Genomic DNA, 144,179 nt, shown 5'->3' with positions numbered 1-144,179 from the left:
CGCCGCCGACGGCATGCTCCTGCCCCCACTCGGCAGCGGGGAAGCCGATGCATGGGTCAGATGGCTCCGATTGCCGCCTGACACCCACTGAGAGTCACATTTAACCCCTTGATCACCCACAATGTTAACCCCTTCCCTGCCAGTGTCATTATTACAGTAACAGAGCATATTTTTAGCACTGATTACTGTAGTAATGCCGCTGGTCCCCCCAAAAGTGTCAAACATGTCAGTTAGGGGTCCGATCTGTCCGCCTCAATGTCGCAGTGCCGCTAAAAATCGCAGATCACCGCCATTACTAGTAAAAAAATAAAAAAATACATAAATCTTTCCCGTTGTTAGTAGACGCAATAACTTTTGCGCAAATCAATCAAAATACGCTTATTTATATTTTTTTTTACCAAAAATATGTAGAAGAAAACAAAGTGTTAAAAAAATTTGATTTTGAATTTTTTTTTTTTTTGAGAATGTGAAAAATATTGTGTTTTTTTTTTCAGAATTGTCGCTCTTTTTTTGTTTATAGCGCAAACAATAAAAATCGCATAAGTGATCAAATACCACCAAAAGAAAGCTCTATTTGTGGTAAAAAAGGGACATCAATTTTATTTGGGTACAGCGTCACACGACTGTGCAATTATCCGTTAAATCGATGCAGTGCCGAATTGCAAAATATGGCCTGGTCATTAGGGGGAAAATCTTCCAGTCCAGAAGTGGTTAATGACTGAGTTTCAACCTACACATGAAATTGATGATCGTTAGCACCTGCTTGATATAATTGGTTATTCATTCACCAAAGGCTTCTTTCACACGGCCGCTCCGTGTGAAAGGTCCGCTGCAGGACTTTTTTTTTTTTTTTCCACGGAGCGGATGACATTTCTGTCATCCACTCCGTGTGCCCACATATCATCCCATCCGTTTGCGGATGATATGCGGACATAATGTAAGTATATGGCACTGCGGATGTCAGTGGATGACACCGCCGACATCCGATTTTCCTTCCTTTCCGTTTTTTACACGGAAAAAAAAATAGGGTTCTGTTCCATTCGAAAAAACGGAACAGAACCGAAAGGAGGAAAATCGGATGTCAGCGGTTGGTATTCCGCTGACATCCGCAGTGCCATTCACTTACACTATGTCCGCAAAAAAATAGGATGATTTGCGGACACACGGAGCGGCCGTGTGAAAGGACCCTTACTCTAAGGGCTCTTTCACACGGCCGTTCAGTTTTTTTGGCTCCGCTCCGGTCCTTTTTTTTTTTTTCACGGAGCGGATGACACTTGTGTCATCCGCTCCGTATGTCCGCATATCATCCCATCCATTTGCGGATGCATAATGTAAGTCTATGGGCATTGCGGATGTCAGCGGATGACACCGCTGACATCCGATTTTGCTTCCTTTCCGTTTTTTTAACGGAGGAAAAATAGGGTTCTGTTCCGTTCCAAAAAACGGAACAGAACTGAAAGGAAGAAAATGGTCACCCGCGAACATCTCCACTCTGTCCAAAAGTAAAAAAAAAGAAACGTCTTGCTTTTAGTTACTCATCTGTTGGGCTGTAGACAAAACCTCTGCAATGTACGCGCCCTTACCCAATCCTTCTGACTGAAGGGGGTTCCCACCATCGCTGCAAAAAGATAACATTCAGCCTCCTGGCTCTTTTGTGGCAGCTTTACTGCTCCAAGTACCTCTTCAGGGTCCCCCCTAAACATTAGTACCTTTTTGATCCTCCTGACCATGAAACATGTCCCAGTGTTTTTGCACAGATGCTGCACCTCAGCTCTGCGTCTTTCCCACAGCTTCCTAGCTGCTCTGTCCCTCATGGACTCTCTCTTATAGCTTCCTAGCTGCTCTGTCTCTCATGGACTCTCTTACAGCTTCCCAGCTCCTCTGTCCCTCATGGGCTCTCTCTTACAGCTTCCTAGCTGCTCTGTCCCTCATGGACTCTCTCTTACAGCTTCCTAGCTGCTCTGTCCCTTATGGACTCTCTCTTACAGCTTCTAGCTGCTCTGTCCCTCATGGACTCTCTCTTACAGCTTCTAGCTGCTCTGTCCCTCATGGACTCTCTCTTACAGCTTCCTAGCTACTCTGTCTCTCATGGACTCTCTCTTATAGCTTCCTAGCTGCTCTGTCCCTCATGGGCTCTCTCTTACAGCTTCCTAGCTGCTCTGTCCCTCATGGACTCTCTCTTACAGCTTCTAGCTGCTCTGTCCCTCATGGACTCTCTCTTACAGCTTCTAGCTGCTCTGTCCCTCATGGACTCTCTCTTACAGCTTCTAGCTGCTCTGTCCCTCATGGACTCTCTTACAGCTTCTAGCTGCTCTGTCTCTCATGGACTCTCTCTTATAGCTTCCTAGCTGCTCTGTCCCTCATGGACTCTCTTACAGCTTCCTAGCTGCTCTGTCCCTCATGGACTCTCTCTTACAGCTTCTAGCTGCTCTGTCTCTCATGGACTCTCTCTTATAGCTTCCTAGCTGCTCTGTCCCTCATGGACTCTCTTACAGCTTCCTAGCAGCTCTGTCCCACATGGACTCTCTCTTACGGCTTTCTAGCTGCACTGTCGATCATGGACTCTCTTGTAAAGCTTCCTAGCTGCTCTGTCCTTAATGGACTCTCCCATACAGCTTCTAGCTGCTCTGTCCATCATGGACACTCTTGTACAGCTTCTAGCTGCTCTGTCCCTCATGGACTCTCTCTTACAACATCCTGGCAGCTCTGTCCATCATTATCTCTCTCTCCGGAGGCGCGCTCTTGTCCCGGCTCGTTCCCTAACAAGTCCGCGCGTGTGACCGGTGGACCCGATGTCCGCCTGTCACTCGCGATCGTCCGATGTGAAGGGAGAAAGGCAGGCGGCTAATGTAAACAAATCCGCCTGTCATTCTCCCCTGTTTAACAGCAGAGATCTAATGATCCTGCTATGTAGGACCGTAGATCTCTGCTGTTACATGAACAGCCACATCCCTGCACAGTTAGAAACACACCCCTAGGGACACACTTAACCCCTCCTTCCCCAATAAAGTTAACCCCTTCCCTGCCAGTGCAATTTTTACAGTAACAGTGCATATGTATAGCACTGATTACTGTAGTAATGTCACTGGTACCCCCAAAAGTGTCAAAAATGTCAGTCAAGGGTCCGATCTGTCCGCCACAATGTCCCAGTCCCGCAAAAAAAATCACAGATCGCCGCCATTACTCGTTAAAAAAAAAAAAAAAAACAACAACAAAAATTACAAAAATCTTTCCCTTAGTTAGTAAACGCAATAACTTTTGCGCAAACCAATCAAAATACGCTTATTGTGATCTTTTTTTACTAAACATATGTAGCAGAAAACAAATTGGCCAAAAATGTTAAAAAAATTTTGATTTTTACATTTTTTTGGGGGAATTTCATATAAAAAAATGTGAAAAATATTGTTATATTTGCAAAATTGTCGCCCTTTTCTTGTTTATAGTGCAAAAAGTAAAAATCGCACAGGTGATCAAATACCACCAAAAGAAAGCTCTGTTTGTGGGGAAAAAGGACGTCAAATTCATTTAGGTACAGCATCGCACGACCGCGCAATTGTCCGTTAAAATCACGCAGTGCCGAATCGCAAAATAGGCCCTGGTCAGGAAGGGGGTAAAATCTTCCGGGGCTTAAAGAGGAAGTAAACCCTCCTCAGGAAGTTGTACCTATAGGTAAGCCTATGTTAAGGCTTACCTATAGGTACTGTAAATATCTCCTAAACATGTACCGTTTAGGAGATATTTACATTTGATGCAGCCAGTGACGTCACTGGCGCATGCGCTCTGAAGGAACGGCAGATCGTGCCGTTCCTTCAGAGCCCTGTGCCGTGACCGTCGGCTCCCGCGCGCGTGCGCGGGAGTGACGTCACCGCGGCTCCGGCCAATCAGATGGCCGGATGCCGCGATCCCGGAAGACGGGCGACTGTACATGTCGCCCGTCATAGAGGTAAGAGAGCGGCGCGGCGAGGGCTCGTTCTAAGGTAAGTATTTGATAATGAGCTAGTATGCGATGCATACTAGCTCATTATGTCTTTATCTTTCAGGATGTAAAGAAAAGAAAAAAAAAATTATCGGTTTACAACCTCTTTAAGTGGTTAATAAAGGATAGATGAGCAAAAGATAATTGCTCTTGTTTATGTAGGTTTTGCACATATGCTGAAAAGTATGGTTAATAATTCCAATGTGTGCAGGGAGCGAGCGGGGTGAAACCAGAAGTGTTTTTATTGAAACGTTTCTGCAATGACATAATGCATGACCTTCAGTCTGATAGACAGGATACCAACTGTTATTCTGTTCCTACAAAATAATACACACGTATATATATATATATATATATATATACACATATATATACATACACATATATATATATATATATATATATATATATATATATACATATATATACATACATATATATATATACATATATATACATACATATATATATACATATATATATACATACATATATATATACATATATATATACATACATATATATATACATACATATATACATACATATATATATACATACATATATATATATATATATATATATATATATATATATATATATATATATATATATATATATATATATAATAGCAACTTTCTCATATACAGGAATAACGTCCTCATAGAAAATAACAAACAATTGAACATGTGCTGATATGTTATTACTCATTCTGCACCACCGTGGTCTAATAATACAATCTAATATAATATAAAAAACATAACACTGTGATATTCACATTCCCGGTACACTGGCGCTATGTGATACACTAAAGTTTGTGCAATGTGTTATTTAATCACACAGTAGCGACAGCAGCCTTTACTGATCACAGGGATGTAAATTAGATCAATCTCATCCTGTTTATAGCACTAAATATGCTCCCTCTTACCCTCTTGCAATGACAAAGCATGACCTTCAATCTGATAGACTGGATAGCAACTGTTATTCTGTTCCCACCAGAAACAAAGGTCTGTCTTTTTGGTTCTCCCTGCTATATTAGCAGTGCTCCATTAAAATGCACACTCCATCATTCAGGCTTTTAACTCAATGCTGCCCTCCACTGGTGCTTTAATAGAAATGCCATGAGTTTTACTTTCTCTATGAACAGAACTATAATCCTGGACTGCTGGAGCTGGAAAAGTGATACTTATTCGTTTTTTTGTTTTGTTTTTTTTTTATGGGCTACCTGATTTTTGGCATCCCTTACATGAATAGGACTTAGACAGGGCAGTTATTCCTACAGAATTTGGTAATTTTGGGTAGTCCAGTGGTAGCCCCCCCCCCCCCCCCCTCTGCCTCAGTTGTATTATGGTCAACACGACCCTACATGAGACAATCTCAGTAAAATTCAGTGGTCTGATGGGTGCTCATCCTCCCAGGAGTACTGGGGGGATAACCTCTGGGGGGATCAAGGATGGAGAAAGATCTGGGGGTACTGGTAGAAAACAGACTGAGCAATAGCAGGCAATGTCCAGCTGCAGCAAGCAAAGCAAGCAGATGATTAGCATGCATAAAAAAGGGGATTTTCTCCAGAGATAAAACTATAATTCCACCACTTTATAAAACTCTGGTGCGGCCACATCTGGAGTAGTCTATCCAGTTCTGGTCACCACTCACCAGTCCTCAGGAAGGATGTGCTGGAGCTGGAGAGAGTCCAGACAATGGCAACTAAATTCATAAGGGGACTGGTGGACATCAATTAGGAAAATACAAGTAACGGCTACAAGCACTAAATTTTTTCTCCCTGGAGAAGAGATGCTTCAGAGGAGATATGATAGCAATATACAAATACCTCAAAGGTGATCCCAGCATAAGAAGAAAACATTTCAGTCTCAGGGGGTGTAAGAGGACACGGGGCCACACAATGAGATTGGAGGAAAAGCGGTTTAATCTTAAGCTGCGCAGGGGGGTATTCACTGTCAGGGTGGTAAGGATGTGGAACTCTCTTCCACAATTGGTGGTGTCAGCGAGGAGTATTGATATATTTAAAGGACTCCTGAATGTTTATCTTAGTGAACACAACATACAGGGATATTGGAAATGAATATCGACACTGACACATATACAGCTACACAGGTTGAACTGGATGGACTAGTGTCTTTATTCAACCTTACCTACTCTGAAACTATAAGTAATACCAAGTGCTTCTGACCATCGATGGAACTCATTATTATACATAGATGTTCCAGTGTTTAGAGATCCTCTACATGGTAACCAATGTGCCCACTTCATGCCAACTAACCATGAGCTTTATGAAATTAAAAAGCTTTATGGATACCAAGTCCTAGGATTTGAAGATGTCTCTGACAGTGTTTTTAGGGAGAGGTACTCGTGTACTATATATATGACCCTTATACATCAACCTCATCTCAACCTATCGCCCAAATTGTCCACTCCGCTCCTCCCAAGACCTCCTTTTCTCTAGCTCCTTTTTAAGTCTTCCCATGTTCACCTCCAGGACTTCTCCAGATCCTCTCCCTTGTTCAGGAAATTCCTTACCCCGGTATGTCTAATTATCTCCTACCCTGGCCGCCTTTAGAAAACATACTTATTCAGTGATGCCTACTCCACCTTCACCTGAAAACTGTACTTTGACTACCTCCGCCAACTTATCGCCCCTAGCTATTATCTTTTGCACCACCTCCCCCTCCCTTTTAGATTGTAAGCTCCATGAGCAGGGCCCTCCTAATCCTTCTGCATTGAACTGTGTTGTAATTCCCTTTATATTGTAAAGCACTGTGTAAACTGTTGGTGCTATAAAAATCTAGAATAGTAGTAATAATATATTGGCTCTTAGACTTTCACACTTTATATAATGCATTTGAGACCCGGTGTCTGTGGTGTCCTAAATCCTGTGCACAAAGCACTTGACTAAGTGACAGGGATGCAAAAGAGATCTGAGGAACAGATGAAGCGGCTGAAAGAGAAAAGTAATCGATTTTATGGATTTTCTGTTTGCAGTTTGTACGCCGTAAATAAAATGGCTGACTGACTGCAGAAGAAAATTCAAATGACTGTGTGTGTGTTATCATGAAACGGATACGGATCAGAATAAAAACGAGGATTTCACTGGCCCTGTGGTGCACCTATGGTTGTTATCTTATAACCAGTGAGGAGTTCGGTGTCTGGCACTCAGGCACTTAAAGGCAAACTAGGATGGTTTTTAACCAAGTAGGTCCCTACTCCCTTATTCCACGATTTTCCACAAAAGCCCATGAAAACGATTCCCCATTAAGGGCCTTTTCACACTGGTCTGCTAAAAAAACGCAATTAAAATGCATATGTAATATGCCATGTTATTGGTTTTTACTGTTTTTCTGGACTTCTAACTCCGTTCACGCAACTGTGAAAATTGAACATATGACTCAAAAATTCACCAAAAACACATTGTGTGCGTTTGATGCATTTTCCACTCATTTCAATCGGAAGATGCATTTTGGTGTGTGTTTTTTTTTTTTTAACATGCACCAAAAATGCAGCACTTTTAAAAATGAAAAGGTGTGAAGAGTTCCAAAAAAGAAAAAAAATTCATGTATTTCTTCCTTTTTTTTTTTTTTTAACCCCAAAAACACATCAAAAAGAGATCATTGTAAAAGGGCCCTAAAAAGGGGAACTAAAATGCACAAAAAAAGCATTTTTAAAAGTCCTGATTGCTGCATCTTTGGTGCATGTTAAAAAAAACCCCATTAAAATGAATGGTGGATTAAAATGCATAAAAAGCACACTGCGGATGCGTTTTCCTGACGCCAACATGGCAGCATACGTACGATATAGCTCCGCCCCTAAATCCACACACAGGACCTGTTTACATCTATAAAAGTCTGACTGGGAGCCACCTCCCCATTCTTCTTTTTGTCCTCAAGATCTACACCTGTGATGTTGCAATAAGTCCCTACCTGCCGACTGCTTTGGTGCACGTCTGGGTTCATCTTCTCCCAGGCATAATCCCACATCTTAAGTTGCCAAATGCACCAACAAGGTGGGGAGCCCTTTCTGGTGGTCTTTTGGAGCTGGAGAGTTCTCTAACTAGAAACGTCAGAACCTCATGTTTTGCACCTGAGTTGGTGTTTGGATGCTGCAGTCCATGATGCATGTGTTTCTCTGCACACCTGAGTTGGTGTTTGGATGCTGCAGTCCATGCTGCATGTGTTTCATCTGCACACCTGAGCTGGTGTTTGGATGCTGCAGTCCATGATGCATGTGTTTCATCTGCACACCTGAGTTGGTGTTTGGATGCTGCAGTCCATGCTGCATGTGTTTCATCTGCACACCTGAGTTGGTGTTTGGATGCTGCAGTCCATGATGCATGTGTTTCTCTGCACACCTGAGTTGGTGTTTGGATGCTGCAGTCCATGCTGCATGTGTTTCATCTGCACACCTGAGCTGGTGTTTGGTTGCTGGAGTCCATGCTGCATGTGTTTCTCTGCACACCTGAGCTGTTGTTTGCAGTCCATGCTGCATGTGTTTCTCTGAAGACCTTAACTGGTGTTTGGTTGCTGGAGTCCATGCTGCATGAGTTTCTCTGCACACCTGAGTTGGTGAGTTGGTGTTTGGTTGTTGCAGTCCATGCTGTATGTGTTTCTCTGCAGACCTGAGCTGGTGTTTGGTTGCTGCAGTCCATGATGTGTGTGTTTCTCTGCACACCTGAGCTGGGGTTTGGTTGCTGCTAGGGATAGACTGATTATTGGCAAGGCCGATATATCGGGGGCTGATATGCACTTTCCCCGATATATCGGTATCGGCCCCGGAAATGGCCGATATTGCCGATATCTTTGTGACATCATTCTGCCTTCTTAGCCTGCCTCCCTCGCCTTGGACAGCCTTGTCTGGAGTCGGGACTAGTCTTGCGGGAGTGTATCACAGACATATACCCACCCACAGCAGTCCGGTGCCAGCCACTCACATCCACAGGTCCTGTACCAGCCAGCCACAGGCACTGTACCAGCGAGCCAGCTAGCCACCCACAACCTCTGTACCAGCCATCCATCCACAGGCCCTGTACCATCCAGCCACATGCACTGTACTAGCCACCCACCCACAACTCCTGTGCCAGCCAGCCACCCACCACAGGGTGCCAACCAGCCAACCACCCACCACAGGATGCCAGCCAACCACCCACCCACCACAGGGTGCCAGACAACCAGCCACCCACAGACAGGGTGCCAGACAGCCAGCCACCCACAGGCCCTGTACCAGTCAGCCACAGGCACTGTAACCGCCAGCCACCCACAGGCCCTGTACCATCAAGCCACCCACAGTCCCTGTGCCAGCCACCCACCACAGGATGCCAACCAGCCAGCCACCCACCACATGATGCCAACCAGCCAGCCACCCACCACAGGATGCCAACCAGCCAGCCACCCACACAGGATGCCAGCCAGCCACCCACACAGGATGCCAGCCAGCCACCCACCAAAGGGTGCCAGCCAGCCATCCACCACAGGGTGCCAGCAAGCCAGCCACCCACCACAGGGAGCCAGCCAGCCACCCATCCACCACAGAGTGCCAGCCACCCACCACAGGGTGCCAGCCAGCCACCCACCCACCACAGGGTGCCAGCAAGCCAGCCATTAGGCATTAAACAAAAATTAATATGTTCAGTACCAGATTTGTGTCAAAAATTGTCTTTATTTTTCAAAACTTTAAATGTACAAAATATCAGCCGATACCGATACATTGTGACCAAAATTTCGGTATCGGTATCGGCCCTGAAAAAACATATCGGTCCATCCCTAGTTGCTGCAGTAGGCTTCATCATTTTTCTTTTGTGGGAAAAATTGTTTTTTCTTTTGTCTGCAGTTTTTTTTCCTTTTATCTGTGGCTTTTCCTGTGACCAGCGTGCGTGCATAATCTGGTCTTGGTTTTGTGTCTGTTTCCAGTTTCAGGGCCGGCTATGGTGTCCATGCATGCACTGCGCAGAGGGCCTCATGTAGTGGCTATCTTTGTTATGGTATGTCTCGGCTATTACATGCATGAGGTGGATTTTGCACGGGAAACATCTTCTTTTTTCCCTTACTTATGCTGCAGGTGAATAGAGGGGGAGGAGGAAGGTGATTTGGGCACATGTCTAGGATCTGTTAGCTTGCTCCTTTATCTTTCTCTTTCTGTGCAGTGCTGACATCCTTGCTCCTATAGGAACTTTCTGCCACATAGCCAAGACCTCCATGTGGGGACCATCAGTCTGGTAAGTAAGAAGAGGAAAAGAGGAAAAAAAGTGCCTTTCCATGAGCGAGGCCTTCGTCTTCTGATGCAACCTAGCCCGCTCTCGCTCTTGCTTAAGGTCAAGCTAAAAGAGTGTTGCCATGTCATGTTCAGTGTGGACAGTGGCTTATACAGCCCCACCGGGCTCCCCCAGGAGGTGCAGAAAGTTACCAGTGAGTGTCAGCATTCCTCCTCCCCTAAACACTAACAGCGGCAAAAGGGTAAGAAGTGCTGGGCCTGTGGTGCAGAGTTATTTCCAGACTAACATATCTGTGGATATACCTCTCCAAGAACAAAGGATACTGTAAGCCAGTGGTCCTCAACCCTGGCCTACAGGGCCCACTAACAGGCCAGATTTTCAAGATAACTGAAATACATCCCAGGTGATATAATTTGCTGCTCAGTGATTGCAGTACTCTAGTCTGCATCTCCCCAAGGTAATACCTAAAATCTGGCCTGTTAGTGGGCCTTGTAGGCCAGGGTTGAGGACCACTGCTGTAAGCCAGCAAGTCATGGGCATTCATGGGAAATTAGTTATTGAGTCTCTGAGTTCTCCAAACACTTATGCCAGCAGACTCTGGGTGCAACGTCAAGGATGCAGCCCTGCAGATAAGTTCAGGGCATCACAATTAGCCCTTCTATCCAAGGAGGCCCCGAGCCCGTTACAGTCAACTGTGTGCCCGGCTCTAAGGGGCACCTTTATCCAAGCCATTTACCCCCTGCATTACACCTGGCTACACTAGACGTAGAAGTCATCCTCCTTGAAAAGGCTAAGCAGGTTTTGAGTGTCTCTTGGGTCCAGTCATTTCTTAGGACAGTTAAAAAGGCCTGTAATGGGATGACTCCGATGACTGCCTTCAAAGTCAGAACAACTTCATGTTTTTAATATATGCCCTTCCATACTCCCCAATGAATGGAAAGGTCAGGAGTTTGATTTAATAGGAGTGACAGTAGTGATGTGAAGCAAAATTATACCCTGCCCCTCTGGTCAAAAGAATGGCCCTGCATCAAGCTAATGCACTTAACATGCGTTGCAATAACACACACTTTAAAGCACTGCACCCTACTACAAAGGTATGGATGCTACCATTATGCATTTTGTCAGGAGTGTTCTTCTTCCAAGAAAGATTCAGTTTCCGATGGCTGTATCCACGATCGATGAATTGATGGATATCTGAGAGATTCATGTCGAGAGACAGGGGGCGCTTGTAAGCCAGTGATCACAGGACTTCATGGCAAGCACAATACAGCTGAAAACCAGAATCTTGAGGTCATCATCACCCATAAATTGCTGAAAGAGTAGATTATTAGTGCTCTTGGTGAGCGTAAATGCTCAGCAGATATTGTGGATGAAGTAGCATTCGCTGTTACCAATGTTCCCCTAAGGCAGTGCTGCATTCAGTGACAATGAGGAGGGCTTTAACCACTTGCCGACCAGTCACTGGGACTGTACTGCAGCAAAGTGGCTCGATTCCGTCCAGCGACGTAGACCTACGTCGCTGGACTCCTCCCCCTGTAGGCGGCACTCCCGCTGTTTTAAGTCACAGCGGGAGTCGGGCCAGGGCAGGCAATCGCCGCTGCTCTTCTCCGATCGTCGGGGAATCGAGTGTGGAGATCCACCCGCTTGTGTAAACAGAGCGGGCGGATCTCCTAAGTGACAGGCAGTGACAGATTGCAGGGTTCAGCATAGCTGAACCTGCGATCTGTCCCTGTGTCACTCAGTCACCTCCCCCTACACACGTTAGTAAGCACCAGGCATACATTAACCCCTCCCTCTCCAATAAAATGAACCCCTTCCCTGCCAGTGTCATTTTTACAGTAACAGTGCATATGTATAGCACTGATTACTGTAGTAATGTCACTGGTACCCCCAAAAGTGTCAAAAATGTCAGTCAAGGGTCTGATCTGTCCGCTGCAATGTAGCAGTCCTGCAAAAAAAAAATCGCAGATCGCCGCCATTACTCGTTAAAAAAAACCCACCAAAAATGACAGAAATCTTTCCCTTAGTTAGTAAACGCAATAACTTTTGCGCAAACCAATCAAAATACGCTTTTTGTGATTTTTTTTTACCAAACATAGGTGGCAGAAAACAAATTGGCCAAAAATTTTAAAAAATTTTGATTTTTACATTTTTTTGGGAATTTCATATAAAAAATGTGAAAAATATTGTTATTTTTTCAAAATGTACACTCTTTTTTTGTTTATAGCGCAAAAAGTAAAAATCGCACAGGTGATCAAATACCACCAAAAGAAAGCTCTGTTTGTGGGAAAAAAAGGACGTAAATTTTGTTTGGGTATGGTGTCGCACGACCGCGCAATTGTCAGTTAAAGTCGCAAAGCGCCGAATTTCAAAAAGTAGCCTGGACGTAAGACAGCAAAATCCACTTTTTGCGATTCGGCACTGTGCGAATTTAACTGACAATTGCGCGGTCATGCAACGCCATACCCAAACAAAATTTTCGTCCTTTTTTTCCCACAAACAGAGCTTTCTTTTGGTGGTATTTGATCACCTCTGCAATTTTCATTTTTTGCGATATTAATAAAAAAAATGCGACAATTTTGAAAAAATAACAATATTTTTCTACTTTGACAGTTAAAAAATATCCAATATATTCAATTTTTGCCATATATTTAGGCCAAAATGTATTTAGGTACATGTCTTTGACAATAAATGAGCGTATTTTTAACCGCTTTAAGACCGGAAGATTTGACCCCCTTCCTGACCAGGCCATATTTTGCGATTCGGCAATGCGTTATTTTAACGGACAATTGCGTGGTCGTGCAATGCTGTACTCAAATTTAAATGTATGTCCTTTTTTGCCCCACAAATAGAGCTTTCTTTTGGTGGTATTTGATCACCTGTGCGATTTTTACCTTTTGCGCTATATACAAAAAAGAGCAACAATTTTGAAAAAATAACAACATTTTTCACTTTTTTTTTATATGAAATTCCCCCCAAAAAAATGTAAAAATCAAAATTTTTTAACTTTTTTTGCCAATTTGTATTCTGCTACATATTTTTGGTAAAAAAAATTGCAATAAGCGTATTTTGATTGGTTTGCGCAAAGGTTATCGCAGCTACCAACTACGGGAAATTTATGTCATTTTTGGTGTTTTTTTTTTATAACTAGTAATGGTGGCGATCTGGCGGCGATCTGTGTTTTTTTTTGCGGGACTGCGACATTGCGGCGGACAGATTGGACCCCTAACTGACATTTTTGACACTTTTGGGGGGGACCAGTGACATTACTACAGTAATCAGTGCTATAATTATGCACTGTTACTGTAAAAATGACACTGGCAGGGAAGGGGTTAATTTTTATTGGTGATCAAGGGGTTAATGTATGCCTGGTGCCTACTAACGTGTGTGGGGGGAGGGGATTGTGTGACACAGACACAGATCGCAGGTTCAGCTATGCTGAATCCTGCAATCTGACCCTGCCTGTCACTTAGGAGATCCGCCCGCTTTGTTTACACAAGCAGGCGGATCTCCGCACTCGATCCCTGACGATCGGGGAAGAGCGGCGGTGATCACCGCCGCTCTTCCCCTGGCCCGACTCCCGCTGTAACAGAATGCAGCGGGAGCGAGCCTCCGGCGGCGCAGGCGCGCCGCCAACAAGGGGAGGAGTCCATCGACATAGGTCTACGTCGCTGGACGATAACAAACCACTTTGCCACAGTAGCAGCAATGTGAGCGGTCGTAAAGTGGTTAAAATCCATCATTACTCAGAGTCCAGATTACCTACTAGTTCAAAAGGGGATTCTTCTGGCCAGCCAGATAAGTTTTGGCTGGATAGGAGGTGTCAAGACAAGCAGCTTCCTAGTTAAAATCCTCCAGAAGGCTGTTTGTTTTTTTCTATCAGGCAAATTCGGAGGAGGAACCTACAGCAAAACCTTGTCATATTGGAAAGTCAAGGTCATCCAGAAAACTTACAATGCCAGGCAAGAGCCTCCAGAAGTGATAGAAGCTCATTCAGCTACGTAGGTCCATTTTTAAATTTGGGCAGCGCGTGTAAAAAGGACTATGGAGAAATCTGCAAAGCAGCAGGTTGGTTAGCGCAGTGCACTTTCCTCAGGCGCTACAAGGAAGATCCAGGGGCTCGTATGTCAATGAACTTCAACGGAATGATAGTCCAGACTTCCATGTCCCATAGTTGCCAACATTTAAAAAAAAATTCCAGGAACACTTTGCAGCACAGCTATCAATTAGCACAGCCACTTCCCTGAAGCTCCGCCCACTCTGCATAATTAATCCCGCCTACTTAAGAATTTTAAGAATTTCAAACTTAAGGCCAAAGTAGCAGAGTTGTAATAATTCTTTCATTCAGCTGCACTACTTCTGTGTAACATTTATGGGCAGCCTGATTAACAGGCACAATAAAAACAGGGACAATATATATTACCTGGGACAGGCTCCTATTTGCAGGGACTGTCCCAGGAAAAAAGGGACAGTTGGCAAGTATGATGTCCATTATAATAAGGTTTGAATATGCATTTTAGCCCTCCCTGTTTAGCTCAGTATTTATCACACAGCAGCTACAAGTACTGTAGCTGCTGACTTTTATTATTAGGACACTTACCTGTCCAGGGATCCAGCAGTGTCCTCACCTGAGCTGATTTTTCAATCAGCTCTCGTGTGCTGGAGCCGCCATCTTTACTAAGGGAAACTGGCAGGGAAGCCTTGTGGCTTCACAGCTGGTTCTGCACTGCATACAGACTTGTATAAAGTACTCGAAATTTCTACTTGAGTAAAAGTACAAGTGCTCGATCAAAAAGTGACTTGAGTAGAAGTGGAAGTGCTCGCAGAAAAAGTTACTTAAGTAGAAGTACTAAAGTATTCAACATTTTTTTTACTTAAGTATTGCAAGTAGTTTTTTCAAAAAATTTGCTACTTAAGTACTAAAAGTAAAAGTACCAGTAGTTTTGAAAAAAAATTTCTACTCAAGTACTGAAAGTAGAAGTACAAGTACTGCGTTATGTAGTTATTAAAGAAATAAGTCAAAAGTTTGAACATCATATTGTTTTTATTATTTCAAATGATTTATTTAAATGATTAACCTGTGTTTGTTAGTAGTTTCTTGATGCACTTTAAGCGCTGTAGCACCATTTATTTGTTTGTTTCATATTTTCTTTTTATTGGAAAGATTTGGTATAGCAGCTTTTATTATACACAGCCTTTATTTTCGTATGCGCTGATTTACAAATGACATTATACACATTTTTTTGAGCTTTATGCAACCTGCCATCTACTGTTCTGGCAGTGGTAATTTTTATAATTGTAACGAGTAACTATGCAGCACCAAAAAAAAAATACTTGAGTAGAAGTATCGAAATCATCGAAAAAATGTAGTGAAGTAAAAGTAGAAGTAGGAGAAAAAAATTCTACTCTAGGAAAGTACAGATACCGCATTTCGGTACTTAAGTACAGTACTTAAGTAGTTCTACTTCGTTACTATACATCTCTGACTGCATATAAGTGAAGTTTTGCCTTAGGAGCTTAACCACTTGCTGCATGCCGCCGTAGATATACTGCAGCAGGCTGGCTCGGCTGCGCGAATCACCGTACCTGTATGGCAATTGGTGGGAGCGATCCTGGGGGCGGGTGCGTCCCCATTAGCCAGCAGGGAAGCTGACTTATGTGGCCGGTGGCCATGATTGCCCACGTTCCCCGTGGAGAGAGAACGGCGGTCTGCTGTTGTAAACACAGCAGAGCGTTCTTCTCTCAGGAATCAGCACAGAGCCCCTGTGATCCACCTATTTAGGATCACATGTCTCTATGTTGATTCCTCAAGCCCCTCCTCCATACAGTTAGAAAACACCCTCTAGGCATACACTTAACCGTTAGATCACCCCCGGGTTAACCCCTTCCCCTGCCAGTGTCATTATTACAGTAACAGTGCAGTACTTTTAGCGCTGATAACTGTAGTAATGTCACTGGTCCCCCCAAAAAATGTCAGTTAGGGGTCCGATCTGTCTGCCACAATGTCGCAGTCCCGCTAAAAATCACCGACCGCCGCCATTGCTAGTAAAAAAAAAAAAAAAAAACCGAAAATGACATAAATCTTTCCCCTAGTTTGTAGACGCAATAACTTTTGTGCAAACCAATCAAAATATACTTATTGGGATTTTTTGTTTTTACCAAAAATATGTAGCAGAATACAAATTAGCCTAAAATTATGAAAAATTTTAATTTTTACATTTTTTTTTTATTGGGAGTGTTATAAAGCAGAAAGTGAAATTTTTATTTTATTTTTTTTTTTTTTTCAGAATTGACGCTCTTTTTTTGTTTATGGCTCAAAAAATAAAAATTGCACAGGTGATAAAATACCACCAAAAGAAAGCTCTATTTGTGGGAAAAAGGACATACATTTTATTTGGGTACAGCGTCTCACGACCGCACAATTTTCTGTTAAAGTAACGCAATGGCCTGGTCATTAGGGGGGGTAAAACCTTCTGGTCCAGAAGTGGTTAATGAGCAAAATTTCTGCTTCTGAGTTGGAATTAGGAGTTCATAAGGGAGGCATTTTTGTGCAATGGGCTTTAATTTGATCTTAACCTCTTGCCGACCGCCCACCACAGTATTACTGTGGCAGGGCGGCTTGGCTGCGCAAAATCACGTAGATCTACGTGATTTTGTGCATTGGGGGAGATTTACTAAAACTTGTGCATTCAGAACCAGGTGCAGCTGTGCATGGTAACTGTAGAGAAAAAACAGGCGCCACTCTAAGTGCAGTAGGAAGACTTTAATAAAACATGGCAATAAACACCAATATACTCACAAATGAGTTTATGGAAGGCATCATGTGATAATCTCAATGGTCCGTCCGTGGGAAAAGCTAGTCAGTATGGCTTCGGCAATCTCAGACATTCTTTGGTAACAGCCGATGGATGTCGGCGCTTCCTGGTGGCTGGAACGCAGGGGCACTCTCCAACGTCACTTCCCAGTCGTGACGTGATGACGCAGGCGGCGACGGGTTTACGGAGCATGCGCTCCTTCCTCAGGCTTCTATCGAGCGCAAGCTCCGTAAACGCGTTGCCGCCTGCGTCATCACGTCACGACTGGGAAGTGATGTCGGAGAGTGCCCCTGCGTTCAAGCCACCAGGAAGTGCCGACATCCATCGGCTGTTACCAAAGAGCGTCTGAGACTGCCGGAGCCATCATGACTAGCTGTTCCCACGGACGGACCATTGAGATTATCACATGATGCCTTCCATAAATACTTATTTGTGAGTATATTGGTGTTTATTGCCATGTTTTATTAACCGCTTGCCGACTGCTCACAGTATATTTACTGCGGCAGTCAGCCCCTCACAGGCAGAGTGACGTAGGTCTACGTCGCTCGCCTGTGAGGCTCTGGGGAGCGAGCGCGCGCCCGCGGAGGCACGCTCCCGCGCGGTCACAGACCCCCCCGCGCGTGTGACCAGCGGACCCGATGTCCGCCGGTCACTCGGCGATCGGCGGGGGAGAGGGAGAATGTCAGGCAGCTTATGTAAACAAGCCACCTGTCATTCTCCTCGCTGTAAAGACACTGATCACACGGATCTAGTATGTAGATCCGTTGATCAGTGTCCTTACAGCTCAAGCCACAGCCAATCACAGTAGAAAGCACGCCCCTAGGGACACACACAGCCCCTCCCTCCCAAATAAAGTTAACCCCTTCACTACCAGTGTATTTTTACAGTAACAGTGCATATGTATAGCACTGATTACTGTATAAATGTCACTGGTAACCCCAAAAGTGTCAAAAATGTCAGTCAAGGCTCCGATCTGTCCGCCGCAATGTCGCAGTACCGCAAAAAAAATCGCAGATCGCCGCCATTACACGTTAAAAAAAAAAAACAACAAAAATGACAAAAATCTTTCCCTTTGTTAGTAAACGCGATAACTTTTGCGCAAACCAATCAAAATACGCTTTTTGAGATTTTTTTTACCAAACATATGTAGGATAAAACAAATTGGCCGAAAATGTTAAAAAATTTTGATTTTTACATTTTTTTTGGGGGAATTTCATATAAAAAAATGTGAAAAATATTGTTATTTTTGCAAAATGTACGCTCTTTTTTTGTTTATAGCGCAAAAAGTAAAAATCACATGGGTGATCAAATACCACCAAAAGAAAGCTCTGTTTGTGGGAAAAAAAGGACGTCAAATTCGTTTAGGTACAGCGTCGCACGACCGCGCAATTGTCCGTTAAAGTCACGCAGTGCCGAATCGCAAAATACCCCCTGGTCGTTTAGCAGGAAAATCCTCCGGGGCTTAAGTGGTTAAAGTCTACCTACTGCACTTATGCCTTCCATAAATACTTGTTTGTGAGTATATTGGTGTTTATTGCCATGTTTTATTAAAGTCTTCCTACTGCACTTAGAGTGGCGCCTGTTTTTTCGTGTTGTGATGCACTTAGAGTGGCGCCTGTTCAGTCGTGACATGATGACGCAGGCAGCGACGGGTTTACGGAGCATGCGCTCCTTCCTCAGGCTTCTATCGAGCGCAAGCTCCGTAAACGCGTTGCCGCCTGCGTCATCATGTCATGACTGGGAAGTGATGTTGGAGAGTGCCCTTGCCTTCCAGCCACCAGGAAGCGCCGACATCCATCGGCTGTTACCAAAGAGCATCTGAGACTGCCGGAGCCATCCTGACTAGCTGTTCCCATGGACGGACCATTGAGATTATCACATGATGCCTTCCATACATACTCGTTTGTGAGTATATTGGTGTTTATTGCCATGTTTTATTAAAGTCTTCCTACTGCACTTAGAGTGGCGCCTGTTTTTTCTTTACAGTTTCCCTCGAATTTTCATCTTACTTGCATCAGAGCAGTCTTCAGTGCTTAGGATCATTGCATACATATAGACTTTTTCATATTTTACATGTGTATTGGACATTTATATTCTTATTTTAAGGTGGAAACCGTTGGCCTTTTTCTGTTTTTCTTGCGCCAGTATACATACAAGCTATGCATGGTAGCCAATCAGCTTCTAACTTCAGCTTGTTCAATTAACCACTTCTGGACCGGAAGGATTTGCCCCCTTAATGACCAGGTCATTATATGTGATTCGGCACTGAGTTACTTTAACGGACAATTGCGCAGTCGTGCGACGCTGTACCCAAATATAATTGATGTCTTTTTTTCCCACAAAGAGAGCTTTCTTACTGAGGTAGAGCTACGTCGGTTCGAGCAGGAGGGGCCGCCCTGCCGCAGTAAATCTGTGGTGGGCGGGCCTTAGGTGGTTAATTGGCAATAAAAAGTGGAAGCTGATTGGTTTCTATGCAGAGCTGCACCAGATTTTGCACTCTCTAGTTTTAGTAAATCAACCCCCATAGTAATTACCCGTGCACCAGCGGACCTAATGATCATGGTAGTAATGTATTGTTGTCATAGCGATGTGTCTGTAATTATAATGTTAATAATTTATGGGCAATTGTAAAAAGAAAAATAGGAATTGTGAGTTAGCGGATTATTTACAGTAGCTGCTGCATCTTCTAATTTCCAACCCTTCTCACCTGTCTACCATCCGTCCCTATATTATCATAGTAACAATGTATTCTAGATCAAAGGCTGGCGGAAGGATGAAAGAGCATCGCATTATGCAAAACATGATTATAAATAGTAAGAGCGCCATATCTCTTCACTTTAAATTGAACCTCTATTTGCTGCATTTAGCACTTTCCAAATGAATTTCAGTTGTAATTTATATGTGGCCGTAAGCAAACTGAGAAGGTGAAGAGTTCTAGTGGTGAGTCCACCTATAGCTCCAATATTGCCGCCTGTAAAACTGCAAATCTAAGTCCAGTTCAGGAATTCTTTATTGCGCATAAATCTGACATCAAAGGAAATCCATTCTGTTTAATGAGTTCACTTTCTTTCATCAGCGCGCTGTCCGATGAATTGATCGCAGTAAGTAATGAGCAGCACTTTACAACGTGCATGTGACATGGCTACATGTGGATCTTTTAACCACTTCTGGACCGGAAGGATTTGCCCCCTTAATAACCAGGCCATATTTTGCGATTCGGCACTGTATTAATTTAACGGACAATTGCGCGGTCGTGCGAAGCTGTACCCAACTAAAATTGATGTTCTTTTTTTCCCACAAATAGAGATCTTTTTGGTGGTATTTGATAACCTCTGCGATTTTTATTTTTTGCACTATAAAAAAAATAGCGACAATTCTAAAAAAAAAAAAAAAAAAAAAAAACATTTTTCACATTCTGCTATATAACATTCCCAAAATAAAAAATTAAAAATCAATTTTTTTTTAACATTTTAGGCCAATTTGTATTCTGCTACATATTTTTGATAAAGTAATATTGGTGCACCACTCGCGCCACTGGGATGGGTACTTGTATATAATGCGAGGGTGAGCGGCTAGTTTTTAAAAATACCTCAGATGGTAAATATAAAATGTGAGAAATATGTGAAAACCAGTGGCGGCTGGTGTATACAGGGCGCCCCCCCATCCATGCGTCCGGCGCCCTGCATGCAGATTAGCATGGAGTGCAATGTTTTTTTTTTTTCAATCACCTGATTAGGGCCAGGGGCTCTAATAGGGCGATGCAAAGGGTGGTCCCGGGGCGCAGAGCAGTGCGCCCAGAGCCCACCCATTGTCTGACAATAGCGAATGAAATGGATTTCCTTTGATGTCAGATTTATGCGCAATAAAGAATTCCTGAACTGGACGTAGATTTGCAGTTTTACAGGCGGCAAAATTGGAGCTATAGGTGGACTTACGTATTACCACATAAGTGAGTATTGATATAAGTCCATCATTATTAGTGCTAGAAAAAATGTGCAAATAAATATATTGCAAACAATAGTGCAAAAAAGGTGAGTCCGTAGTAAAGGTTGGTAGAGCTAGGTCAGGTGCTAGTGCATGCACATATACAGTAGTGATGGTGTGACCCTCCACTTCACCGCCTCCAAACTGTGGTAAGATGGCACACTTGATATGCAAATATGTGTAGCGCTAACCAATAATTATATACAAAGAAAACAACCAGTGAATTATTCAAATATATCATTAAATGGCATCATAAGTGATAGTGAGTCAAAATAAGTCCATAAAAATCCAATCAATATCGGGTGAAAAAATTAAAAGGAAAAAAGAGGTGATGAATAGAAGAACCACAAGTCCCAGCAGGCGAATAACACTCCGTATCTGTTGTTGATAAATGAGGGAGGCACACCCGTGGAGGATCACTCTAAATCCAAATAAAAAGCAGCTTACCAAAGACTGTTGTTCCCCCAAATTAATGGATAGACCTGAGAAAGCTTAATTGATGTTACAAGGATAATCACCAGGTGCAGGTCAATATGCTGGTTCAATTCCGACATTCATGGACATAAGTGTAGACAAAAAAATATATAGAGGGACATAGCGTGATACCGTAGAGATAAAAACACATTTACAACTCACATGTAAGACGCTATATACAGGCAGATATCCATAACAATGCAGTACGATGTGTCGCGGCGTCCCCGCACACATTCACAAGGAAGCCGGCTCAGGGGGAGTGGTTGCGTCACGTGTGACTCCACCCAACGCGTTTCGTCATAGGTTTGACGTCGTCAGGGGCGTGGAGTCTGTTGGGGGAGCCACGCCGTACCCGGAAACGGGGTTCCCCCAACAGACTCCACGGACAGCCGCAGGGCACTGAGCCTATACGGGAGAACAATTAAGGGCACCAGCTTCTATTCCATAATCTTTTACCCTGATTGCATGGAAATATTTTTGGAGTAAACATTTTTAATAAATATGGAAATTTTTAAACTTACGGCACTATGAGGAGCCTTTTTCCTTTTTATACCCAAGAGTGAGCACAGACATTGATCAACTATAACATTATAATTACCCACTATAACTTCGTGACCATCCACCTAATATTGAGTAGGTCCCCCTTTTGCCACCAAAACAGCCCTAACCTGTCAAGGCATGGACTCCACTAGCCTTCTGAAGGTATCCTGTGCTATCTGGCACTAAGGGGTCAGTAGCAGATCTTTTAAGTCCTGTAAGTAGTGAGGCAGGGCCTCTATGGGTCAGACTTGTTTTTCCAGCACATCTCACAGATGCTCAATCAGATTGAGATCTGGAATAATTTTGGGGCTCAAAACACCAAAAACCTGTTGTTGTGTTCCTCAAACCCTTCTTGGACCATTTTTAGCATTGTCCTGCTGAAAAAGTCCACTGTCATCTAGGAATACTATTTCCATGAAGGAGTGTACTTGGATGGCAACAATGTTTAGGTAGGTGGTACAGGTCAAGTAACATCCACATGAATGGCAGGAATCAAGGTTTCCCAGGGCAGAACATTGCCCAAAGCTTCACACTCCCTCCACTGGCTTGCCATCTTCCCATACTGCATTCTGGTGCCATCTCTTCCCCAGGTAAGTGACGCACAGTGACCGGCCGTCCACATTATGTAAATGAAGGCCTCTTGACCCCTGTAGGGAAAGAGAGCCTTGACTGATGGGGGCATGGCCAGAAGTTGGGACCAAGCAGGAAGATACATGGATCAAATGGATTGGACGGAGCCTTGGGTATGGGGATGGGCCTGAGCTCAGTTAAGAGGACCTTCCCAAGGAATTCTGGTCCTTTTGAGAAGAATCGCGGTGAAGAGCTGCAGCATGGACACTGCATTCCTGCTATCCAGGGTCCGGGAGCTGGTGGATCAGGGTCAGGCTGAGTGGCTGGCTTCCCTCCTTTCCCCTGCACTGTCTCCCCCTCTCACTGCCCCTCCACCTGTGTCCCCCGAGGGGAGGCGTACGGCCTCTGGTGCCCGGAGGCGCTCCCGCCCCCCATCCCGTTTGAGCCCCAGTCCTCCGCGGTCTCGCCGCGGGGAGGGGGGCTCCTCTCTGCATCCCGTTGCCACTGGCTCCGCCGGGGCTGGCACTGCTTCCCGCACATCCACCCGCTCATCCACCCGGCGTGGTTCTTCCCGGCGAATCCCTCCTCAGTCTGGGGCTGTCCCTGCTCGCACTGCCCGCTCCAGAAGGCCTAGGTCCCCCCCCCTGCTGGACCCAGTACCTGCAGCTGTCGGGTCTGCGCCGCCTCCTCCATTGTCTCCGCTTCCCTCTGTGCCACTTCCTTCTTCTGCGCTGCTCCCTGCGCCCTGCTGGGCGGGTGCTGTCCCTCTGGTCGCCGCACATTCTCCCCCTCAAGTGCCTGGCTTGGGATCGTCTGTCCCCGGGCTGCATCCAGCTTCTTCTACCTGCTCTGCTTGTGTGGAGCGTTCCTCGGCTGACCGGACAGCGCCACCTGCTGGCTGGTCGGGGAATTGCACCTCCTCACATCTCCCTGCGCCCTGCAGGGCGGGAGATTTAAATACTATGCCCTCTACAGTGCTCCTGCCACATTTGTCTATACCATCTGATCTCCCTGCGCCCTTCAGGGCGGGAGATGCGCCTGCTGACCATGCATCTGGATGTTCCAGAGTGACCAGTGCTCCTGTACCTCTCCCTGCACCCGGCAGGGTGGGTGAGGTAAGGGAGTCGCATGCAACTGCGAGTCGCTTTGTTGCGACAGCTCATCCGCATCTCCCTGCGCCCGGCCGGGCGGGAGCGTCCCATGCCACCCATGATCCTGCTGGGCTGGCGCTGCCAGTCTACCCTCCTCCTGCGCCCGGCAGGGCGGGGGATGACCGCATGTCTGCTGACCCTTCCCGCGCAGTGGTTCCTGCTGCACCTGCCCCGGGTCCCACTGCTTCGGACTCTGAATGCTCCTGCTCCTCTGCAGCTCATCGCCGCCTGGGCCCGCCGGGGCCGCCAGCTGGACCTTCACCTCTGGATCTTTCCCTACAGCGTCAGGTTCCGATGGATGATGGATGTCATGGGCGTCTAACGGCCCCACCCTCCGATGGGGCACCCAGGCCATTTGGATCTCGTGATGGGCAGCCCGCCCTGGCACCTCCTCCGCAGCTCAGTGAGTATGATTGTGGGGTGGTTTGGGGTAAGTCCAGCGATGCTGCTGTATCGGGCCCGCCAGACGAACGCATTTTCGCGGCGGTCAAATCGGTTTTGTCTCGCATGGGCGTGTCCGCCCCACCTACTGGTCCGGGTGTTTTTTCGAGTGGACCATTGTGGGCGGTTTCGTCGACCGGTGTTCACCTCCCCGGTGAGGTGCGGGATAAGATTTGGCGTCGCGAATTCGTAGATTTTCTAGCGCTGGTTCCTCCTGACCGGGAAACAGTGGATAAATCTCGGCGGGTCGACGTTGTGGTACAAGGTGACAAACCCAAACAGCTTCCCCGCACTTTCGGGAACTGGCTGCAGGGTTTCTGTGCTTACGCCGGGGTGCTTTGCGAACGTTTTCCAGAGTTAGGTCCTTCCCTGTTCTGTTACCTGGACCTGATTTGGGGTGCCTACAAGGTTTATGGGGGCCAGTGTTGGTTCCATTACGATACTCAGTTTCGCCAAAAGATGGCGGCACGGAAAGAGTTTCGTTTTGATTGTCAGGATGGGAGCCTGTGGTTGCTGCTTATGTGTCCCCACAGGCCGTCGTCCTTTCCATCCCCGGCCGGCGCTTCCTACGGAGCGTCGGCTGCCCCAAAGAAAGGTGTCTGCTGGCTTTTCAATGAAAGCCATTGCAAGTGGTACACCGCGTGCCGCTTTAAACATGAATGCTCGTTCTGCGGAGGTGCTCACCCCGCCGTCCGGTGCTTTAGGAAGACCAAGCAACCGCTTGCAAAACCCGGGGCCAGGCCTGACGTTTCTAAACCGGAGGACTCCGGTGAACGTGTCAGAGATGCTTCCCTGGTTAGACCGTTACCCTCTGCTTAGGGAGGCTTTGATATTGCGTGATGGGCTGGTCCATGGTTTCTGGATTCCCTTTACATTTTCGGACGAGCCTACCATGGCATCGAACTTGAAATCGGCTTTACAGTTCGAGTCTGTCCTGGCCGAGAAGCTCCGCAAGGAGCTGGAATTGGGACGGATGGCGGGCCCGTTTGATTTTCCCCCGTTTCACAATCTGCGCGTTTCTCCGCTGGGTGTGGTTCCCAAGAAGGAGGCGGGCAAATTCCGTCTTATCCACCACCTTTCCCATCCTGCGGGCTCCTCGGTCAACGACGGCATTGATAAAGAGGAATCCAGGGTACAGTATGCCTCTTTTGACAAGGCACTTTGTTTGGTGAGGTCTGCTGGACCGTCAGCCTTGTTGGCCAAAGCGGATGTTGAGTCCGCCTTCCGCCTTCTTCCTGTTCACCCGGAGTGCTTCCACCTGCTGGGCTGCTACTTTCGAGACAGCTACTTTTTCGATATGTGCCTCCCCATGGGCTGTGCGATTTCCTGTTACTACTTTGAGTTATTCAGTAGCTTCCTCGAATGGGTGGTCGCCCAGTCGGCTGGTCTGCATTCCCTGTTGCATTATTTGGACGATTTCCTTTTTGTTGGTCCGGCCGGCAGTGGACAGTGCCAGCGGCTCCTTTCTATTTTTCAGTCTACATGCGAGCAGTTTTCTATTCCGCTGTCGGCTGACAAAACGGAGGGCCCTGTGACGGTGTTGTCTTTCCTGGGCATCGAAATTGACACGGTGGCCATGGTCTTTCGCTTGCCGGGCGACAAACTGGATAAGCTGCGCTCCCTGATCTCTTTGGCCAAAGGGGCCAAAAAGATCCGGTTGAAGCACTTGCAGTCCCTATTGGGCCATCTTGTCTTTGCCTGCCGGGTTTTCCCCATGGGGAGGGCCTTTTGTAGGCGCTTGTCATGGGCCATGAAAGGTGTGTCTGCCCCCCACCACCATGTTCGTATTACCAGGCCCATGCGGGATGACTTGGAGGTTTGGCTCTCGTTTCTCCAGACGTATAACGGTCATTCCTGTTGGCTGATGGAGGAGGTCCCGAACTCGCAGCTGGAGTTTTACACGGATGCAGCAGGCTCCTGTGGCTTCGGGGCCTTTTTCCAAGGGGAATGGTCTGCTGCGCGTTGGCCGGCCTCATGGGCCCAACTGGATTTATTGCGCAACCTTACCTTGCTGGAGCTTTTTCCTATTATCGTTGCCATCGAGCTGTGGGGTGAGAAGTTGCGTAATCGCCAGGTCATTTTTTGGTCAGATAATATGAGTGTGGTGCAGGTGGTCAACCGCCAGTCTGCTAGATCTCCTCCTGTCGTTTCCTTACTGCGTTTTCTGGTTCTAAGATGTTTGCAGTTTAATGTATGGTTTAGAGCTAAGCATGTTCCTGGGATGGCTAACGATATTGCTGATGCTCTCTCTCGCTTTCAGCTCGATCGCTTCCGCTCCCTGGCTCCTTCTGCGTCCCTGGAGGGTCTGCCCTGCCCCCCCTTTTTGTGGAACCTCGTTTCCGACGTTTGCTAGACCTTCTACAGGCATCCCTTTCGCCTCGGACGTGGTCGTCGTATCTCCGGATCTGGGATGAATGGGTGTCCGTTTCCCGAGGTGAGTTTCTCCTTACCTCACATTATGATAGACGCCTTGCTTTATTTTCTTACCTCGTGCATTTACTCCACAGGGGTTCTTCGGGTTCCACAGTCGCTTCTGCCATGTCCGCCTTATCTTTTTGGTTCCGTCTCCTCGGCTGGGAAGACATCACAAAGGATTTTCCGGTGCGGCGGGTTTTGCAAGGCTGGCGACGCACTACTCGTTTTCCTGATTCCCGACGACCGGTTTCGCTCCCCATTCTTTCTGATATTCTGTCCCTGTTGCCGTCAGTGTGCTCCTCCCCTTTCGAGACCCTTTTGTTTAGAGTGGCTTTTTCTTGGGCCTTCTTCGGCGCCTTTCGTATCAGCGAGCTGGTTGCGAAGTCCAGAACTTCGACTGGTGGCATCCGCTCGGATGACGTGTCGTTTTCCGACCATTGCGTGACGGTTTTGCTGCGCACCTCAAAAACAGACCGCCTCGGTAGAGGCAGACGGGTCATTTTGTATTCTTGCCGGGGCCCCTTTTGCCCGGTTTCATTATCGTTGCACTTCCGGTCGGTTCGCCCCTCGTCGCCCACTTTTCTTGTTCATGCTGATTCATCCTCTCTCAGCAGGTTTCAATTTTTGAGAGTTTTTCGTCTTTGCCTTAGCAAGTTGGGCCTCCCCACATTGGATTTTTCGACGCACTCTTTTCGTATTGGTGCTGCTACTGCGGCGTCTGGCATGGGTTTTTCCGATGCAGAACTGCAGCGCCTGGGCAGGTGGGAATCTTCCCGTTTTTCTTTATATGTTCGCCCACACCTTTTGTTTTGATTTCAGGCTACCTCCCCTCCTTGATATGGATCATCGGGGATTCCTTTGTGTACTGGGCCTCCCGTCGGTCTGCGGTTCGGTGCGCTGGACAGAACTTGGGCTTTGACGATGCTGTTGCCAGAATCCGTTGGCGTGGTTTGCGTGGATTACGCTGGTCCCAAGTCCTCCCGGAGTGCCTGAAGCTTCGTTCACATGTTTCCGGCCCTATTATTCTGATCCTGCATGCGGGTGGGAACGATGTTGGTCATTCCCGGACGGTTGACCTCATCTCGGCTGTTAAGCAGGATATGGCTCATTGCTATGCAATTTTCACCAATTTGGTTCTCGTTTGGCCCGAGATTGTGTCTCGCCTACTTTGGGCCCGTGACATTCCGGGCCCTTGCCTGGAAGGTTCCCGCCGGAAGATCAATGCCCAGGTGTCAAAATTTGTTCGACAACTGGGTGGAGTTGTGGTACGACACAGGGACCTGGAAGGTGATAATAGTGATTTGTTACGCCCGGATGGGGTGCACCTTAATGATATTGGCCTGGACATTTTCAACCTCGGCCTTCGACAAGGTGTGGAGCAGGCGCTGGCTTCGGTGGGGCGCACGTCAGTTAAATCCTGACGTGCTGGTGGCGGTTTTGACCTTGCCAGCGCTAAAGTTCCGGTAATGAGTTACGCCATTGTTTATAAATTGGGGGGTAGGCTGTCTGTCAAGCACTGATGGTAAGGACAGCCCCTTCCCCCTTACCCCTTTTTGGAAGTTATGTTAATGACTAAGAGTGCTCACAGTACAACTGTGACTGGCACTGGTCTAGACGTGTTCTGGTTTATTAGTGGAAAATAAATAAAGCTGTGGCCTTGCCCTTTCCAACTTAATTGTGGTAAGCGTGGTTTTTTATATGGGGAGGGGGCAAGGGGGTGTTGGGTCATTATGTTAACTTTGTTTCTGGGCCTATGCGCCTCAGCAGTCATGAAGGCCTCTTGACCCCTGTAGGGAAAGAGAGCCTTGACTGATGGGGGCATGGCCAGAAGTTGGGACCAAGCAGGAAGATACATGGATCAAATGGATTGGACGGAGCCTTGGGTATGGGGATGGGCCTGAGCTCAGTTAAGAGGACCTTCCCAAGGAATTCTGGTCCTTTTGAGAAGAATCGCGGTGAAGAGCTGCCCACCCCCCCACCCTGACGTTCGGTCGGTCTGTCACAGCTTTCAGGGCGGTTTTGACCTTGCCAGCGCTAAAGTTCCGGTAATGAGTTACGCCATTGTTTATAAATTGGGGGGTAGGCTGTCTGTCAAGCACTGATGGTAAGGACAGCCCCTTCCCCCTTACCCCTTTTTGGAAGTTATGTTAATGACTAAGAGTGCTCACAGTACAACTGTGACTGGCACTGGTCTAGACGTGTTCTGGTTTATTAGTGGAAAATAAATAAAGCTGTGGCCTTGCCCTTTCCAACTTAATTGTGGTAAGCGTGGTTTTTTATATGGGGAGGGGGCAAGGGGGTGTTGGGTCATTATGTTAACTTTGTTTCTGGGCCTATGCGCCTCAGCAGTCAAGAAAAAGTGATAAATCAGACCAGGCTACCTTCTTCCATTGCTCTGTGGTCCACTTCTGTTGCTCACGTGCCCAGTATAAGCACTTTTGGCTGAACTGCACATTCCAGAGGTCTTACTAATGATTTATGCAGGGGAAAAATTATATCTCTCGCTCTCTGGAGTCCATGCCTCACCTAATACAAAAACGGACTTTGCTTGCTTTGGAAACCGCAGCTTGGCATTGCATGCTATTATTAAGCTTATCATCTACCAGAACACCCAGATCCTTCTCCGCTATGGATTCCCCCAGATCCTTCTCCGCTATGGATTCCCCCAGTTCTACTCCACCTAGTATGTATGATGCATGCATATTCTTAGCCCCCAAGTGCAGAACTTTAACATTGAGCTGCAGGTAACAATCCAAGTTTATGGGTTGATCCATTTTTTAAAAACAAGGCATCATTTTAATGTTTGTCAAGACAGACTTCAGAAACAGATGAACCTCCGAAAAATGATGTACTTTGGCCATAAAGTTTGTGTGCATTATGCAGACCTGGGTGGAGTCTGGCCAGGTAAGGGGTGGAGTTCAAACTTCCGATTTTGCCTAAAAATACTGGGAGTGCTCAGTTTATGTCTGAATAGCATCTGTGTATGGTGACTGCTTTGCCTCGGCTAAATAAATGTGTTTGTCTTGTGTTTTTGTGTATTTGGTAGGGTAATACTCCATGCTGCATTGCCTTCTAAATCCTCATTCTTACTGCCGATGATAAAATTCGGCACGTCGCTATAAATGTTTATGAGCTATGTATAAACTAGGCTGCCTGAATCGATTGAGACCTATGCATATTAAAGCAGAAATATTAGCATAAGTCAGTGAGGTCTATTTATCAAGCCCAGGAAAATGTGTGCAGCCGAGAGAACGCGTTTTCATTTATTTAGTGCTTCTTTCTTGGGAAAACAAGAAAAAGTATTTTTATATCTAATGCTTATGGGTCAGAAATGTGCTTAAAGGGAAAGTAAAGTGGATTTCCAGTGGCTGCATATTCTGGGTTATTATTGTATGGTTTACTTTAACCACTTAAGCCCAGGAAGATTTTACCCCCTTACTGACCAGGGCCTATTTTGCGATTCGGCACTGCGTGACTTTAACGGACAATTGCACGGTCGTGCGACACTGTACCTAAACGAATTTGACGTCCTTTTTTTCCCCACAAACAGAGCTTTCTTTTAGTGGTATTTGATCACCTGTGCGATTTTTTGATCATGCGCTATAAACAAAAAAAGAGCGTCAATTTTGCAAAAATAACAATATTTTTCACATTTTTTTTATATGAAATTCCCCCCCCCCCCCAAAAATTTAAAATCAAATTTTTTAACATTTTAGGCCAATTTGTTTTATGCTACATATTTTTGGTAAAAAAATCGCAAAAAGCGTATTTTGATTGGTTTTCGCAAAAGTTATTGCGTTTACTAACTAAGGGGAAAGATTTTTGTCATTTTTGTTGTTTTTAACGCGTAATGGCGGCGATCTGCGATTTTTTTTTTTCAGGACTGCGACATTGCGGCGGACAGATCGGACCCTTGACTGACAGTTTTGACACTTTTGGGGTTACCAGTGACATTACTACAGTAATCAGTGCTATACATATGCACTGTTACTGTAAAAATGACACTGGCAGTGAAGGGGTTAACTTTTTTTGAGAGGGAGGGGTTAAGTGTGTCCCTAGAGGCGTGATTCTAACTGTGATTGGCTGTGGCTTGAGCTGTAAGAACAGTGATCAACGGTCCTACATAGCAAAACCGTATGATCACTATTCATACACAGCGGAGAATGACAGGCGGCTTTGTTTACATTAGCCGCCTGCCTTTCTCCCGGTGTAACAGACGATCGCGAGTGCCCGGCGGACATCGGGTCCGCCGGGCACACGCGTGGGGGGGTCCGTGACCGAGCGGGAGCGCGCATCCGGCATTGCGCGCTTGCTCCCCAGAGCCTCACAGGCTAGTGACGTACCCCTACGTCACTTTGCCTGTGAGGGGCTGACTGCCGCAGTATATGTACTTGCGGCGGTCGGCACGTGGTTAAAGTGACCTGGCAGGTTAAAATAAACTTGACACGTCTTACCGTCCTATTTCAGTGCTGCAGTCTCCATCAATGCCATCAGCATTAGACACTTCCAGGGAAGTTGGATTACATTGTCACCTGCTGTGCCCCGTGATTCCTTCCTGTGACCCTATAGACAGGTGTAGTACTTCTGTATGTCCACTGATATTAAGAGGGCGCTGTTACATTTTTTTCAGGCAGCCAGAGACTCATTGGAGGCCATCTTCAGGAAGACAGTGCCGGTGATGACACCAAAACCCTATGAGATTTGGACAGTTAGTCTGGCTTTGTTGTAAAATATATACACTGCTTGGCCAAAAGTAGCCACCAAAAAAGAAAGGTCACGCACTCTATTTAGTTGGCTTTGATTACGGCATGCATTCGCTGTGGCATTGTTTCGATAAGCTTCTGCAATGTCACAAGATTTATTTCCCTCCAGTGTTGCATTCATTTTTTACCAAGATCTTGTATTGATGATGGGAGAGTCGGACCACTGTACAAAGCCTTCTCCAGCACATCCCAAAGATTCTCAATGGGGATAAGTTCTGGACTCTGTGTTGGCCAATCCATGTGTGAAAATGATGTCTCATGCTCCCTGAACCACTCTTTCACAATTTGAGCCCGAGTAATCCTGGCATTGCCATCTTGGAATATGCCCGTGCCATCAGGGAAGAAAAATTCCATTGATGGAATAACCTGCTCGTTCAGTATATTCAGGTAGTCAGCTGACCTCATTCTTTGGGCACAGGCAGTAACTAGCCAATAGAATAGTTACTGCATGCTTAGTTTATTTAGTTGTGTAGGACCCTCCTAGGTAGGTGCTAGATAGGTAAAGCCTAGTGTCTTCATCTGCTTATCAGGGGACCCTGATTGTTAGTTAGGCCTGTTGCATGTGTTCATGTGTGATATATCTGTCCTGAGGGAGTGTCCCCACTGATTCCAATAGGAGGGCCTGTTGGACAGTGGAGGAAACCCAGTCAGTGACACACAGGCTTTTGTAACTATCCCAGTGGGTTGGCACAAACAGTGGTGCATCCTGGGATATGTTTTAAAAGCCAAGGGCACATGAAACAGGGTGTTTTTGGGCAGGATGCCTCGTCCCGAAAGGAGGGTGACATTTGTCTCTCCTGCTGCAGTGGATGGTGGTCACAGGCAGTCGTTCTTGTGAGCCAGGAGTGTGGAGCCGAGCCAGGAGGTCCAGGAAAGCTGACTAGTGGAGTTGGAGGCAGAGCAACCTTGGGAAAACAGTGTCCGTGACTACCGGGAAGCTTGCCGGAGGTCAGCCCAGGAAGGGGGACCACTCCAGTGGAGAGTCAGTGGACAGGTGTCAGCGCATTTAGCAAGTGAGAAAGGGGGTGCAAAGTTAAAACCCTGGAGAACCCTGAAGAGTAATTAAAGTGGGAACACATTATCTATCTTCACTTCAGTGGCAAGGTGAAGCAGTGGCCTTGCCTCACTCTACAGCTAGTTATCCTCAAGATTGTGCATAGTTCATAGTTGGAGGATCCCACTCATCCCTTCTCCTATCCCAGTTCAAATAAAAACACAAAAAACCAACATCCCCTGGACTGATTATTGACTGAGCCAAGGACTTTCAATGCTAATTATCTGCTATCAGTTCCTAGGGGTAACCCAGGGGAATCCAGAAAGTGTAATTCTCAGCAGCCCTCTAGGGGGCAGTGCTACAGTTGCTTAGTTAATTCCAGATGGAAACTTTTTTTTGGCCAAGCAGTATATATATATATATATATATATATATATATATATATATATAGCACATGCCTGATATTTTATAGGGAGTCATGCATAGGTTATTGCAGTGACTTTTGCTTGTCTGTACCTATCCAGGGAATCCAGCATGTAGTGCTGTTCGGAAGTTGTGCTCTCCTCTTGGGAAGTGTAGTTAGTCCAGGGGCCTGGAGAAGCATATATCAGGATCTATTAGATGAGATTAGTCACAGGAGTTAGTACCCTTTTTAGGGAAACCCCTCCCATGAGTGGATACTGTGGGTGGGGCTAGCTTAGTCCCTTACATTTGAGAGCCAGAAGAGCTTGGAGCAAAGGTTGACAGGAAGAGGTTACCTTTAGCATGCTACCATATAAACTTAAAAGAGAGAGAGAAGGCCAAGCGCCGATCTAAGTGTAGCAATGCAGGTTTTTAACCACTTAAGCCCTGGAGGATTTGGCTGCTAAACGACCAGGGGGTATTTTGCGATTCGGCCCTGCGTGACTTTAACGGACAATTGCGCGGTCGTGCGACGCTGTACCTAAACGAATTTGGCGTCCTTTTTTTCCCACAAACAGAGTTTTCTTTTGGTGGTATTTGATCACCTGTGCGATTTTTTGATCATGCGCTATAAACAAAAAAAGAGCGTCAATTTTGCAAAAATAGCAATATTTTTCACATTTTTTTATATGAAATTCCCCCCAAAAAAATGTAAAAATCAAAATTTTTTAACATTTTCGGCCAATTTGTTTTATGCTACCTATGTTTGGTAAAAAAAATCGCAAAAAGCGTATTTTGATTGGTTTGCGCAAAAGTTATCGCGTTTACTAACAAAGAGAAAGATTTTTGTCATTTTTTTTTTAACGCATAATGGCGGCGATCTGCGATTTTTGTTGCGGGACTGCGACATTGGGGCGGACAGATCGGACCCTTGACTGACATTTTTGACACTTTTGGGGGTACCAGTGACATTACTACAGTAATCAGTGCTATAAATATGCACTGTTACTGTAAAAATACACTGGTAGTGAAGGGGTTAACTTTATTTGGGAGGGAGGGGCTGTGTGTGTCCCTAGGAGCGTGCTTTCTACTGTGATTGGCTGTGGCTTGAGCTGTAAGGACACTGATCAACGGATCTACATAGTAGATCCGTGTGATCAGTGTCTTTACACCGAGGAGAATGACAGGCAGCTTGTTTACACAAGCTGCCTGACTTTCTCCCTCTCCCCCGCCGATCGCAGAGTGGCCGGCGGACATCGGGTCCGCCGGTCACACGCGCGGGGGGGTCCATGACCGCGCGGGAGCGGGAGCGCGCCGCCGGCGGCGCGCGCTCGCTCCCCAGACCCTCCCAGGCTAGTGACGTACCGATACGTCACTCTGCCTGTGAGGGGCTGACCGCCGCAGTATATAGTCGTGCGGTGGTCGGCAAGCGGTTAATATCCATACAAAAACGTGATGCGCCAAACATACACAATTCAAAAAAGTGATACATCAATAAATGGATAATAATAAACACATCCAGTTCAAAAGGCACACAATAGTGCTCGTGCTCAAATCCAATGATAATCAAAGTGTCCCAGTGTTCAACTAAAATGTGATCCAGTGATGATAAATAATGTATATTGTGGACACCAATATGTGAATCCCTCCACCAAATGGATTCGTCTCTCACCTTCCTGCCAGACCCAAACGGGCCAGCGATCGCATATATCAAGGATATAGGACTCTAGGAAAGGGCCTCCCTGTTATTCAGCTCCGGGGATTCCGGGACATGTATGGGGATAAAAATATGGCAAAATCTAGTGCTCTCTGCTTGGCAGTTCCAATCAGCTTTATTAGAGAAAATAATTTCACTCACATTTGCAGGGCACTCAGCCGTGCCTGCTGTGCTGACAGCTTCGTAGATAGTGCACCGGAGAGAAGGTCTGCGTCGCGCCACGCACGCTCCGCCCCCCCCCCCCTATACGCATTACGGGGAAGTCCGAGGAGCATCACGCTCGACGTAACGCGTATAGGGGGGGCGGAGCGTGCGTGGCCGACGCAGACCTTCTCAATATGGAGTTGTATAGGTAGGAGTTTCCGCGTTTATGGAGAAGTGAATGGGATGGCTGCAGCCTACCTCAAAAATATAGACTGTGAAGTCAATATTCAAAATATGTTGAGGGTGGTGAGGTAATAGGCGCTGCCTATAGGTATGTATGGTATATAGAGTATTGGTATCACAATAAATTACAGTACACTCATATGCAGAAATATTAGACCATGTATAAAAATACTATACATAAAAAACCATATAGATAAAATAAATATAAAGTGCAATGATGTAAGCAGTAAATAGGTAAATAAATAAATAAATATATATAAGGTGCTACGTGATCAGGGTGACCAAATAAAGTGAAGATAGTGTCCGGTGGACTATATATTGGTCATGAAGAAATAAAGACTAAATGATAGTGAAGAAAAATTCAAGTGTATCAGCAAGAGCTGGTGAGAAAAATAAAAATAAAAGTAAAAAAGTGATTCCAATATAAATAAATATGGAATATATTACAGAAAAAAGGTGATCAAGTGCAGAGAGGTCCTAGGATGGGCCGGTGAAACAAAAATGGCCACATCACTAGTAGTATTCTTATATATATTTATTTATTTACCTATTTACTGCTTACATCATTGCACTTTATATTTATTTTATCTATATGGTTTTTTATTTATAGTATTTTTATATATGGTCTAATATTTCTGCATATGAGTGTACTGTAATTTATTGTGATACCAATACTCTATATACCATACATACCTATAGGCAGCGCCAATTACCTCACCACCCTCAATATGGAGTTGGCCAACCCTTTGCAGCTATAACAGCTTCAACTCTTCTGGGAAGGTTCCACAGTGAGTATAACAAGCATGCTTTACTGCATATACAGATTTTACTGTTATGGGTTTAGTAACACTCTAATGAAGGCCTCTTGATCCCTTTAGGGAAAGAGAGCCTTGACTGATGGGGGGCAGGCCAGGAGCTTGGATTAAGCAGGAGGCTATATGGGAAAAGAAGATTGGACGGAGTTATGGGTATGGGGGTGGGCCTGAGCTCAGTTAAGAATACCTCCCCCAAGGAATTCTGTGTTTTTTGAAGAAACGTGGCTGAAGAGCTGTCCAGAGAAAACCTCTCTCGATCAATAAATTTTCAGGCAGTGTTTGTAGTTATTGTTAGATATAACCTTTTGGGGCTAAAACAATGCACAGGCAGACAGTCTGTTGTTTCACTGAACACTGCTTCCTGTTCTGAGCAGGAACTCTTCTTTATTACTCTTTGAGGCATAGACAAAACATGAACTCACAAATGTAACACTGCCATCCAGTGGTCATACAATGTAATAGGCACACAACAATGACATATAGTATTTGTTGCTGATTAAATACAAACCTTGTATGCTAACACCCCCACTCAACAACTACTATCTATGTCAATCCAATTTCTGATCTAAGATCCACAAATCTGGTTCTAGCTAGTGGCTTTGTCAAAGCATCAGCAATCATTTTTTCCGACTCACAATACACAAGTACAATCACTTTCTGATCAACTAAGTCATGAATGTAATGATGTCTGACATCGATGTGCTTGGTTCTTCCATTAATTTTCTCACTTGTTGCAAGCTTAATGCAAGCCTGATTGTCCTCAAATAAGACGGTAGGTTCTGATGTTGCTTCTCCAAGATCCTTGAGTAATTGCTGTAACCACACAACTTCTTGACTGGCATAAGCTACAGATATGTATTCAGCTTCTGTAGAGGACAATGCCACTGACATCTGTTTCTTGCTGGACCATGATATAGGACTGTCTCCTAATTTTAATAAGTAACCACTTGTGGATTTGCGTGTGCTGTGATCACCTGCCCAATCGGAGTCCACATATCCCACGAGGTTTAAATCACCACTTGCTGATAGTTTCAAATTTAAGTCTTTTGTCTGTTTCAGATATCTCATAACTCTTTTGATCGCATTCCAGTCTCTTTGACATGGTTTATCAACTCGCCTGCAAAGAAGAGACATGCTGGCTGCAATGTCTGGACGTGTAGTGGTTGCAATATAGAGAAGTGCCCCCACTGCTTGTCTGTATTGTTCATTGGATGCGAGAAGATCATCTTCTCCTTCTAACTTTGGATAGACTGTATCCATAGGTGTGCTTGCTCCTTTCGCCTCTGTCATATTGAATTGCTGAAGAATAGATTCAATTTTTGCGCTCTGATTCAACAGGAAACTTCCATCTTTCTCACGCTGGATGTCAATTCCAAGATAATATGTCACTTCACCTAGGTCTTTAGTTTCAAAGTGCTTGTTGAGTACTCCTGTTAACTTTGCAATTTCATTGTCGTTTTTGTGAGCAATGATCAGGTCATCTACATAAATTAGCAGATACATCCACTCAGTGTCTACTTGTTTAGCATGTAGGCACGAATCAGCTTTACTTCTTGTAAATCCTTCATTTAGTAGAACTTGATTAATCTTCAGGTTCCATGCTCGAGCTGATTGTTTAAGGCCATAAAGAGATTTATTCAACTTGCAGACAAGATGCTCTTGTCCCTTTTTCAAATATCCTTCTGGCTGTGACATGTAAATTTCTTCTTCAATATCACCATTAAGAAAAGCTGTCTTAATATCGTGATGTTTCACAATCATTGTACGCATAGCAGCCACTGTCATTAGTGTTCTGAAAGTACTTTGTTTAGCAACTGGAGCAAAAGTAGCATCATAGTCCTCACCGAACTTCTGTGAGTAACCTTTAGCAACCAGCCTTGCCTTGTACCGACAAACTTTCCCTTCAGAGTTACATTTGGTTTTAAAAACCCATTTGCATCCTATGGCATGTTTACCTTGAGGTAGCTCTGAAAGTGTCCATGTCTGGAGATCTTTGAGTGATGTCATTTCTTCATCAGCGGCTTTATACCATACTTGTTTCTCATGCATTGGCAGTTTCTGCATCTCTTTCCATGAACCTGGTTCAGTTTGAACAGCTCTGCGAGCTATGTAAGATAAACGTTCAGCTGGAACACCTTTATTGATTCTGGTTGATTTTCTGACTGAAGGTATTTCTGGTTCAGTTTCAGATTTTGATTCTTCTGCAGTTTCTGTATCACTTTCCTTATTTTCTTGAGTGACTGATGTTGATTCTTTCTCAGTTTGAAAAGTTTGAGTCTGTTGTTCAAACTTTGAGCACACAGAACATTCATCAATTATCACACTTCTGCTGACTGTTACTTTGTTCGTGTCTTGATGTAAAATCCTGTATCCTTTTTGAGATTCACTGTACCCCACAAGCACACCTTCTTTTGCACATGCATCCCATTTTGTACGTTTTTCTTTTGGAATGTGTACATAGGCTTTACTTCCAAAAATTCTGATGTGTCTTAAATCTGGTTTCCTTTTGTTCCACAGTTCATATGGAGTTTTTGTTGTTGCTTTTCCCGGCAAACGATTTTGAAGATAACATGCAGTTGTGATAGCTTCTCCCCAGTATGTAGTTGGCATATCAGCATCAAATAGCATGCTCCTCCCACTTTCACACAGTGTGCGGTTCATTCTCTCTGCAACTCCATTTTGCTCTGGGTTATATGGAACTGTTGTCTGGAACATAATTCCATGCTTCCTGAGAATGGCTTGTGTTTTACCACTTGTATATTCTGAGCCATTATCTGTTCGTAGTACTCTGGGCATTCCGCCAAAAATATTGTTTACTTGAGCGAGATACTCTTCTAATTTCTCTGGCACTTCATCTTTATTGTGAAGTAGAAATACTGTGGTATACCTGGAGTAATCATCAATGAAGGTCAGGAAGTACTTTTTCTTTCCTGGAGTCATAGTTTTCATTGGACCACAAAGATCTGAATGTATTAAGTCCAGAGGTTTTTGGGATTTGCTGTTGGTCTGCTTGGGAAAAGGTGTCCTTGCCATTTTTCCTTTAATACAGCTGGTACAAATCATTATGTGATCACATGGATTAATCTTAATACCACTTGCATAGTTATTCTCAACTATTTTCTTTATTGTATCAGAATTTCTGTGCCCCAATCATCTGTGCCAAGTGTGGATGCAGTTTGAATGTTTATCCTCTTTGGCTATTTTAACCATTTCACTGCAGTTCAGCTGATAGAGTTCATCTATGATGTTAGCCTTTGCAAGCAAGCAATCCCCTTTTGTTATGATACAACTGTCACCCTGAAATGTGACTACATTGCCTTGGTTAGTGAGTTTCTTTACTGACAAAAGGTTGCTTTCAAGATCTGGCACATACAGAACATTCCTCATATGGATCTTTTTAGTGATATCTGGAGAGATAGGACAGTATAGAAGCCATCTCCTATTCCCACTGATTTCATAAATTGTCCATTAGCTGTAGTTATCCCTTCTGTTTTGCTTTCATCAAGCTGAGTGAAGAAACTTTGGTCATTTGTCATGTGACTTGTAGCACCTGAGTCCACACACCATGCTTGCACAGAGGTGACACCATTTTTGGATCCGAATGCATACTCCTTTGTTTCTATGACATTCTTAGCTTGTTGCAATGCACTTTGTTTTTGCATTCTAGCTTTCCAGATTCTACAATCTGCTTTTAGGTGTCCTGGTTTCTTGCACAAAAAGCATTCCCGCTTTTCTAGCTGCACGTTACTGTGTTTATTTTTAAATTTTGTCTTTAAAGCAGTCTCTGAACACACACTCACATTACTCATGCTTTCAGTTTTGCGCTTGTATTCATCCACAAGCTTGCCTTTAACATATTCCAGTGTCAGATCATCATCTGGACGTGCATCTAGTGCTGTGACAAGTGTCTCATAACTTTCAGGAAGTCCACTTAATAACAGTGCTGCAACATGGAAATCTTTTATTTCTTCTCCAATCCCTCTCATTCTCTCCACCATCTCTAAGGTCTGTCTTATATAGTCCTGCATGTCCTGGTCTTTCTGTAGCTTAGTTTGATAGAGCTTTCTGATTAAATACAGTTTATTGCTGAGATTAACTCTTTCATGTGCTTTCTGTAACTCTTCCCACATGTCTTTAGCAGTCTGACAGTTACATATATGTATAATTTGATCATCATCTATGCACAGGGAGATTGTGCTCTGTGCTTTCTGATCGCTGTCTAACCACTCCTCTGTGGGCTGTGCAGGTCTTGATTCATTTATACATTTCCACGTACCTTCTCTTATAAGCAGCATTTTCATCTTGAATTTCCAAGATTGGTAGTTCTGATTTGTCAGATTTGCAATGGAGAACTTTGCTGAGGGGATGGCAGCAGCCATTTCTGCTGTTTGTCTTTCTGTTGCTGTCTCCTGTACTCACTTGCTTTAGCTCACTGTATCTGGCTATATCCAGCGGTAATCTGTATTATATCCTGGGCTTCTGTAACATGTCCTGGGCCCATAACCTGTTAGATATAACCTTTTGGGGCTAAAACAATGCACAGGCAGACAGTCTGTTGTTTCACTGAACACTGCTTCCTGTTCTGAGCAGGAACTCTTCTTTATTACTCTTTGAGGCATAGACAAAACATGAACTCACAAATGTAACACTGCCATCCAGTGGTCATACAATGTAATAGGCACACAACAATGACATATAGTATTTGTTGCTGATTAAATACAAACCTTGTATGCTAACAGTTATCGCTCAGAAATGACATTCCTTTTACAAATTGAATGTTAAAAGCAAAAGACAATTTCCGAATGACATTTGTCCATTCATTGAATGTTCAAAGAATGTTCGTATGAACATTCTCATCCAAAAATCTATACGTGTATGGCCAGCATTAGGAAATGCTTCCTCCTGCTAGAAGCAGACTGATATCATCATCTAAGCCAAGAAAAAGTCACTGGACTGGAATTAAAGGATGTCTTTTTAAGTGGACTGTGACATGAGAGGAGTATGCTGGCTGTCATTGGTGGCTGTCACTGCTGGCTGTCACTGCTGGCTGTCACTGCTGGCTATCATTGTTGACTATAATTGCTGGCTATCCTTGCTGGCTATCCTTGCTGGCTGTTATTTATGGCTTCCTTCTAAAAAGGCAATATGCCTGACTGAGAAGTCCTTATGCCTTGTAAAGTCACTGAGAAATTTACCTAACCATTTTTTGCTGTAGCTCTATTTGTACTGATGTTCAAAAATGATGCCATTACGAATGCTCTAAAGCTGGCCAACCTCAGCCCTGGGTTAGACATAGGTTTGACGCCTTGATTTTTTTCTCCCAAAGGCTGGGTGGTCATATTGAGCTAACCTGTAAGCAGGGCCGGCCCTACAATGGGTCCCGCTGGATCCATTGGCCCCCGGCAGAACTTTGAAAGGGGCAGCGAATTGACTCCCAAGATATTTTTTCAGCAGTTTTGTGTGTCATCAGTTTGCGGGGCGCTACGGGAGGCATTTCCCCATCTCATACTGCCGCCCGTAGTGCAAACTGATGAGTATGAGGAAGCAGAGTGTCTCCTCTGGGGAACATCCCTTACATGATTGTGGTGTGCACAATGACGTCAGACATCAGTGCACTCCATCTCACGCAGGGCAGGCTGGATCTTCTAGGGCGGTGGGCATGCAATACACAGGAGTGACAGGAGGACTGAGGACAGATAGTGGGTGTTTGGTGGACCGGTCCGGTGGTGAGTTATGGAAAAAGATAACAGTATATATATTATTTTCCAGATATTCTATATAATGGATGTGGGGGCCTTTTGGTGGGCCTGATTTTTTTTTTTTTTTTGAAGGGGGGGCAGCATTTCATTCTTGGACCCAGGCAGCACAATGTCTTGGGCCAGCCCTGCCTGTAGGTAATACCTCTTTTTTGTTTCATTCCCCCTCTTTGGGAGTTATCTATATACCCCTTGTGACATGTGGGATTTTTTTTCTAATACTACGTCTCCCTACATTTCTATGTTGACAGTAGGGGGCTGCGTCCACCTGGAAGTTTGTTTCCTGGGCTACTAAAATGTCCACTTTTTGCAAGATGGCGTCTTTCCACATGGTCCTCCGTTTGGCTGGGTGGTTAAGACCATTGGAGTTAATAGACAATATTTTCAGACCCATGGGGAAGATAACAGAAGAGATGGGCAAGGTGTTCTATACATCTTGAGCTCGGAGACTGGATCGTCGGGTCGGTGGCGTATCATGGTGAATCCTGACGATCTTTCGGGGCGGCAAATAGTAAGGAAGGTGTGAAAAAGTTCGGAGTTGACAATAGACATTGGGTCATGAGAACGAGGTTTTCGGGTGTTGCTGAAGTAGTCATCAAAGCAGAAGGTTGAATGCTGTTGGACGATATCAACTAACTCCAACGGGAGTAACAGAGAAGCCCGTTGCCAGGCATAAAAAAGGGAATTCCTCGGAAGGGATTCGGGCAGGAAAGCCTGCAACATTTAGCAGGGTAGGGTACGGTGGTATGTACCAGGGCACTGGACCAGGGAAGTCCGTAGAGCAGGATAGAGTCTGAGGCGTGCCGTTAAAACTTGTTACGATGTTTGTGAGTGGCCCTGGACCATCCAAGGGACGAGTTTGTCTTCTGGGGTGGCGTAGGGTTCGGGGGTTGGGGGGAAATGATACTCCAGGTGTGGAGGAGTTCCCATCCAGCTTCCAGTGAATGTATTGTCTTGGTGGATCCTTCTTTGGTAATTATCAGACTCGCCGGATACTTCCATTTATAAGGAATGTCATGGTTACGCAGGGCCTTGGTGATGGTTAACAGATTGTTGCGGCGTTGCATCGTGTAACGGGAGAAGTCTGGAAATACTTGTAGATTTCTTGCTTGCTCAGGCAGTTGATCTTTTTGTTTAAAGGCTAGGAGTATACCTTCTTTAGCCTGGTAGTAGTGCATTTTAAGCAGCACATCTCTTGGCACTTCCGCAGGGAGATGCGATGGCTTGGGGATGCGGTGTATACGATCAATTGTCACATCTGTGGGAGAAAAAACAGGAACCGCAGCTAGAAATAGGTCTCTTGCAAAGTGCGGGAGTTGGTTAGAGGAAACCGTTTCAGGGATGCCGCGTATCTTGAGATTACTCCTTCTTGATCTGTCCTCCAGATCCGCTAGTTTAGACTTAATCCATGATATGTCATCTGCCTGAGACATGTGAGCGTCCACCATGGTATTAAATGAGGTCGCAAAATCTGTCATTTGATTCTCCATGTGGTCAACCCTGGATTCCACAACTTGTACACTTCTCTTACAGTCTTTCAAGCCAGAGTACAAATCAGCTTGCAAAGAGGAACGTAGCAGCATCACAATGTCTTTAAGGGCTGTATCAGATATGGGCTGTCCTGTAGTTGGGAAAGCTGCAATAGGGTCCGGGGTAGTAGTTTCCATGTCTGGTGTTTCCCCCGCCATATTCCCGCCATGAATAGGGCTAGACAGTTCAGATAGTGAAGATCGCCTCTGCTTACTTTTAGCAGGGCTGTGGGTGGAGGGAGTCGACTGACCTGAGGCTGAGTGCGGATCGTTATCCGCCGCGAGCTGTGCATCTCGCAGGAGAGTTGCTGCAGCCAGAGCGCTGGCCGCATCCCTGTTGAGAGAGGTCTGGGTGCCATGTTGGCTCGAGCGGCCCGCTGCTGGCGTAAAGTACAGGGTCAGTTTGCGTGGTTGTGGCGGGTCCCGCTGCCTCCTAGACATCTCCGCTATGTGCATGGGCGTAGGAACCGGGGGGGACACATCCCCCCCAGGAAAAAATGCGGGGGGGACGGGTATGCTGAAATCCTCCCCAGTTTAGCCGTGGCGCGTCCGAGCGCAGTACAATTGAATGTCCCGCACTCGGACCGCGCAGCGGCAGACGTGGCGGCCAGGGAGCAGCAGTGCGTCCCGACCCGCCCATTCTGTGACAATAGCGAATGAGAATTCGCTATTGTCACACGGATCCTCCTCCCGGCCAATCAGGGAGCGGGTCCTCCCGCTTCCTGATTGGCCGAAAGGCAAACACCGTGCCATTGGACGAGGAGGAGGCGCCGCGGGAGGACTGAAGACTCGGAGACGCATAGAGCCGGGGACTGAAGAGAAGCTGCGAGAGAGGTAAGTGCGGGGGGATCGCTGGCACTCTGCAATCATTGGGGGCAATGTGTGGCTGGCACTCTGCAATCATTGGGGGCAATGCTGTGTTCTGGCACTCTGCAATCATTGGGGGCAATGTGTGGCTGGCACTCTGCAATCATTGGGGGCAATGTGTGGCTGGCACTCTGCAATCATTGGGGGCAATGTATGGCTGGCACTCTGCAATCATTGGGGGCAATGCTGTGTTCTGGCACTCTGCAATCATTGGGGGCAATGTGTGGCTGGCACTCTGCAATCATTGGGGGCAATGTGTGGCTGGCACTCTGCAATCATTGGGGGCAATGTGTGGCTGGCACTCTGCAATCATTGAGGGCAATGTGTGGCTGGCACTCTGCAATCATTGGGGGCAATGTGTGGCTGGCACTCTGCAATCATTGGGGGCAATGTGTGGCTGGCACTCTGCAATCATTGGGGGCAATGTGTGGCTGGCACTCTGCAATCATTGGGGGCAACGTGTGGCTGGCATTCTGCAATCATTGGGGGTCCTGTCCTGTCCTGTCCTTGGGGGTCCTTTCCTGTTCCTTGGGGGGTCCTGTCCTGTCCTTGGGGGGTCCTGTCCTGTCCTTGGGGGTCCTGTTCCTTTGGGGGGTCCTGTCTTATCCTGAGGGGTCCTTTCCTGTCTTTGGGGGGTCCTGTCTTGCCCTGGGGGGTCCTGTTCTGTCCTACAAACACAGGCTGGCAGGCGGGTGGAGGGGGCGTGCACAGCGGAGTGGCATCATGCAAGACGTCTCACTAGCATAGGGAGAGTGCGAGGCGCGCACCAAGCACCCAGTCTAGGCGGGCCAGGCCTAAAGCGCATGCGGGAGTGGCATCACATGGACAGTACTGACTGACTACCTAGCAGTCTGTCCACTGTGTGTCGGGGACCAGGACCGGACAGTGAGGAGGTTCCGGCGGCAGCACAAGGCAAGGCACTGGCAGCAAGCATATGCCAGCCCAGCCAGCAAGCCAAGCAGCAGCACCAGCACTAATTTTTATTAATGCCATGGGATTAATTTGGGGGTTCATTTTTATTAATGCCAGGTGGGTTAATTTTTATTAATGCTATGTGGGTTAATTTTTATTAATGCTATGTGGGATATAATAAACAAATTCGATGAATTAATTGTATTGCACGCACACACACACACACACACACACACTCTCTCTCTCGCAGTTTACTGAAAAAGCATATACCTGGCGAGTAAAAATGCTGTCCCCCCCAGATTTGTGTGGGTTCCTACACCCTTGGCTATGTGCCCGGGTTCACTGCCGTTCGGGGGGTGCGAATGGTGAGAAGGACTCGGCAATGTAGAGGTAGATTCCCTGGTCCTGTGTTGGAGCTCCTATCTTATGCGGCCATACACGTCCACGGTCGCTCCGCCCCTGTCCCGACATTTCTAGATACCTTTTTTGCATCAAACTCCTGATGAAGTGGACAGGGATCTACAAAATGCATTAAGTCCTGTGGATGCCAAGATATTGTGTTTGCTATGCTATACTATATGCCAATAATGTATTCCCTTATGTATTTACCATTATGTACCATCATAATACGAATTGTGCTTCATCTATGTATGAATCTCCTATATGTCAGCTCCTTTTAACATACAGTATGTATCTGTCATAATTGCATATTGGTTTACTACGGTATATATGAAAAAAACTTTTATTTGTGCAATCATGGAATGTTCATTAACCTCCCTGGTGGTCTGATTATGTCAGGATTTCTGTGCTTAAAGCAGCACATTGTTCTGCATGGAAATCTGTTGTTTTATATTTTAAAACTCACCTTCCCTGCGATCCCCCTCCCAATCCTCACCTGCAATCCTCCCCCTGTCCTCCCGCTCTGTGCTCGGTCGATGCTGGCACCTGTCTTCCGGTTCCCTTCCCTGTGAGCGTTGTGACGCAGGGGGGTGGAACCGGCGGCAAATTCAAAAATGTAAATACAGCAAAGGAGATGATAGAAAGCTGTGATCCTAACGGATTACACTGTATCATCCCATTTCACCCCAGGATTTCACCTGGTGACTTTCTAGTGCCCTGCCTGTGCTTTTCCAGTTCTTTGTGCCTGGAAAATAGAGAACGACCATGGCGTCCAAAAAGCACTTTTAGACAAACTGGAAAACAGAGACAGTGAAACGGAGTTACTTGAAGAACTGAGTGATAGCGATTTGTGGGAAAATTTGTCATCAGGTACGGAAAGTGACGACAGCGACAATTCTGATGTCTCTTTCTGGCACATCGCTCCGTTGGACATTCTGAAGAATCATTTGATATACTTCCCAAATTCCACAAGCGATGTGCCAGAAAGAAACATCAGAATCGTCGCTGTCGTAACTTTCCGTACCTGATGACAAATTTTCCCACCTATCGCTCAGTTCTTCAAGTAACTTAGTTTCGCTGTCGTGGTTTTTGCAGTTCGTCTAAAAGCACTTTTGTGCAAAAAATGCTTTTTGGGTGCCATGGTCGTTCTCTATTTTCCAGGCACAAAGAACTGGAAAAGCACAGGCAGGGCACTGGAAAAGTCACCAGGTGAAATCCTGTGGTGAGATGGGATGATACAGTGTAATCCGTTAGGATCACAGCTTGGTATCATCTCATTTGGTGTATTTACATTTTTGAAATTGCCGCCGGTTCCACCCCCCTCAACGCTCACAGGGAAGGGAACCGGAAGACAGGTGCCGGCATCGGCCGACCACACAGCGGGAGGACAGCGGGGAGGACAACGGGGGATTGCAGGGAAGGCGAGTGTGGCTCGGGGTTACCGCTTTTGGTACTGAAAATTAACCCCCGAGCCACACTCAGGAATACCGCCAGGGAGGTTAATGATCAATTTGTAATAAATTGTCAATTGTGTGAACTTTTATAAGCAACTTGCCTCAAAGTCCCATGACCAAAAATAATTTTTGAAGATATAAATAGGGATGGAGGCTTGTCTCTGTGTGCCTCAGATCATATCATTTTTTGTTTGTACAGTGAGGGAAAAAAGTATTTGATCACCTGCTGATTTTGTACCTTTTCCCACTGACAAAGAAATGATCAGTCTATAATTTTAATGGTAGGTTTATTTTAACAGTGAGTGCCAGAACAACAACATAAAAAATCCAGAAATAAACATTTAAAAAAAGTTATAAATTGATTTGCATTTTAATGAGTGAAAAAGGTGTTTATTCCCTATCAATCAGCACGATTTCTGGCTCCCAGGTGTCTTCTATACAAGTAACAAGCTGAGATTAGAAGCACTCTTAACCACTTAAGCCCCGGAGGATTTTCCTGCTCAAAGACCAGGGCCTATTTTGCGATTCGGCACTGCGTGACTTTAACGGACAATTGCGCGGTCGTGCGACGCTGTACCCAAATTAAATTGACGTCTTTTTTTTCCCACAAACAGAGCTTTCTTTTGGTGGTATTTGATCACCTGATTTTGCGCTATAAAAAAAAAAAGAGCGTCAATTTTGCAAAAATAATATTTTTCAAATTTTTTTAATGAAATTCTCCCAAAAAAATGTAAAAATCAAAATTTTTTAACATTTTCGGCCAATTTGTTTTATGCTACATATGTTTGGTAAAAAAAAAATCGCAAAAAGCGTATTTTGATTGGTTTGCGCAAAAGTTGTCACGTTTACTAACAAAGGGAAAGATTTTTGTCATTTTTGTTGTTTTCTATTTTAAAGGGTAATGGGGGCGATCTGCAATTTTTTTTTGGCGGGACTGCGACATTGCGGCGGACAGATCGGACCCTTGACTGACATTTTTTACACTTTTGGGGTTACCAGTGACATTACTGCAGTAATCAGTGCTTTACATATGCACTGTTACTGTAAAAATGACACTGGCAGTGAAGGAGTTAACTGTATTGGAGAGGGAGGGGTTAAATGTGTCCTAGGGGCGTGCTTCTAAGTGTGATTGGCTGTGGCTACTAGTGTAAGAACAGAGATCAACGGTCCTACATAGTAGAACCGTCTGATCTCCATTCTTACACAGGGAAGAATGACAGGCGGCTTTGTTCCGCCGGGCACACGCGTGGGGGGGGGGGGTCCAGCGGCGCACGCTCGCTCCCTAGAGCCTCACAGACTGGCGACGTTGCCCTATGTCACTTTGCCTGTGAGGGGCTGACCGCCGCAGTAAATAGTCGTGCGGCGGTTGGCAATCGGTTAAAGGGAGTGCTCCTAATCTCAGCTTGTTACCTGCAAAAAAGACACCTGTCCACAGAAGCAATTAATCAGATTCCAGTCTCTCCACCAAGGCCAAGACCAAAGAGCTGTCCAAGGATATAAAATCAAAAATATATTCGTCTACAACCCAATTAACGTTTTTAAACCAAAACCTTACTTTCAAACCACAAAACTGCTATCAACATTCAGTGACAAACTTTGTGTACCATAAAACAAATATGATAGTCCCAAATGACTATAGTTCAATTAGTTGTGCTTTTCTTCTTTCAAATTTTTTCCCCTTTTAAATGTGCTTCTCGTATCCAACAGTTTTTCCACTTTCACCCCTGTAGATTTCAGGTAATACAATTGTGCGGTGACTCCCACCACCTTCCATCACTGCGCTCACCTTGAGTTTAGACCTCTTTCCAGGTCTAAAATCACCTTTCCCTGCTGGGGTTAAATCCAGTCTCCTCAGCTCCTTAAAAGGGTAACTCCACTTTCGTGGGGAACAAAATAGCAAATAAAGAAAAAAACAATATAGCGTATACAATTGTGACACAAATCATATTGTAATTGAATGTTATTAAAAATTCCCTTTCCTTTTCAATCTGCAGCTGTTGTAATTTTCTGAAAAAGCAATGCAATATGGCCGCCTGGAGCTGTTCTGTACACAGAATGTATACTGACCACACCCCCAGAAACATAATTTCCTGCTTGTGTGATTGGCTCACCAATTTTCCCAGAAGTCTGCCTATGATACAAATCAGATTTCTGGCATCCCCTGCAAAAAAAATGTCATTTTTGGTGAGATATTCCCAATAGGAACACGTCTAAAGGGATGCAAGTCCAGCAGATTTCCTCATTAGAGCCCTGCAGCTGCCACAGCTGATAGATAATTATGAAACCACTCCCATTAGACCCACTCAGCACAGAGGAACAAACAATGATTTCTTCAGAATAACAAAAGGTAGGAATCTGCAACAAAGTTTGTTAAAATCCCTGCAATGTACAGAGATCACCCAGAGGGGAAGGATTTTTTTTCTCAACAAAAGTGGAGTAAAGGCCCGTACACACGTACCGATCGTCGGCATACAAACGTCGGCGGACGAAAGATCTGCCGATTGTACGCGTGTTAGTATGGTGCCTCCGACAGATGTCTGCGCACAATCCGCGGACAAAAGTCTTTCTTGCAAACATGAAAATTTTTGTCTGCGGACACCAGAACGGACGATTGTTCGCCTGTCAGTACAGAATTCGGCCGACAGACCGCAGATTTGCAAGACTGGGCATGCTCAGAAAATTAAAAACACAGGGAAAGTTAACCATTACATGACATCACTTCTGCAGTCAGCTGAAGTCTGCAGACAAAATTCTTGTGCTGTCCTTGTGCTGTCTTTGCACTTTTCAACAGACACCGACATCCCGGGGAGAAAAGAGGAACATTTGTATGCCGACGATCGGTACGTGTGTACGGGGCTTTAGGCTCCATTCACACCCGGGCGTTTTTGAGTGTTTTTCAGCTCCAAAAACGCTCAAAAAAAAGTTCCAAAATGCCCAACAAGTAAAACCCCATTCATTTAAATGGCCCCTGTTCACATCTGAGCGTTTTGCAAAACGCCTGTAGCTGAAAAAAGTACATGAGCTTCTTTTTAAGCTGATTACCAGCGTTTTTGATAGATGTCAATTCCTGCCTCCAAAAACGCCTGAAAAAAACGCCTGAAAATCGCGGTAAAAATCGCGGTAAAAAAACGTGGTAAAACGCTACGCTCAAGTGTGAATGCAGCCTAATGCTTTAGGCTGCATTCACATGTCAGCATTTGGATCGCGGGCAGAACCGCCACGGTTCCGCCCGCGATCCGGAGATTATTGCAAATCGCGGGACGCCTAGCATTGCCCGTTGATTTGCAATAGCCCCCCAAACACTGAGCGATGTTGCCGCGATTTCCGCCTGCCGAATCGCGGCAACATCGCGCAAACAAAATCGCGGGACGCAATACGCTCCAAAGAAGCTCTTGTACTTCTCTGGACTCCTCCCCTTGTGGGTGGCGCGCGCCGCCGGAGGCTCGCTCCCACTGTATTCAGTCACAGCGGGAGTCGGGCCAGGGGAGGAGAGGCGGTGATCACCGCCGCTCTTCCCTGATCGTCGGGGATCGAGTGAGGAAATCCGCCCGTTGTGTAAACAAAGAAGGCGGATCTCCTCTGTGACAGACAGTGACAGATTACAGGATTCAGCATAGCTGAACCTGCGATCTGTCCCTGTGTCACACAATCCCCTCCCCCCCACACACGTCAGTAAGCACCAGGCATACATTGACCCCTTGATCACCAATAAACGTTAACCCCTTCCCCGCCACTGTCATTTTAACAGTAACAGTGCATATTTATAGCACTGATTACTGTAGTAATGTCACTGGTACCCCCAAAAGTGTCAAAAATGTCAGTTAGGGGTCCAATCTGTCCGCCGCAATGTCGCAGTCCCACAAAAAAAATCGCAGATTGCCGCCAGATCGCCGCCATTACTAGTTAAAAAATAAAAAACAATAAAAATGACATAAATTTCCCGTAGTTAGTAGCTGCGATAACTTTTGTGCAAACCAATCAAAATACGCTTATTGCGATTTTTTTTTACCACAAATATGTAGCAGAAAACAAATTCGCCCACAAGGATGAAAAATTGATTTTTACATTTTTTTTGGGAAACGTTATATAGCAGAAAGTGAAATATATATATATATATTTTTTTTTTTTTTTTTTTCAGAATTGTCGCTCTTTTTTTTGTTTATAGAGCAAAATATAAAAAAATCGCAGAGATGATAAAATACCACCAAAAGAAAGCTCTATTTGTGGGAAAAAACGGACATCACTTTTATTTGGGTACAGCGTCGCACAACCTCACAATTGTCAGTTAACCACTTAAGCCCCGGAGGATTTGGCTGCTAAAGGACCAGGGGTTTTTTTGCGATTTTTTTACTGCGTGACTTTAACGGACAATTGCGCGGTCGTGCGACACTGTACCTAAACGAATTTGACGTCCTTTTTTCCCCACAAACAGAGCTTTCTTTTGGTGGTATTTGATCACCTGTGCGATTTTTTGATCACACGCTATAAACAAAAAATAGAGCGTAAATTTTGCAAAAATAACAATATTTTTCACATTTTTTTATATGAAATTCCCCCAAAAAAAAAGTAAAAATCAAAATTTTTTAACATTTTTCGGCCAATTTGTTTTATGCTACATATGTTTGGTAAAAAAAATCACAAAAAGCGTATTTTGATTGGTTTGCGCAAAAGTTATCGCGTTTACTAACAAAGGGAAAGATTTTTGTCATTTTTGGTGTTTTTTTTTTTTAACGCGTAATGGCGGCGATCTGCGATTTTTTTTTCGGTACTGCGACATTGCGGCGGACAGATCGGACCCTTGACTGACATTTTTGACACTTTTGGGGGTACCAGTGACATTACTGCAGTAATCAGTGCTATACATATGCACTGTTACTGCAAAAATGACACTGGCAGGGAAGGGGTTAACTTTATTGGACAGGGAGGGGTTAAGTGTGTCCTAGGGGCGTGATTCTAACTGTGTAGGGACATTCCTATTGGTGTAAAAGCAAAGATCAACCGTTCTACATAGTAGAACGGACAGATCTTCACTTTTACACAGGGAGAACTGACAGGCGGCTTGTTTACATAAACCGCTCTGTCTTTCTCCCTTCACAGGAGCGATCGCAGTGTGACTGGCGGACATCGAGTCCGCCGGTCACACGCACTGACTTGTCTGTGAACGAGCCGCGGCGGGCGCGCGCCCGCCCGCGATAGGCTCGCAAGTCAGTGACAGGCGAGTGACGTACCGATACGTCACTCTACCTGGCCGGGGCTGACCGCCGCAGTATATAGTCGTGCGGCGGTCGGCAACCGGTTAAAGTAATGCAGTGCAGAATCGCAAAAGAATGGCCTTATTAGGATTTTTTTTTTACCAAAAAAATGTAGCAGAATACAAATTGGCCTAAAATTATGAAACAATTTGACTTTTACATTTTTTTGGGCGTGGGAATGTTATATAGCAAAAAGTGAAAAATCTTTTTTTATTTCAGAATTGTCGCTATTTTTTTGTTTACAGCGCAATAAATAAAAATTGTCCATTAAAATACGCAGTGCTGAATCACAAAAAATGGCCTGGTTATTAACCGGTTGCCCCGGCCAGGCAAAGTGACGTATATATACGTCACTAGCCTGTCACTTGCTTGTGAGCCAATAGCGGGCAAGCGCGCGCCCGTGGAGGCGCGCTCCCGCCCCGGCTTGTTCACTGGGAAGTCCGTGCGTGTGACCGGCGGACCCGATGTCCGCCGGTCACTCGCGATCGTCCGCCGTGAAAGGAGAAAGGCAGGCGGCTGATGTAAACAAGTCGCCTGTCATTCTCCCCTGTGTATGAATAGTGATCATACGGTTCTACTATGTAGGACCGTTGATCACTGTTCCTACACCAATAGCCATGTCCAATCACAGTAAGAAGCACGCCCCTAGGGACACACATAACCCCTCCTTCCCCAATAAAGTTAACCCCTTCACTGCCAGTGTCATTTTGCAGTAACAGTGCATATGTATAGCACTGATTACTGTAGAAATGTCACTGGTAACCCCAAAAGTGTAAAAAATCTCAGTCAAGGGTCCAATCTGTCCGCCGCAATGTCGCAAAACCGCAAAAAAATCGCAGATCGCCGCCATTACGCGTTAAAAAAAACACCAAAAAATTACAAAAATCGTTCCTTCAGTTAGTAAACGCAATAACTTTTGCGCAAACCAATCAAAATACGTTTTTTGCAATTTTTTTTTTTTTTACCAAACATATGTAGCATAAAACAAATTGGCCTAAAATGTTAAAAAATTTAGATTTTTACATTTTTTTGGGGAATTTCATATAAAAAAATGTGAAAAATATTGTTATTTTTGCAAAATTGACGCTATTTTTTTGTTTATAGCGCAAAAAGTAAAAATCGCACAGGTGATCAAATACCACCAAAAGAAAGCTCTGTTTGTGGTAAAAAAAGGACGTCAAATTTGTTTAGATATAGCATTGCACGACCACGCAATTGTCCGTTAAAGTCACACAGGGCCGAATCGCAAAATAGGCCCTGGTCAGGAAGGGGGTAAAATCTTCCGGGGCTTAAGTGGTTAAGGGGGCAAATCCTTCCGGTCCAGAAATGGTTAAGGTTAGGAGACAGGGCATGTGGACCTGAAAACCCAGCACTGACCACTACCAGTGCCAAGTTCTAATACACTTCATCACCCATAATGTTCTATGACAGCGGCGTGCACGCGGTACTGCCCGCCTGGAACTGGCATTGTGTAGGTGAATGCTCCTTAATACTGAACCTCACCGTTCCTTTGTCGAGGCCTAAAAAATGATCTCAAAGGCTGTTTTGTAAATCACATTAGCCATAATTTTGCTCTTCATCTAGAGCGGTTTATACTATTATTCAAGGTAATAAAGCACTTCGGGATTTAAAGAGAGATGGGATGCAAACAGCCCTGTATGTTAAATGAGATGTTTTATTATCTATTGACAGAGGAGTAAACGACAATACTTCCACTAAAAGCAAAATCCATTTAGCAATAGCACCTCCTGAAACCCATTCTATTCATTCCGCAAATCAATAGCTCCAAGATAAACTCGCCCATTGATGCTCTAATCAGCTTTGCAACATCGGCTGAAAGGGGCACTTGGTGGGATTTTCTGATTCCCACCTATTACTGGAACCGTTTGATCAGAGAACTTTAATGAGACCTCATTTAGTTTACTGTGCTCATTCTGGAGACCTCACTTACACAAAGATATTGATAAGATAGAACCAGGGGCGTAACTACAGGGGTTGCAGGGGTTGCAATTGCAACCGTGCCCCATGCTCCAGGGGGCCTTTGCGGCTCCCCTGTACACCTGGATAGGAGGGGAGGCGGAGGCAGCATATAGAGAAGACACTATCCTCCTTTTTCCTCCTGTAGCTGCAGGAGGAAAATGGAGGAGATTGGTTCCTCTGTATGCTGCCCCCGCCACTCCTCCTATCCAGTTCACTTGTATTCTGCTGTCTTTGGACCCCTGTGTGCTCCCCTGGTCCCCCCCTACTGTGATGCCCCCCCCCTCCTACTGTATTTGCTCCCTTCCCTCTCCTGCCGGATGTGTCACAATAGAGAACCAGGAAGGGGTTGGTAGATTTGTAATTTACCAGCTCCTTCCTTTTCTGAATGGACAGAGTCATAGTCAGTAACATTGTCAAAAAATAAAATAAAATGATAAAAAATAATACAATTAAAATATCAAAAAATAAAAACTACTGACACCAGTGGGTGAACTTCCAGGATCGCAAAGGTCACACTTGCGACCGGGCCCTAGCATTCCACCACCGGAGGCCCCAAGATGGAAGGAAGGCCACTGCAGAACTTGTGAAAGGGTCCCACTCTGGGACGGTAAAAAAAGGGCCCCGCAACAAGAGTAAAGGGCCCCAGGATCTGTGGGAAGAGCCCCAGGCTTGAAGGGAAGGACCAGGGGTCTGGGGGGGCCCTTCATGGTTTCTTGCACCGGGGGCCCTGAAGGTTCTAGTTACGCCTCTGGATAGAACGAGTCAAGAGGCAAAAATGGTGAAAGGTCTGAGGGATAAAACATATCGAGAGCGACTTCAGGAACTTCATATGTACAGTCTGGAGGAAAGAAAGGGAAGGGGAGACATAGCTGAAACCATTAAATACATCAAGGGGGTAAATAAGGCTCAGGAGGGCAATTTTTTTCAATATGAAACTAAAATCAAGAACACGGGGACATGACCTCAAACCAACTGGAGGAAAGTTCAAAACTAATCTAAAGCCTTGGAGGAGAGCCAGTGGCCGGTTATAAAAGAAAACGGCCCATGAGTATGACACGCTGCCTGACAAAAGCCAGCTGTTTTTCCGGCTTCTGTTGGACGAGCATGCTGGAAAACCAGTAGCCAACCGACTTCCGATCAGCTTTCTCAGCCAATGGGAGCTCAGGTAACCCCTAAGGGATGTCAGACATAGACTGATGAAATGGCATTGGGTGGTGTTTGAGATACGTCAATTCCGGTCAGCTGGAATGCAGTCGCAAGGAATGCATGAGGACACGAGGCCATACAATGCGATTGGAGGAGAAGCGTTTTAACCTTAGGCTACGCAGGGGTTTCCTTACAGTAAGGGCTACTAGACTGTGGAATTCTCTACCAGAAACGGTAGTAACTGCAGGGAGTATGGCTACTTTTAAAAGACTCTTGGACACACATCTCAAGGATAAAAACATTCTGGGGTATGGGAAATGATTCACACCTACACAGGTTGAACTGGATGGACTATTGTCTTTATTCAACCTCAACTACTGTGTAACTATGTAAGGTGGAGCACAAATCGCTGATTCCTATAATATCCATGCTGATCCCTGTCTTCTTTGATGTAAGTGCAATACAACCTTCTTTTTTAAATACATTTTTTTGAAATACTGCACCATGAGAGTGTTTCTTCCTCTCCCTCTCTATATGGCAGCACTGGAGCTTTGAATACGCTATTTATATACACATTGAATGGATGACAGCAGCAGTTTGAATTTATTGCTGTGACCTCAGGTATGACATCTGTATAGGTGTAATTTGACTCCCTGTAATAGGGGTCAATTAAGTCTGGTGAGTGTATAGTGTGTCTGCATGCAGGTGGAGAGGAACCTTTCCTATACTCACTGAGGACGCTATTCACATGTGGGATCACATGGACTTCACAATTATTATGTATTTTTTTATCATTTAAATCAGGCATGTCCAACCTGTGGCCCGGGGGCCGCATGCGGCCCCGAACCACAGGCAATGCGGCCCACTGCCCCCTGACAATTGTTTTTTCTTTTTTGCTGGGGAAGAAGGGAGTCAAGTCTGGGGCACGGCCACAGAGGTTTCCAACTACCTGTAGGCAGAGGCTGCCTCGGAGGGGATCATGCACCAGTTGTGTTAAATTAGTGCTGGGGAGGGCGCACGGCAGCGCGGGAAGGGCGCAGCAGCGTTTTATTACTTATATACCTTAACTAAAGTATATATTTTATATGCGGCCCGAGAAAATTTCTCTACACTCAATGTGGCCCAGAGAAGCCTAAAGGTTGGACACCCATGATTTAAATGAAGATGTATTTATTGATTTGTCTTTTCACTATTGTTTATTCACTAAGGTGATTTGTATTTTATGATGTAAGAGCGCGGTTCCTTTGTTTCTTTTCACGGTTTATGTTTTTTACACTTTACAACACGCAGCTCTTTATTGTAGTTTATTTGTTTTTTGGTTATTGATTTGCACGGGTTTAGAACCAAATGGGTTCCTATAATTTTTTCTTTTAAACTTTAATATAAGCTTACCTGTAGGTAAAAATCACAAAGTGGACTTTATTACCGCTTAAACAGAGACTGTGAACACTTTTTCATATGTATATGATTGAGCTTGCCAGCAATTACGCAAAACTAAAAATACATATCAACAAACGATATACTGAAAACACTATTTGATTTATTTTTAGTATCCATATCTATACCCACCCTAGCATTTCTGACCATGACCATCTTGAGTAAGAGCAGATGATTCTTTTAGCATTTACTTCCTGGAATCCATCTGCCCTTAGCTCAGGCATGCAGGCAGGAGGGTGTGCTTAGCTGAGAAGGCTCCTCCTCCTTTACTCCAGTTCAGTGGCCCTATGTTTGCTTTTATCTCACCCTTGGGGCACTATTTCATCCAATGATACCAACAATGGGACATATTCCTCCCCTGCTGAGACCAGTGAGGGGGCACAATTGCTCACAACGATGCCAATGGTGAGGCAATTCCTCCCAATGACACCAACATCTGGGTCCAATGATACCAATAATGGGGCACAATTCCTCCCACTGACACCATCAATGGGGGACAAAGCCTCCCACTGTTTCCAAATAAGGGGCTTTGTTTTCCCCTTTGATGTTGGGACCTTTTCTACTCCCAAGGGCCAAAGTCTTAAGGACAGTAAGCTGGCCCCCTGTTTAGAAAGTTTGGACACCTCTGCTCCAGAAAAGGGAAAACAAAAATGCCAAGGGAAATTCCTGGGATGTATGACCTAGGCCAGAAGCCAGGAAGTAACTAAAGAAATGTAAAAAAAAAAAAATATTTACTAGGGCTAGCCACAAAAGGATTAAAAGTAGTTAATGTTGGTTATGAGAGTTTTGTTCTGTTCTAAGTTTAGGGTTGGCATCTTTTGGCAAAAAAATATTTTTCTTCAGGTGCCATTTAAAACCCATTTCACTCTTAAAAGCCATCAAAAACCACTTTAACGCCAACTTGTGGTATTAAAGGTTCAGCTTTAAAAAAGAAAAAAAAAAAAACAACATGTTATACTTACCTGCTCTGTGCAGTGACTTTGCATAGAGCAGCCCCAATCCTCCTTTTCTAGGTGTCGCCCGCCGGCGCTCCTGGCTCTTCCGCCTTGACCAGTGCCCCCATAGAAAGCTTCTTGCTATGAGGGCACTGGTGCATGCTCACTCCTGAGCCCTGCTCTATACATCCAGATAAAAACAGAGCTGCGGCTCGGCCCGCCTCCCACTCTCTCCTCATTGGCTCACTGGCTGTGATTAAAAGCAGTAGGAGCCAATGACCAGGGCTGCTGTTAGAAATCACTGGGCCCCATACAGCCTACCTGACAGGGCCCCTTCCCCTGTCTGAAAGTGACTGAGGACATCGATTTATCAGTCCTTTTCTCTGTAGCCTCAGCTGCACAGATGAATGAATAGGAAGCGTTTCGAGGCTTCCTGCTCATTCACAAACTGATGCATATTAAACACAGTGTACTATGCTTCAGTGATGAATGGACACAGGAGTCAGGGGCGTAACTACAGGGGTTGCAGGGGTTGCAATTGCAACCGGGCCCCATGCTCCAGGGGGCCCGTGCGGCTCCCTTGTACACCTGAGTAGGAGGAGGCTGCAGGGGCAGCATGTAGAGAAATCACTGTCCTCCTTTTTCCTCCTGTAGCTGCAGGAGGAAAATGGAGGAGATTGGTTCCCCTGTATGCTGCCCCCGCCACTCCTCCTATCCAGTTCACTTGTGTTCTGCTCTCTCTGGGCCCCTGTGTGCTCCCCTGGTCCCCCCCCCCCCCCCACTGTGCTCCCTCCCCTCTCCTGCTGGCTGCTGCAGGGGATGTGTCACAATAAAGAACCAGGAGGGGGTTGGTAAATATGTAATTTATCAGCTCCTTCCTTTTTCTGAATGGACAGAGTCATAGTCAGCGACATTGTAAAAAAATGAAATAAAATGATAAAAAAAAAATACAATTAAAATACCAAAAAGTAAAAACTACTGACACCAGTGGGTGAACTTCCAGGAAAGGTCACACTTGCGACCCTGGCATTCCACCACCGCGGGGAGTCCCCAAAATGGCAGGAAGGGGACCCACTGCAGAACTTGTGAAAGGGTCCCGCTGCTGGACCATAATAAAGGGCCCCAGCAATGAGAGTAAAGGGCCACAGGATCAGCGGGAAGAGCCCCAGGCTTGAAGGGAAGGGCCCCGGCCAGGGATCCGGGGGGCCCTTCATGGTTTCTTGCACCAGGGCCTGAAGGTTCTAGTTACGCTTCTGACAGGAGTGATTGGTACCGATCAAATAACATATTTACCGACCCCTTCCCCTGCTCTCCAACTTAAAACATCACCCTTTGTGCCTGCAGCAGCTTCCGGCGGGAGAGGAGAGGGGGGAAAATGGCAAAGCTGTGGAGAAAAAAGGGCACATAGGGGGGCCCAGACAGCAAATGGAAGGGGTGAATGTGCTAGAACCAATCCCTCTGCAGCCAGAGGGGTAAAGAAGAGGAGAAGCTGGCAGCGCTGCAGGGGGAGGCAGAAAAGGATCAGTGGCTGCAATAAGACAGTACAGCCTGACCTCCTGCTCAACAGGTGTCTGGGCCCTCCTTTCGAACTGATAGGGCCCGGGCTCCTAGAGGAGGGCTGGCTGTACCGCCTTATCACCGGCTCTGCCAATGACACCCGCTCCTGTCTCAGCTAATGAGGAGAGGGAGGACAGCCAAGGCTCTCGTGCACATCCCTGGATCAAGATGGGGGCTCAGGTAAGTATTGGGGGGATGGTGGGGGGCTGCTGCACACAAGTTTTTTTACCTTCATGCACCCACCAGGAAGGTAGAGTTGGGTGTTAATCCACTTCCCGTCCGCGCTATAGCTGAAAGATGGCTACAGCGCAGACCTTAATTGCTGGGAAGGCGCGTGGCTCGCTCTGTGATCAACTAGTCCATGAGACTCGGCTGATCACAGATCTAAGGAAGGGGCCGATCCCAGCCCCTTATCACATGACAGCTGATCACGTGATGTAAACAGCAGCCGGAGATCAGCTTTTTTTCTCCTCACCCTGATAGAAAAAAAAGCCGATCGCCAGCTGCTGTCAAAGGGATATCAGTCTTGAAGAGGAAAGGATCATCTGTGACCCAGTGCCACCTACCAGTGCCCACAAGCGCCACCTGTGTCCACCAGTGCCACCTATCAATGCTCACGAGTGCCACCTATCAGTGCCCCATCAGTGCCACCTATTAGTGCCCTTTAGTGCCACCTACCAGTGCCTATCAGGGTCCCCCCATCAGTGCAGCCTATCAGGGCCCACCAGTGCCACCTCATAAGCACACATCATTGAAGGAGAAAAATTACCTGTTTGCCAAATTTAACCGCTTGCCGACCGTCGCACGACTATTTACTGCGGCGGTCAGCCTCACACAGGCAAAGCGACGTAGTACTACGTCGCTAGCCTGTGAGGCTCTAGGGAGCGGGCGCGCGCTGCCGGAAGTGCGGTCACAGACCCCCCCGCGCGTGTGCCCGGCGGACCCGATGTCCGCCGGGCACTCGCGATTGTCCGTTACACCGGAAGAAAAGCAGGCGGCTAATGTAAACAAAGCTGCCTGTCATTCTCCCCTGTGTAAGAATGGAGATCACACGGTTCTACTATGTAGGACCGTTGATCTCTGTTCTTACACTAGTAGCAACAGCCAATCGCAGTTAGAAGCACGCCCCTAGGACACACTTAACCCCTCCTTCTCCAATAAAGTTAACTCCTTCACTGCCAGTGTCATTTTTACAGTAACAGTGCATATGTATAGCACTGATTACTGTAGAAATGTCACTGGTAACCCCAAAAGTGTCAAAAATGTCAGTCAAGGGTCCGATCTGTCCGCCGCAATGTCGCAGTCCCGCAAAAAAAAATCGCAGATCGCCGCCATTACTCGTTAAACAAAAAAAACAACAAAAATGACAAAAATCTTTCCCTTAGTTAGTAAACGCAATAACTTTTGCGCAAACCGATCAAAATATGCTTTTTGCGATTTTTTTTTTTTTTTACCAAACATATGTAGCAGAAAACAAATTGGCCTAAAATGTTAAAAAATTTTGATTTTTACATTTTTTTGGGGAATTTCATATAAAAAAATGTGAAAAATTATTATTATTTTTGCAAAATTTACGCTATTTTTTTGTTTATAGCGCATGATCAAAAAATCGCACAGGTGATCAAATACCACCAAAAGAAAGCTCTGTTTGTTGGAAAAAAAGGATCTCAAATTCGTTTAGGTACAGCGTCGCATGACCGCGCAATTGTCCGTTAAAGTCACGCAGTGCGGCATCGCAAAATAGGCCCTGGTCAGGTAGGGGGTAAAATCTTCCGGGGCTTAAGTGGTTAATAACAAATTATAAAAACTGTTTTTTCTTTTCAAAATTTTTGGTATTTTTTGTTTGTTCAGCAAATTATAAAAACCCCAGAAGTGATTAAATACCACCAAAAGAAAGCTCTATTTGAAAAAAAAAAAAATTATAAAAATGTCATTTGGGTACAGTGTTGCATGACTGCGCAATTGTCATTCAAAGTGCGACAGCGCTGAAAGCTGAGAATTGGCCTGGGCAGGAAGGGGGTGTAAGTGCCCAGTAGGTGAGTGGTTAATATATAAATACTACAGGTAATCCCATATGTAATCCTACTACATGTTGGAAGGAAAACTAACTTGTTATCCAGCTCAAAAGTGCTCTCTAAGCTTCCTGAAATTATGCTAAATTTTGTTTTGCTTTGCTAAACCGGAAAAATTATCAACTCATCAGATCTGCCAGTAAACAAACCCGCATGTGACTTTATTTGCATTTATCAAAACATTGGAAATAAACATTCCTACTGCTTTCATTATGCTGATGAGATGCTTCTATGAAATCTAAAAAGAATCTGAATGTGTTAGACGTATAATACACTTAAATCGGATTGTAGCTAATACATTGCTGAAGGGGCACCAGGGCCACTGATAAGATGGTAGAGCTGGCCCTCCTGTACTGGGCCCAGGCCCCATCAATTCAACAGGGGGGCCCGAGCACCTGCCAAGCAAGAGGGCGGCAGTATTGCCTTATTGCTGACACTTGTGACTCTTGTGGTTTCCACTGCAACTCTGTTGGATTGTACTCTCTCTCTCTCTGGCTGCAATGCAGGAGGATTGGTTCTAGGATCTGCACATCCTTCTGCCTGCTGTCATGCCCCCTTATGTGCCTCCCCTCCCCCCCAGCGCTGCCTGTTTCCCTCCTCTCCTGTCCCGCTGGCTGCTGTTGGCACAGGGGGATTGGTTTCAGGATAAACAGCAGAAGAGAAGGGAGGAGGGGTGGTAAATATTTACCGGCTCCTTCCCTTCCTGAATGAACATAGCAGTGAGCAAATGGTACCGATTGCTCCTGTGCCCATTCATCAATGAAGCATCAGTGCTGTATTTTGGCCTAGGCCAACAAGGCCCAGGCCTAGGGTGGCACTTTGTAGGGGGGCAGCAAAAAAGCCACCCCCCTCCACCTGAGACTTTTTTGGCCACTGGTTGCTAGAGCCGCCTCTCCCACCTCTCTCTCTCACCCCCCTTCCTCTCTCTTTTTCACCCCTCCTTTCTCTCTCACCCCTCTCTCAACCCCTCATCTTTTACCCCCCCTCACTTTCTCTCTTCCTCCCTCATTCTCCCACCCCCCCTCTCTCTCTCTCATCCCCCCCTCTCTCTCCCTTCCTCATCCACCCCCTTTCTCTCTCTCCCACCCTCTCTTACCCCCCCCCCCTCGTGAGATCTCAGGGGTTCATGCTGGGACTTGGAGTTCTTCAATTTTAGAGGGAGTCACATCCGTTAAAAAGGAAGGAGTGGGGCAAATTTACATAGGAGTCGGAAGGGGGGCGCCCAATTTTAGTCTTGCCTAGGGCAGCACAAAACCAAAATACACCATTGTGAATCATATGCACCGTAGCACCCCCTAAAATGGCTAGAGTGCTAATGTTAGGATTTTGTTTGTGTAGATAGATTCAGGCTTGGCTGGCTGGTGTGTTTTTCTGGGTCAGGGTTTTGAGTGACTCGGGGAGGGCTGGATGACTAAGCAGCAGCTTTTCTGGTGACTCCCCCCTGCTAGCGGAACACTTGGAGAAGATTCCAGAAGCAGTTGGGAGGAGTCTAGGAGGAGCTGTCTGGAGTGTTCTGAGGGTCCTGACCAATTCACAATAGATGGGTTGGCAGGGGGCAGGCCCCCTAAAATACTCAGTGTCAGCCCAGCTGGGGCAGTGTGTGTTCAGGTGGAAGATGGAGATGGAGCGTTAGGCTGTTGAAGGCCTTTGAGAGTAGCCTTCTTGTCTAGGGGTGTCAGTGCTTGCTGATCATGGGACATGTAGTTCTATAAGCAAGTCTGTGCTGGAGGTAGAAGAGGAGAAGGGTATATACTGGGTTTATATAGTTAAATCCCTGAAGAGTTTCTTTGCTGATCAAGTGGGCATCCCATAACAAACCTTACCCCATCCAAGTTTTATCCCCCTATTAAATCAAAACAAAGTTACAAGTACTACTTCTTGTCTCCAGAGTGAATGGAAAATGCATTTGCCATGCTGCGCAGTGTGGGAGATACCCATATTCATCAGCGATTCCTGTGGGGGTAGCGATACACATAATACACTGTTTGGTAATGAACAGAAAGCCGCTCAGCGTGGAGCACTTCCCATTCATTCACTGACAAGTGCAGCTGAGGCTGCAAAGAAATCTCTGTCCTCAGTCCAGACTGTGGATAAAAGAAAGCCATCCTCTACGGCAGCGGTCCCAAGCTCCCCGGGACCAGGGACTGGCCTTAGCAACTCATACCCCTTTACAGACCAGGGTAGGGGATTTGGAAGGTTGGGTTGGAGGGGGGGAGCTGGGGTGGTGTGCGTGTGTGCTGCCTGCCACCCTGGGGGGGGGGGGGTGGTGTGTGTGTGTATGGGCAGCCCGTCACCCCCCTTGTGTGAGTGCCACTTGTCCCTATCACCACTGAGGGGGGGGGGGTGCGGCCTGCTGGAGTGCAGCTTATCACTCCTCTCGTGTGTGCGCCACCCCTGTCACCTGGGGGGGGGGGGTGGCCCTCCTCCCACCACTTCTCCTTCTTCTCCCCCTTCTACTTTGTAAGTAAAGTGACCACAGAGAGGGAAGGGAGCACTGCATCCCATAAACTGGTGGAGTGGAGTGCAGCTTATCACTTCTCTTGTGTGTGCGCCACCCCTGTCACCTGGGAGGGTGCCCTTCCTCCCACCGCTTCACCTTTCCCCCCTTCCCTTCCACTATGTGGGTAAAGTGACCACAGAGAGGGAAGGGAGCACTGCATCCCATAACCTGGTGGAGTGTTGTGGGTGGAGTGTAGCTCATTTATCACTACTCTCGTGTGTGCGCCACCCCTTTCACTTGGAGGGGGGGGGTTGGCCCTCCTCCCACCTCCCACCACTTCTCCCCCTTCCACTTTGTAGGTAAGGTGACCACAGAGAGGGTAGGGTGTAGTGGTGCTGGAAGAAAGGGAGAGGGATCCCTCTGGTGGTGGGAGGATGGCAGTGCAGGGTATACTGGCTCACTCACCTGCTGCCCACCCACCGCTGCACACAACAAGCCACAAACCAGCAGTACGGCCTGGGGGGGTTGGGGACCCCTGCTCTATGGCACGTCATGCTGATGGCGGGAGGCAAAGGAAACTCTACCTGCTGGGATACTTCTCAACCAAAAGTGTTGCGCTATGCCTTTCAGACAGACTCATCTTACCATAAATAATAGGCAATACTATGCCAAAACAATCAAAGCCGTTCAATAAAAATTCTAATGAAATGTGATCCAAAGCGTAATTGATCTACGACACTAAAATTAAGTTTTGAATTGCATTTTAAATACATTTTTATCACACAACTTAAATATTCAGGCATAGTAGTATTTGATTGCACATTAAGCTGCTTATCACACTACGATTTTTTGACTAGGCATGGAATTTGTGTTTTTTGTAGATCTGCTGGAATACTTGACTAAGATAAAGTCAGTGGGTGATACCATCTACCAGCATCCATCCATAGTTAAAGTGGTTGTAAATCCTTACATATACTCAGTGAAGTGACTGGCCTTGGTCGATCCACAGAGATGAAACAAATCTTCCTACATAAGTTGCACTTGTATATCTGCAGTCTTCTCTTCTCTACAGCTGTTCAAAGTGCAGCATTTCTACAGCCTGTCTGAGCTTTCAGAAAGCAGGGGCAGGAAGCTGCAGTTACATACCATACAAGAGCCCAGGAACAGAGCTGAGGCTGTCAATCACAGGCTGTGTGCTGGGGATCCCTCTCCTGTCACCTTTTTACCTACTCGTGTCAGGAAAATCTGTCAGAAGGGACTCATGCTGATAACAGAGGAACAAGCCAGCAGAGAGAAATTACACTTAGTGCTCTGGATTGAGACAAGTACACATTATAGAGGGACATGCTTTGTTCATATTTCATGTCTGAGATTTACAACCGCTTTACAAAATATTAATGCTGTCCAAGACACAGTCCTACAGGGGGTCTCTTCTAGAGTCCATTAACACCTGAACCTACAGCATTTAGGCACTATGCGATAAGCAGCCAACAAAAAATGAATAGGCTCTGATATAACTCACTGCATGAAAAAACAAGTCTTGCAGCATTTTATGCAATGCAACACACCCAACACTCCAAAGCACCCCACATGTTTGTCGGGAGGGTCTTTGACCACCTTCTGCTTGATGTATACAATATACCTGTTTAATGGTGGATGTACGCCATATCCATTGTGGATGGTGGATCTGCTTGATGACGGATGTACATTGTGTGTGATGAAGGACATACATAATGAGTAGGGATACTATTAATAGGCACTAGCTTAAAGGAGAAGTAGAGCCAGGGCTCTTTTGGCTATACCTCTCTTGGGGATCACAGGAGTACACCTAAAGTCTGCTGTCGGCTGACATCGCAGAACCTGTCCAGGATCTGAAAAGATCCTGACCATTTGGTGGGGATCCACCCAGAAGCCTAGACTGGCAGATGGCTCAGCATTTAAGCAAGCTGCTGAGGGCCTGAGCCAGCTGCTTCTACCCCCTCAGCCTTTTAGCGAGCCACTAAGTGGCCTGAGCCATCTGCTCCCACCCCCTCAGCCTTTGAACGAGCCGCTGAGGGCCTGAGCCAGCTGCTCCCACCCCCTCAGCCTTTCAGCGAGCCGCTGAGAGCCTGAGCCAGATGCTCCTGCCCCCTCAGCCTTTAAGCAAGCTGCTGAGGGCTTTTGCCAGCAGCTCCCACTCCCTCAGCCTTTCAGCGAGCCTCTGAGAGCCTGGGCCAGCTGCTCCCACCCCCTCCACAGCCCAGCACTCCAGTGAGCACTGGAAGGCCAGAGCAGAGAGTCAATGATTGACAGTCACCAGCTCATTGCTCACGGAACACTGAGAACTGAGCGATCAGCGATCTTTGATCACTCAGTCTTAGAGCCAGCGGGGAATTGATGATGCATCCACCTATGTGAGTATTATTATTAAATTTCGTTATCCCATACTTCTCTTTTTAAACAGGTATGTGAAATTGACAATGGACCTGTGCCCTGACAAAGGCACTGACCTTGTAAGCTTCCCGACACCTCTGACACCCTGGGTTCGGACATATTGCAATTACACAGACACAAGACTGTAGCAAAGTAAACAAGTATTTTACGTAGACAATAGGAAATTGAGGATAAATGGGTGTTTTTAAGGTGCCAACACAGAAAAGAGAAAAAAATTTGATATAAAAAATGTTTTTATTGTACAAAATATAAAAACATATAAAAGAAGAATTGTTTTACATGTACAATGCAGTTAGTCCATTTCACTCTACATGTTTCGCTATGATTTTGCTTCTTCAGGAATTTAAATATGGACTGCACACAAGAAAAAATATTTATCATTAATCACAAATGAATTTACTTAAGAAACCAATTATATTTGAGTCTAAGTTCTCAAACCACACAAATCAAGCAATGCTTACACTAATAGGTTCTCTGGAGGTAACATGGATCCAACAATTATATTCAGATAAATGATGTTTAATGGATTATTCAACAAAGATGCTTGAGACACTAGCAGATTGACTCGAGGTGTATTGGAAAGGATATCCGCATACCATAGGGGGAGATAAGCCAGGAACACCTGAGAGAGATGCAAATCAAGAATTTATATTACAGATGACAAGAAGGTTTGGTTATTAAATGCATATCAAAAATAGGAAATGACAATTCATACCCATAAGTGGGGAAGAATATTTTAATTTTAAACTGAGGTAATGAGACGGTTGTTAAAGCTTATAGCAGTCCCAGTAGTAGGCCTGTAATCTCACAGAATGGTGAGGTCCTCCAAGTAGTTGGTGACTAGACAAATCATGGCTATTTAGACCTTCAAGAGTCTGTAAAAAAGAGGCAGAAAACAGCCAGAAATCAAGTTTTTAACCAAAGGTAATGTAGCACCCTCTTTGGTAGGTGCTAGGTGGATAAAAGCTTAGCAGCTCCATCTGCTTATCAGGCCTGTTGCATGTGTCCATGTGTGATTCATCTGGTCTGAGGGAGTGCCCCCACTGTATCCAATAGGGGAGCATGTTGGACAGTGGAGGAAACCCAGTCAGTGACACACAGGCTTTTATGACTATCCCAGTGGGTTGGCACAACAGTGGTGCATCCTGGGATATGTTATAAAAGCCAAGGGAACATGTGACAGGGCCTCTTTGGGCGGGAAGCCAGGTCCCAGGAGGAGGGTGACGGCTGTCTCTCCTCCTGTTGCTGAGGAAGGTGGTCACAGGAGGTCGGCCTTGTGGACCAGAAGTGTGGAGCTGAACAAGGAGGTCCAGTGGATGCTGACAAGAGAGTTGGAGGCAGAGCGACTCAGGGAAAAACAGTGTCCCTGAGTACCGGGAAGCTTGCCAGGGGTCTGCCCAGGAAGGAAACCACTTCAGTAGGGTGTCAGTGGACAGGAGGTCAGCACACACAGCAAGTGAGAAAGGGGGTGCCCTGAAGAATAACCTAAACAAGAGTTCATATTCTTATCTTCACTTCAGTGGCAAGGTGAAGCAGCAGCCATGCCGCACACACTGCAGTTAGTTCTCCTCAGGATTGTGCATAGTTCAAGTTGGAGTATCCCACTCTTCCCTTCTCCCATCCCAGTTCTAAAATAAAACACAAAAACCAACATTCCCTGGACTGTTTATTGACTGAGCCAAGGACTTAAAATGCTATTTGTCTGCTGCCAGTTGCTAAGGGTAACCCAGGGGAATCCCAAAGATGCAAATCTCAGCAGTTCCCATAGGGGGCAGTGCTACAGTAATACTGTATATATCGCAAAAAATATATAGTAATGGTGTATGGCGAATTCAAGTATATTTAGATCTTACCTAGTGTCTCAGTATACAAGGGCATTGTAGGCATCCTCACCCCAAAGCACCACAATGCTGAATATCGTCGCTGGCTGGCTCTGCTAATGTCTCCCCCCCACCTCCCCGGCCTCCAATGGTGCCTATGGAGGAGTTGCGGATGCTGAATATAGAGAAGAGAAGAGGAGAGGAGAGGAGAGGAGTGGAGAGAGGAGAGGAGAGAGGAGAGGAGACCATGTGATGTAGATGTTCAGTGTCTTCAGCTAGCTCAACAAAGGCCCAGAAGGATTGCTATGCAATAGCAACCAGCAACAGAAAATAGCATGTGCAAAGTGTTTCCTTTTTGAGGCTTTAATGTAAAGAGATGGGATAAAGGTGTCTGCATGCAGTGTCTTTGTAGGGTGTGCACAGGGTGGGCTTCTGCCCTCTCACCAATCCTAAAGATACCAAGGCTCATGGAAATAGAATGTCCTGGAATAATCTGCAACCAGTGAAGGGTGCCTGGCTGTGCACCTACCGATGCTGGGATTCTGCTGTATCTGTACCGGTGATGATGAGTGTGACCCTCGACAGTCTGACTCCCAGACAGGGAGCTGGCAGTGGTGGATCTGCTCGCTTTCTCGCTTGAGACTCTCCATACCGTCTAGGCCGCGGCACCTGCTCACATTCACCAGAGCGGCCAGGTCTCTGCTCTCTGTCTCAGCGAGGAGAGAGAGACTCCTTCTTTGACCAGGCTTTTTATGTCCTCACCTAGTATTCTTCTCTCCCTCTTCCAGCTGGCTGGAGCTTGCAGTCTGGATCCAAGGCAAATCCTGGCTCCTCGGACCACATATCCTATGATCCCTTGCTCTCAGCCTGCTCTGCATTCAGAAGAGGACACAGTGTCCAGGTGGAGCACTAGTGGGAAACAGGCTCACCGCAGCTGGTGTTACACAATGTCCCACCATGACAGGCAAAGTTAGCCAACATCTGGCTACATCAACATTCTGTAGCCTTCTGTTAATGTTAGACAGCCTGCACCCCTCCTTCATCAAGCCTCTGTTTGGAATCCATTATTTACTTGCAATACAAAAGAAGAAGAAGAGTTGCTATAGAGGAAGAACTACTCTACCAACATGTTAAATTTGAACGACCTACGTAAGTTAACAGCTTCCCAACCGCCTGCCGCACATTTACTGCACCAGGCTGGCTCTCCTGCGTGAACTGACGTAGCCTTACGTCGGTCACGTGCGTGGTGCCGGGGGGCAAGCATACGCCGCCGGTGGCACACTCCGAGTGGGATGCCTATCAACGGGGCTGGCGGCCACGATTGCCGCCTGACACCCGTGATTGCTCCCCACTGAGAGAGAAGAACGGTCAGCTGTTGTAAACATAGCTGACCATTCTCTCTGAAATGATCACAGAGCGCCTGTGATCCTTCTATATAGGAACACAGGTCTATGGTCATTTCACAAGCCCATCCCCCATACAGTTAGAAAACACTCCCCTAGGCTCACACTTAACCCTTTGATCACCCTTAGGTTAACCCTTTCCCTGCCAGTGTCATTAGTACAGTAACAGTGAATATTTTTAGCACTGATTAATGTAGTAACGTCACTGGTCCCCCCCCAAAAGTGTCAACATGTCAGTTAGGTGTCCAATCTGTGCACCGCAATGTCGCAGTCCTGCTAAAAATCGCTGATCGCCGCCATTACTAGTAAAAAAATAAATAAAGTAAAAATTACAAATCTTTCCCCTAGTTTGTAGACGTAATAACTTTTGCGCAAACCAATCAAAATACGCTTGTGATTTTTTTTTTACCAAAAATATGTAGCAGAATACAAATTGGCCTAAAAGAATTGAAGATTTTGATTTTTACATTTCTTTTTTTGGGAATGTTATAGCAGAATGTGAAAAATATATATTCTTTTCAGAATTGTCGCTTTTGTTTATAGCGGGGGGGGGGGGGGGACAATAAAAATGACATACAGTAAATCTTTCCCATAGTTAGTAGACGCCATAACTTTTGCGCAAATCAATCAAAATACACTTATTGCAATTTTTTACCAAAAATATGTAGCAGAAAACAAATTGACCTAAAATGTTAAAAACTTTTGATTTAAAATTTTTTTTTTTGAGAATGTTATATAGCAGAATGTGAAAAAAATTGAAAATTTATATCAGATACTTACCGTAATTTTCCTTTCCTGATGGACTCCATGGCAGCATACGTATCAGTTTTAGTCCCGCCTCCAAACCTACCCTATAGGACATCCACTCCCATAAATCTTTGCACCTGTTCAGCACACGTGTTCTGTAACTATCCTCCACAGAAGCCGGGAGGGAACTCCTGCTGCAATGGAGTCCATCAGGAAAGGAAAATTACGGTAAGTATCTGATATAAATTTTCCATTTTCCAGACTCCATGGCAGCCTACGTATCGGGAAATAACTCGCCATACACAAACAGGGTGGGCAGGTGCTGAACAAAAGTTTAATTTACTCTGTCAACTGACAGGACTTGTAAACCAAAATTAACAGAAGAAAGAGCCGCTGGCTTAACACAATAGTGAGACAAAAAGGTATTTATAGAAGACCAGGATGCTGCTCTACAGATCACATCAGGAGCGACATGTCTGGAGACTGCCCAGGAAGTGGAAACACTCCTAGTCGAGTGAGCCGTAACCGCCACTGGAGGAGTCAAGCCCTTTGCCCTGTAAGCTCACTGAATGGCCTGAATGATCCAGGAAGAAATGGATCTTGAAGAAGCTCTTGAGCTCTTATTCTTTCCATGAAAGGCGACAAATAGGTACTCCGACTGTCGGAAGGGAACCGTGGCTTCCAGATAATTCTTGATGCAATTACCTACATCCAAGGGGTGGACTGGTGAGCCCTCTTCCTGCCTGAAGGTAGGCAACACGATTTCTGCATTTTCATGAAAGACAGAGGTAACGTTTGGTCTTGCGCCCAACATAGGAATCAGAACCACTCTATCTGGAAAAAAGGTCAGAAAAGGCTCTTGTGCCCCCAAAGCCTCAATTTCAGATACCCTGTTTTCCGATGTCACGGCTACCAGAAAGATTGTCACCAATGTCTGCTCTTTGATGGTAAGAGATTCAGTTGTATCTTGAATGCGATGAGCTAGAAAATCCAGAACCAAAAGGAGATCCCATTTAGGGAATCTTGGCTTCTTCTGGGGTCTGATTCTTACTGCTCCCTTGAAGAATTGACATACCAGGGTATGGCTGGCCCAAGTTATTCCCATAAAGGCTGAGATAGCTGACACCTGGACTCTGAGAGAGCTGGCCGAAAGAGGAAGATCCAAACCGGATTGCAGAAAACTCAGAACATCTTGGATTTTAATAGAAGACTGAGGGTCAGGCCTTGCGGCTAGATGTGAGGAAAATCTCGCCCAGATCCTCTCGTATACTCTATTCGTCGAGCTTCTTCTAGCACTCAGGAGTGTAGAAATAGCCTCTTCATGGGAAACCTAAAGCTTGTAACCTCCTCCTCTCAACAACCACACCTTCAGGTGTAGTCGAACAGGACAAGGATGGAGTACGGACCCCTGAGATAACAGATCCGGCCTGATGGGCAGCGGGATCGGATCTTGAACACTGAGGAGTGTCAAAAGGGAGAACCAAGGCCTGTTGGGCCAAAATGGAATCACCGCCACTATCTCTACTGCCTCCGACCTGAGTCTCCGCAGATATTGTAATATTATCGGGACTGGAGGGAAGGCATACGCTCTGTGGAACCTCCATTTATCCGAGAGAGCGTCCACTCCGAGAGCTTGGGGATCCCTGAACCTCGTGTAGTATGTCTGCAGCTTGCAGTTGCAGGGGGAGGCAAAGAGGTCGACTTCTGGAGAAAACCCCAGGGACAGGATCCAGCTGAATACTTCCTTGTGGAGGGACCATTCGTTGTTGTGCAACTCCACACGAGACAGAAAATCGGGTTGGACATTCTGAATTCCTGGAACGTAGACTGCCGATAGGTTGGATAGGTTCTTCTGTGCCCAAGACATAATTGGTTCTACCACTCACAGTAAGGACCAGCTGCGTGTTCCGCCCTGCCGTCTCACATAAGCGACCGCCGAGGTGTTGTCCAGTCTGAGCATTACTGGCAGACCCTTTGCCAGGTGGTGGAACGCTTGCAGCGCTTGAAATGCTGCCTGTAGTTCTAGAACATTGGACACTATCCCTTGAGAGGAGAAGCTCCACCTGCCCTGAGCCACCTCCGTGAGACAGTGAGCACCCAATCCTGTACTGCTGGCATCTGAGGTCACCACCACCCACGAAGTTGGCATCAGGGAATGGCAGTTCAACAAATGATCTTGACGCAGCCACCATGGAAGGCTCGCTCTCATGGCCGGAGTCAGGAAGATGGGCTGATCTAGGTGCCATGTGTCCCACTGCGGCAGGAACCCTTTAGGCTCCATGTACACGGGACGCTGGAAATGCCCGTTTAGGAGCAGTTGGGCGTTTTTTTCAGAAGCCCCTGAACCCATCTACATTTTATCTTATCTGTCCATGTACACCAGGTCGTTTACAGTCATTTGCAGGCAGTTGCGTTCAGGGACTGTTTTTAGAACGCAATTATTTGCGTTCCAACGTGTGTTTCCCGGCGTTTCAAACGCACAAACGCGTCCGAACGCGTCTAAACGCGTCCGAACGCGTCTGAACGCGATGACCCGCGTTTAGCGTTCGCGTTTTTCCATTTTAAAGGGGAATCATTTTTTTGACCTCTAGGAACGCTTCTAAACGCAAACGCCCGCAAACGCTGCTAAACGCCCGCTAAACGCGGGTACAAACGCGACTGAACGGACGTTTCAAACGTCCTAAAAATTCCAGCATTCAAAGGGACTTTTAACAACGTCCCGTGTACATGGAGCCTTAGGCCCATTTCACCATGGGAACTACTGCAACCATGGTCCCAATGATCTTCAGGCATTGACGCGCTTGGAGATGAGAGATCGAGAGGGTGTGACGAACTCTGTCCCGGACCACCACAATTTTCTCCTCGGGAAGAGAGAGTGTTGCTCTTGCTGTGTCGACCAAACCCCCGAGATAGATGAGGGACTGGGTTGGAATCAAATGGCTTTTCTCTATGTTCAGAAGCCATCCGAACATCTGGAGGGTAGACACAACCTGCTCTAGATGAACCAACAATTGGTCTTTGTCTTGAGACAGAAGGAGGAGGTCGTCCAAGTATTGATGGAGCCAAATGCTTCTTGTCCTCAGCAGAGCTACCACAGCCAACAAGACTTTTGAAAAGGTCCGTGGAGATGTGGAGAGCCCGAAGGGGAGACAGGTAAATTGGAGGTGTGAGTGCCCTATGGAAAACCGGAGATACCTCTGAAACTCCTCTGCAACAGAGACATGAAAATACGTGTCCTTTAGGTCTATGGACACCATCCAGTCGGCTGGTTGTACCGCTTGTTGGATAGAAAGAACAGTCTACATCTTGAACCTTTTGTTCTTGATGAACCGGTTTAGGAAGGTCAGGTTGATAACTGGTCTCCATGAGCATTTTTTCTTTTGTAATAGAAAAAGAGGGGAGTAAATTCCCTGGCCTCGCTCGGGCTCTGGCACGGAACGGAAATGACAGCCCCTTGAGACACCAGAGACTCTACGTAGGAAAGCAGTACCTGGCATTTCTCTCCTGAAGATGGTAGAGCTGTGGGCAGGAATCTTGACCTGGGGATTTCGTTGAAGACCCACTTGTGTCCCGATGACACTGTCCTGTCAGTCCAGGGGTCCCGGATTGAGGCCGCCCAGACATGTTGGAAGCATAGTAGCCTTGCCCCCACCCGACATGCCTGAGCGGGCCCAATTTCAAAAGGACTTTGTGGGTTCACGGTCACCAGAGGGGACAATTTTCGAAGTCTTCCGGGAGGAGGATTGTCTTGACCTCCAATTAGGGCCAAACTCTCGGCCAGGTCTGTAGGTACGTGCTTCTCTGGCCCGATCAGGGACATATTTCCTGCTTGGTTGACCCTTCTTTGTGTTAAAAAGTCGTTGATCCTGGGGAAGGAAGCCAGACTTACCGCCTGTAGCTCGGGTTATGGCCTCATCCAGCTTATTCCCAAAGAGAGAAGAACCCTCAAAGGGAATCCGACTCCAGACCTGTTTGGATGCTGGATCTGCAACCCAGGGGCGTAGCCATAAGGCCCGCTTCGCTGTTACTGAGGACAGCATAACCCTAGCCAGGAGACGAAGCCTCCCCAAAAAACAACGAGGCCATCCTTATTACCTGAATCAGGGAAATTCTGGCTACTTCCTCTGACACACTCCTGAAGGATTCGTCCACCACATCAGCCCACGACTCCATAGCCTTGGATAAGGCTGCTAAGGCTAAGGCCGGCTTACAGGCCATACCTGCCATCAAATAGATCCTCTTCAGATCCGAGTCCATCCTTCTGTCTAAAGGATCTTTGAAAGAGACTGTATCTTCCAGCAGGAGGGTCACATGCTTGACCAGTCTCATTACCGCTACATCCACCAAGGGAGGAGATTCTAGATTTTTCACATCTTCCTCCTTGAAAGAGTACAATCTGGACATCTTGGAGATCATGGAGTTCTTCCTCTCCACCTTACCCCATTCCTCTGAAATAATCTCCCCCAATTCTCCCAGAAAGGGAAAGTTAAGACGCTCCTTGCTGAGCTGTTTAAAGAATTTCTTCTGTTTGGGAGGAGATACAGCTGGGTCTTCCCAATTTAGGGTCTCCCTGACCGCCTTGACAAGGGAAGGGACTAGGGCGAACTCAAAGCCCAAACAAGGATCCTCTGCCTCAGAGTCGCTATCCGAAAGGAGAGCTGACTGGTGACTAAGATGGGAGGACTCAAAATCTTCCTGAGGCTTTACTCTCACAGGAGAAGAGCTTGGAGGAATCGCTTCAGAGCCCTGGGTCTGTCCGACACCCAATTCTGCCAGGGAGTCCTTCACGACCCTCTTCACAAGGGCTTCCAAATGCTGATCAGAGCTATCCCTTTCTCCCGCAGCCTGGGAAAAATATTTGTCACACATGAACTTGTTTTCAGGGATCCGGACACCACAACCCCAACAACCTGCTTTGTCAGGGTTTCGTGAGGGGCCAGCTGATGTAGACGCCTTCTTATGACGCTGGGAGCCTGACGGGGACCTCCGAGCTGATCTTAAGGAGGAGTGTCAGTGGTGTGAGCTTGATCGGCGCTCATTCCTATGTAAGGAGTGACGAGCATCCAAACGGGAAGGGCTGTAAAACAAAGGAAACAAAGCGTACACAGACAGGGAGCCAGGAACATAAATAATGCTCCAACCCCCCCCCCCCCCCATACACACCCCAACCCCAAAGCCCTGGGCACCTGTTAAGGGCGGGCTGACCACAGGAGGGCGGAGAAGTTTCCATTCTGGCGCTAACCTGCAGGGATGAGCCGGACAACGGGATCAGAGAAGGAAGCAGAGAGGGGGGGGACTCCCAAAATCCTGGGGTCCAAGTACTCACCAGGAAATCTGGGTGGGCTCAGTGCAGAGCAGCAGCAAACACAGCAGGCAGAAAAACGCTTCACACGAACACCAAGATGTCTTCCTCTAGCAGAGTGTGTATTCTACACACTCTGCTGACATTCTGAGGATTTTAAATATGGCGCCCCGCTGACAGCATCCATCGGCGCCGCAAAACCTACTGCGCATGTGCCGCGCCGCTATCGCGGATGCACGAGAACCAAGCCTTGTTCCCGAGGCGCCCGCGAATGCGCAGTAGCCAGAAACCGGCGGCCGGTCAGGAAGTGAGCGCTGACCGGCCTCGGAGCACTAGCCACCAGGGAAACATGGAGAAAAACAAGTAAATCACACACAGGCTAAATAATGACCAATTTAAGCTGCCATGGAGCAATGAAACAGAGAAGGGGTACTTACTGACCGCCAATGAACCGCTAGCCACCAGGGATGGATGGGACACGCACACACCAGACTTCATATTTGGAGGGCAGGCCACCCGCAGCAGCTGGGTTTTTGGCCAAGGCTGCACACATAGGATTCTTCACCCCACTCCATACCCCGCAACAGCTGGGGCTTATTGGAGAAATACTCAATACCCGAATGGTAGAGTCATCCATCTCCTGGGATCCGCTTTCAGGTAGGATACAGGTAATCCGTTAGGAGGACAAAAAAGGAACACGTGTGCTGAACAGGTGCAAAGATTTATGGGAGTGGATGTCCTATAGGGTAGGTTTGGAAGCGGGACTAAACCCGATATGTATGCTGCCATGGAGTCTGTCAGGAATATTGTTTTTTTTTTCAAAATTGTCGCTCTTTGTTTATAGTGCAACAAAAATAAAAATCGCACAGGTAATCAAATACCACCAAAAGAATGCTCTATTTGTGGGGAAAAAAGGACATCAATTTTATTTGGGTACAGCGTCGCACCACTGCGCAATTGTCAATTAAAGTAACGCAGTGCCGAATCGCAAAATAGGGCCTGGTCATTAAGGGGGCAAATTCTTCCGGTCTTAAAGTGGTTAAGTGGTTAACTGCGAAAAATCAGGTCACCTTTCCTGCCAGACAGGGCTGTGCCATGTGGCAGAGTTGTATAAATTTTAGGACTGCTTGGACAAAAATGTAAATCCTTCGGCAGTTAAGACAGACTCAATGCAGATATTATTATTATTATTATTATTATTATACAGGATTTTATAGTGCCAACAGTTTTCGCAGCACTTTACAATGTGAAGGAAGACAATACAGTTACAATACAATTCAATACAGGAGGGATTAGAGGCAGGGGCGTAACTACAGGGGTTGCAGGGGTTGCAATTGCAACCGGGCCCCATGCTCCAGGGGGCCTGTGTGTCTCCCCTGTACACCTGGATAGGAGGGGCAGCATGTAGAAAAATCACTGTTCCTCCTGTAGCTGCAGGAGGAAAATGGAGGAGATTAGTTCCTCTGTATGCTGCCCCCACCACTCCTCCTATCCAGTTCACTTGTGTTCTGCTGTCTCTGGGCCCCTGTGTGCTTCCCTGGTCCCCCCCCCCCACTGTGCTGCCCACCCCCTCCCCCACTGTGCTCCCCCCAGGCTTGAAGGGAAGGACCCCGGCCAGGGGTCTGGGGGGCCCTTCATGGTTTCTTGCACCGGGGCCCTGAAGGTTCTAGTTATGCCTCTGATTAGAGGACTCTGCTCCTTAGAGCTTACAATCTAGAAGGGACGATATTTCATCTGTGTGTTTATCTGAAGTTCATCTTTAAATCCAGCCTTTGCACAACTGCTTCCTGGCAACCGACAACCTGACATCGGTGAAGATTTTTCATTGCTCTCTGTATTATCGATCATGATGGCGGATAAAACGACGCCATATTTCTGGCAGTCGTGACGGAGTAATGAAGTGCATTTTAGCCGAGGCTGAGGGCTGATGCCATCATCATTTTCTATTACGGCTTCCTTGAAGTTGCAAATTTTCCTCTGCGGACGATGATTTATGGGCTATCATTTGCGCTTAATGTTCTGCTGGCTCGCTGTCTGCCAACATTTTGTAATTAAATTGAAAAGGGTTCCAGAAACTGCGGAGAAATGTACAGCTCCCCCCCCCCCCCTTGCAAAATCATTTCAGAATCCAGGAGCTGTAACGGACCGCGCCGCTGAGCTTACTCTAGAAGTTAATTCGCTGTCGCTCGTGTCAATGACGATTTTTTTTTTTGGTTGCAGTCGGTTATATTAAACCCATCCCTCATGCTAGCGAACATCTTGCCCTTGCAAGGGCTCCACGCATGCCACAATTGTGCGCATTTTCATCTGTTTCATAGGGATCCGGTTTATTGATGAGCATCCTACGGATGGCTCCATCGTCAGGGTCGTCTTATTGCAGAATTTGTCACACAGCAAATCGGAAGGTGTCAGGGATTGCAATGCTTTACGTGTCAGCAAAAAGCTGATTGGAGTTAAGAGAAACAAATGACGGCTATAATATAATTTTAATACAGATTAGGACTGGATGACTCATGTGCAGCAAGCTTTAGGTGGGGATGTCATCTCTGCAGGAAAAACAAATTGTTATCTAAAAAAATAATAATAATAATTCAGTAATGATCTCATCTGAGCTACCTGTTGCATTGTTTCCGATATTTAATCACTTTGGGACCTGAAAGGATTTTCCCCCTTAAAGCGGTAGTATCCCGATTTCTGCGACTTTTAACTACAGGTAAGCCTATAATAAGGCTTACCTGTAGTTACAATTAATATCTCCTAAACCTGCACGGTTTAGGAGATATTTGCACTACATGCAGCCGCTCACGCGAGCGGCGCATGCGCTCTGAAGGTTCGGCGGACCTTCAGCGTTCCTTTCCGGGAACTTGCCGAAAAATAACTCCGCGGGAGTGACGTCAATGCAGCTCCGGCCAATCACAGCGCCGGAGCCGCAGAACCCGGAAGAGACGCCAAGGGATCATGTCAGCTCCCACAGTGGTGTCCGGGGGTCCGTGTCGGGGCTTCGTTCTAAGGTAAGTAATTCATAATGAGCTCATTATGCCTTTGTCTTGCAGGTTTTTTTTTTTTTTTTTTTTTAGGCACACTCCCGCTTTAATGACCAGGCCATTTTTTGTGATTCGGCACTGCGTTAGTTTAACTGACAATTGCGCGGTCGTGCGACGCTGTACCCAAATAAAATTGATGTCCTTTTTTTCCCCACAAATAGAGCTTTCTTTCTATTTGATCACCTGTGTGGTTTTTATTTTTATTGTGTGTGGAAAAGGTGCGCTGATCTGTGATAAAGCTGCTACCAGAAAAATAGATAAGAATGTGTAAAAATATATGGTGCGCTAAATCCAACTAAACATATTAAAAAAAAAATGAATTAGGTGCAAAAAAAAAAATAATCATAAAGTCTAACAGTCCAAAGAATAAATTCTTTCAATCGGTGATATGATGATGTAAAAACAGGTATGAAATTCAAATGATAATATCAAGTTGATAGTGATGAAATCCCTCCACCTGGTGAATTTCCTCCTTACCCGGCGGACGATATATATACAATATATAATAACCAAGATATACTCTTCACGTGACAACAGCAAATGACCCTGCTCTTCACCACTGGTGCAAGAACCAAAATAGCCTCTTACCAGAACAATATATTAACCACTTGCCGACCGCCGCAAGTACATATACTGCGGTGGTCAGCCCCGGCCAGGCAAAGTGACGTATATTTACGTCACTAGCCTGTGATCGGCTTGTGAGCCAATAGCAGGTGAGCGGGTGAGCGCCCCGGCTTGTTCACTGAGGAGTCCGTGCGTGTGACCGGCGGACCCGATGTCCGCCGGTCACACTGCGATCGTCGGTAGAGAGGGAGAAAGGCAGTCGGCTTATGTCATTCTCCCCTGTGTAAAAATGGAGATCAGACGGTTCTACTATGTAGGACCGTTGATCTCTGTTTTTACAGTAGTAGCCATGTCCCATCACAGTTAGAAGCACGCCCCTAGGACACACTTGACCCCTCCCTCTCCAATACAGTTAACCCCTTCCCTGCCAGTGTCATTTTTACAGTAACAGTGCATATGTATAGCACTGATTACTGTAGTAATGTCACTGGTAACCCCAAAAGTGTCAAAAATGTCAGTCAAGGGTCCGATCTGTCCGCTGCAATGTCGCGGTCCCGCAAACAAAAACGCAGATCGCCGCCATTACTCGTTAAAAAAAAAACACCAAAAATGACAAAAATCTTTCCCTTTGTTAGTAAACGCGATAACTTTTGCGCAAACCAATCAAAATACGCTTTTTGCAATTTTTTCTACCAAACATATGTAGCATAAAACAAATTGGCCGAAAATGTTAAAAAATTTTGATTTTTACATTTATTTGGGGGTGAATTTCATATAAAAAAATGTGAAAAATATTGTTATTTTTGAAAAATTTATGCTCTTTTTTTGTTTATAGCGCATGATCAAAAATTTGCACAGGTGATCAAATACCACCAAAAGAAAGCTCTGTTTGTGGGAAAAAAAGGGCGTGAAATTCGTTTAGGTACAGCGTCGCACGACCGCGCAATTGTCCGTTAAAGTCAGGCAGTAAGAAATCGCAAAAAAACCCCTGGTCAGGAAGGGGGTAAAATCTTCCGGGGCTTAAGTGGTTAAACACACTCTGGAACAACCCTTGTGCCGATGTTCTGCTCCCTCCCCTTTAGACCGGGCGTAGCAGGCTCTCCAAGGTATGTCCTCACCAGAAGCACTTAAATGTCCTGTGCTGTTTCACCTCTATTATTACACACACATATGCTCCATAATAAACACATCACTATAAATGCTTGCACCTCATCATCCTATAACATCTATTACTGAAGTGGCACCACCAAATAGAAGGATCACAGGGGCTCTGTGCTAATTCCTGAGAGATTCTCAGCGGGGAGCCTGGCGGCAATCGTGGCCGGCGACTCATGGATCAGCTTCCTTCTCTGCATTATGGGGGTGGGTGCATGCCCCCAGGAGCACTCCCTGTACGGTGGTTCACGCAGCTGAGCCAGCCTGCCGCAGTATATCTGGCAGGTGGTCGGCAAGTGGTTAAAAGAGTTTTCAAGTCATACGTCATATGTATTTTTTCATGTTAAGTGCATATGGTGTAAGTAACATTTTTAAGAGTAACACTTCCAGTTGATAAGGAAAAAAAATCTTTTTTTATATGGTTTATTAATGTTTAAATAATAATAGTTAGTGCTTATATGCTAATATCATTTTTTTTTGTTTTTTTTTTTTATAATAACCAGTTCACTTGGTAGAATGAGTTTGCAGAAAGACGTTGAAAAAAATTGTTGTTCTCCCATCTTCCTAGAATGTCTTGTTTTGTAATAAAGAGAGGCAATTACAAACTGCATGTTCTACAGCATAGGTGCTCAACCTGTGGCCCTCTAGCTGTTGCAGAACTACAAGTCCCAATGTGCCTCTGCCTTTGAGAGTCATGCTTGTAACTGCGCTCTTATATTATAAAATACATATCACCATAGTGAATAAACAATAGTGAATAAACAAATAAATAAATACATCTTCATTTAAATGATAGAAAATACATAAAAATTGTGAAGTCTATATATAATCCCACACGTGAATAACGTCCTCAGTGAGTATAGGAAAAGTTTCATAAAAATAAAGGCAGAAGTGGTTGTCCTTGGAACCGATATCCTCCAATTACTTCTATAGGAAAGGTTTCTCTCCACCAGCATGCAGAAGCACTATATACTCACCAGACTAAATTGACCCCTATTACAGGGAGTCAAATTACGCATATGGGAAAATCCAAGATGTCATACATAAGGTCACAGGAATGAATTTAACCCGCTGCGGTCATCTATTAAATGCATATATAAATAGCGTATTCAAAGCTCCAGTGCTGCCATATAGAGAGGGAGAGGAAGAAACACTCTCATGGGGCAGTATTTCAAATCATTTATTTAAAAAAGAAGGTTGTATTGCACTTGCATCAAAGAAGAACATTTTTAGGGTGGTGTTTGAGATACGTTCAGCTGCAACACAGGTGGAGCACAAACCGGCGATTCCTATACAATACATGCTGATCCCTGTCTTCTTTGATGTAAGTGCAATGCAATCTTCTTTTTTAAATAAATGATTTGAATTATTGCACCATGAGAGTGTTCTTTCTTCTCCCTCTCAATATGGCAACACTGGATCTTTAAATACGCTATTTATATACATATTGAATGCATGACAGCAGCGGGTTAAATTCATTCCTGTCACCTCATGTATGACATCTTGGATTTTCCCATATGTGTAATTTGTAATAGGGGTCAATTAGGTCTGGTGAGTGTATAGTACGTCTGCATGCTGGTGGAGAAGAACCTTTCCTATACTTACTGAGGATGTTATGCACATGTGGACTATATGGTCATACATGGACTTCACAATTTTTATGTATTTTCTATAATTTAAATAAAGATATATTTATTTATTTGTTTATTTATTATTTGTATTCACTATGGTGATATGTATTTTATAATATAAAAGCAGAGTTCCTTTGTTTCTTTTCACGGTATAGGTGTTTTTTTACAACACGCAGCTCTGTATTGTAGTTTAGCTGCGTAGAAGCTGCCCTTTGACCCCGCTCCCTCTCTCTCCTAATTGGCTACCTTATTTTGATTGACAGCCGCAGCAGCCAATGGCGCTGCTGCTGTGTCTAAGCCAGAAGGGAGAGTCCTGGACAGCGAAGGGACTCGTAGACATCACTGGATAGAGATGGGCTCACGTAAGTATTAGGGGGGCTGCTGCAGACAGAAGGCTTTTTATCTTAATGCTTCTAAACACTACTAATAGGGTTTTGAGCTTTTTTTTATTTTTTTAATGCAAAAACGCAAATAAAATTCTAACACACCTGAACGCTCCTAAAATGCTGCCAAAACGCATGGAGCCTTATTCATTCTTTCTTTCTTTCTTTCTTTCTTTCTTTCTTTCTTTCTTTCTTTCTTTCTTTCTTTCTTTCTTTCTTTCTTTCTTTCTTTTTCTTTTTATATGCTAATGTTAGATTCTTTATACAACTGGTTTTCTTGCTAGAAATACTTTGCAAAAGAATATTGTTGCAACAAATTGTTGTTACCCATATCCTTAGAATGTCTTGTTGTGCAATGTAGAGAGACAATTATAAGGTTCATCTCCAGTACTTCAGGAAGGTACAGTACACTATATTACCAAAAGTATTGGGACGCCTGCCTTTACACGCACATGAACTTTATTGGCATCCCAGTCTTAGTCCGTAGGGTTCAATATTGAGTTGGTCCACCCTTTGCAGCTATAACAGCTTCAACTCTTCTGGGAAGGCTGTCCACAAGGTTTAGGAGTGTGTCTATGGGAATGTCTGACCATTCTTCCAGAAACGCATTTGTGAGGTCAGGCACTGATGTTGGACAAGAAGGCCTGGCTCGCTGTCTCCGCTCAAATTCATCCCAAAGGTGTTCTATCAGGTTGAGGTCAGGACTCTGTGCAGGCCAGTCAAGTTCCTCCACCCCAAACTCACTCGTCCATGTCTTTATGGACCTTGCTTTGTGCACTGGTCCAAAGAATTTGGTGGGGTGGGGGGGATTATGGTGTGGGGTTGTTTTTCAGCAATACTTTTGGTAATATAGTGTATCTGAGAGTCTGGGTAACAATAAAGGGGTTGTAAAGTCAGAAGTTTTTTTTTTTTTATCTTAATACATTCTATGCATTAAGATAAAAAAAAAAACGTTCTGTGTGTAGCAGCTGCCCTCAGCCCCCCTAATACTTATCTGAGCCCCATCTCTATCCAGTGATGTCCACGAGTCCCTCAGCCACCCAGGACTCTCCCTCCTGATTGGCTAAGACACAGCAGTGGCGCCATTGCCTCCTGCTGCTGTCAATCAAAGTCAGTTAGCCAATAAGGAGATAGAGGGGCAGGGCAGAACTCGGCTCAGGTGCCCCCACAGCGAGAAGCTTGCTATAAAATGCCCAAAGTGAAAAAATATGAATATATAATGCCAATAGGTAATAACTTCAATAAAATGCCATAGTGACAAATATTTTGCACAATATGGACTTTGCACATATTTAACATTACTGACTTTATTTTTTGCACAATATGGACATTGCACATATTTATTATTTATTTAGCACTATGGCACTTTATTGAAGTTTTTACCTATTGGCATTATTTTTGATCGGAATCACATTATTGGTTTTTTGTACGTTTATATATTCGGATTTTTTCACTTTGGGCACTTTATATTGATTATATATTATATATATATTTATATATTATATATATTATATATTTAGAGTCTAATATTTTTTCATGAACGCATGCATTGGAGGTTTTTTATTTATTTATTTATTCAGGAATTGCTCTGGGATTACACATTTGGTTGATTATATATATATATATATATATATATATATATATATATATATATATATATATAATATATTTTTATTTTTTTGCGCATCATTTTTATTATATACAACAAAATTTAATTTTGCATTTCCCAATTGGTGTACGAGTTAGCACAACACACACCTTGATTTAAAAAAAAAAAAAAAAATAGGTAATAAGCATGACTAATGATAACATCTATATAAATAATAATCATAATAACAATACCTACAATATGTACACAATATCCCATAAACATGTTTCCCACTTGGGCTATAATGAGAAACAATAAAAGCATATAACATACAGGATATATTGAATATAGAGCTATAGTCAGACAGTCTATAATACAAAAATCATGAAATCTATATTACATATTAGAAAGCCTGTACAGTGTTCAAAATGACCAATCCCTCAAGATCACGTAGTGATTGACAGAAAAGTACCACCACTCCGGGAAAAAACTGTTCTTTGGCCTATTTCTGAGGGCCGCTTTTGTGTAACACGGTACACCTCTCAGAAAACAGGAGGGCAGGGTCGGGACAAGGAGTGGGCAGGAGGGGGGGCTGCCCTGGGCACTGTGGTATCATTTGATGTAGGGGGGGGACCACAAGGAGATTGGGGGGGGGGGAATTTGTGTTGAGAAGGGGAATTTGGGGGAGGCAGGGGGTAAGATCTGTTCAAGGAGGGCAAATTCAGGGAGGCGTGCTGGGAGTGGTGATTTAGGGGATTTGTGTTGAGAGGGGGGGGATTGGTAAAATTAATTTGTGCTAGGAGGCCAGGTTTGGGGGGGGGGGGGTTGTGCTATAAAAGTAATAATTTTGTTGGGGGATATATGTGCTAGGATGGGGGATGGGCAATTTGTGCTGGAAGGGAGGGGTGGTTGGAGTGGGGGGGATTTGTGCTTGAAGGGGAACTTTGGGGAACCAAGGAAAAGTTAGTTCGAACAAACGAACCCCATTGCAGTCTATGGGACTCGAACCTCGAAAATCAAACAGCCTCATTTTGAAGGCTTAAACAAGTTATTTCCCCCCCAAAAAAGTGTATGGGGGTCTGGGTCCTGACCTGGGGAACATGTAGCAATGAAGAAAACGTTTTTAAAAACGATCGTTTTTAAAGTAGCACTGATTTACTGATTTTAATGAGGCTTAAAGTGAAACTATAAAAATGAAAAATTCCTTCAAATATCGTGCCTGGGGGGTCCAATGAATTTGCCTGTAAAGTAGTGCATCATGTATGTAGCCTGCTGCAGCAATACTGACATTTCTAAAGCAAAAAATGTACAAATATACATAAAAATTTCAAATCAAATGTACTTGTCATACAGGTGCAGAAAAATTGGGCATTTGTTGTTGGTGGTGCCAGAACACCGTAACCCCTCGCAGTTACTCTTGCTGGGCGCAGGAACGGGCCCTGCTGGTAAGAATTCCATACAAATTTGAAATTGCATGTACTTGTCACTTGTCATAGAGGTGCAGAAAAATTGTGCCTTGGGTGTTGGTGGAGCCTGAACACCGCAACTCCTCGCAGTTACTCTTGCTGGGTGCAGGAACGGGCCCTGCTGGTAAAATTCCATACAAATTTGAAATTGACAAAGATCATAGTTACATAGTTACATAGTTAGTGAGGTTGAAAAAAGACGTCAGTCCATCCAGTTCAACCTATGATGTGCGCGTGTGTTTGCTGTTAACCGTACATTGTATACCCCTGTATGTTGTGGTCTCTAAGGTGCCCATCTAATAGTTTTTTGAAACTATCAATGCTTCCTGCTGATACGACTGCTTGTGGAAGAGAATTCCACATCCTTACCGCTCTTACAGTGAAGAACCCCTTACGCATTTTAAGGTTAAACCGCCTTTCCTCTAGTTTTAGTGAGTGGCCACGTGTCTTATTGTATTCCCTTACTCTGAATAGTTTGTTCCTTATGCTAGGGTTGCCAGTACAGTATTTGTACATTGATATCATATCCCCCCTCAAGCGTCTCTTCTCCAGAGAGAATAGGTTCAGTGCTTGTAGTCTTTCCTCATAGCTGATGTCCTCCATTCCCCTAATTATTTTTGTTGCCCTTCTCTGGACTCTTTCCAATTCCAGCACATCCTTCCTGAGGACCGGTGCCCAGAACTGGACAGCATACTCCAGATGTGGCCGGACCAGAGTCTTGTAGAGTGGGAGAATAATCTCTTTATTTCTGGAGTGAATCCCCTTTTTTATACATCCCAGTATTCTGTTGGCTTTGCTTGCAGCGGCTTGGCATTGCATGCCACTGCCAAGCCTGTTGTCTACCAGTACCCCCAAGTCTTTTTCCATCCTAGACTCACCCAGAGGTTCCCCCCCTAGTGAGTAGTTTGCTTTCTGGTTTCTGGCCTCCAAGTGCATTACTTTACATTTTTCAACATTAAACCTCATCTGCCATGTAGTTGCCCACCCCGTTATTTTGTTCAGGTCCGCTTGTAAGGTTTCCACATCCTGCCCAGAAGATATTGGCATGCTTAGTTTAGTATCATCCGCAAATACTGAGATTGTACTAGATATCCCTTCCTCTAGATCATGTATGAATAAATTAAACAGGATTGGTCCCAGGACCAAACCCTGGGGGACCCCACTTTCCACACCCGCCCAATCCGAGTACTCCCCATTAATCATCACCCTCTGGACTCTCCCCTGGAGCCAGTTCTCTATCCAGGTACTCACCTTATGGTCCATACCTACCTTCCTTAGTTTGTACAGTAAGCGTTTGTGGGGAACGGTGTCAAAAGCCTTTGCAAAGTCCAGATACACCACATCCACAGGCTTACCTTTATCTAGATGGCAGCTCACTTCATCATAGAAGGTTAATAGATTGGTTTGGCAAGAACGATTTTTCATGAATCCATGCTGATTACTACTAATAATACCATTTTCATTACTAAAGTCTTGTATGTGGTCCCTTAACATCCCCTCCAAAATCTTGCAGACTACAGATGTTAGGCTGACCGGCCTATAGTTACCCGGGATACACCTCGGCCCCTTTTTAAATATTGGTACCACGTTGGCTTTTTTCCAATCAGCTGGCACCATACCCGTCTGTAAACTATCCTTAAAGATCAAGAATAATGGTCTGGCAATCACCTGGCTGAGCTCTTTAAGAACCCTCGGGTGCAAGCCATCCGGTCCCGGTGATTTATTTATGTTAAGTTTCTCTAGTTTAGCTTTAAGTCTATCTTCTGTTAGCCATGGCGGCACTTCCTTAGGTGTGTTGTTTAGTTCGGCCTTACAAGCTGGGTTAGTGTAGTCCCCCGATTCTTTTGTGGAGACTGAAGAGAAGAAATTATTTAACACTTCCGCCTTTTCTCTGTCCTCAGTGGCCATATTTCCTTTGTCGTCTTTTATGGGGCCAATGTGTTCTGGCCTCACTTTCTTACTGTTTATATACTTAAAGAACTTCTTGGGGTTCTTTTTACTCTCCTCCGCTATATGTCTCTCGTGTTCTATTTTAGCCGCCCTGATTTCGTTTTTACATTTCTTATCACACTCTTTGTAATGCTTAAATGCTGCCAATGACCTCAGTCTTGTATTTTTTTGAAGGCCTTTTCTTTAGCACTAATATGCATTTTTATGTTGGAGTTTAGCCACCCAGGGTTTAGTTTTGCTCTTTTAAATTTGTTTCCCTTTGGAATGCACTGGTCAATCCCCTTGTTAAGTATGCTCTTGAAGCACTCCCATTTTTCCTCCGTGTACTTTGTTCGCAGGGTTCTATCCCAATTGATATTTTCTAGCAGCGAGCGCAGTTTTGGGAAATTGGCTCTTTTGAAATTCAGTGTCCTTATATTACCCCTCTACTTCCTATAACTGTAATTAATACTGAAACTTATTGACCTATGGTCACTGTTTCCTAAGTTGTCCCGAATTTCTATATCCGTGAGCAGGTCTGTATTGTTGGTAATCAGTAGGTCAAGTACCACATTGTTTCTTGTCGGTGCATTCACCATCTGACCCATGAAATGATCCTGCAAAACATTTAGGAACTGCCTAGCCTTGGCTGAGTGTGCGGTCAGATCAAGTGTTGTATGTGTTCTTATCAGTGATCTAGTGGGGGTGCTGTGCTGTCATCTGACCTGGCCAAGGTTGGGTGATGGCTATGCAAACTGGCTGGAGTGATGGGGAACTGGAAGGTTAGCATCGGCAGGAATTGAAACTGAAATTGGGCCTTGGTTGTTGGTGGTGCCTGAACACCGCAACCCCTCGTGGTTACTCTTGCTGGATACAGGAATGGTACCTGCTGGTAAGAATTCCATACAAATTTGAAATCGTATGTACTTGTCATACAGGTGCCAAAAATTGGGCCTTTGCTGTTGGTGGTTCCTTAAAACCGTAACCAAGCCCTCACAGTTACTCTTGCTGGGTGCAGGAATGGGACCTGCTGGTAAGAATTCCATACAATTTTGAAATTGCATTAACTTGTTATACAGGTGCAAAAATATTGGGCCTTTGGTGTTGTTGGTGCCTGAACACCGTAACCCCTTACAGTTAGCAGGGCACAGGGAAAGGGCCTACTGTTAAAAATTACATACGATATTTAAATTGTATGCACCTGTCATACAAGTGCAGTAAAATTAGGCCTTGGGGGTTGGTAGTGACCTAAACCAAAAACATTGTTAAAAGCTAGCAGAATCAAGGAATAGGATAGGCAGCATATGCAGACTTCAAAGGATGGCAGATCCCTAGCAAATTCAATCAGTTACATCAGCATCAGGGGCTTGATAGCTCTTGTTCATCCAGGACTGGTTCATTTTGATAAAAGTTAGCTGGTCAACAGAGTCTGTGGACAGATGCACTCTTTTGTCCGTCACAAAACCTCCAGCAGCACTGAACGTCCATTCGGAAAACAGGAAGCAGGACAGGCCAGTAGCTTCATTGCATATTGAGCAAGTTCTGGCCAGTGGTCCATCCTCAAGACCCAGTAAGCCAGTGGATGCGCAGCTGGAAAGGTCTCCAAGTCTGCCTAGATAATCATGCACCATATGATGGAGATGCTGGTGATGGTTGCTTAAACCTAACAGCCATGGGTGATGCTGAGGACAAAAGAACTGTTTAAAGGCATCGGTCAGCCAGCCGCCTTCTCCACCGCTCCTCCTTTGGCTGAACGATGCCTTAGAAACACGTCCGGAGAATGTTGACCTCCCAGTGTCTGGAAAGGCGGTACACACATTTTTTTTCAAGGCCTCCTCAAGATGTTTCATCCTCTGCTCCCTCTGTGAAGGCAGGAGGAGCTCTGCAACTTTACCCTTTTAACATGGATAAAGAAGGGTTGTCAATCAGTAATTATCCCTCTCCTTGATAGCACAAATCCTCTGGTCCTTTTCGCAGGCTTTGCAGAATCAGGGAGCCCATGCAACATAAGTTGGAGGAGGCATGAGCTTCTGAGTCCTCTGGGTCACTAAGGATGACATTGTCAGCAGGAGCAACCTCTCCCCAACCACGTATAACTCCTGGGGTTTCTGGGGAATCAAAACTATCCCTTGACGATTGCTGTATGCTGTCCTCTACATCAAAAATCCTCATCCTCCTCCTCCTCTTCCTCCTGGTGTGTTTTAAGGCCCTGCAGGAATGATATCTGCATAAACTGGGCCTTGTGAGGAAAGGAGTCCTCCTCTTCCTGCCGCTGTTCTGCCTCAAGTTCCCTGTCCATGATTCCACTAAGTGTGCGCTCCAACAGGTAGACTAGCGGGATAGTGTCACTGATGCATGCATCGTCCTGGCTCACCATCCTTGTGGCCTCCTCAAATGGTGAAAGGACGATGCATGCATCCTTAATCAAAAGCCACTGGCGTGGCGAAAAAAAGCCAAGATCCCTTGACACTGTCCTTGTGCCATACTCACACAGGTACTCATTGATGGCCCTCTGCTGCATGTGCAGCTGCTGCAGCATTGCCAACGTTGAGTTCCACCTGGTGGGCATGTCACAAATGAGGCGGTTAGTGGGCAGGCTGAATTCCCGTTGAATGTCAGATAAGCGAGCACTGGCATTGAACGGACAGCGGAAATGGCCACAGACTTTCCTGGCCTGCCTCAGGAGATCTTGGAAGCCCGGGTATCTGCTTAAGAAATGCTGCACCACCAGATTCAGAACATGGGCCAGGCATGGAACATGTGTTAAGTGTCCCTGTCAAAGGGCGGAGAGAAGGTTGGTGCCATTGTCGCATACAACCATTCCTGGCTCAAGCTGTCGTGGCGTCAACTCTCTCTGAGCCTGCCCCTGCAGAGCTGACAGAATCTCTGCACCGGTGTGACTCCTATCCCCTAGACAGACCAATTGAAGCACAGCATGGCATCTTTTAGCCTGACTGCTTGTGTAGCCCCTTGAACGCTTAGGGAGCACTGCTGCCTCAGAGGACAATTAAACAGAAGAGGACATGGAGGAGGAGGAGGTGGTGGAGTAGCCAGATGTGGCAGAACCAGCACCAGCTTTTTGGAGGCGTGGTGGCAAAACAAGCTGCAACACCGAACCCTGTCCAGCATCCTTCCCAGCTGCCAGCAGAGTTACCCAGTGCGCCGTGAAAGAAATGTAATGTCCCTGTCCATGCATGCTGGACCAAGAGTCACCTTCCTGCTGACTGCTTTGTCCAACGAGGCCAAAACACTACCTTCCACACGATGGTAGAGAGACAAAAAGTATTTTCAGTCCAGAAGCTATGTGGAGCGATGGAATAATTTCCAAATGGAGTTGTAGAGGGCTAAGGGCATGTTGTACATAATTTATCTCAGCTCCAACCTGCCAAGTGAATTAGAAAGAAAGGCTTTATTATACCATTCAGAGTATTTAAACATTGTCATAATTTGTTTTATTTCTGTGTTATATTTAAAAAAGCAATTGGTTAAGAGGTAAAGCTCAGTGATGGCTCTCTTTGGAGCTGATTAGAAGACTGTGGAGTGTTAAAGCTGTACCTATAAATATGATTTGGAGAGGAACTGTGAAGCAGGGGTGTACGTACAGGCATTGCAGGGGTTGCCATTGTGACCCAGGCCCCTCTGTACACCTGGATAGGAGGGTGAAGGGGGTGGTGGCATGTAAAGGAACAGATCCTTCCATGCAGCCACTTAATGCCCGCTTCCTCTCCTCTCCCTACCGCAGACATTCAGCAGCTGGAGAAGGGAAATGGAGGGCATCGATATCGCCACATGCCACTCACACCGCCTCCATATCGCTGTCCTGCTGCACCCGAGGCCCCTGTTTCCTTCCCTGCCCCCCTATTTTTTATTTTTTTTAATGAGCTAAAATACAGCCCACCAATTTTAATGTGCAATAATTGTGCGTAAACAAGTGCCGTGCATTCTTCTGTAATTGGTTAGTAATTTACACCTCATGTGCGCAAATGTGCAGAAATACACGCAAATGCGCACAAATGTGCACAGATGTCCATTTACATATTGTACAGAACGATAATGCGAAAATAAGTTTTCACGCATTTGTACGGAAATGTGCGTAAATACACACAAATACATATAAAAAAAGAACGTTGGAAAAGTAGATGCTCACACATGAGTATCATGTGCAGGAGGCCTAAAAGTACCGATCACTGACTTTTTTTTTTTTCTTCGGTAATAACCTGGGCATAGTAAACTGTATTACTATGCCTCAGTTTATGAATGAATGGGAAGCTCTGTACAGAGCTTTTCCTGTTCATTCGTTCTTTGCAGCTGTCTGTTTAGACCCCTGATATTTTACAAAAGCCCCCCAAAGTAAAAAATTAAACAACAAAAATAAAAAAACTACTGACACCAGTTGCGGAACTACCAGGCTAGCAAAGGTCTCACTTTGGACTGGGCTCTGGCTTTCTGTCACTGTGGGGGGACCCCAAGATGGCAGAAGGATTGCCCACTGCAGGACCATAATAAAGGGTCCCACGATGTGAGTAAAGGGCCCCAGGATCAGTGGGAAGGGCCCCGGTCAGGAGCCTGAGGCCCTTTATGACTTCCTTCACTGAAGGCTCTGAAGGTTCTAGTTACTCCTCTGGTGTGAAGGTACATCTGGAGATATCCCGAGGAGAGGTTTGATGGTACACATGGAGATATCCTGAGGAGATGTGCAAAGGTACATCTGGAGATATCCTGAGGAGAAGTGTGAAGGTACATCTGGAGATATTCTGAGGAGAAATGTGAAGGTACATCTGGAGATATCCTGAGGAGAAATGTGAAGGTACATCTAGAGATATTCTGAGGAGAAGTGTGAAGGTACATCTGGAGATATCCTGAGGAGAAGTGTGAAGGTACACCTGGAGATATCCTGAGGAGAAGTGTGAAGGTACATCTGGAGATATCCTGAGGAGAAGTGTGAAGGTACATCTGGAGATATCCTGAGGAGAAGTGTGAAGGTACATCTGGAGATATCCTAGGAGAAGTGTGAAGGTACATCTGGAGATATCCTGGGGAGAAGTGTGAAGGTACATCTGGAGATATCCTGGGGAGAAGTGTGAAGGTACATCTGGAGATATCCTGAGTAGATGTGTGAGGGTACACCTGGAGATATCCTGAGGAGACACATGAAGGTACATCTAGAGATATCCTGAAGAGAAGCGTGATGATACATCTAGAGATATCCTGAAGAGAAGCGTGATGATACATCTGGAGATATCCTGGGGAGAAGTGTGAAGGTACATCTGGAGATATCCTGGGGAGAAGTGTGAAGGTACATCTGGAGATATCCTGAGGAGAAGTGTGAAGGTACATCTGGAGATATCCTGAGTAGATGTGTGAGGGTACACCTGGAGATATCCTGAGGAGACACATGAAGGTACATCTAGAGATATCCTGAAGAGAAGCGTGATGATACATCTGGAGATATCCTCAGGAGAAATGTGAAGGTACATCTGGAGATATTCTGAGAAGAAGTGTGAAGATACATCTAGAGATATCCTGAAGAGAAGCATGAAGATACATCTGGAGATATTCTGAGAAGAAGTGTGATGGTACATCTGGAGATGTCCTGAGGAGAAGTTTAAAGGTACATCTGGAGATATCCTGAGGAGAAGTGTGAAGATACATCTAGAGATATCCTGAAGAGAAGCATGAAGATACATCTGGAGATATCCCGAGGAGAAGTGTGAAGGTACATCTTGACATATCCTGAGAAGTGTGATGGTACATCTGGAAATATCTTGAGGAGACATGTGATGGTACTTTTGGAGATACCCTGAGGAGAAGTGTGAAGGTAAGTAGGGAGATACCTTGATCAGTAACCTCCTAAATGAGAAAATGCATAGTGACCTATTTACCATATACGTCAATTAATTCAGGTAACGCAAGTGAAAGGTGGTGGAACTCATGTGGGATTTTCACACACAAGAGTGAAAATGAGCACACGAAGGAGGCACTGTTTGCAGGAACATGGGTTTTTTTTTTTTTTTTTATTAACTTTATTACATTTGATATTTTTGGTCATACAGTTATATACAATAATAAGTGGAAGTTGCACTTGTCACATGTTAAGTGTATATATGTTAAGTGTATATATGACATTACAGGTATTTGTTATGTTGTAGGTCATTATATTTATTTATGTGATATGGTGGTGATTGCATTTATATATGTGACGTTTTAAGTTTGTCACAGTAGATTTGTGGTTGTGCAGCGTTGTCAATATATTCAGATAACGACCGGGTGAGGTGGATCCTTCCCTATACATAATACTCTGCAGCGGGTGTAATAAATGTTTTACAAAGTGGGTACCAACAATTCTCTGAGCAACTGTAGTAATCCTTTGAAAGAACTTTTTGTCTTCAGCTGTACTGCTGTCGTACCAAACAGCAATGGCATAAGTGAGCACACTCTCTACTGCACAGCGGTAGAAGGACACTAATAACTTCTTTCATTTTCAAAGTTCATAAAAAGTACAATCGTTTCTGAGCTTTTTTAATTACTACTTCTGTAATGTTCTTCCATGTGGCATCATCTGAGATGTAAAAGCCAAGCTATTTAATGAGAGAGTCTCTCTCCACAGGATCTCCGTTAATTAAGAGTGACTCAATTGGATGCCGTCTATTTCTTCTAAAAATGACAACAAGTTCTTTTGTCTTCTTTCTGATAAGCTCCAAGCTATTTGAGGCAGAGCACAGAACAATATTCCAGGCCTTCTCTCTGTAAGCTGCCTCATCAATGTTTGTATTGTGTCAGAGCAGGCAGAGTATATACTGTATTTAATATAGCACTACCCCCATGGGGGTTTGCAAATGACAGGGTTCCTCGCTGCTGCACAGCCAATCACACAACAGCTTCAGCTTTCATCCAGACACAGTGAACAGTCCTTGAGCTTTCGTTTGTGTTTTTTTTTTTCATTTGGGAGTAATAACATGGATGGGGATGGGAATTATGGGATGCCCAACTTGACGGTAACAAAACCAGGGACAACTTCATCCCTATTTACAGCTCCAATTGATTCTTCTCCATTATTCTGCACAACTCCATTTAATTCCTCCTTCTTGCTCTTTTCACCCCCGATTGATCCCTCTTTAGTAGCTAACGTTCTCTGTTAGATTAGCAACAGCCCCCTACAAGCTAGGAACTTTAAGTCCTTTTGAAAGTAGCACAATGTGGTATTTTTTAGATCAACAACAGCCCCTTACAGGCTAGGAACTCTCAGTCCCTTTGGAAAGTAGTACAATGTGTTTTAAACTGTATCCTGGAGTTCCTCCAACTCCCTGTAGACACTGGTCCCAGCTATACCACTGCAGGAAATACTAGCCCACTTGGCTGCTTCTTCACCAGCCCACATGCCTGCTTCTCTTCACTAGTCTACCCAACTGACTCTCTTCACCAGTCTTCCTTCCCAGGGCCCAACTGACTCTCTTCACCAGTCTTCCTTCCCAGGGCCCAACTGACTCTCTTCACCAGTCTACCTTCCCAGGGAAAGGTAGAGAAGATTTAAGAACATCGATATCTTCCAGGGAGACCTGCTACATGTGTCAGTCTCCCCCTTGTAAGTCCCTGCACTGTGCTTAGTAATCACATTGTCCTCTCCTTGCTCTCACTGCCTCTAAGGAAAACCGCCTTCCAACTTCCCTGTGGTAGAATTCTTCCAGGCCAGCACCTGAGCCCTGGCCTGAGGTAGAGCCCCTCCCCAGCAGTGGTCCCTCAAGGGCCACTGACAGTCTCCTCAGCACTGCATCTCCATCTTTCACCCGACTCCCCTGCCAGCATGTCTCATCCAATACTTAAAGGCTAGCCCACCCACCCTGTCAGGCCCACCGCCTGGGGATTGGTCAAGCTTCTCTAAGTATGCAGATCAATCTTCCTGGCCTCTGCCCACTAGTCTCTAGAAGTTTCTCCAAACTTCCAGACCCAGACACCAGAGACTTGCCTGCATGAGTCACCCAGCCCTGAACTCTAGTAAACCCTGACCCAGATTTAGACTTACAGGTTTTAAATATGAGTCAGAATATTTTTTACCTGCTCTGACAATAGTAGCACACTAGAGGGTTATAAAGGAGAGGACTGTGAACACATTCCTGTGGAGTAGCGGTGCTAATGAATGTTTGGCTAGGATCAAAGGTAGTATCTGTTCTTATCAGTTTTCAGTAACAGAACACTGACTCCTCTAGCCAAGGGGTGATCCTTTTCCTCCTGGGTTGATTCTGGCCTGGTTTACCAGGCTTGTACTTGGTTGAAGGCAGGACTCTCCCTAAGTGTTAAGGTCTTTCAGGTAGGAATGGGGCTGCATTTTGAGAAAAGCCTGTGTTGCTTGTGCCTCTGGAGTAGCAGTCTAGGGGTACAGGAACATGTAACTTTGGGACAACTCACTGAGCCTCGTGGGCTGGGACCGGAGGAACTTTTATACCAGCCAGAAGGCCAGCCAATGTCTTGAAAATTGGCACCCCAAGCACTTATTGAATATTGCACTTTTTTTGCATAGCATACATGCACTTTAATAACTCTCAATTAGTAGGGTGTATGTCCTTGGACTTGCCCTGAAAGTCTTGAGGGGGAGGAGGAATGGGGTCTCCCTTCAGGGGAGCCCCACCTAGTACTTGAGTGGACCTTGCCTTGGCAGGTCCTCTGAAGAATGGGGTCCATCTGGTTTCAGCCAGGTGGACCACGAGTACTCCAGTCCTCTTCAGGAGTCTTGTGCCCCGGAGGGGATCAGGATCAGGGTCCTTTCTCTTTGGAGGAGGACCATGTGTACACCCGGTGCACTTAATAGTGTGCTTCACTTTTGTGTGCTCAGTTTTTTTTATTGCACCTTGTGTAAGTTTCACAAGTTTGCTTGGTACTGGTTTGACAAAAAGTCCAGAATCCATATGCAAGTAGAATATTGAAGACCAACATCCAGAAGCTTGGAAATCATTTTCAGGGGAGTGTTGAAAGCAAGACTATAGTCAATAAAGTATGTAGCATCCTCCTAGATAGGTGCTAGAATCAGTTAGGTTTAGTGCTGACTCACTGTGTTCAGTGGAGCTGTGTGTTATATGGTTAGGTAAATTTAGCTCTCCTCATTGTATCCTGTGTGCCCGCAATTGATTAGTTAGGTTTGTTCGGTGTTCTCAGCTGCTGCCAGTGCTTTCTAGAAATCAGTAGAACTTTCTGGATTATAGGCACGGGGATATGCAGATGGCAGCATGAATATTTATACGGCCCTGGCCAATCCCAGGGAGCAGGGCCCTGAAGGCATGCTGGGAGTCTGTATGAATTCTCTGAGGACATTAAGCTCAGGGTCTTTTCCTGCAGAGGATCAGTCCAGCCTGGAGGGCCACTGTCCTGCAGGACAATGCTGCCTTGTGCTTGCTGTTTGTGAGGCCTTGGGGGAGACCTTAGGTCCTGGATGCTGAAGCTAATGAGAGCTGACTGAGGGCTGTCTGAAGAAGATGTAGCCTGGTTTCACTGGAGGAAAATGTCACTTGGAAGTTGGAGGGAACCAACCAACTTTCCTTGGACATTTTGTGTGTACAGACTGTTGAGAAATCCTAGAGACATTTTGGCTGCTGCCACCCCCTTTGTGCTAAAGAGTCAGCTGTGTGTTTGACCAAAGGGGACATCGGCTGGAGTCCTGAAGAGCTTTGTCTATCTAGTTGTGTTAATTAATTGTACCCAGTTGTGTTACAATAACGAATGAATATTCGCTATTGTCACAAGGATCCTCCTCCTGACCAATCAGGAAGTGGGTCCTGAGACCAGTTTCCTAATAGGCCGAAAGGGGGGGAAGAAGCCGAAGCCACCGTTTGCTGCTGCACATGTCCAGATGTCCAGGCAGGGTGAGTGAGCCGGGGGGGCTGGGGTCGGGGTCCTGCTGTGGTGAGTGAGCCGGGAGGGGGGGGGGCTGGGGTTGGGGTCCTGCTGTGGTGAGTGAGCCGGGGGGGGGGGTGGGGTCGGGTCCTGCTGTGGTGAGTGAGCCGGGGGGGGGGGGCTGGGGTCGGGGTGCTGTAGTGAGTGAGCCAGGGGGGCTGGGGTCGAGGTCCTGCTGTGGTGTGTGAGCCGGGCGGGGGGGTCGGGGTCCTGGGGGGGTAATGGTGTGCGGCCTGGTGTGGTCCGGAGGGGTGTATGGTGCGGTCCGTCTGCCGCTCCCCCCAGCCCATGGAGCACCAGCCGCCACTGGCTTCTACTACAAGCTAAGTCAACAGTTTGCTATATGCAAGGACTTCTGCTTCAGCTTTACAGAAAGGAGTTCACTGTCCTCAACCTGTACATAGTTTCTGTTTTGGAGTATCCCACTCAATTACCTCAACCCTATCCAAGTTCTCCAAAAATAAAAACAACAAAAACAACACGCCTAGACTGGTTATTGAAGAAAAGTTTGGCTGAGATTGTGCGCCTGGCTGCGGATCATTCCACCGGGGAAGAACCTGGGCAAATTTCCAGCGGATTCTATGGGAGTAAGCGCGCTACAAGTGAAGGTATTTGGTTTGTCTAGATGAGTGAATATTGTGTGAAGAAATGTGGCAATGTAGATCTACAGATCTACTGGAATTATATGCATGATGATATTGATCCATCAAAGGTGAAATGCAGGATATGATATTCTTTAAGATGAGCTTTTTAAAGCATTTCATCACAGTAGGTGAGTAGCAGCCCTAGAGGCTATTAGGAACCCCCAGTGGTCTAGTGGGCTTACATTAAACCTAGATGTAACGGAACAGGGCACCCCAGACCGGGTACTTCCGTTGACAGATGCTCCTAGTGCTTCCCGAGGGCGCCAAGCACTCCACCAGACACCGTAAGCACTTCAGACTCCACGAACCGCCGCAGCTTGGTTAGGGTCTTGGCATCTCCAACCCACTCTGGACCTACGACAAGGCTCCAGGTTCCTGTGGGTGAACCTCTCTTTCCCCAGAGAGTGCAGCACGAACAAGCTCTTACACAAGCTCTTACAAGAGCTTAGTGATTATCCAAGGGAGTATGGAGGACATAGCAATCCCTTGCAGCAGATTCCCCCAATAAGAGACAGAACTCTAGATTGAGGGTGAAGGAACTCAAAACAACTTTATTGAACAAGACTTATATACAGAATTTGGAACATCCCGCCCCCAACAACCGCTTTCCTATTGGTCAATTGTAAAGTACCTGTGGTCTCCTTCAGGTCCTCCTTAGCCATGCAAATGAGGACTTGAAAATGAGTCAGCAGGGATTGGTCAGATAGCTTGACCAGAAGGACTGCCATGTGCAATGAGACAGAAGCCCCCAGGGGGCAATCAATGTACACAATAGCCAGACACAGAACAATGGGAGGTCATTAGCACTTACAATGAGACAGGGCAATCCACATTCCCAATACACAAACAAAAGGAAAACCTTGCTGACATTGAAAGATATGTAATATACACAGCATTTAGGAATTACAGATTTCATGGCAAATGGGAATAAATCTTAATATTTCTATATGGAGATATTGCTGGCAAATATGAAGCAATCCAAACCATTACTTATCTGTCTTTAAATTCCAGTGATGGTGAATACCGTCAGACTGGGGTTAGACCATTTTACTGGGTTTGAAGAATAGGGTGCCAGTCACTGTTAAAAGGGTTAACAGAATTTATTAAATCTGAAAGAACGTAGAGATCTATGGGCACAGGATAGCCAAAGATGAGATAAACTCTGAATTCTACTTATAGACTTACAGAAAAAATAATCTTTTATCTATATTGACACTCTGTGTTCTTCCAATTAAAAGTAGTTGCAGCACATAATCCCTTATGGATGAACCACCAGACGTCCTGTGTCCAAAGCGTGCACCTTGCTCTTCTGAACACTCTTCAGCAGAAAAATGTTCACCCCCTAGTACTCTAATTCAGACTCCAGCTTCACTCCTCCTGGGTAAACCCTCCAGCTTGTAGACCCTAAAGATTAGGTCTTCCTTCTTCAGGCACATGTATCCTCCCCAGGCAGCATCTAGGAGTTTGAAGAACAGATGAACACATATTATCCCCAGGCAAAACCTGGAAGGAATGAGAGCTCCCGGAAGGTTACCCCAATACCCTTCCCCAGCATGCACCACCGGCAATAGACTTCTTAGTGGTTGGTCAAGGAGATATAAATAATTCAGGCTATTGCCAGGCATATTCCCAACAGCCGGCTTGAGTGGACAACAACCCAACCTTAGGGAAAAACCTGCAGAAAAAATAGCTTAGGCTGAGGCTGACTACTGCCCAGCAGCACTAAATTTAGAATGAGCACACTGCTGCTTAGAACAGGGTCATTTAGAGGTGTAGGTGCTACTGGTCTATAAACATTCAGTCTTCAAAGATTTTTATTTTTTCAAACAGGGATAATTATGGTCTCTTTGAACCTTGATGATGGAACAATCAACAGAGATACAGAAAGATGTAAAATGGAAGTGAACTCTCCTGCCAGTTGGTAAGCAAAGTCCTTGAGCACTCTGTCCAGTATTCTACCTAGACCTATAGTCTTGAGGTTGTATTGACACCCTGAAAAACATGCTTCACATCAGGAACCTGTAGCCTAAGAGCCTGATTACTGGAGGAAGACAAAAAGCGCCATCTGGGTGCAGCATAAGGTGTTTATTAGGGCAAAAGAAACATAGTTACTCACACTTTAATACAGAGTGTCCTTTTGGCTTAAATGATTGATCCTAATGTATGAATCCCCTGGGAGGAAGGAAGACTTCAGGATGGCTTCGGCGGCTCCTGCTCCTTGGACGTGGCTGATGGCCTGTGTTCGACTTCCGGGTGCAGGGGGGGTTGTCATGGCGACTCGTTCTCTGAGCATGCGCTCCTTCTTCAGGCCTAATAGAGCCATGTTGGGGGTGGATTTAAATAGGACCGAGGACGTTTCTCCTGGGTCCTAGCTTCCGCAGTTGGAGTTTACTATTGTATTGTGTATGGGCACATTATAATGTACATGCTGTATTTAAAAGCAATAAAATTGGGAAAAGGCAACAGACAATACACAAATGCAATATAAAATGGAGCCAAAAGCTAAATGTGAAAGTAAAAATTTAGATTTTAAAAACAAAAAATAAATAAAATATAAAAAAGAAAGAATGTGAAAAATAATGAAAAATAAAGTAAAATTAAATTTAAAAATAAAAATAAAAAATGGAAAAAAATGGAAAAAAAGGATAAAAGAAAAAAGGGGTAAATGAAAATGAAAATAAAAATTCAAATTAAAAGTAAAAATAAAAATAAAAGTAAAATGAATAAATAGTGATAGAAAAATAATTCAAGAGAAAAATGATTAATAAAAATTATTGTGGATCTGCTGGAAAAGAAGAGCCTGATTACTACTGCCTTCATCGAATAATAAATCGGGGGATACAGTAATTCTCGTCTGTGCTTGCTGTGTCTCCAAACTGGCATAAAAAGAATTGAGTTCCTCTTCTAATGAGATGCTGCTGCTGATAATTCCTTCTTGACTGCCTTTGTAGTCAGTTATTTCCTGTATGCCTCTCTCTTACTGTTTTTAGTCTGAGCTGTCAAAAGAAATCCCTCAATCCTTTACTTTTAAGTTGTCTTTGCTTTTCTAATGGGCTTTTAAGATTGGACCTGGCAATGATATAAAATTATGTGTTTGCAGGTCTATATGTCTTGTTGCAAATAAAATTTGTACTTCCCTTTCAATGCACATTTTTTTGTTATTTTGATTAGGTAATATGCTGTATAGATCTGTCTGAGAACAGTCACATTGTCTACAAAGCATTTTATATAGAAAAAAATCAGCAGACGTGTAATGTTCCATATGCATTTGGTGTGAAAAACAATTTGTAGTTTTGTAGCTCTCTCCATATAATCTTAAGGACTGCCTCAGGCCGAATACTTAGAAGAGTCACAAGGACAAAAAGATGGCCTTATGCATCCAGATGGGGAAAGGTGTTTTGGTGACAAAACTTTCAGATTTCCCATCACTTTCTGTCCAGAGAAGGTTTGCTCCCATGTCCTCTATAGTGGATCATTCTCTCAGCTGACTGGGTGAACACGCCAAGCAGGGGCTCATCCTCACCCAGAACTGTCAGCACATCCAAAGCTTGGAAAACTTTATTTTTCAAGTACAACTGCAAAAGGCCCCACCTGGGACCTCTGTCTTCGATGCATTTCATCTACCACTATGCTTAACCATATGGCGTGCTCCTGGGTGGTTTTCTTTGGATGTCCTGCCAATTTCCCCAGGGCAAATATTGAGGGTTCTAATTCTTATTTAATCTATTATCTATATTTCTCTACTATTTATTCTATACCAGTGGTCTCCAAATAGTGACTTGTGGGCCAGACACAGCCTTTTTATGCCTTTACCTGGCCCTTGCGGCACTATTCCTCCCACTAATATGAGACACTATTCTTCCCACTGATCCCAACAGTGGGGCATAATTATTCCACTGACACCAATGATCAGCCACTGGACCTTCCACGGACACCAACGATGGACCAGCATTCCTTCCACTGACACAATTCCTCCCACTAATACCAATGATGCGACACTATTCCTCCTCCTAATGACTACAGGTGCTATGTAATTTTTATTCTCCCACTGACAACCAAATCTGAGACATCGTGTGAATCTAAGATGGAAAAGGACCTTGGGGTACTGGTGGACAACAGGCTTGGCAGTGGCATGTGATGCCAAGCCGCTGCAAGCAAAGCCAACAGAATACTGGGATGTATAAAAAAGGGGATTCACTCCAGAAATAAAGAGATTATTCTCCCTCTCTACAAGACTCTGGTCCGGCCACATCTGGAGTATACCGTCCAGTTCTGGGCACCGGTCCTTAGGAAGGATGTGCTGGAACTGGAGAGAGTCCAGAGAAGGGCAACAAAAATAATTAGGGGAATGGAGGAATTCAGCTATGAGGAAAACCTGCAAGCATTGAACTTATTCTCTCTGGAGAAGAGACGCTTAAGAGGGAATATGATATCAATGTACAAATACTCTACTGGTGACCCGAGCATAAGGAACAAACTTTTCAGAGAAAGGGAATACAATAAGACACGTGGCCACTCACTAAAACTAGAGGAAAAACGGATTAACCTTAAAATACGTAGGGGGGTCTTTACTGTCAGAGCGGTAAGGATGTGGAATTCTCTTCCACAAGAAGTGGTATCAGCAGGGAGCATCTATAGTTTCAAAAAACTATTAGACGGGAACCTTAAAGACCACAACATACAGGGGTATACAATGTACGGTTAACATCAAACACACACACACATCATAGGTTGAACTGGATGGACTGATGTCTTTTTTCGACCTCCCTAACTATGTAACTATGTAACTATTTACTCCCCCTGATGCCAGGACATTTTTTTTACTCAAACTGGTCAATGGCCAGCCCCCCCTGAAGTCTAAAGGACAGTATACTGTCCCTGTTTATAAGATGTTTGGAGACCTCTGCTCTATAATAAAGCTGTTACACTTTGATACAGTTTGAAGTCCCATTCACACTATTGCGTTGCGTTAACGGCACTCCAACGTACATTGCCAAGTGCACAGCAGCACAACACACAGCAACAAATTATCCGACACACTACCATAAAAGGTACATGCATCTTTTTGGTGTATTTAGATGCATTAGGCAGTCTATTTAAATGAATGTCCAAGAATATAGTTCATAAGAGACGCTGGACCATTATTCAGGAAGATTGATAAAAGGTAATGTCTATGCCTTGCCAGCTCTATCACAAAGGAGGTTTCCCCACATAATGGGCAAGCACCCCCACTAGGAAATCCATTCAAAGAAGAACACCAGTCAGTTGTCTTAAGAATCTAAATGCATGTCTTTGTTTATACAATTCAAACCACAGGAAAAAAAGTAGCCAATGCAGTTTGGGGGTCAAACCATCCCCCTTTATCAGGATTTGGGAAATAGATGCAAAGATTTCTACAGGACTCTGTATTTACTGTGGCAGTCAGCCCCTCCTGGGCGCGCTCCCGCTCGTTCCCTGACTTCCCTGCGCGAGTGACCGGCGGCTCCGATGACCGCTGGTCACTCGCAATCTCCCGCTGGAGAGGGAGAAAGGCAGACGGCTGATGTAAACAAAGCCGCCTGTCATTCTCCCTGGTGTAACTGCAGAGATCATACGATCCTGCTATGTAGGATTGTATGTCTCTGTGGTTACATCACAAGCCACGCCCCTTTACAGTTAGAATCACGCCCCTAGGGACACACTTAACCGCTTGATCCCTAATAAAGTTAACTCCTTCCCTGCCAGTGTCATTTTTACAGTAACAGTGCATATTTATAGCACTGATTACTGTAGTAATGTCACTGGTACCCCCAAAAGTGTCAAAAATGTTAGTCAGGGGACCGATCTGTCCGCCACAATGTCGCAGTCCCGCAAAAAAAATCGCAGATCGCCGCCATTACTAGTTAAAAAAAAAAAACAATAAAAATTACATAAATCTTTCCCTTAGTTAGTAAACGCAATAACTTTTGCGCAAACCAATCAAAATACGCTTACTGCAATTTTTTTTAACAAAAATATATAGCAGAAAACAAATTGGCCTAAAATGTTAAAAAATTTTGGGGGAATTTCATATAAAAAAATTTGAAAAATATTGTTATTTTTTCAAAATTGACGCTCTTTTTTTGTTTATAGCGCAAAAAATAAAAATCGCACAGGTGATCAAATACCACCAAAAGAAAGCTCTATTTGTGGGAAAAAAAGGACATCAAATTAATTTGGATACAGCGTTGCACGACCACGCAATTGTCCGTTAAAGTCACGCAGTGTCGAATCGCAAAATAGGCCCTGGTCTTTGAGCAGGAAAATCCTCCGGGGCTTAAGTGGTTAAAAACCTATACTTGTGTAAGACAGACCATTGTGAGTATCTGTGGATATGTGCCAAAATGTGGCATGCCATTTTGACTTTTATGGTGGTGTTGGGGAGGTGGGTTGGGGGTTTGTTCAACTTCCGGTCCTGAAATTAGTATTTCTATACCAGGACGCCTCTTCCATTGAAGATAACTTAAGGTATGCCCAAGCATCATTAGGTGCTGGAATTTACCAACGATGGGCAGCACAGTGGTGTAGTGGCTAGCACTTTTGCTTAGCAGCAAAAGGGTCGCTGGTTCGAATCCCAACCATAACACTACCTGCCTGGAGTTTGCATGTTCTCCCTGTGTCTGCGTGGGTTTCCTCTGGGTACTCCGGTTTCCCCCCACACTCCAAAGACATGCTAGCAGGTTAATTGGCTCCTGTCTAAAATGGCCCTAGTAGGTGTATGTATGAATGTGAGTTAGGGATTGTAAGCTCCTTGAGGGTAGGGACTGATGCGAATGTATATGTAATGCGCTGCATAAATTGATGGCGCTAGTTAAGTACCTGAAATAAATAAATAAATGTCATTTCACACAGCAGATAATTTTCAGAGAAAAGAGGCATCTATAATTGCATTGGACCATGTAACATGGGCAGAATAGATGCAAATGGTGCTTATAAAATAAACAGGTCTCTTACTTCTAGAGTGGACCCCTTACAGGAAAAACAAAATGGCACAGCAATTCTGACTTTGCTTGGAAAAGCTTAAGCCTGAATTATGTGCTTTACATGCCGGTGATGTTATTTTTCTGCTTTGATAGTTTGATTTGATGTAAGTAGGACAAATATCCACTGGAAGCAACTCTCCGTAAATATTATACCCACTCCAAAACAGAAGCAATTCTGACTGCATTTTTTTTTTTTTTTTTAACTTGGACCATTTTGATCAATAGATAGGTCAGATTTATGTCTACAGGAAGGTTTAAAGTGAACCTGTGCTTTAATCCAAAGAATAAACACTCCAGCACTCATCCACGGTGCTCCAGGAAATACTACGGCGTGCAATGCTTTTTCAGGTGCAGTCCTCCACAGATCTGGAAATCTCTAATCAACTTCAAAAAACACAAGAGGGCTCATCTCCTTGTGCATTACCATCATACACTTTATTAAAGTCTACATTAAAGTCCAAATAACAAATAGATAGTCACAAACATAAAAGATCAACAGGCCTGTAACTATTATGCTTCAGTCTTGGGCGGTAAATCCCGAAGATGTTAAACTAATGCGTTTTGGGAGTCTTGCCCCCTTCCTCAGAGCTAAGTTCAACCAGTGTCAAGTCAGCTCTTAAATGGTCACGGATCATCAACAGCTTGCCCTTGCACCAATGAGCCAATGGGTGAGGCCAGACAACATGCACCTACTGAATGCAACTCATATCATCCCACTTACTATGTGCATAACTGTTCACTCCTACAACATGGTGGGAACAGCCAACCAATATGTGAATATGTATATGAATGTTTAAAAAAAAATACACTATATATATATATTTATATCTATAATTATATATCTATAATTATGACAGGGCATCTGTCTTGCCACTTACTTTAGCTGTCGGAGGCAGAGAGAAAAAACTTCATATAAGCTCCAAGTTGACAGCTAAAAGCTTACAGAGGCCTGAAGATTCTCTCCCTGCCCTTACGTGACAGTGCTGGGCCAAACCCCAGGCACTGGAATGGAGGGTCAAATGCTCCATATACCCCAAATTTCTGGGTATTTCACTTTGTTTTGGGTGGCGGAACAAAGTGGTAGGGAAGCAAAGAAATTATATGTGCAGCTGGGGATGGCAGTAGTTCAGTGAATCTGGCGTTGTGCCCTAACTTACCTCTGATGTAGGACCTGCTTCTGTGGCCTTGCAGGGGAGACTGGATTACAAATGTAGAATCAAGATTTCTTCAAGTATTGGAGTCAGTGGGCATCAAATCGATGGAGCTAGTATGGCTAGACAGGGTCCCACCAGGCCCTGGGGTGACTTCTTAGTTGAGCTTTATTTAGTCTTTCAGTGGCAGAGAGTTGGTACTGTTCTTATGAATGGAGGTAAAAGGAGGTAAAGATTTCAAGGGGTGAACTCACTCTGGGCACAAAGTTCTCATTTAGTGGGTTCCAGTCCAGATGCCATTTTTCTAGTGAAAAAGGAAGGGAGAGCATAACTAAACAGGTCAACAGGGGATTGATGAAAACAGGTGTGGATGCAAGTGTGGGAAAAATTCTGACCTCAAAAAGAACAACATTTTAAAAAGAGTAGAAAATTGTAACTATAAAGCAGAAAGTAGAAAGGCTGACTTAAAGTCCATCTCTGGGCAAAATTGTGAGCCTTTCCTCTACAAACCACCTATCCTCTTCCCATTCAGTCATTATTTATTGCGAAAACAATCCTCTAAGCTGTTTTTTTCCACTTACATCTATAGAAGTGAAAACTAATGATACACCACTACAGTCTGGGCATGCTGCCGATGAGTCTTGTTGCCACCTCTTTTTGTGGCGTTATCAAATACTGCTGGGGTCTATCTGCCCTACAGATAAACAAAATAAGGGTTGTCCATGTCACCAGAGATGTGGACTGTGTAAGGGGTTGGCTCAGTAGCGGGTGTGGGGGACCCCTTGGGTGGGTTTGCTACACAGAGAGACAGCCGAGGAGTGGTTGAAAACAGCGGTCTATGGTTTATTCTTCCAATTTGCTGGAAACAAGTGCAAGCATCCAAAACAGCATAAACCAAACAAACATAAAATAAACCCTGGCCACTTGGGGCGTCTACCTTCACAACACAGGAACCTACCTATGGAGTCTGTCCCAACCTACTGCTGGGCAGACACTGCTGGTCATACAGGGAAAACCAATAGTCTATTTGTGTTCTTTCACACAGAAAAAGTCAACACCACCTCACCTTCAGAAGTCTTTCTCAACTCACTGCTCTCCTTAACGCACAAAGCCTCAGGATGCAGCAATCAGTAGTTATCCTCTGGATAACTTACAGAGGCCTTAATTGCCTCATTCTGAATAGCTGAAGCTTTCCAACATCCTTAAACCTTTCTGGCTACCTCCGCAGCCGACACCTGATAGTAATTGGTGAATTGTCTAAACAAGGCAGAAATGTATCTCCCATCTGTGACAACACCCACAGATTTACCTGACTTCCTGTCACAACACCCTAAAAAGGACAATCCACTCAGCAGCAAAAAACATGAAATAAGAATCTCCACTACCCTTGGAAGGATGGTCATAAAATTTTGAAATGTGTCTGGGGGATGTTAAATTCATTCCACCAAAAGAGCATTTGTGATGATCTGGCTCTGTTCATTAGGCTTGGGATAAAACCATGTGTTTTTGGAGGTACCGTTGTGCAATTGTGAAACAGAGAAGGGCCTTCAGTAAATTGTTGCACACAATGATGGAAGCTTGCAATTGCCTAAAATGTCTTTTCATGATGCGTAAACAGTACTCTTCACTGGAAACACCTGAACTAAACAATTTGCAGAGTAGAGTGCCTCGATTCCAAATTTAGTGGGTACAATAGCTAGGCTGTAGCCAACCTAGGGTTTGCCCTAAGCCCAATGTTCTGTTTACTTGCTTGCTCCTAGGCAGTGTTCTCAGGCAAATAGATAAAGAACATACAAAGTTATAGGTTATGAAATCTGTTTCATTATGGCCAATCTCTAGGAGGTTTATTGCTAGTGCTTTATTTTGCTACATTTGGGGAGCCCTTCTAGAAAGGTCTTTGCCTTCTGACCATCATGTGAATACCAGAACTCATCCTGGGATTGCTCAAAAAAGCTGAGGGGATATGTGACACGGGTCTTTGGGGGGAAGCACAGTCCCAGGAGGAGGCTGGCGGCTGTCTCTCCTCCTGCTGTATGAGGAAAGTGGTCATAGGCGGTCGGCCTAGTGAACCAGGTGTGGAGCTGAGCTACAGAGGATCCAGTAAAGCTGACAGTGGAGCTGCTGGCAGAGTCTCCAGGGAAAAACAGTGTCCATGAGTACCAGGGGACTTGCCAAAGGGTCTGCCCAGGAAGGGGGACCACTCCAGTGAAGTCAGAGGATCAAGGGGCCAGTTCACCCAGAGTGTCAGAGTAAAGGGGGTGCCGTGTAAAACCCTGAAGAATAGGGACAAAGGGGGTGCCAAGTAGGACCCTGAAGAGTGATTCACATTGCAGTACAGTTCAGTTAATTCTTCTTCACTAAAGTGGCAAGGTGAAGCAGCGGCCTTGCTGCATCCATTGTTAGCCAGAAGTCCCAGCAATTGTGCATAGTAGTTATCCAGCTGGAGTATCCCACGCATCCCTTCTCCCATCCCAGTTCTCAAATAAAACAACAAAAACCAAAACCCCTGGACTGTTTTCTGACTGAGCCAATTTGCAAGTCTTCTGGGAAGGCTATACACAAGGTTTAGGAGTTAGTCTATGGGAATGATTGACCATTCTTCCAGAAGCGCAATTGTGTGGTCAGGAGTGATGCACTGATGAGAACAAGAAGGCCTGGCTCACAGTCTACGCTCTAATTCATCCCACAGGTGTTCTATCGGGTTGAGGTCAGGACTCTGTGTAGGCCAGCCAAGTTCCTCCACCCCATACTCGCTCATCCATGTCTTTATGGACCTTGCTTTGTGTACTGGTGCGCAGTCATGTTGGAACAGGAAGGGGCCATCCCCAAACTGTTCCCACAAAGTAGGGAGCATGAAATTGTCCAACATGTCTTGAATGCTGACACCTTTAGAGTTCCCTTCACTGGAACTAAGGGGCCGAACCCAACCCCTGAAAAAACAACCCCACACAATAATCCCCCCTCCACCAAATGATTTGGACCAGTGCAAATAGCAAGGTCCATAAAGACATAGTCAAACATTCCCATAGACACACTCCTAAACCTTGTGGACATCCTTCCCAGAAGAGTTGAAGCTGTTATACCTGCAAAGGGTGGGCCGACTCAATATTGAACCCTATGGGCCAAGACTGGTATGCCATTATAGTTCATGTGCGGGTAAAGGAAGGTGTCCCAAAACATTTGACAATACAGTGTACAGTATATATTCCTGTGGCAATTGGCCTTTAGGCTCGGTTCACACTGGGGCGCCTTCAAAGTTGCCCGACTCTGAAAACGCCCTGTACAGCGTGACCTCAACGCAGCTTGCAAATTACTTCTTTAATAGAAGTCAATGCAAGCCACTCCAAAGTCGCCCCCAAGTAATACAGGAACCTTTTTCTAAGTCAGAGTGACTTGATTCGCTCCGATTAGAATGGTTCTATTGCATTGAATAGAGCATGACTTGTCAGTCCTGACAAATTGCCAAAGTGTGAACAGAGCCTTAAAATTATTTATGTGAGCGGGCTGGTTCCCTGCTGGCATGGGCAGATGCAGGATTGACCATATTCTGATACGGGATCTTTTCATATTGGAAACGGACCCTTGGTCCATGTGGTTTTCAAAATATATGTTTTTGGCTTAAGGGGTTACTTTTGCTCATTGTTTGAAGGAACTATCCTCCCATGGGTAAAGATTTTCTTTAGGGGATTCCACACCTATTTTTTCCGGCCAGAACTAACTACTAATTTCTAGTTTATGATTCAAGACCTTTTTGCATTGATCTGAGACATGCTTTTATTTGATTTTATATGGGGTTTATTATTTGAAAATTCTATAACACATCTGGATCCTGAGGAAGCTCATGTCGTGGGCAAAACGTGTCGATCCACCGCACAGAAGGATGTGTTATGCTATGTGGATACACCATTGATATGTTGCAATTCAATGTCTGTTTTTTAGCCACTTCCCGCGAATCGACGTAGCCCTACATTGGCTTGGAGAAGTGGCTGCACTGGGGTGATGCCTGCAGCCAGAGGCATCATCCCGGTACCATTTTTTAGAGCCGGAGGTCGGCTTTCAGGTGATAATGGCCGATACAGCTCGGGAGCCGCTCGGCCGTTATCTCAGCGAGTGGGAGGGAACGTCCCCCCCTCCCGCCGCCTTCCGCAGCTCTGCCCGGGTCTCCTGTCCCACCGGGAGACCCGAGCAACCAGCCGGCACGTCCGCTGGCTGGTTGGAGTCCCGATCAAAGCTAAAAGCGGTGTGATGACGTCACGTCCGGGTTACTCAGCAGCTAAAGGCACAGAATTTAAAAAACTCAGTATTTAAAAATGCAGATTTCGGCGTTTTGAATATATTGAAGTGCAATGGAGGGGTTTGGGCTCTTTTTAGACCCCCGATCCCTCCATAAAGAGTATCTGTCACTGCCTATTACTGTCACAAGGGATGTTTACTTTGCTCGTAACAGCAAAAAAAGTGATCCGATTTTTTTTTTTTTTTAAAACTGCTAAAATGAAAAAATGAAATAAAATAAATAGGGCAAAAAAATGTAAAGCACCCCCTGTAGCCGTGAGCTCGCGCACGAAAGGAACCGCACACATAAGTCATGCCCACAAATGAAAGCGCTGTTCAAACCACACATGTGAGGCATCGCCGCGATCGCCACAGCGGGAGTAATGATTCTAAAAAAGAGCTACTCTGAAACTCTAAACTGGTAACCGTTAAATTTTTTTAAATCATTGCCTATGGAGATTTTTATGTACCGTAGTTTGTCGCCATTTCACGAGTGTGCGCAATTTTAAACGGTAACATGTTAGGTATCTATTTACACAGTGTGACATCATCTTTCACAATATAAAAATAAAGGGAATAACTTTACTGTTTAGTTATTTTAAATGCAGTGAAATGTATTTTCTTTCCCAAAAAATGGCGTTTGAAAGACCGCTGGGCAAATACCGCGTGACAAAAAATATTGCAATGACCCCCATTTTATTCTCCAGTCTTTGATAAAAAATATATATAATGTTTTGGGGTTTTAAGTAATTTCCTAGCTAAAAATACAGATTTTAACTTGTAAACAACATGTGTCAGAAATGGGCTCAGTCCAGGAGTGGTTAATAGTCTTAATAAAACTTACATATTTTTTTAGACCCGCCTTCTTTCAGTATTTTCGGCACATTAAAATCCGATATTTTTCTCGTCTGCTGGGTTCTGTCTCTATTTCCCCGTCTTGCCCCCCCTCCCCCGTTTTGGTTTTCCCCCTTTTCCACTTCCCCTCCCTGTCGGACTTGGCCCATTTTTATATTTAATGGGCTTCCGCAAGAGTGGGCAAGGGTGGGCAATTGCCCCCCCCCCCCCTGGAAATCTCCTGGCCCGCTCTAAGAGGGGAATCCATGGGGACCATGCTCTAAAGGGGGATCTATGGGGGACCCTGGCCTGGCTTGCTCTAAAGGGGGATTTTTGGGGATCCTGCTCTAAAGGGGGATCTATAGGGACCTGGCCTACTGTAAAGGGGATCTATGGGGATCTTGACCTGCTTTAAAGGGGGTCATATTGGCTCTATATATATACATATACATATATATATATATTTATAGTCTTTGCAGGGAGAGCCTGGAGTACCTGGTGGTGCAGGGACCCTGGCCTGCTCTAAAGGGGAATTTATGGGGGACCCTGGCCTGCTCTAAAGGGGGATCTATGGGGACTCTGCTCTAAAGGGAATCTATGAGGAACCCTGGCCTGGCCTTCTCTAAAGGGGATCTACGGGAGCCAAAATGTATGTATATATAAAATAAAAATATTGAAAAACCTATATTTTCTCTTGCCCGGGTCTTCCCTAGCTCCAGAGTAAGTTGATGTTTATAGTAATGGTTTTGAACATGCCTGCATTCCTTTTCACATTTGCACTTGATCTGCTTTAATACCATTTACCAAATCTTTTCTAAGTTTCAAATCTCATTTTATGACATCGTCAGCCCGAGAACAAATCTCAGTTTAGTTCAGCTCTTTACTATTGCACTTTCTGTCATTTTCTAGCCAAGTTCCTTATTCATCACATTTAATCACCTCCAGTGATGGGCGTTCTGTAATAAAGCAATGCGAAAGAGACCGGGGGATGCTAGCTCTGCCAAATCAGCAAAGCCTACTCCCCATTATCCACAATGATTGAACGCATTACGGCTATTTTGAAGAACAAATTTGATATTCACAGCCTTCTTCTGTCCTCTATGCCAGTAGCGGAGGCTCTGCTGATAAAGTTAGAAAGAAAGTCATTTGTTGTACTAAAAGCCCCCCAAAATGATTTTGAATATTTACTAAAAGTGTATCCATAGTCATTTTTTTTTTTTTTTTTTAGAATAGAATGGGGGTGGGTTATTTCCCTGTTTTTATTGCTTCTATACAAAGTCTATTGAGAGCACCAAACAAAAGATCTAGAAGGTCCGAAGTATTTTTTTATTGGTATAACAAAAAAGCCTTTTAACATTGGTCCATAATAAAAACAACAATAAACAACCAATTAGACACGTGAGGACAAATTCTTTATTATTCGGAAGTATCTAAATTTCTGAATTACAATAGTAACTAATTTAAACAAATCTGAAATAACAAAACAAAATCATGGACGAAATTAAAATTTGATTAGAATTCAAAATAGTACAGAATTTGAATAGAAAATAAAGCAATACAACAGAAAATAATAGAATAGAATATAACGGAATATAATAGAAACTAATATAATAGAATATAATGAAATACAATAGAAAATAAAAGAATAGAATAGAAAAGAATAGAGTAAAATAGAACAAAAAAAATAAAGAAAAATAACACTAGAATGGGATAGAATAGAAGAAAATAAAAAAGAATACAATAGAATAAAATAGAAAGAATATAACTATCTTCCAAAATTAAAATTTGAAATAGAATAAATTCAGATTTGAATGGAATACATTTGAAATTGAATATAATAGAAAAGGATAGAATATAATAGAAAATATTAAAATAGAAAAGAATAGAATAATAAAAAAAAAACAATAGAATAAAATAGAAAGAATATAATCATTTGCCAAAATGTGAATAGAATACACTCTAATTCATTTTAATTCAAATAGAATAGAAAAAAAAATAGAATAAAAAAGAATATGATAGAAAATAAAATAATATAATAGGATATAGCCTATAGAATATATAATAGAATATAACCATCTTCCGTTCACATTTTGAATAGAATACATTTGAATTTCAATAGAAAAGAATAAAATAGAATAGAAAAACACTAGAATAGAATGGAATAGAAAGAATATAACCATCTTCTGAAATTCAAATTCCGAACAGAATACATTTGAATTTCAATAGAATAGAATAGAAAAAACACTAGAATAGAATAGAAAGAATATAACCATCTTCGAAATTCAAATTCTGAACAGAATAAATTCAAATAGAATAGAAAAGAATATAATAGAAAAAAAAAATAGAATAGAGTTAAATAGAAAAAAAAAAAAAGAATATCATAGAATAGAACAACCATAACCATCTTCCAAAATTTGAATACATTTTAATAGCATAGAAAAGAATAGAATATTAATTAATACATTAATAGAAAATAAAGAATAAAAAAGAATAGAATAGAAAAACAACAGAATTGAATGGAATAGAAAGAATGTAACAATCTTCCAAAATTTGAATTTCAAATAGAATAAATTTGAATTTAAATAGAATGGAATTCAAATTCGGAGTCCATTAAAATTTTCTGAATTCAGTCGAATTGAGTTTAATTAGACTGAAATCGGAAAATTCAAATCAAATTTGAATTTGAAAAAATGAAATGAATTTCCATAATTAAAGAGGAAGTAAACTTTGCCCCTGGTGTGCTCCTCCTCAATGCAGCCAGTATGATAAATCTTCCCATTGCATTTCATTTTCCATTACACATTATTGACCCCTTGGCATTTTTTTTACTGTGTTTTTCCTATTTTCTTGCTATTCAGTTAAAGCCGGTGCCATGTTGGATACTGTCTTCTGACGCAGCAGTGGTTTTGGCTCCAGCCCTTTCTATGTCTTCCTGACATAATTTTGGAGCCATGCCATCTGCTGGTGTTGGTCCACTGTGTTTTATCAATCCCAAAGTCAGCGCAGCCCTCTAGCAGGAAATTCTAGATCACTTCATGCTTCCCTCTGCTGACCAGCTTTATGGAGATGCTGATTTCATTTTCCAGCAGGACTTGGCACCGCCCACACTGCCAAAACTACCAATACCTGGTCACATGACCATGGTAACACTGTACATGATTGGCCAGCAAACTCGCTTGGCCTAAACCCCATAGAGAATCTGTTGGGTATTGTCAAAAGGAAGATAAGAGACACCAGACCCAACAATGCGGACAAGCTGAAGGCCGCTATCAAAGCAACCTGGGCTTCCATAACACCTCAGCAGTGCCACAGGCTGATCACCTCAATTCCATGCCACACTGATGCAGTAATTCATGCATAAGGGGCCCGACCAAGTATTGAGTGCATACTATACTGAACTAGGGTGACCACATCTCCTGGATTGCCCAGGACAGTCCCACAACTGGAAGGTCTGTCCTGGGTCACCTTCATTCCGGGACAATACAGTGTCCTGGAATTGCTCCCTGACCCTGGGCCAATCTGATGCTCCCTAAAATAGCCCTTGCATTGTTGCTGTCACTCACTGTCCGCCTGTGGTGGACTGCTGGCCGGCGGAGACCCCTTTTACATTGTTCACCACTGGCCACTGGCTCACTGCCCAAGCTGGTTGCTAGCCGCGGCCCACCTGGTGTCTAGCAACCAGTGACATCATGAGGAGGAGAGCGAGGCCTGAGGCCCCAGCATTCAGAGCAGAGGAGGATTTAACTTCCTCCTACTCTGCGTCTACTGCTTAGCTCCAACCCCCCCCCCTCCCTGTATCTTCTCCAGCCGCATGCAGTTGAAACATCGTGAGGCGCTGACTGCTGCAGTGCAAAAAGGAAGAGATGAATTTAGGTAAAAAGGCAAGTAAAATCAAAGCACACACAGATGAGGGATCAAGCTTACAATCATCAGTCGGGTCTCCTCCAGCAGCGAATGTTCTGTGCTGAACTGTCTGCACTTCACAGCAGAGCTCAGAGTGTGTATTAGCCAGGATCCAATAGCAAGCCTCAGCCTCAGAGCAGACTGCATAGAGGATGGTCAGCAGATGTGTATGCTGGCAGAAGAGGAGAGGACAGATGACATGACACCCTCAGAGGGATGGAAGGAGGACACATCTCTAGATATCAGGGTAGGGTTAATAGTCCTTCACTTTTGGGGAATATGACCCCCCCCAAAAGTAAAAGACTACAGGTCCCAGCATGAACCACTCAGAGCTGAAGATGTTACACCCCCCCCCGGACCCCCGTGGGAGGAGTCACATCAGTAGCCAGCGGCAGGAGGGGTGTTCACCTTCCCGGGCTCTGATGTGTCAGACTGGTGGTAGGCAACAGTGGCAAGTGGCACACTGCATCTGGTGGCATGCTACAGGTGGAAAACGGCACACTGCATTTGGTGGCAGGCTTTTAATGGCAAGTTGCACTACATCTGGTGGCAGGCTATGGGTGGCAAGTGGCATACTGCATCTGGTGGCAGGCTATGGATGGAAAGTGGCACACTGCATCTGGTGGCAGGCTACTAATGGTAAGTTGCACTACACCTGGTGGCAGGCTATGGGTGGCAGGCTATGGGTGGCAAGTAGCATAGTGCATCTGGTGGCAGGCTATGGATGGAAAGTGGCACACTGCATCTGGTGGCAGGCTATGGATGGCAAGTGGCACACTACATCTGGTGGCAGGCTATGGGTGGCAAGTGGTACACTGCATCTGGTGGCAGGCTATGGGTGGCCAGTGGCATACTGGATCTAGTGGCAGGTTATAGGTGGAAAGTAGCACACTGCATCTGGTGGCAGGCTATGGGTGGCAAGTGGTACACTGCATCTGGTGGCAGGCTATGGGTAGCCAGTGGCATACTGCATCTAGTGGCAGGTTATAGGTGGAAAGTGGCACACTTCATCTGGTGGCAGGCTATGAGTGGCAAGTGGCACGCTGCATCTGGTGGCAGGCTACAGGTGGCAAGTGGCACAGCTGCGAGTGGCAAGTGGCACACTGCATCTGGTGGTACGCTATGAGTGGCAAGTGGCACACTGCATCTGGTGGCAGTCTATGGATAGCAAGTGGCACAGTTGTGGGTGGCAAGTGGCACACTGCAATATATTACAGGCTATGAGTGGCAATTGGCACAATGCATCTGGTGGCAGGCGACTGTGGCAAGGGATACACTGCATCTGGTGCAGGGAAGGGTGGCAAGTGACAAGCTGCGTCTAGTGGCAGGCAACAGTGGCAAGTGACAAGCTGCATCTGGTGGCAGGCGATGGTGGCAAGTGACACACTGCATCTGGTGGTAGGCAATGGTGGCAAGTGACAAGCTGCATCTGGTGGCAGGCGACGGTGGCAAGTGGCAAGCTGAAATTTGGTGGCAGGCGACGGTGGCAAGTAACAAGCTGCATCTGGTGGCAGGTGACGGTGGCAAGTGACAAGCTGCATCTGGTAGCAGGCAATGGTGGCAATTGACAAGCTGCATCTGGTGGCAGGCGACGGTGGCAAGTGACACTCTGCATCTGGTGGCAAGTAATAAGCTCAGGGCTCCCACTGATTCTGCATTATGTTGAGTTTAACTATTTCATTTTATATTAAAATTTAGTAACAGAAATAATGTAATTTGATCATCCTGACACCATATCATGGTGTCGAGATGATTTAAGTGCTAACACCAGGCATTCGCCCGACAACTCATCCCCCGCCAAATTCCCCGTCAACCCCGAGACTGCATTCTTCCAAACCTTTTTTTTTTTTTTGGGAAGGTGGAAATGGGGGTTGTCCCTGAATGGCAGTTTGGAAATGGGGTCATCCTATACTGTACATTGGCATACTTTTCAGTAAGCCACCACTTCTGTATTAAAAACACTTTTCTTTATTGGTCTTATGTAATATTCTATTTTTCATCAATTAATCATCAAATTAAAAGAATGAGATGATTGAAATATATCACTCTGTGAGTAACGCATTTATATAAAATATAGGAGTTTCACTTTTTGAATTGAATTACTGAAATAAAATAACTTTTTTCTAATTTTATGAGATGCACCTGTGTATATATATATATATATATATATATATATATATATATACACACATATCTATCTATCTATCTATCTATCTATCTATCTATCTATCTATCTATCTATCTATCTATCTATCTATCTATCTATCTATCTATCTATCTATCTATCTATCTATCTATCTATCTATCTATCTATCTATCTATCTATCTATCTATCTATCTATCTATCTATCTATCTATCTATCTAATGTGTGAACTAAGGGAAAGTTTAATTGATTGATTTATTCAAGATTGGGATAATATGGTGGAATTCACTGTAAGGATCCGTCTCTATTGCTGTCACTGTCCTGTGGTTTGGAAAGAACCCAAGCCGCACGGAAGGGACAAGAGAAGTCAGCTTCTATCAGTGCTTTTTCTGAGGGCTGTGGTTTAGCAAAATGCAGCCAAAAGCTTTTTTCCCCTCCCTGGACTTCAGAAGATGCCTGCTTGTTGTTTTCAGAGACCCATCATGCCAAGTGGAAGCAACCACATGTATTTTTAACAATGGAACCTGGTCCTTAAAGGTGAGATACATTTGTAGGATGGTAAAAATAAAACACAACATTTTAATTTGACCCCCGACCTCCCCATTAATCTTGCACAGTTGTACAGGCTTCTTTCCTCTACTGAAATGACTTACTCTTATTTCACTGCAAACTGTGAGCCTCTCATTACATACATTAGAAGCTGCGGGAAGTCAAAAAGGACCCCAAGTCCCCCCCCGCCCCCGTCAATTTCTGACTGGCACTTCCCCTCCCAGCCTGGCTGTCCCTACCCCACTCTTTTATTTACTCGATTTCAGTTATTTCAATCATAGAGTCTCAGCATCACATATGGGTGCATTTTAGCCTGATTAGATCCTCCACCTCTACAGAATGATACTCACCCATCAAGGCATTTTCATATTTCCGCAATTCCTACCAAAAGCCAGCCGTCTGCTTCATGGAGTGGGCCAAGCCAGCGTTAAACGTATTATTATTAATTATACTATTTATTCTTGTTTTTATTAATATTATTAATAACAATAAAATCTCCAGTAGAAGTTTTTTTTTTTTTTTTTTTTTTTTTTTAGGAAGGCTAGGACTATTGTTAGCTTTTTTTGAGACTAGCCCCCTCCAAAGATTTCCAATCACATCCTGTTCAGTGACAACACTGTCACTGAGTCAGGGGACACAGATCATATTATAAAGCATTGTATTATAAAGCTGACAGACTGCAATCCTTCACATAAGGCTCAGGGTACACTGTTTATATTTTGCCTAACCACCAAGCTCTCTGCATATTAATGTGTTAGGCTGTCTTTAGATTAGGATGATTAAACAGAACCTGTGCCCCTTTATATCAAGTGCCCCATTAGAGTTCCCCCTTACATCAGGGGTTCTCATCAGTGTTCTTCCTTACATCAAGTGTTCCCATCAGAGTCCCCGCTTACAGCTGTCCCATCAGAATGCCCCCTTACATCAACTGTCCCCATAAAAGACCCTGTACATCAACTGTCCCCATAGGAGTCCCCTTACATCAACTGTCCTCATAAGAGCCCCCCTTACATCAACTGTCCCCATAAGAGCCCCCCTTACATCAACTGTCCCCATAACAGTCCCCCTACATCAACTGTCCCCATAAAAGCCCCCGTACATCAACTGTCCCCATAGGAGTCCCCTTACATCCACTGTCCCCATAAGAGCCCCCCTTACATCAACTGTCCCCATAAATGCCCCCTTACATCAACTGTCCTCATAAGAGCCCCCCTTACATCAACTGTCCCCATAAGAGCCCCCCTTACATCAACTGTCCCCATAAGAGTCCCCCTACATCAACTGTCCCCATAAGAGCCCCCCTTACATCAACTGTCCCCATAAGAGCCCCCCTTACATCAACTGTCCCCATAAGAGTCCCCCTACATCAACTGTCCCCATAAAAGCCCCCGTACATCAACTGTCCCCATAGGAGTCCCCTTAGATCAACTGTCCCCATAAGAGCCCCCCTTTCATCAACTGTCCCCATAAATGCCCCCTTACATCAACTGTCCTCATAAGAGCCCCCCTTACATCAACTGTCCCCCTAGATCTGGGCTTGTCTCAGTGTTTTTGCCCCCACACAGACTTTGCTATTCCTTATTAACATACAATAGGGGAAGGCCAAATTCTAAATTTTTAACTGTTTCGAACTAATTTAAACTTGATAATGAAGAGCTGCGAACACAGTATGGATGGGGTAATTATGTTATTATGTTAAACGTTACTCCACCTCCCCCACCCACCCCCAACAAAAAAAAACACAAAACAGTGAAAGCATGGAAGGATTTTTAAGCAAGTAAAAAGCAGTAATAGGTGTTCCCCATCTCTCATTCCTCTGCCATCTGCACATTTCATAGTGTATGCCGACACCAGACAATCCCAGGCTCCGCCCACCTTCAGCACACAGCAGGTGATTGGCAGCCTCAGTTGTGCATGTTTCCCTACGAGCATGTGTAGGGTGGGGGGGGGGGGGGTTGGGGTGTATCCACTCCCTCCGCACAGGTCTCAAATGCATTGTGCAGTAACCCACATTACATGCATTGCTGTTTCATGGTGCAATATATGACAACATACCATCGTAGGGGAGATTTATTAAACAATAGCGTTCAAAATCTGGTGCAGCTCTGCATAGAAACCAATCAGCTTTCAGGTTTTTTGTCAAAGCTTAACCGAACAAACTGAAGTTAGATTGGTTACAATGCACAGCTGCACCAGATTCTGAGTGCTCCAGTTTTAGTAAAAAATAAGAATATGTTGCTATGTGTTACCTTACAAAATTTGTTGCAGGTACGATTTTTGGAATGTTTTGGTGTTTTGTCAGCCCAAGGTGGCAAATACCCCAGATCCATATCTATTCACCTAAATGTGTTGCGCTAGCTGAGCCCTAGCGAATGTGTCAGAAGCAATTGTTTTTGCTGCGATCTGCGGCGCTCTCCGTCCCCGATCTGAGGACTACAGTGAGACTGGCTGAGATTTCCCTCTGATGTCAACCGGGAGGAGAGGAGGAGAGCAACAGGAGGTCAGGTGAGCGCACAGTGGCGCTCTGAAATAAAGTATTTAGCTGAATAATTTTTAAAACACAGCTACTGCACAGTGATTCTTTCTGGACCAGAGGGGCTTCCTGGATTTGTGATTTTACAACCATAAAGGCGGGAGGGGAGGGGTGGGGAGGAGATGGCTCACGCACAGATTCTCGAGCTGACAGGCAGGGAGGGAAGGGAGAGACTGCAGGATGATGGAGGCACGTAAACTTACCATGGTGTCATGGATCAGCAGCCATGATTACCATGGTCAGCACACTAAGGGGGACACAGGAACAGGCAGGATCAACCAGGTATTTTACAACATAGAGAGAGAGATGACACCGCACAAGCACTATGCTGTGTATCCTGCTTTAAAGGAACAGGATCATTTTTTTTTTTTTTTAGGTTACAGCCACTATAAATAATGGGAATTAATGTACAGTATTTAGCAACATGCTGTCCGTGGTGCTGAAACTGTGTAAGGGAAGAGAATGGTCATCTGCTCCCCAGTGAACTGGTTTTGGTGAACTGAACCACTTCAGCAGTGCATGTGGGTAAGCAAAATGAATGGAAAAAAAAAACACACAGCACCAAAAAAAAATATTTTTTTGAATACTTTGCACACCATGTGTACTGTGTGTGTGTGCAATGTAGAGTTTTTATTAATATTAGAGTTTTTGCAGTGGAGGGTCACACTTACCTTTAGATGGATTGCTGCCGTTGGTTTCCTATCTTCTGCTGATCCTATTGAGGAAAACTTTATTTTTCCTTTGATGGATCTTCAAATCATCCCAGGGTTATTGCTGAATATTATTGGTTGAATTGTGTAATACTTCCCAAAATCTCATGAGATTTTAGCCATTGAGCCAGAGTATGGGCATCCTTGCGTTTCCCCTTAACCAATGTCCAGTACTAGATGTCAAGAATGTGCCAAGGCCTCACCCCCTACTTTTTCAACACCAAGGATGTTGGGAAATACAGTTTTTCATGAACTACATTGTAGTTCCATGTACTGAAGAAGAGAAGTCTGTACTGTAGAGAAGTCACAGAGCTCAATCCTAACAAAGGTGAACATCGGCTTAAAAGCTATAAAAGGATAACAAAAATGATCCTTTGAAGTGGGGCTGTCCCCATGCTGAAAGGGTTAAATGCTTGTTTATTTCTAGGGGGCATCCAAAAGTACTTTTACTTACCCAATCCCCTTCTCCTCCGAAAGCCAGCGCTCTCCTCTTCTCCTCTACACTCTGATAGTTGACTGTGCCTCTGTATCTTTGCATCTAATGCAAGGCTATGGACTCTTGATGATGTGAGAAGACCACTGGGATGTAGGGCAGAAGAGGCTGCAGGGACTGGTCTTACAACCCAGAGGAGCCTGCTGCCCCCCAGGCCTAAACAAGCTTCTAAACCTTGCAGTGCATGGGCAGCCCCTAAAGGTGTCCCACTGCATCCCTCTAGTGTTGGCAGGTAGGAGGAGAAAGGAGCACAGGTTCTCCCTTCCTCATTGAGCAAAGAGGATTTTCCTGCCAACGGCTCCGTTTTTCACACTGAAAAACAGATGTTGGGAAGAAATGATGTAGCGCAACCCCTGAAGGGGCTGGAGCAGTTTATAGGCTCAAGGTTGGAGACCATGAAGTAGGTTTGAGCACAAAAAAGGTAGACTGAAGCAGTCTATAGGTTCATGGCTAGGGACTATGAAGTAGGTTTGAGCACAACTAAAGGTAGACTAGAAAAGTCTATAGGTTGACGGATGTAGACCATGAAATATGTTTGAGCACAAGAAAAGATAGACTGAAAAAGTTTATAGGTTCATGACTGGGGACCATAAAGTAGGTTTGAGCACAAGTAAAGGTAGACTGGAACAGTTTATAAGTTCAAGGCTGGGGACCATGAAGAAGGTTTGAGCAAAAATAAAGGTAGAGTAAAGCAGTCTATTGGTTCATGGCTAGGAACTATGAAGTAGGTTTGAGCACAAGAAAAGATAGACTGAAACAGGTATAGGTTCATGGCTGGGGACCATGAAGTAGGTTTGAGCACAAGAAAAGGTAGACTGAAACAGGTATAGGTTCATGGCTGGGGACCATGAAGTAGATTTGAGCACAAGTAAAGGTAGACTGGAACAGTTTATAGGTTCATGGCTGAGAACCATGAAGTAGATTTGAGCACAATTCTACAGAGGACTCTTATCTCTACAAGCAACAGTAACACAAGCTTTCACTCACAGCTGGGGACCATGAGACAAAGTTCAGCACTGACAATTAAACAGTCTGAGTCCTTGCAGCTGGGAACCACAAGTAAGGTAAACTGGTAGAACAAAAAGCAGACTGGAACAGTCCAAGTCCTTACAGCTGGAGACCATAAGGTTACTTTTTAGCACAAGTAGACAAACTGGAACAGTCCATACATCCACAGCTGAGGGCCATGAATAAGTTGTGGCACAGGCATTAGGCTCTGCTCACAGATCCTGGAGTAGGAAAGGTCCATAGGCTCCCTCCATGGGAGAGTAGTCCATCAGCCAGTCCAAGAGGGCTGCAGGGGTAAACAGCCCCCCTAAGTTTGTGGATCAGTTACCCCTTGGGGATAGACCATCTGACCAGACCTCCAGCCAATTTAGAAACTCTCTGATCACCTACTGGGCACACCTGTCCAGGGATTGGCAGGAGCATGGCAAATATTCAGTCTAGGCATTTGCATTTCTTGCCCTAAGCTCTGGAAAGTTCTTCACAGAGGCAGGGAAAACGATCCAATCCCCAGGCTGTAGAGCTAAGAACAGACCCGGGCAATCAGCTATGGAGCTATGAACAGTCCCGGGCAATCAATCTCAGCTACTCTGGTTACAGAGCAAGCCAAAAACTTAATTTGCCCAGCATCATTTCCTAGGGGGGGTGCTACAATTGTTTAATGACATTTTTACAAATGGCAAATCTTGTTTGAAGCAATTTGCGATGGTCAAATCTTGTTTAAAAAGGGGGTAAAAGCCACTGTAATAAATAGAATCAGTGTTTTTTTTTAAATTGGCAAATATTGGGCCAATGTTGAGTGAATCAATGATACATTCACCCGTATACTGTATAAGCCCTTTAGTATGACAATTTTTGTTTTTATGTTCACTAAAGGACTGAAGTACAGTACATGCAGCGATACATCCCAAAAGTTGGGTGGCATGAGATAATGAATGGTGTTTGGTGACCCATTCAAAATGAAGCCAAGATAAGCTAGTGAAATAATCAATTACTTTATTTTTGTGCAAGAAGGAACAAACATTACAGCTATTATTTCATTCAGAAGCCATGCATGATATTCGACCTACAGATAAATTGTTTACAACAATCTTTTAAAGTCTCTGGGAGGAAAAGTAAAGATTTTGTCCTCATGGGAACTCTTGTAGAACTGCGTGTATTCAATATCTATTAATGTTCTGGACCTGTCTGGGCTACGGGCCAATATAACTGTAAAGTAAAAATGATGTTACTGTGGTTACTGTAGAAACAAAGAGATTTAATATGTGAAAAATTGAAACTTTAAAATAATAAAAAACTTAGTAAATCAGCCATTAGTAATTGTAGAGCTGACAGCCTTAAACTTGATGTGCGCGCAGAAATTACCCACATTTACCCCCAAACCTCCCACTACCCATGCATGTTCTAACAATATATTTTTTCCTTTACCTTTAGTGAGAAATAGCTTTTATTTTTCCTACATGCAATCACTGCATGTTCTACTGGGAAAGAAATCAATATCATGGATACATGGGAAGAGGGAAAAAGAGGGCAAGGGATAGGTGGAGTTCTGTTGTTAGGATTGACTCCCCTGGCAGTTAATGTGGGTTTTCCCAAGGCATTGAGTCTAAGTGACAACTCCTCTCCAGAGTACCCCACAAGAAGTGATGGGCCGGTAGCCATAGTGTCCCCTAGGCTACTTTGCTGTGAGCAAAGTAGTCTGTCACCAGGTTGCAGGTCTCAGGATCGCACCAACAAAGGGTCACAGGAATAGAGTGGCTATGATGTGGAGACAGACTATGATAGAGCGGAAAGACAATGTTCAGGCAGAGGACAGGGCTGGTGGCAGGTAAGAGCATTATCAGTGTGTAGGCACAGGACATGGCTACCAGCAGGTATAAGCAGAGTCAGCTTCCAGGCAGAAGACAGGGCGGGTGGCAGATAAGAGCATTTTCAGTGTCTAGGCATAGGACTTGGGCTGGTGGCAGATAAGAGCATTTTCATTGTCTAGGCAGAGGACAGGGCTGGTGGCAGGTAAGAGCATTGTCAGTGACTAGGCACAGGACATGGCTGGCAGCAGGTATAAGCAGAGTCAGTGTCCAGGCAGAAGACAGGGCTGGTGGCAGATAAGAGCATTTTCAGTGTCTAGGCAGAGGACAGGGCTGGTGGCAGGTAAGAAAATTATCCATATCCAGGCAGAGGACAGGGCTGGTGGCAGGTAAGAGGATAGTCAGTGTCCAGGCAGAGGACAGGACTGGTGGCAGGTAAGAAAATTATCCATATCTAGGCAGAGGACAGGACTGGTGGCAGGTAAGAGGATAGTCAGTGTCCAGGCAGAGGACAGGGCTGGTGTCAGGTAAGAGAATAGTCAGTGTCCAGGCAGAGGACATGACTGGTGGCAGGTAAGAGGATAGTCAGTGTCCAGGCAGAGGACAGGACTGGTGGCAGGTAAGAGGATAGTCAGTGTCCAGGCAGAGGACAGGACTGGTGGCAGGTAAGAGGATAGTCAGTGTCCAGGCAGAGGACAGGACTGGTGGCAGGTAAGAGGATAGTCAGTGTCCAGGCAGAGGACAGGGCTGGTGTCAGGTAAGAGAATAGTCAATGTCCAGGCAGAGGACATGACTGGTGGCAGGTAAGAGGATAGTCAGTGTCCAGGCAGAGGACAGGACTGGTGGCAGGTAAGAGGATAGTCAGTGTCCAGGCAGAGGACAGGACTGGTGGCAGGTAAGAGGATAGTCAGTGTCCAGGCAGAGGACAGGACTGGTGGCAGGTAAGAGGATAGTCAGTGTCCAGGCAGAGGACGGGACTGGTGGCAGGTAAGAGGATAGTCAGTGTCCAGGCAGAGGACAGGGCTGGTGGCAGGTAAGAGCATAGTCAGTGTCCAGGCAGAGGACAGGGCTGGTGGCAGGTAAGATCATAGTCAGTGTCCAGGCAGAGGACAGGACTGGTGGCAGGTAAGAGCATAGTCAGGGTCCAGGCAGAGGACAGGGCTGGTGGCAGGTAAGATCATAGTCAGTGTCCAGGCAGAGGACAGGGCTGGTGGCAGGTAAGAGCATTATCCGTATCTAGGCAGAGGACAGGGCTGGTGGCAGGTAAGAGCATAGTCAGTGTCAAGGCAGAGGACAGGGCTGGTGGCAGGTAAGATCATAGTCAGTGTCCAGGCAGAGGACAGGGCTGGTGGCAGGTAAGAGCATAGTCAGTGTCCAGGCAGAGGACAGGGCTGGTGGCAGGTAAGATCATAGTCAGTGTCCAGGCAGAGGACAGGGCTGGTGGCAGGTAAGAGCATAGTCAGTGTCCAGGCAGAGGACAGGGCTGGTGGCAGGTAAGATCATAGTCAGTGTCCAGGCAGAGGACAGGGCTGGTGGCAGGTAAGAGCATTATCCGTATCTAGGCAGAGGACAGGGCTGGTGGCAGGTAAGAGCATAGTCAGTGTCCAGGCAGAGGACAGGGCTGGTGGCAGGTAAGATCATAGTCAGTGTCCAGGCAGAGGAGAGGGCTGGTGGCAGGTAAGAGCATTATCCGTATCTAGGCAGAGGACAGGGCTGGTGGCAGGTAAGAGCATTATCTGTGTCTAGGCAGAAGACAGGGCTGGCTACAGGTAAGAGCATAGCCAGTACCTTGACAGTGGTTGAGGCAGGTAGCAAGCAAGAAAGTGGTCAGTATCCAGGCTGAGGTTGGGGCAGATAGTGGGTAAGGCACTATCAGGTGGAGATGGCCACAGGGGCAGGAGACACAAGCAGGGTCAGGCAGTCTAGGTAGGCAACAAGTAAATCAGGAACAAGAAGAAACTAGAGTACATGACAGCTGATAAGAAGATACAACACTGGTCACCATGAGGGAAAATGCCAAACTTCAGCACCATTTGCAACTGCATGCTAATACATGGGCTTCAATGCTCACATACCAACATGTGCATGCTCTGACTTATGACCATGACCAGCCATAGCCAAAAGACCACAGGCCACACGTAATGTGCTACAGACAGACAAGACACGTCATGTCCCTGGCTGTACATTCTGTAACAGTAGTCCAGTAGGCAGGGCTGACGATGCTGATTTAGATCGCTCAGCAAAGGCACTGTTATGAGTTAGGAGCTCACTGGATTTTTGGCAGGTCAATAGGTGCATTTTAGAAGAGTTGCACCATTAAGAAGTGTGCATGTCTTGCAGAGATGTACTGAATATATTTGTTTTTTTTATATTTTTTTTCCTGCCGACATACACTTTAACATTGGAAATGGACAACGCCTAAAACAAGTTACCCGCCATCAACGTCATCCCTTCCACACCGCGCTCCACAAGCGCTTCAAGCCTCGCTTTCAAATCTCTCTGCTGCAGGGTAGTTTTCCCGGTCTCAATTGCAGACTGACAGAGGTGAGAGCGGGCGGTCAGGAGGACGGTCTATGTGGACAGCGTTACCCCGGATGCCTGCATTTTTAGATGTGCCTCTTTTAATCATCAACCATGTGAGTTGCTTAATGTTGAACCTTAACAATGACAGGGCCCAGGGCAGCTGCCCCTTTTGCCCCACGATAAAGATGGCCCTGCACTCCACCTACATACATGCCACTGGAATCAGGCCTTGACCCAATACAAACTGATAATTTGGTAACACAACAAGCCAGGTGGCACCTGCTATTACTACATTAAAAATACAAGAAATATTAGAATAATAAAAGTAACAAGAAAATATAAAAAAGGAAAAAAAAAAAAACACGAAATGAAAAAGTAAAAAAAAAAAAAGTAAAATAGTAAAGGAAAAAAAAAAGAATTTAAGAAAGGGCAAAGCAAAACAATGACAATAAAACAATACAAAACCAAGAATAGAAAATTAAATACAATTTAAAAAAAAAGAAGAAGAAGAAAATAAAATGATGATAAGAGAAGAAGAAAAAAAAAAAAAAGATCACATTAACCATTTGCCGGCCAGTCACGTTGACTGTACTGCAGCACAGTGGCTAGTTATCGTCTGGCGACGTAGACCTACATCACCAGACATTCCCCTCTCTCGGCGGCACGCGCGCGCCGCTGGAGGCTCGCTCCCGCTGTATTCAGTTACAGTGGGAGTCGGGCCAGGGGAGGAGCGGCGGTGATCACCGCTGCTCTTCCCCGATCGTCGGGGATTGAGTGTGGAGATCCGCCTGCTTGCGTAAACAAAGCGGGCGGATCTCCTAAGTGACAGGCAGGGTCAGATTGCAGGGTTCAGCATAGCTGAACATCCGATCTGTCCCTGTGTCACTCAGTCACCTCCCCCCACACGTTAGTAAGCACCAGGCATACATTAACCCCTCCCTCTACAATAAAAGTTAACCCCTTCCCTGCCAGTGTCATTTTTACAGTAACAGTGCATATATATAGCAAATATATATATATATATATATATACTATATATGTAGTAATGTCCCTGGTACCCCCAAAAGTGTCAAAAATATCAGTCAAGGGTCCGATCTGTCCGCCGCAATGTCGCAGTCCCGCAAAAAAAAAACGCAGATCGCCGCCATTACTCGTTAAAAAAAAATCCACCAAAAATGACAGAAATCTTTCCCTTAGTTAGTAAACGCAATAACTTTCGTGCAAACCAATCAAAATACGCTTATTGCGATTTTTTTTACCAAAAATATGTAGCAGAAAACAAATTGGCCTAAAATGATGAAAAATTTTGATTTTTACATTTTTTGGGGGAATTTCAATTAAAACAATGTGAAAAATATTGTTGTTTTTTCAAAATTGTCGCTCTTTTTTTGTTTATAGCGCAAAAAGTAAAAATCGCACAGGTGATCAAATACCACCAAAAGAAAGCTCTATTTGTGAGGAAAAAAAAGGACATTAATTTGGGTACAGCGTTGCACGACCGCGCAATTGTCCGTTAAAGTAACGCAGTGCCGAATCGCAAAATATGGCCATGTCAGGAATGGGGGTAAAACCTTCCAGTCATAAAGCGGTTAAAAATACGCTCATTGAGAATTTTTTTGCCAAAGACATGTAGCTAAATACATTTTGGCCTAAATATATGACAAGAAATGAATATATTGGATATTTTTTAACTGTCAAAGTAGAAAAATATTGTTATTTTTTCAAAATTTTCAAATTTTTTTATTAATATCGCAAAAAATAAAAAGCGCAGAGGTGATCAAATACCACCAAAAGAAAGCTCTGTTTGTGGGGAAAAAAGGACGTAAATTTCGTTTGGGTACGGCGTTGCATGACCGCGCAATTTTCAGTTAAAGTCGCACAGTGCCCAATCGCAAAAAGTGGCCTGGACGTAAGACAGCAAAATCCTCCGGCGGTAAAGTGGTTAAGCTGTAGAGTACATTCAGTGCCTTGTGCCCTTTACTATAACCTTGTGAAGACTACAAATGGAGCCACTACATGATGTGTGGAATGTATAGATGTGTGTAGGGATTACTGCAGTAAAAATAACCCGTTTATCATCCTGTCACTGATCCCGTTTACTTCATATTAGATATATGTTATAAATTGGCGCAGCGCTGGCCAGCTGTATGAGACAAAAGTAGAGTAACAGTAGGGAGAATAGATGGCTTTAGAGATTACAAGTGAGATATGAAATATGTTTTTTTATTCAGAGAATGAAAACGCCAAAAGCGGCAAAATTGTGACAGATCATACAAGGTAAACGCAACACAACAGCATAAAAAGGGCTCTGGTGGGTCAAATTCTGAAACAGCTTTCTTTATGTATTGTTCTTTTACTCATATGTATATGACAATTAAAGGTGTTGTAAGGGTTACATAGGAAAAATGCACAATGTGGTTTATATACTAATGGCAGACTGTTCATTTATTGTAAAGGGAGTTGCACTTTCCCAGGGGATTTTGCCCAGAACTTATTGAAAGAATACCCAATCGCATGCAAGGGAAATGTAAAACCAGAGGCGTAACTAGAACCTTCAGGGCCCCGGTGCAAGAAACATAGAGGAGCCCCCTGGACCCCTGGCCGGGGCCCTTCCCTTTAAGCCTGGGGCTCTTCTCACTGATCCTGGGGCCCTTTACTCTAGTTGCGGGGCCCTTTATTATGGTCCCGCAGTGGGACCTATTCACAAGTTCTGCAGTGGGCCCCCTTCCTGCCATCTTGGGGCCTCCCCACGGTGGTGGAATGCCAGGGCCAGGGTTGTAAGTGTGACCTTTGTGATCCTGGAAGTTCACCCACTGGTGTCAGTAGTTTTTATTTTTTGGTATTTTAATTGTATTATTTTTTATCATTTTATTTTATTTATTTTTTTACAATGTCACTGACTATGACTCTGTCCATTCAGAAAAGGAAGGAGCTGGTAAATTACATATTTACCGACCCCTTCCTGGTTCTCTATTGTGACACATCCCCTGCAGCAGCCGGAAGGAGAGGGGAGGAAGCACAGTGAGGGGGGGGGGGGGCATCACAGTAGGGGGGGGGGGGCAGGGAAGCACACAGGGGCCCATAGACAGCAGAACTCAAGTGAACTGGATAGGAGGAGTGGCAGGGGCAACATACGGAGGAACCAATCTCCTCCATTTTCCTCCTGCAGCTACAGCAGGAAAAAGGAGGACAGTGATTTCTCTACATGCTGCCCCCGCCGCCCCTCCTATCCAGGTGTACAGGGGAGCCGCACAGGCCCCCTGGAGCATGGGGCCTGGTTGCAAATGCAACCCCTGCAACCCCTGTAGTTACGCCCCTGTGTAAAAAAAAAAAAAAGCATTTTTGTTTGCATATGATTTGATGATGGAAGTCAGCAGAGCTTCACCTCGTTCACTAAGCTCTGGGGAAAATTCCCTTTTTAACCACTTGCCGACCGCTCACATGGGTACTACTGCTGCAAAGTGGTTTGTTATCGTCCAGCGACGTAGACCTACGTCGCTGGACTTCTCCCCTTGTGGGCGGCGCGCGCGCGCCGCCGGAGGCTCGCTCCCGCTGTATTCAGTTACAGCGGGAGTCGGGCCAGGGGAGGAGCGGCAGTGATCACCGCTGCTCTTCCCCGATCGTCGGGGATCGAGTGTGGAAATTACACAAGCGGGCGGATCTCCTAAGTAACAGGCAGGGTCAGATTGCAGGATTCAGCATAGCTGAACCTGCGATCTGTGCCTTGTCACTCAGTCCCCCCCCCCCCCACACACACGTTAGTAAGCACCAGGCATACATTAACCCCTCCCTCTCCAATAAAAGTTAACCCCTTCCCTGCCAGTGTCATTTTTACAGTAACAGTGCATATATATATCACTGATTACTGTAGTAATGTCACTGGTACCCCCAAAAGTGTCAAAAATGTCAGTCAAGGGTCCGATCTGTCCGCCGCAATGTCGCAGTCCCGCAAAAAAAATCGCAGATTGCCGCCAGATCGCCGCCATTACTAGTTTAAAAAAAAACAATAAAAATGACATATATTTTCCCGTACTTAGTAGCTGCGATAACTTTTGCGCAAACCTTATTGCGATTTTTTTACCAAAAATATGTAGCAGAAAACAAATTGCCCTAAAATGTTAAAAAATTTTGATTCTACATTTTTTTTGGGGGGGGAATTTCATATATAAAAATGTGAAAAATACTGTTATTTTTTCAAAATTGTCGCATTTTTTTGTTTATAGCGCAAAAAGTAAAAATCGCACAGGTGATCAAATACCACCAAAAGAAAGCTCTGTTTGTGGGGGAATAAAGGACATAAATTTAATTTGGATACAGCATCGCATGACCGCGCAATTGTCTGTTAAAGTAACGCAGTGCCAAATCGCAAAATATGGCCTGGTCAGGAATGGGGTAAAATCTCCTGGTCTTAAAGCGGTTAAAAATACGCTCATTAATATTTTTTTGTCAAAGACATGTAGCTAAATACATTTTGGCCTAAATATATGACAAAAATTGAATATATTGGATATTTTTTAACTGTCAAAGTAGAAAAATATTGTTATTTTTTCAAAATTGTCGCTATTTTTTTATTAATATCACAAAAAATAAAAATCGCACAGGTGATCAAATACCGTCAAAAGAAAGCTCTGTTTGTGGGAAATAAAAGGACGTCAATTTCGTTTGGGTACGGCGTTGCATGACCGCGCAATTGTCAGTTAAAGTCGCACAGTGCCGAATTGCAAAAAGTGGCCTGGACGTAAGACAGCAAAATCCTCCGGTGGTTAAGTGGTTAAAGTTAACATTCTATTTGCCTTAAGTCAATGAACCCCAATATGACCGCTTGTATGTGAACATCTCTACAAATGGATTTTGATTTGAATGTAAAGAATTATGCTTTTCTAGTCTTGTGACAACATTTTTGTAGGCGGAAGTGAACCCATCGATTTAACAGTTTTAAAAAACAGTTACATTCCTGGCACATGCGGGGAATGTAACTGTCACATTGGTTGTGCTCTCAACCAAACTGTCAAATCATCCAATGGCTGATTTCATAACTGATCACATGTGCAGTACCATGACAATTGAAGAATAAACAGAGGCCAAGATGGAAGCTTCCTTGACTGAAAACGATAGGAGGGTTTACTTCCACTTTAAGGCCAGGTCTTCTCATCCAACATCAGTACAAGGTCTCATAAATGCTCATTTGGCTGAATGGCCTGTAGACCTCCCAGACAGGATTGTATCGAGGCACAGATCTGGGGAGAGGTACAGAAACATTTCTGCAGCATTGTAGGTCCCAATAAGCACAGTGACCTCCATCATCCATAAATGGAAGAAGTTTGGAACCACCAGGACTCTTCCTAGAGCGGGCCGCCCAGCCAAACTGAGTGATCTGGGGAGGTAACCAGCCTTAGTCAGGGAGGTGACCAAGAACCGGTGGTCACTCTGACAGAGCTCCAGTGTTTGAAGAGAGGAGAACCTTCCAGAAGAACAACCATCTCTACAGCACTCCACCAATCAGGCCTGTATGGTAGAGTAGCCAGACGAAAGCCGCTGCTAATTATAAGGCACGTGACAGCCTGCCCATGGTTTGCCAAAAGGCACCTGAAGGACTCTCAGACCATGGGAAACAAAATTCTCTGGTCTGATCAATCAATGATTGAACTTTGGCCTGAATGACAAGTGTCATGTCTGGAGGAAACCAGGCACCAGTCGTCACCTGGCCAATACCATCCCTACAGTGAAGCATGGTGGTGGCAGCATCCTCCAAGAACACCGTCAGCCCCTCTGACACACCTGGTTGAATTCAAGTTACTGTAAGCACTTATAAGAACATGAGTATTGATACCTTTACCTCAGTATGTGAATTAGCACCAGGAAAAAGACTGTTTAGTGGTAAATTAACTCAATTTATTGGTACAGGTTAGAATAAATGGTGGATTGAGCATAAATTACCGAACAGAAGGTAGTACAGTCTACTAGACAGTATACACACTATGCCAAGGTAACATAGAATCCAGTTCTGTACCACTGGACTTGGATTAGCTCATGAACCAGCAAAGTCAGCAATAAACATAAGCATTAGCTGCAATGTAGATAATAATATAATAACAAGTCTAGAGTGCACGCTCGGAGAATGATTAGAATATGGTGCAAAGTCCCCTGAGAGGTACCTCTTAGCATAAGCAATAGGTGAAGGTTTCTGTGTAGCAGCTGTAAAGGGACAGTCTTTAGTCCTAACTCTTCAGCTGGCTAGTGTTGGGTCCCAGGTGTACCATTGGTGCATATTAGAACAGTCTCAGTCAAACCTGCAGGCAGCAACAAGGCTACAAGGTGGCTGTGTGGCCAGTTCCAAAAGGGCTCAGTTCCTCTAGTAGCAAAAAATGATGGCCCCAAGCCCTCTCACCAGACTCAATGACACAGCAGCATTTCTGGGTTGTCCAGACAAATTTGACCCTGAGTACAGCATGCACTGTATACTACCAGAGGCTAAGTCTCTCAGCCCACAGGTCAAGATGTAGGCACAGAGCATAGTAGAGGTTCTCATGCTCTCTCACTTCACGCTGCTCTATCCCCAGACCTCCAGTGAACTGTCCGGGAAAATACCTCAGTTCTCCTCCAGGGCTTGGTGGGGGCTGTAGTTCAAGCCCAGTTCCTTTCCATTGGCAGCACTCCTAGGAGGACTACATGCCCCATAATTCTCCTCCAGCCCTTCTTATTGGCCCCTCTGCTGCTAGCCACTATTGTTTTTTTTGATGGGGGCCTTTCTTTTAGGAAAACAGCTTTTATCTAAAGTTGCATGAAGGGTGTGCAATTAGGCTGAAAGGAGAAAGAGATCAGCAGCTCTGAAATGGCCAAAAACACAAGGAAATGTCATTACTACACATGGGGTTTTAGCAAACTGAATGGAAGGCTAGAAAAAAAAGAAAGAAAGCATTTAGAAATGTGCACAAGCAGCATGGTAATAATCACAAGAGACATTACTTTTTGATATTTTGGAACACCTTATCAGTTCAATCGTGACCCGGACTCTCAGACACCTTCCTGAAGAACATGGAGATTGGTTGTGCAATAAGATATTCCAAGGATAACCTTTGATCACGATGAAGGTATTGAATGGTTAGTGATCGACTGATATAATTTTTTTTATTGCTGATACCGGTATTTTGGTCATCACATATCGGTATCGGCCGATATCTGCCAATATTTTCGGACTTTTAAATTTTTTTTTATTTTTTATTTTTACACAGGTACTCTTGTGGAGGGACCCCAAACCCCTCCTCTGCACTTAAAGCATTCAAAACGCCAAGTTTGGCTGATTTGAATGCTGCAATTCTTTTTTTTTTTTATATCAAGAGAAAACTTTATTGAAATGTTCAAACAGATACATAACATAACAACAGAGTCCAGAGCACACCCCGCACAACCCGCAATGTACACATGCATATATAAACAACATGTAACGTTAGCATAGCCGCTACTCAGTTAATGCATCCTACCCATCAAAAAGATATATGTATATACCCGTCCTAGCTGCCCACACCGCCCCCTCTCCATGAACACAGATGTGGAGGTTGGAATGGAAGCAGTATCCAGCATGGCCGGCCCCCCAGTACTCACACCACCCCTGCTAAGATATTATTAAGGACCAGGTCCACCGGGGCCAGGCCCGGGACAGCCAACCACGGGGCCCACAGTGTGTCAAATTTTCCAGGGTTGCCCCTATGTTGGTAGATATATTTTTCTAAACTAAGCGTGTCACCTATTGCGGCAATCCAGCTGCAATTCTTTTTAATTTGGCGCCGAGTATCCGGAAGTGGTGTCATGACATTACTTCCGGGTTTTTACACGGAGACCCAATCAGAGCCGAATGCGGCTTTGATCAGGTCTTTAAAAAGGGGGGTTATATACCAGCGCTATGGAGTTTCAGTACAAAATCAATTTTTTTTTTTTTTTTTTTTTTGTGGTGTAAGCTGCCTCCAACCTACCTCTGAGGTAGTAGAGTTATAAAAATGCAAGAAATGTTGGACCGGGCGCTACCACTTTAAATAGTATTGTGCAAATATGTGCTGTAAAAGTGCATGTGTTGCAATCAACAAAGTGAAAAGTGCTACGTGCCGTTTAAAACCAACGATAGGTATTGACCTGGGCTGTGCTTATTGTGCCATATTTAAAATGTCATATACCATACATTTATAAAAAGTGCCAAGTGCTGATAAAACCAAGTGCCACGTGTTGTGATCCGTGCTAAAACAATATATGGCGCCGGCGGATGTTCCACCAAGAAAAGCACCGCTGCTTACCGCACTCTTAAGCCTTTGACTCGACACTTCTTGGTCACTACAACAAAGAATAAACCTCCATTGCGTAGCATTTGTTGTATAAAGCGAAAATATTTAGCATCCACTCACAGTTTGGGGAGTTCACGATCAGCTTGAATGGTGTTCGCCGGGTCGCTTCCGCGTTCCACTGGCTCAAAACACCAAAACCGGAAGTGACGTATTGACGTACACAAACCACGCCCTACGCGTTTCGTCATACGCTCCAGATGACGTCGTATGACGAAACGCGTAGGGCGTGGTTTGTGTACGTCAATACGTCACTTCCGGTTTTGGTGTTTTGAGCCAGTGGAACGCGGAAGCGACCCGGCGAACACCATTCAAGCTGATCGTGAACTCCCCAAACTGTGAGTGGATGCTAAATATTTTCGCTTTATACAACAAATGCTACGCAATGGAGGTTTATTCTTTGTTGTAGTGACCAAGAAGTGTCGAGTCAAAGGCTTAAGAGTGCGGTAAGCAGCGGTGCTTTTCTTGGTGGAACATCCGCCGGCGCCATATATTGTTTTAGCACGGATCACAACACGTGGCACTTGGTTTTATCAGCACTTGGCACTTTTTATAAATGTATGGTATATGACATTTTAAATATGGCACAATAAGCACAGCCCAGGTCAATACCTATCGTTGGTTTTAAACGGCACGTAGCACTTTTCACTTTGTTGATTGCAACACATGCACTTTTACAGCACATATTTGCACAATACAATTTAAAGTGGTAGCGCCCGGTCCAACATTTCTTGCATTTTTCTTGATCAGGTCTTTGATCAGGTCTTCAGTGGCCGTGCAGGTAGGATGCCCGGGTCTCCAGGTGAGACGGGAGACCCGGGCGAGCCGTGGAAGTCGGCTCCCGCTCCTTGTAACGACAGCCGAGCGGCTTCTCAGCCGCATCGGTTGTCATTATAAGACAGCCGCCCGTCAGCTATGGACGCCGGTACCGGGGTGATGCCTCTAGCTGCAGGCATCACTCTGGTACAAGCACTTTCCGAAAATATCGGCAATATCGGTAACCTCAGGGGCCGATTCCGATATATCGGGGAAAGTGCAGATCGGACCTTGATATATCGGCTTTGCCGATAATCGGTCGATCTCTAGTTTATTTAGAAGATAATATTTACAAATCACAAGTAAAGATTAAAAAGCAGGCTCCAAGTAGCCATGTAGGACCTGCCGAAGGAAAACATTTTACATATTACCTCATTCAGTTAAAGCGGAGTTCCAGCCATTTACTCACCTGTCCAACGGTCCAGCGATGCGGCCGCCGGAAGCCTCGATCCTCTCCCTCGGCGCCGGCATCACTGCTGTGGGCACCCGGCTGTTACAGTTTGCGGCTTCACAGCCGGGTACCCACTGCGCATGCGCGAGTCGCGCTGCGCGCCGTGATTGGCCGGCAATCTTCTGGGACCTCTGACGTGTCCCAGAAGATTGCAGGGAGGGAGGGGGAGAGGAGAACTTCCGCTCCGGCGCCGCGGCGCTCCGAGCGGAAGTGGGAGCGGGTACCTGTCAAAACTAGGTACCCGCTCCCCCCCCCAAAAAATGACATGCCAAATGTGGCATGTCGGGGGGTCAGGACTCCCTAAAGCGGAAGTTCCACTTTTGGGTGGAACTCCGCTTTAAGATTTTACACAAGCAACACATTATTTATTACAAAATACATTGATTCTTGTTGTTTTAGAACATTTTATCAGCTTGACCATGACCCAGACTCTTGCTGTAGAATGTGCAGACTGTCTCTCTGCTTTGCACAACAAGAAATTTCAAGGCGACAGGAGAATAACAATTTGTTCCATTTCTCTGCAAATTCATTTTTTTTTCCTCTGCAAATTCATTCTAGCACGCACAGCTATTATTATATAAAAAAACTAACATTAGCATATAAGCACTTAATAATGGCGTTTAACCGCTTGCCAACAGTATACTATATATATATATATATATATATATATATATATATATATATATATATATATATATAGCGGCAAGTCGACTCTGCTGTGCAGGATCACACACCGAGTATGTGATCCTGCACTTACGGGAATGGTACGTGAGCGCGCCCTGCCACCAGCCCGCTCCTGCTGTGATCATGGGCGTCCGCAGGGCACTTACCCCCCCCCCCCTGGAAATTTCCTGGCCTGCTCTAAAAGGGGAATCAATGGGAACCCTGCTCTAAAGGGGATCTATGGAGTACCTTGGCCTGGCCTGCTCTATGGGCAGGGGAGGAGTGGGCAGGGGGGCAGCCACCCCCTGGACTGCTCTGATGTCCTGTAAAGGCTGCACTGCTTTTGCCACAGACATGCCCAAAGGATTCTGGGTGAAGAGAAATAAAAAGTCTCTGCCACTGACATACTGAGTGCGGGATGAAGACATCCCAAACCATTGATGGTTTAAAATGTGTCTGAGTGGAGGCCGGTTCCATGCCCCGCTTGAGAGTCTCCTCCCCTGGCCAGCCCCAACAGAGCTGTCCCAGCTCCCCCCAGCCTCCCCCTGCTGTCCAGGTTGGGAACCAGGTTTAAGCCAGTGAGTAGAGAGTACCTGGAGCATGGCTTCAGCCTTGAATTGGGGTTAGGAGAAGGACAGGAAGAGGGAGAGTGGGAGGGGGCCAAGTCGCTGCACCATGGACACTATGGGGGACCTTGGACTGGCATTCTCTAAATGGTAGATCTTTGGGGACCCTGGTCTGCTCTAAATGAGATCTATGGGGATCCTGGCCTGCTCTAAAGGGGGGGTCATATTGGCTAAATATATACAGTATCTCACAAAAGTGAGTACACCCCTCACATTTTTGTAAATATTTTATTATATCTTTTCATGTGACAACACTGAAGAAATGACACTTTGGTACTATGTAAAGAAGTGAGTAGGGATGATCGAACTTTTGAAAAGTTTGGTTCGGCCAGAACATCCGAACTACCCGAATTTCAGAACCCCATTGAAATCAATGGATCCGAACTTCGGTAATCAAAAAACACCATTTTAAAGCCATAAAACCCAATAAATACCCCTAAAAAGCGCCTAGGGTTCTGGGTCATGACCCAGGGACTATAAATCACACAAAAAAAGTTCTTAAAAATGGTAATTTTTGATAAAAAAGCCAATTATTGAAAAAAAAAAAGAGAGATTTTTTGATTTTGACTTTGGATTTAGTATCCGGGGGGTCTAAAAAGTGTCCCTGTGAAGTTTCAGCTCTGTGGCATGTCCAGAACCAGAAAAAAAGATAATTTTTCAGTAGAGCAGGGATTGTGGGACCCTCCTTTTACACCTATGTGATCTTTTTTTGGGGGTTCTGGACATGCTACAGAGCTGAAACTTCACAGGTACACATTTTAGACCCCCCCAGACACAAAATCACACAAAAAAAAAACAGAAAAAAAAGATCATATAGGTGTAAAAGGGGGGTCCCACAATCCCTGCTCTACTGAAGAATTATCTTTTTTTCTGGTTCTGGACATGCTACAGAGCTGAAACTTCACAGGTACACTATACACAAGTTCAGATGTTTTGCCTGCCTCCAAAAAAAAATGGCTGCAACAACACACCTGGGCGTTTTTTTTTTTTTTTTGACGCTAGCGTTTTTTAGGACATTTTTTTGGGTTCTTTGGAGGCAGGCAAAACATCTGAACTTGTGTATAGTGGTGTATATACACACATACTTATATGTATATATACACCTAGACATATATAGGTGTGATAGGAGCAGAAATATATTGGTGTTAATTATTTCATTAGCGCAAGTAGTTTTTTCTGCTCCTTTCACACCTGTATATGTGCAGGTGTATATATACAGACATTGGTGTGTATATATACCCCCTATACACATGTTCAGATGTCATGTCTGACTCCAAACATGTGCTCAAAAAAGCACTAGCAACGCCTGCAGCCAAAAATGCTGGCGGCGGCGAAGCCATATCCCTGCAGCGAAAGTGACACAAGAGAAACAATCTTTTCTCTATAGCGGTCACCCTGACATGGAAGGGTTTGGTCACCCTGCCATAGCAGTCACTGTCAGTTCACCCTACACTACATTACGGTCACCCTGACACTTCACGCTTTCCCTACAGAAACTACATTTTTTGCATCTAACTAAAGTGTAAAGGAGCACCCTAACTACACTAGATTTCCCTTTCCTCACACTAATAAATGCTAAATGACACTTTTGAAGCCAATTTAACAGAACTGCTTCCATTCTCTTCCATGTCCCTGTATTACAGTGCTAGGAATTTGGCGGGGGCTATCTTATATACTGGGGGGCGTATTCACTAATGATTGGTCTAGGGACCCCCTAGTCACTCCAATCACATTCCTAGCATTCTCCTGCCCCCTCAATTGGCTTTTGCTAATGGTTCTGGTCCAATCATGGGCTTTTAAAGCCCATTTCCTGAAGCATTGCATTTTGGTCGGTTCTGGTTGCCGAATTCCGAACTTTTTGGGCAAAAAGTTCTAAATTCGGCCGAACCTCGAACAGCCAATGTTCAGGCCGAACCGATGGTCGACCCGAACCATTCGATCATCCCTAGTGGTGAGTGTAATTGCCTATAAAATCCCACTCCCCCTCTTCCTGTCCTCCTCCTGACCCCCATTCCAGGCTGAAACCCTGCTCCGGGTACTCTCTACTCACCGGCTACATCACCGGCTAAATCCGGGTTCCTAACCTGGCCAGCAGGGGGCAGTGGGGGGAGCTGGGACAGCTCAGTTGGGTATGGCCAAAGGAGGAGAGTCTCCAGTTGGGCATGGAACCAGACACAGTTTACACCAGGGGTGTTAAACTCAAACTCAGTTTCACCACGGGCCCCATCTGCATCACGGGCCCCATCTGCATTATGGTTGCCCCCCTGCCCCCTGGCCCAATCCTCCCCTGATAAAGATATGGTTGCTCCCCTGCCCCCTGGCCCAGTCCTCCCCTGATAAAGATATGGTTGCCCCTCTGCCGCCTGGCCCAGTCCTCCCCTGATATCGATATTGTTGCCCCCCTGCCCCAGTCCCCCCTGATATAGATATGGTTGCTCCCCTGCCCACTGGCCCAGTCCTCCCCTGATATAGATGTGGTTGCCCACCTGCCCCCTGGCCCAGTCCTCCCCTGATATAGATATGTTTGCCCCCCAGGCCCAGTCCTCCCCTGATATAGATATGGTTGCCCCCCAGGCCCAGTCCTCCCCTGATATAGATATGGTTGCCCCCCTGGCCCAGTCCTCCCCTGATATAGATATGGTTGCCCCCCAGGCCCAGTCCTCCCCTAAAATAGATATGGTTGCCCCCCAGGCCCAGTCCTTCCCTGATATAGATATGGTTGCCCCCTGGCCCAGTCCTCCCCTGATATAGATGTGGTTGTATAATTGCCTATAAAATCCCACTCAAAGAGGAGATGGTCCATAGTAAAATAAAAATGTAATTTACTAATAAAAATAAGATAAAATCCATTAAAAAAAAATTAATTTAGTATAGTGAATAATTGGATAACGCTGAATTTACTTAGCTCTGCGCAGGTAAGTTTGTGTTCTCTCATCTATACTTCTATATTCCGTTCACTCTTCTATCCCCACAGTGAGGTTCACACTCAGAATTTTCTACAATTAGTATTCCAGGCCACGGCTTTGTGTGACACCAAAGGCCATCCCCCTGGTAGAAGGGTGGATTACGCCGTAGAAAAGTCTATATCTTTACTCAGAGTATTCCTTGCAGTCTGCCCCCGCTGAGAACATTTGAAATATATCATTTTCTGCATTCTGCTATTCCAGATTTTAAAGCAGAAGAGAGAGCGCGGCGGTACAGGAGATCTGCAGGATTAATGTGGAGCCTTCGACTCCAGAGGAAGAAATATGTGGAGTATTCTGTTCAAGGATCACATGAACTCTGCAGATAAGGGGGGCTTCAGGTAGATCCAATAAAAGGCTGGCTTTTTATAAAATGTCAGCCTCCTAGACTGCTTTGTCATAAGTCATGTGACCTGTGCCTTGGCATTAATTATATGACTGGCCACTAGAGGGAGCATGGATTCAGGGCCGGGAAAAGGAGTGGGAAGGAGGGGGCGGCTGCCCTGGGCACTGTGATATCATGTGAGGTTCGTGGGCACCCCAAGGAGATTGGGGAGAGAGGATTTGTGTTGGAAGGGGTAATTAGAGGGGGTGGAAGGAAGTTCTAGAAATTGTTCTATGAGGGAAAATTTGGGGAGGTGTGCTAGGCGTGATAATTTGGGGGGGGGGGGATTTATATTGAGAGAGGAGATAGAGGGAAGAGGATTTGTGCTAGGATGGGAGATTTTGGGGTTTGCACTAGAAAAAGTAATATGGTGAGGGGCAGAGGGTATTTGTGCTAGGAGGGAATTTTTTTTTTTTGGGAGGGAGGATTTGTGCTAGTAGGGATGATTGGGGGGCATTTGTGTTAGGTGGGAAAATTTGGGGGAGGGGGGGATTTGTGCTAGCATGGGGGATTGGGGGAGGAGAATTTGTGCTGGGAGGGGGGATTTAGAGTGTGGGTAGAGGATCTGTGCTAGGAAGGGGATATTTTCCTTTTTTTTTTTGGGGGGGGGGGGGTATCGTGCTAGGTGCATATGTGGAATGGGAAGATTTGAGTCAGGCATGCAGATTCGTGCTCAATTTTTTTTTTTTTTTTGGGGGGGGGGGGGGATTTTTAGCTGACACATAATGCTCATTTACCTTGGTGGGGGGGGGGGATTTAGCATATTTTCCCTGGGCTCTGGAGGACCTTATCCCGGCACTGCATGGATTCATACCTTTAACATAAAGGGGATCATTTTTTTTTAGCTTTACATAACCCTTTTCTTATAGGACTCTGGATGGATAAAATCCCTGGTGCCAAACCTCTCTGTGGACTATGGAACACCTCCCCACTGTGTTATAAAAATGACAAGGGAGGTGTTCTGTAGTCCTATCAGGGCAAGTAAAAGGGGTTGACAGTATAGACAGTTGCCCAAGGCACAGGGGTTCCATGTGTAGGAGGGGGGGGGGGGGGTGTGCCCATCACTCCTTTACATTGCTGCTGCTACTAACTAAACTTCTAAGGTCTGCTCTTCGTGCCCAACATGCAGTGTGGGACAAGGCTCTGTCTGTTCCTGCCCTCCCCGCCGTTAGAATGAAGCTGCACTACTGCCAGGTGGAGTGAAATTTTCCCAACCGGTAGTTGGTCCAGCCTGCACTTTATTTATTCGACTGAGAATGAGGGGGGGCTTCAAAGTTTACATCTTTGACCTGGACATAGGCATCGGCACTGAGCCCTAAACTAGGGTGACAACGCTGCTCCTCCATAGATCTAATACATTGAATGTTGTCACCCAGGGCCGCTGATAGGGGGGGACCACCAGCCCTCTTGTAGGGGGCCCGAGCACACAGGGGGGCCCACACAGAGAGGGAGATTAGTGATGGACAACAAATACAGAAATCTTCCTCCAGCACCTGAATCTGATCTGTCCCCCTCCCTGCTATCAACTTTTATCTGTTGAGAAAGAGACAGTCGTCCCTCACTAATCCCCCTCCCTTGTGTGGGCCCCCTCCCAGCACTTATCTCTGCTCAGGAGTTTATTTGTAACTTTGTTTCTCTCTCTCTGTCTCTCTGATCACTGAGCTCCAACTGCCCAGCCTGTATATTTTTCTCATCTCATCTTCTTTTTTATTTAACATAGTTTTTTTTTCTTAGATTTATCAGGAATTATGTGAGTTATGTTATATTTGTGTCTGATAATAGTGATTTTGTTGTAATTTTAGCTAAATATATCTTTAATATTTTCTTGGGGGGGCCCTGCCAGGTAGTCTGTACGGGGCCCCGCGATTTCTAACAGCAGCCCTGTTGTCACCCATTGAATGTACATTGACTACACATGCTGTCACAGGAAGGGTGGTATAGCAGGATCAGGTGACATTAATGAATAGAAAATGAAGAAAACTAATGCAGCCACCGAACCTAAGGTCTGGTATGCTGAAGTATATTACTTTTTGGTTCTTTAGATACACATTAAATAATATACTTTCAATATATTAACTGTTGTTACATTTCTAAAATGTATTTACATGCATACCACACTGTGACCAGAAGAGGTAACCCTGCAGAAATATGGGTGGACTCTTAATCTCCAGAAGTCGGTGTTGGAACCGTATCATTGCTTGGAGTACCTGGGCCTGAACCTGGCCCTGTCCAAAGTTTTACTCCCTCAGGACAATATCCATTTCCCATGTTTGGACTCTGTTGTCCACCAACCACCCAACCCTCTGCTTTCAAATTAAAGCGGAGTTCCGGCCACAATTTTTTTTTTCAATAAAAATACCCCCGAGACAGTCAGGGATAGTACATTCCACAATGGATAGCCTCTGATCTGTCCCGGGTCGCACTTACCTTTTCGAATACTTACCTTGAAAATTTCTTCTCCAGCGCTGCCATCTCGGAATTGGGCAGCTGAAGCCAGCGTGTCCTCTTCTGCGTCCTCTTCTCCCAGAATGCCCTGCACCGCCCCGCTCGTCACTTCCGGTGCGGGCTCGTCATCCCTCCACAGCTTCTGGGCATGCCCAGAAGCTGTTTAGCAGGGAATGAGGCGCCCGCACCGGAACTGGCGAGTGGGGCCGGTGCAGGCGCATTGATTCCTGGAAGCGATGACGTTCAGCGCCCAGGAATCAATGCAAAGAGGAAGTGACGGCGCGGGCCGCGGCCGCAGAGGGAGGAAGTGGAAGAAAGGTGAATATACTTTTCTTCAATAACAAGGTAAGTAAACAAAAAAAAAAAATCGTAACTATCCATTTATTTTCCAGGTGACCAAAAGCAAGCGGATGGCCCAAAATCGATTATGTCGATTTTGTAGCCGGAACTCCGCTTTAAGGCTCTGGACTTAAGAGTGGCCTCTTTTGAGGCAATTCCATTTGCCCAATTCTACTTTAGACCATTGTAATCAACACTCTGGTTGCTTGGAACACAAAAGCTCAATCTTTAGACGTCATATCTACCGGACTCACAAAACCAGGCTTGCCCTGGCATGGTGAGTGACAAGTCCAGCACTGGAGTCAGGAAAGTCCTTCATTCCACTGGTCTGGAAGGTGCTAGCATATCATGCTGGGGAGGAGTCATGGACACCCCCTCAGTATAGAGTGTTCTGCCCACCAAGACTTCTGTTCAGAGTACTTGTCAGTGGTGTAACTAGAACCTTCATGGCCCCGGTGCAAGAAACCATGACCGGACCCCTGGCCGGGGCCCTTCCCTTCAAGCCTTGGGCTCTTCCCACTGATCCTGGCCCTTTACTCTCGTTGCGGGGCTCTTTATTATGGACCCTTTCACAAGTTCTGCAGTGGGCCCCCTTCTTGCCATCTTGGCACCTCCCCACAGTGGTGAAATGCCAGGGCTCGGCCCCTGTCACAAGTGTGACCTTTGCGATCCTGGAAGTTCACCCACTGGTGTGAGTAGTTTTTATTTTTTGGTATTTTAATTGTATTATTTTTTATCATTTTATTTTATTTTTACAATGTCACTGACTATGACTCTGTCCATTCAGAAAAGGAAGGAGCTGGTAAATTACATATTTACCGACCCCTTCCTTGTTCTCTATTGT

Source organism: Pelophylax lessonae, assembly GCF_965119305.1.
Source record: "Pelophylax lessonae genome assembly, chromosome: 5".
In the NCBI taxonomy this organism is placed as follows: domain Eukaryota; kingdom Metazoa; phylum Chordata; class Amphibia; order Anura; family Ranidae; genus Pelophylax; species Pelophylax lessonae.
The sequence above is the reverse complement of the archived record's forward strand: the minus strand, read 5'-3'. Positions refer to the sequence as shown.